This window comes from Propithecus coquereli, unplaced genomic scaffold, assembly GCF_000956105.1.
Source record: "Propithecus coquereli isolate 6110/MARCELLA unplaced genomic scaffold, Pcoq_1.0 Scaffold299, whole genome shotgun sequence".
Lineage (NCBI taxonomy): Eukaryota > Metazoa > Chordata > Mammalia > Primates > Indriidae > Propithecus > Propithecus coquereli.
The window spans coordinates 3,529,698-3,665,890 of record NW_012148607.1 but is presented as its reverse complement, the minus strand read 5'-3'; the positions used below and the strand labels follow the sequence as shown (position 1 = coordinate 3,665,890).

Sequence of the window (136,193 nt, the reverse complement as noted above, 5' to 3'; positions counted from 1 at the left end):
ATCACTAACCCATAGCAACATGAGCATCCCTAGCCACCCAGATGGTGGTCTCTGAATACCATTTCCAGTTAAAAGGAAGAAGGGCACCTTGGGGAAATGACCAGGTGGGACCAAGAAATGTACAAGATAGAGCCAAGTTCGTTGGCTCACACCCGTAGTCCCAGCTACTTGGGAGGCTGAGGCAGGAGAATCACTTGAGCCCAGGAATTCCAGGCTACAGTGAACTATGATTGCACCACCTCCACTCCATCCTAGGAGACAGAGTAAGACCTCGTCTCTTAAAAAAAAAAAAATGAAAGAAATGTGCAAGATAAGCCTGGAACATCTTTTCATATAAGAAAACCAAGACATTATCAAAGACTACTAGGGTATGTCCAAAGGATTCAGGAGCCAGGTTGAAAGGGCTCCACTGGCCAAAGATGGGATAATCTGTGCATCAGAAAGAACAATGATTACAATAGAGTAACATGTATCAAATATGTTAAAATGTATGAATTCCTAATGATTAAAAGGGAAGAAAAGCTTCATTAATCACCTTTGGAGGATGCTAAGGAATCAGCTCATTATTCTGAAAATTGGTAAATATAGGGAGAAAATCAACCATTTATCTCATTTTTTCTGTATGACCAGTGCCTGGGGATAATCAAAGAGTTGATGACAGAAAGTTTATAGAAGTATTCTAGCATCTCCTAAAGAAAGAATGGATCTAGGCAGTGATCCTTAATGTCTGCTGCAAGCATTCTGTGCAGAGCTGCTGGGAACTTTGTAAGTTCCAGCCCAGAGTGCTTGAACCCAGTGTTCAATCTTAACATCACAGGGAACTGCCCATGCATATGTACTTCCGAGGGCACCCGGGAAGACTGTTATTAAGTCTTCTTGCCCAAAGAGTAAACCAGATCTGACCACCAGTTTACAGAGTGCAGGAGACAGAGGAACATACTGAACAATATCTGAGTGTAATCAGGAAAAATGGAATGTGGGGCACTCTACAGGACAAATAGCCCATTTTCTTTAGCAACAAATTATAAGGGAAAAAAAGAGGAAATCTATAGATTTAAAAGAAACATAGCAGTCAGCCAAATACAATGTGTGGACCATCCTTCCATTCTTACCTAAACAAACCAACTATTAGAATAAATAACAATAAGAATAACAAACATTAATAAGACAGTAGGAGAGATCTGAAAACTGATCAGATGTTTGTTGCTATTAAGAAATTATGGGCCGGGCGCGGTGGCTCACGCCTGTAATCCTAGCTCTCTGGGAGGCTGAGGCGGGTGGAGTGTTTGAGCTCAGGAGTTAGAGACCAGCCTGAGTAAGAGTGAGACCCCGTCTCTACTAAAAATAGAAAGAAATTAATCGGACAACTAAAAAAAATATATAGAAAAAATTAGCCGGGCATGGTGGCGCATGCCTGTAGTCCCAGCGACTCGGGAGGCTGAGGCGGAAGGATCGCTTGAGCCCAGGAATTTGAGGTTGCTGTGAGCTAGGCTGACGCCACAGCACTCACTCTAGCCCAGGCAACAAAGTGAGGCTGTCTCAAAAAAAAAAAAAAAAAAAAAAGAAATTATGGTTAATTTTTTAGGCATGATAATGTTTTTAAGAGGACTCATTTGGGTGTGGTTATGTTTTTAAGGTGTCCTTATCTTTTAAAAATTAAGGCTGAAATATGGATGAAATGGCATAATTTCTGAGATTTTTTAAAATATTAAATACAGAAAGTGGATGGGGTATAAAGGAAGCAAAATTAACCATAATTGAAAATTGTTGAATCTTGGGTCATGATCTTTGAGGAGAGGGGTTCACTGTACTGTTTTCTCTACTTTTGTATAGGTGAAATTTCCTATAATAAAAAGTTTAAATATATATATACTTTATATATATATATAGAGAAAGGGCTCTTTGCAAAGAGGTACACTCAACTAGCAGAAAGAAATGTTAGAGAAAAGCTGGCTCGATCTTTCAGGGAATAGAAAGAGAAGCTACAGAAAGAGCATCCAAAACATGAAGGCCCCATAAAATAAGAAGACGAAATGGGAAGTGTTTGAAAACAGATCATAAAAGCAAGAAATGAATAGGTTACACACTAGAGGCAAAGATTTTTAAGAAACTCTTATCAGGCCCATTTAATACTTTTTGCCATGATCTGTCCCAAGAACTTTTTTTGGCCATTAATAATATGGCAACTCCTGCTTTTTTGGTCATATTTTCATTTGTCCATCTTTTTACATTTCACTTTTTTGGCCAATTCATGTTGCATTATCAGCAGTTTACGGGTTTTGTTGTTTGACCCAGTCTCTGTATATTAGGAGAAAGGGAGTCTACACACAGCAGTCTACAAAATAATATGGGAAAAGGAAAATCAGTTGGATATATACCATAAGGTTGTTTCCGTACTGTTGCATTATGGATTTTTTTTTTTTTTTTTTTTTTGAGACATGGTCACACTCTACTACCTTGGCTGGAGTACAGTGGTGCCAACCTGGCTCACTGTAACCTCGAACTCCTGGGCTCAAGCATGATTATGGATATTTTTACTTTGTGTGTGTTTATCTGTATCTTTTCTAAAATCAACACATATTACAGGCTACACAAAAAAACAAGGTGTTTTTAAAAGTAAAAATTAGTATAATGAACTGCTAACCATCTGAAAAAAAGGGGGGAGGGAGAGAAAAAGGAAAAAATATGTTGAGATTATTTGGCTAGATCTTAGGAGATTTTATTAGCATATGACATCCAGTACATATTGGGAACCAGATAAAATCCTGTCCCAGCTTGACTCTGAGAAACTTCACAAAAATTTTATAAGCTCAGTCTGACAGAGAAGGAGAGGTTCTTGATGCAGGTTTAGCCAGGGACCTTGTTTCCTTCGATATAACACATAGACCATGGCCAGGATCCTCAGTGCCTCTAATAAAACATCAAATATATTAATTTACTTAGATTTTATATACTAGGCACACAAAATATGCATTACTTTTTTTTGTAGAGAGTAAGTGTGCTGCCTCAGTTGCTGGGACCCAGAAGTCCAAAGGGAGGCCGTTAGGCAGGAATGGCCTTTCAATGCTCCCAAGTGTTGACATCTTCCTAGCAAGAATGATGGGGGAGGGAGCAGGATTGAAGGTTTTCTGCTTCTTTCAAGTTCACGTCAAAATCTCTAATAATGTTAGGCCTCCGAGTGATTACTGATATTATTCCTCCTGGGAATGGTGGTAATGATGGTGTTGGTGGTGATGGGAATGAGAAATGGATGCAGTTCCAGCTTCTGGGCTTGGAGGGCCTCTCCTGCCACCTCCAGTTGTTCAGAGGGCTGATGGGGGTTGAGTTGGAAGTACAGAGACAGAGTCACTGAGGCCTAGGCCTCCACACACTCATTCTTGGCCAGAGAGGTCCTAAGCAGGCGCCTGCAGAACTCTGAGCACACAGAAGTACTGGCCATCTTTTGAGGTGCCAAGTGCCCTGAAAAGGGTCCCCAAGCCAGGGTGCCAGGTTCCATGTGAAGTTGTGTTCTTTGAGCATCTCTGAAGAGCTTAAATCCTCCTGTAGCTTTCCCTCTGTGCCTCACTTCCCTTTGCATCCCTTCCTCCCCAAGTGTGCCCCCTGCCCTGCCCAGAAAGACTGAAACTCGCCTTTTTCCTTCTCCCCAACTCAGCATCACTTCACCCTCCTTCTCTCCCCTTTTCCCTCCCATCTCTCCTCCAGGCCAAAATTAAACCTTCCCCTTCAACGTTCAATCCCTCTCCCACCCCCACAGGAACTTAGCTTTCCCTCTCTTCTTCCCTCCTCCAACAAAGGCACTCACATCTCACTGCTCTGAAACCTCCCTTCTCAGCCCTGCCTCTTAGCACTCTGCTTTTTCTATCTCTTCCCTACCAAATTTCTGTCTCCTGTAGCTTGTAACCTGCCTTGCCCTCTCACCATGAACTCTCCTTCCTCACCCTGGGTGGTCCACTTCCCAGCATTCTCTCCAAAATTATCTCCCTGCACTGGCTGTATTTTTGGATATTTTTCTGCTCAACTGGACAGTGTCTCATCTCCGTGTTCCCAAATTGCAGGAACAGTGTGGGCAGCAGTAACTATTTGATGGATGCCTGGATAAACTTGCAGAGAGCTTCCAGCTCTGAGCGTTGATCCTTGCTGAGCAAATCTCTCTCCATTCCTACAGCTGGCCACATAAAGACTGACCAGGCCTGCTCCCTCAGTCTCAGGCTCCACTGAACAAGATCTGTGAAACTCCTCAGCCAGCCACCCAGTGAACAGGCTGGGTGGGGTAGGGAGGGTATGCTGGAATGTCAGAGGTTCCAGGAGGTCCATAGCCAGGACCGACGCACAGAAGAGCCAACCAGGACTCCAGCCTGTTGCGTTCCGTGATCCTCAACAGCCTTTGTATTCCAGGTTCTCCAAGCCAGCACCCATGTTCCTGGATGACTCCTTTCGCAAGTGGGCTAGGATCCGGGAGTTTGTGCCGCCGTTTGGGATCAAAGGTCAAGGTATGTTGGGAACCCTGACCTACATTAACATCACATCCCCCAGACTGTGTCCCTATCCTTCAGGACAGGGCTATATGCTTAGAAGTCCCCGTGCTGGGGATCTACCCATCCTCCACTCTCAACAATTCCTTCTCTCCCTCTTTCCCTTTTTTCCTTTTTTCTTACTTCTTTAGTAGAATATTTACTCAGAGCCCGCCACTTGGCCAGGGGTAGGTATACAACAGTGAAGTAGACAGATTTGACTCCAGTCTAGTGGAGATACAGATACTCAGGGTGCAGGACAGTAGGACTCTGGTGAGGGTGGTACAAGAGCTGTGAGATCACAGATGGGCTGCCAAAGACACTAACACCAGAGCACTAGGTAGGATGAGGCCATCCCCCAGGAATACCCCCAGGCTCCTCCGACAGCACCTCCCGATGTTTCTCACCTCAACTTGGTCTCCCCCCAATCCTCCCCAATCCTTTCTTATCTTGGTCAAGGCTAACCTTTCTCTCTCTGAAACTCTCCCGTTCCAATGCCTTAGGGATCCACCCACACAGCTCCCTTCTCACTGAAGACTTTGCCATCTCTAATAGTTTAACAGTTCTGCCTCATTGTCAAGTTCCTGCACTATTTTATGGCAATGCCATACCCCTAGGAGTAGGCTCTTAGTGTGTGCATATCTGCATTATTATTTGATATTATTAAGATGTTCTCCATTGTGGTGGTACCAATTTACTTTATCATTAGGTATTTATGTTCATTATCTTTTATCTTCCTAACAATTCTGCAAAGTAGGAATTACTGTCTTTGTTTTAGAGATGAGAAAAGAATTTGGGCTTTAGAGTCAGACATAGAGGGATCAGATTCCCATACTGCCTCTTTACTAGCTGTGACCTTATTTCACTTACCTGTGGTTTAGTTTCTTCATCAGTTAAATGGAGAGAGGCCAGGCGCCATGGGTCACACCTGTAATCCTAGCACTCTGGGAGGCCAAGGTGGGAGGATCGCTTGAGGTCAGGATTTGAGACCAGCCTGAGCAAGAGCAAGACCCTATCTCTACTAAAAATAGAAAAAAATAGCCGGCGTGGTAGTGCACACCTATAGTGCCAGCTACTTGGGAGGCTGAGGCAGGAGGATCACTTGAGCCCAGGAGTTAAAGATTGTAGTGAGCTATGATGATGCCACTGCACTCCAGCCCAGGCAACAGAGTAAGACTCTGTCTCAAAAAAAAAAAAAAAAGATGAGAATAATACTATTGTGTAAGGTTGTAGTCAGAATTAAATAAAATAACTGTTAAAGGGGTGATGTTATTTGGCCAGGAGACTCAAGAATACCTGACTCCTCTGCTCAGCCTGCCCACCCCTCCCTGTAAAGAAGGTTGTGGCCAGCAAAACACTGTGAAACGGAGCTTTGACCTCAAACTTCCAAGGACAAATCTAATGGGTTGGATTGAACCACGTGAAGAACTCCTTTTCCCTGGGCGCAGGTAGCCAAGCAGCCCACTCTTTTCTCTGATCCCCTCTGGAGACTCTGATCATTCAGCTACCAGGGCCAGGAAAGTCCAATGTGGAGCCCATCAACCAGCAGGAGGAGAGCACCTAGTAGCATGTGCCCTTTCTGCTGAGGTTCTCCTCCTGGAAAACAAAGCCCAATTCATGTCCTTGACCTTGGTCAATTAGTAGCAATATGCTTTTCCTTAGAGGTGAAATTGGAGGTGGGAAAAGGAGGGAATCTGTAGCCATCCCTGAAGCCCACCATAAGGTGTATCTGAAGGCACTTAAAGGTTTGTTTCCTTCCCCATTGTCAGCCAGCTTCTGGAAAGGTTAGCTGTGCCTACTGCCTCATCCTTCTCACCATTTACCCCTATAGAACATCTCAACTCCCCAGCCCCGATCCAGTGACACTGTCAGTGACCCCATGAAGTCCAAAGGATACTTCTCAGTCCCTAACTTGACCTCTCAGCCGCATTGGACAGTGTCTCTGCCCCTCCTTTTAAAAATTGTGTTTGTTTTTAATTTTGAAGGCATCCTTTCTTTACATGAAATATTTCAGGCATACAAAAAAGTATAAAGAATAATATAATTAGCACTCATGTACCTTCCACTCAGCTTAAGAAATAAAACAGGAGATACGATTAAAGCCTATGTGTAGCCCTTCCCACTCCATCCTCCTTCCCCAGGAGGCCCTTATCCTGGTTTTGCTGTTAGCACTCCTCTGCCTTGTTTATATGTTTTTACTACATATTTATATATCCCTTAAAAATATGGTGTTGCTTTTTCATGTTCTTAAATTTTATAAATATTGTCATTGTATGTACATATGTGTGTGTGTAGCTGATTTTTTTTTTTTTTTGCTTATGATTTTGAGATTTATCTGTATTGGTACATATAGCTCTGTCTAGGTCACTGACTTTTTTTTAACTGCTGTATAGTATTCTGTGAACCACATTTTATCTGTTTTCCTTTGGTAGACATTTAGGTTGCCTCCAACGTTTTGCCATTACAAACAATTCTGCAGTGAACATTCTTGTACAAGTCTGCTTGAACAACTGTGTGAGTTTTTCAATGCCATACCCCTAAGAGTATAGTTGTAGGCTCTTAGTGTATGCACATCTACATTATTATTTGATATTATTAAGATGTTCTCCATTGTGGTGGTACCAATTTACTTTATCATTAGGTATTTATGTTCATTATCTTTTATCTTCCTAACAATTCTACAAAGTAGGAATTACCATCTTTGTTTTAGAGATGAGGAAACTAAAGCTCAAAGAAAGTGATTTATATAAGGTCACAGGATTTGACTCCAAAGCCAATTCCCCTATTAAACATTATATAGTATAATATAATGCTCTCATTATGCCAGAGTTTGAAAGGAGAACAGTCATTATTGCCAAAGCAGAGAGAGGCCAAGAAGATGAGATCTGAATAGGGCACAAGATCTGAGAGCACAGAGGTCACGGGCGTCCTTGCTGAGAGCAGCCTGAGTGCAGTGCAGGTGGGCAGATGCTGGCAAGAGCAGCATTAGAAATTAGCGATGTAAAAGGGGGAAGTGAGGGGAAGGCAGTATCAGAAAATGAGACAGGTGGTCTGCCAGGGTGAGCTGTTCAGGCATTGGTTGTCTCCTCATTTGTTTCCTGGTGTCTGCTTGGTGAGGACACAGGTAAGCACAAGGCCTCTAGCTCTGATCAGGTACTCCTGTTTCGGGGAAGACATACGCTTCAGCTTCCAGCCAAGGCTGTGGCCTGGGGGTGCATGTCCTGGGGCCTGACTACAGAGCCTCAGAAAACCAGATGGGTCTCCCAGGGAAGGTGAAGCAGCCCTGGGAAAGAACGTGCATCCCAGCATGAGGGCCTGGCTCCCGGCAGAGATATGCCTGCCTGTTTTCCTGCCTTCATCTCCTTTTTTAGGGAGAAAATTAGGGCAGTGGCCCAGCCTGACCTTGTGTCCAGAGCTCCCTCTCCCCACTTCCACCTTCACTCTAGCCCCAAGAACTTGTGCCTTCAAGTAGGATTATCAGCAAACATTTTTATGGAAACTTAAGTGACCCTCTAACAGGAACTCCCTCCTCTGTCCACAGACAATCTGATCAAAGCCATCTTGTCAGTCACCAAAGAGTACCACCTGACCCCTGCCTTGGACAGGTGAGCCACTCACTGCCTAGCCTCCTGCCCCTGGTTGCCTGACATATGCAGAAGTTCAAGGCCACCTGGCCATTCCCTGATACGGGCAGGTTTTCCAATATGTCCACACAGGCACATACAGTGCACATCTGGGGTGGGCGGAGCAGATAAGTGGGACCACCCCACTGGACTTGCATCCCTGTGGGCTGTCAGCATTTGGCAGGACATCCCAGTGCTCAGACATCAGAGCTTTGAGGGAAGACACTGGGCCTGAGATCAGCCCAGCAATGGGACTTAGGTCTGGGTGGTGGGGGCAGGTGATGGGGGCAGGGCTATATCCAGGAGGTTGGGCCAGGAAAAGCAAAGTGCGTAGGCTCCCTGGTGGCTGCTGAGAGCCTGGGGCTTCTGAGTTGAGAATAAGCCAAGCTTTGAGTCCTGGAGCCTCCATTCCTGTTCCCTTGTTCTTGCTTTCCTGGCTTAGCCTCAAGCTCAGACCACTGCCTAAACCCCACTGACCCTTGGGGAACCTTCACCCTAGAAATGCTGCCTTACCAGAGCCCCCTCCTCACCACTCAGGGCTGGGACCCAAGCCTTCCCACACCCCTGTTTTCCTGGGGAAATATCAGGGACTAGGGATGCCAGAGAGTCCCAGGGCCCAGCTACCCACAGTGTGGCTCTGGCTTCCTCTCAGAAATGCTACCAGAAGCCCATGGGTCTTCTTCCTGTCTCCCAGCCTGGTCCTGGCCAAGGGCATGGCGTCAGGGGCCAAAGGGGCAGGGGAGGAGACCGGCAGGCAGCCCCCAACAGAGTCTCCGTCTCTCTCCCTTCAGCCTCCGCTGCCGCCGCTGCATCATCGTGGGCAATGGAGGTGTCCTCGCCAACAAGTCTCTGGGGTCACGGATTGATGACTATGACATTGTGGTCAGGTGAGCTCCCCAAAACAGAACCTTGGGCACCAGAGTGTCCTGGCCCAAACCCTGATCCTGAGCCCGTTGAGGACTGTCTGTCCATCTGGCCAGCTGGGCTGGAGGTAAACAGAAGCCTCAAGAACCCTGGGTTGGAGGGCTTTGGGACAACTAGGTGGCACCAGGTGACCTAGGCTCCCCATTCTCTACACCTGGGGTATTCTGGGGTCTTGGTGCCTCCCAAAACCCCGGCCCCAGGCAGGCTCTGACGGGGCATGCTCTCTGCAGACTGAACTCAGCACCAGTGAAAGGCTTTGAGAAAGACGTGGGCAGCAAAACAACACTGCGCATCACCTACCCCGAGGGCGCCATGCAGCGGCCTGAGCAATACGAGCGAGACTCTCTCTTTGTCCTCGCTGGCTTCAAGTGGCAGGACTTCAAGTGGTTGAAGTACATCGTCTACAAGGAGAGAGTGGTGAGCTCCCCGGCACCAACTCCTTCCCTTCCTGCTCTGGCCTTCTCCAACTCCCAGCCAGTCTCTCCCCCTTAAACCAGCAAAGAAGAAGTAGGAACCTTCAAAAGAAGCATTAATGACCCAAAGCTGAAAGATACCAAACAAAGCAAGGGGCAGAGAGGCCAGGAGATGCCAGGGTCACTGGCCAGTCTCCTGGAGCTAATATGCCTGATGTCTTCCACCTGCCTCCGGGTACCCAGGTGCAGGTCCTTTCTCAGCCTTCTTACCAGACCCAACAACCCTTCCCTGGGCCAGGGGCCCTTCACTGTCCTTAGATCCCCAGGGAAGGGAAGCTGTCTGTAAGGCCAGGCTCAGTGTCACTCCTGATCTTCAAACTCTCCAGCCCTGACCTTGTAGCTGCCTCTCTGACCCCCTCTTATCCCCTGTGAGGTCTCTCTGACTCTGGTCTTATGGGTCCTGGCCTCTTTCTCAGCTGGGGTAGGAAGGCCTTACTGGGGCCCTGGAACCCACCATTCTGCAGGAGCAGCAAATTGCTCAACTTGAGCATGCCAGCTCCCAAATTCATAAGTCCTGGCCTCTCGCCACTTTGTATTTTTACCACTGACCTGTAGCTGGGTCCCCAACCTGCCATTGAGTCTGGTTCTTCTACCCTTTAGGAATGATCAGATTCTCTACTTACTGTTCTAGGCAGTCAAGGGTCTGGGTCCATCTCTTTAGGGAGCTTACGTGGCAGAGTGGAGTGAGACTGCTTTTTAGTAGACCACCCACTGAATCCCCTCCTGAGACCTATTTCCAGTTCTGGGCCTACAGGGACACCCGCCAACTTATCCAGGTCCATCCCCACCCCTCTCCTCAACCAGCTGTCACGAGCAACCCCAGGGGAAGGGTACTGCCGAGCTCAGGCCATTCATCTTCCCATACCCAAGCCTCTTACCAGAGGAGGAGGATGACAGACGGCCCTCTGCCTACAGTAAGGAGCTGGTTCTTTCTGGAGATTGAGGGAGGAGTTGGGGGCTGGAACAGGTTACTGTGGGGGTCTCAGTGCAATTTGGTTTAACTCCACAGCTCTTTACCAAGCAAGGCCAAGTGCAGGCAGTGTCAAGTAGGTAGCAAGCAAGAGAGAAGACAGAAGTCAGGTCCATAAATTCAGGTAGGTGGGACAGTGGGGAAGGGGAGCCCGTCTCAGAACCAGGTGAATGAGGCAGCTGGGCTCCACTGGGTCCAGTCCTGCTCCCGAAAGAGAAGGAAAAGGCCAGGCAACAAAGTGAGCGTTTGGCTCCAGCCAGCCCCAGCTTCAAGCAGGCCCACTGCCCATGCAAACTAGGCAGCGAATGGGGCTGGGGGAACACCCTGCTGTTTTCAGAACCCTGGGGTCTGAGACACTAGCGTCCTCAGATCCCTTCTCTTTGCCTTGAGGGCAATAGAATTAGGGTCACAGATAGGCACTCTTAAGGGAGAAATGGGAGGAAATTGGGTCTGCCTTGGTGAACCCCAGCAAGCTTGGGGGCTGCTTGCTGACTATGGCCTTCTGCCCATCTGCCCACCTCCTCCTGACACATCCTTCGCTCTGCCCATGGACACCTGTCAAAGCCTCCCTCAGAGCAGGAGCTCCCAGCGGCAGGGCCTGATCCCATTGGTTTTTACTCTTCAGCGCCCAGTCCCCATAAATGATCTGGAACTGGCCCAAACACCAGCTCTTGCTTCCCACTGGGCACACTGGGAAAAGCCAGGCAGTCCAAATAAGGCCAGGCCAGGGGGGTGGGTCAGAGCCAGCCAGGTGGGTGTTATCCCATGTTCTTTCGAAGAACACCACGGTCAGTTAATTTAAGGCTCTTACTATTTATCCAAGGGAGTAAGGAAAGAAAGAAGAAAAGGAAAGAAGCCAACTAGAGTCAGAGGACTCACTATACTCAGGCCACTCAGGAAGCAGACAGCAGGGCCTCACTTTTCCCAGGACAACTGAAGAGTCTCTGCCTGGCCTGGCCTTGGCAGCAGGCAGATCTGAGGTACCAGAGAGTGGGATGAGGAAGTGTGGGGTGTGCACAGGCACACACTCACCTTGCTGATGTTTGTGTGCATCCTGGCCCTGTACGGGGATCCAGGGCCAGCCTTGTGTTGGTGAGGACTCCTTCCCAGCGTGGGTGGGGGCAAGGGGAGAGAGGAGTCCTTTGAAGTGCTGTAGGCCTTCCCTGGCTCCAAAGTCAAAGTCAAAAGCCTGTAGAGTGAGCTGCCAGAGGGATGCCAGTGATGCCCTTGGCCTCACCTCCCCCAGAGGGGACCGGCCCAGGCCCTGTGGCTGTCTCAGGGCCTCTTCTCTAGTGCCCAAGGCTAATGCACTCGCAGCACCTCTCCCATGCTCTCTTTCCCTCCTCTGGCGTCTGAGACCCAGGTAAGTGAGAGAGGCTGCTTCTCCAGGTCCTGCCACAGGCTTGTCCTGCTCCTGCCATGGTGTTTCTAACCGTGCAGCCTCGGGGCTGCTGGAGAGCTACCTACACCTGTCTGGAGCCTCACCTGCAGAATTCTGGCAGGAGGCAACTCTGTGTTCTGGAGCCAAGCCCTGGCTGGGCAGGGCTGGTATTAGGCCGAAGTCACGGCTGCTGCCTGCCGCTTGCTGTGTGAGCAGTCACAGCGTGTAACTTTCTAGTAGCCAAGAGTCCTGATGGGACATGGGAAGGTGGGATATGTAGGAAAGGAAAACCAAACAACCTGTGCCAGGGCTGGCCATACTTTCTTCCTCCACCTGAGACCTCTCCTCTTCACCGTTTGTGGCCATTTGGTTCCAATTCACTGGACAGTAGCACCGATAACTCCAAACAAGTTACAAAAACGCCCTTTATCTCCCAGATCCCAAGAGCCTTAACCAAGCCAGCAAGTAGAGGTAGGAGCACCCAGCAGGCTGCGCTCAGGGCAGCTCAGAAGAGCACCAGTGGATGGGCGGGAGGAACACTGAGGTTGGGAGGGAGAGTGGAGCCAGGGCCGTGGGGTCCAGCTGTATGTAAGACCTTGGTAGGAGGAGGCAGCAGCCTCCAGCTTACATGCGAGTCCTCTGAGAGGGGCCTCTGCAGCAGTGCCCTGCACTTGCTCGTGTACCAGGCGTTAGTGAGATTCCTCTGTGCAGGCGCTGTGCTGGCCCCTGGGAATACAAAGAGGCGTGAAGCGCTGCTCCTGACCTGAAGTAGCTCACAGTCTAGCAGGAGAGACGGTTCCAAAACTTGAGTGCAGCGTGGTAGGTGCTACGGTGGGGAGAGGCCTAAAGCAGCCCTGGGGACAAGAGAAGGCCTCCTGGAGGAATCATTCCTGAGCTGGAGTGAGTCAGGGGGACAGTGTTACAAGCATGTGCAGAGGCCGAGAGACCACGCTGCCTTCTGTGTGGACAGAGCATGGCACATGAAGGTGATGTGTCAGGGTGTGCTGCCTAATGTCTCAGACGCTGCGGCCTGTGCATTCTCCTCTTGGTGCTGGATGAAGGATGGAGACATCTCATCCTCTTGCCGCCTCCTCCTCACTTCCGAACCTGGAAGGCTGGCCTCATTGCTGAGCAGCCTCGGACAGGACACAGATTCAGCAAGCAGGCCAAGGCTGGCTGGGTTGGTTGGGTGTGGCTCCCGCCCAGCAGGGAAAGGGGAGAACAGAAGGGTCAGCGAGGGAGCCGTTGGCCTTTGGGCAATCTTGACCTTCTAGCTACAGTTTAGTAAGTCCCTGGGGAGGGAGGGAGGAAGGGCGGAATCTAAGAGGCCAGCCAGGGCCCCACATTCATGCACAAGGGGACCGGGTCCCTGAATTGGGGAGTGACAACACAGTTTAAGAGGGGAAAATGGCCTAGGCCTTGGAGTTACACAGACTTGAGTTTAAATTCAGACTCTATCATTATTGGCGGGGTTATCTCATGCAAATTACCTCGCCCCCTTAGCATGAGTCTCATCTGTACAGTAGATGAGTAGTACTATGCATTTTTCAGCATCATTCTAACAAGTTAGAAGAAATGGAGAAGCACCTAGCACAAAGAACTTAAGTTCTCAGTCTATGGCAATTATTAATGTTATTTGTTATTTTTTTATTGGTGGTGGTGCTGATTTTAGAAAAGCCCACTTGCACTGGGGAGTGAACCATTTTTCTGTCTAGGCTGTAGGACTTGGCCTAGGAGGTGACCCAGAAGCAGGTGTCAGAGGCCAGGCCTAGAGGAGGGAGAGACAAGGAGGCTCCCAGTGAAAAGCAGCAGGTGGGCTAATAGCTGGGAAGTCCCCAGGGAAAACAGGGCCACAGGGTCCCCAAATATGAGGCCTTATTGGACCAGGCCCGAGATGGGAATTGAATGTCCATCTGCACCTAAACCTATACTCTGTTCAGGCCTGAGAGGGATGCAGAGCCTTTGGATGGACTCTGCCCAGAAGGAGCCCGGCAGCTCACCTCTGGGGAGACTCAGTGCAGGCCTCCTGCCTCTGAGCCAGCCGTCGTGGTCCCCACTGCGCAGTCTCCTCGCCATGCCCAAGACCAGCTCTCCTAGGATCCCGTTTCCTTTGCAGCCGTCGACAGCAGACGTAGTTCCTTCTCCCTGTGAGCACCAGGAAGACCTCATGCTCACCCCACGTTACTGCATCCTAACCTAACCTCCATCACTGTCATTTGTGACCTCTTGGTTGCTGTGTCTCATAATTACCATCACTGTCATTCTCCTCTTCCTGTTCCTGTTCCTGCCTCTCTTCCTCCTCTTCCTGTTCCTCTTCTTGCTTTTCATTCTCTTCTTCCTTTGCCTTCCATTGTCATCGTCAACATCATCATCATCACAGCTGCCACTTATTAAGCTCTTCAGTTTACCAGCTTTCCTGGAAGTCCTTCATTCAGTTGTCATAATGACCCTGCTAGATGGGTACTATTGTTGTTCCCATTTTAGGGGTTAAGAAACCGTGGCACAGAGAGGATGAGTTACTTGCTTAAGGTCACACAACTAGTTAAGTGGTAGAGCTGAATTCACACCCAGATCTGACTGCCCCAGGGATCTTCCTAAGAAATGACTCTGACCACATACCTTCCTGCTTAGAATCCTCCACTGACCAGCTCCTGCCTGCCGTGGCCTATGGAATGAGAAGAGCTGCTGTTTACTGAGCTCCTCTCCATGCCAGGCCCTGAGCTCCATGATTTACTTGCATTATCTCCATCTACCATCCCAGCAGCAGTAGTAAGTGGTAGAGCCACATTTTGGACCAAAGGTGTCTCACTTGAACCATCACACTATGACACCTCTCAGTCATTCATTCAGCAAATCCAAATCAATCACCAAAATCACATGGAGTCCTGTGCCTCAAACACTGTCCAACTCCCTTAACAACTCCCTCTCCCAGTGCTTTTCTCCCTTTCTCTGCATCCAGCCAGTCCAGTACCAAGGGTTGCATGTTACCCACGGCGAGAGAAATTACAGCTGAAGCCGTAACACCTGGTGGTGGTACCTTACTAACATGTTGGTGCTGCTTCCAGTTCCCCTGTCTTGTCCCTGGTCATTGATCTCAGAACTCTACCCTCACCATCCTCAGTTCTGCTGTACCTCCATCCCTGTTCCAAGCAGAAATCTCATGTCCAGCTACACAGGGAGGATAAAGGTCATCATCACCGAAGAGCTCAGCTTCCCAGCCACCAGTCACAAAGTAGCTGCATCCGCACCTGTCCCTACTCCCCTGCTCCACCGTCCCTCCTGTGTCTCTCCTCTTGTGGGTCACTTCTCTCCTGTGCTCTGGATGCTGTCTCCTCTCACCTTCTCAGGAGCCGCCTTTGTTTGTTTGTCTCCCTTCTCACCTCTTCACTGGATCCTTCTCTCACATCTATACATTTGTTTGGGTTTCTCTCACCTTAAAAATAAAAGCCCTTGGCTGGGTACAGCGGTTCACACCTGTAATCCCAACACTCTGGGAGGCTGAGGCAGGAGAATTGTTTGAGCTCAGGAGTTCCAAACCAGGCTGAGCAAGAGCAAGACCTCGTCTCTACCAAAAATAGAAAAAATTAGCCAGGTGTGGTGCACATCTGTAGTCCTGGCTACTCGGGAGGCTGAGGCAGGAGGATCGCTTGAGCCCAGGAGTCTGAGGTTGCAGTGAGCTGTAATGATGCCACTGCACTCTAGCCTGGGTGACAGAGACTTTGTCTTAAAAATAAATAAAAGGTCTCTCTTTAGCTCATGTTCACTCACTCCTTCCCTTCTCTTTCAAGTTTTTGGGAAGAGTCATCACCTGTCCTAGCATCTCCGTGTTTCCTCTTCTGTTTCTCAGCTTTTCCAGCCTGGCTTCCAAACCCATCCCTCTACTGGTAGTCACCCTCTATTTCTAAATTCAATGGACTCAACCTCTGCCCTTCTTTTAAAGGAATAACTTCTCAGCAAATATCCAGTGAAATTTACTGTGTACCAGACCATGCTGTTCTAGGGATAGTCCCTGATTCTTACAAGTTCATAGCTAAAAGCCTAGGAAGCATCCTTGATTCCACCATCTCCCTTGCATTTCCTATTCAACCATTCAGTCTCCAACTCCTTGAGGATCCCTTCTAAAAATGTCTGTCTGGGCATTGTGGTGTGTCCCTGTAGTCCCAGCTACTCAGGAGGCTGAGGCAGGAGAATTGCTTAAGCCCAGGAGTTCAAGGCTGCAGATTGCCTATGAATAGCCACTGCACTCCAGCTTGGACAACTCTAAAAAAAAAATGTCTGGCATGGGTCATTTCAACAGCTTCCTTCCTCCCTGCCTCCAGTCAGTTCTCCCTCCACCCATTCCCACATCTGTATTCCAAGGAACCCTCCTAAAGTGTCTCCTGGTAGCTTCATTGTCCTGCTTCATGGTTCCTCCTTGCTTAGATCCAGTAGTCGTCAAAATTCCTTCTCATACCAGCAGCATCAATATCACCTGGCAGCTTGTCCAAAATGCGTTTGGTAGGGGAGGGGGCCTTAGATGTTATGAATGAGAGACTGAGGGGGTGGTCCCAGCAGTCTGTTTTAATAAGCCCCCCCGGGTGATTCAGACACAGGCTCAAGTGTGAGAACCACTGGCCTATAGGATAAAATTCAAACTCTGTAGCACAGCACTCCACAGTCTGGCCCCTTCCATGCCCTCCCTTGTCCTTGCCACTCTTTCTTGCACCCAACATGTGCTCTCCACTCTGGATGTACCAAAATATGCATCCTGTTTCACACCTCGGTGTTCTGCCTACTCCCCTCCCCAAGGCCGTGGGAGATGCTCCTCTTCCTATAAGCCTCAGAGGGCAGGACCTGCCTTGTTTCTGTCTGTGAAATCCACCACCTCCTGCAGCATATGAAGCATAGTTGGCGTATATAAACGAATAAATAAATGTGGAAACTGAGGCCCAGAGTAGGGCAGTAACTTCTGGGAGAGTCCGGATGCCAGCCCCAAGCTTCTGACTCACAGTCAGGGCTCTTTCTTCCCAACTAGGCCGCCTCTTTCTTTCATGGCCCTGGGAGGTCATCCTGTTAGATTCAGACCCTTGCATCCTTTTGCTCTCTTCCTGCCTCTCGGGAGCATGTCTTTCCTCATAGTCATGTTTGATCTTCTTTCTGCGGTGCCAAGATCATTTTCCTTGATAAAGAAACGAGAACTAAACAGTCCCTGTGCTCTGCCTCTCAGCTGTCTGTCGGCATCACACGGTCCGCCCCAGGCTGGCTCCTCTTCTGTTCATTGCTTTTTTCCAAATATAGCTTTCAGAAAGGTTTTTGACCCTCTCCTCATAGCATACATCAAAATAAATTCCAAATGGACTAAAAAGTAAAATATAAAAATACAACCAAAGGGAATTTTGAAGAAAGAATAAAAATCAAATCCCTGGAGGGAAAGAACTTTCAAGGCACAGAAGTGCTAGAAGAAATCAAATTTGACAACATATGAGAATTTAAACTAAGTTAAACAAACAAAAATACTGTACCACAAAACTTTGAAACATATATTTAGAAAACATGACAAGGTGTTATTATTATGAAAGTTAACAAGAAAACCCTTAGGATCCCAGCTGATAATGGGCAGGCACCTGAACAGGTCACACAGAAAGAAATACGACTAGTGAACAACACAAATATATTTACCCTTCCTAGCAGTCGGAGAAACCCATGCAAAGGCAACAGGATGCCATTTATCACCTATCACATTTTTAAAGAATGTGTTTAAGTGATAATATATGATGCTGGCAGGAGTGCAGTGATAGGTGCTCTCAGAGGCTACTGGTCGGAGTGTAAATGGGGGACAAACTTTGGAAAGGAAATGACACTTGGTACTAAGAGCCATCCCCCAAAGGAGGGAAAAATCTGCACACAAAGATTTTTAATACAGCGTTACTTATAATAGCCAAACCCAAATAGGACCTAAGGGGTTTAGTATGTAAATTATGGTTCCATACTTGATGGAGTGCAAAGCAGCAGTGCAGATCTCCGAGGGTGCCACACCTGGGCCAGCCAGAACAGCCACTGTCCCCCCATTACACAGCATGGGCCTCAGTGTTAGGAACTCAAACCAGTCTCTTCCTCTGCCACAGCTGATGTCTTTGAGTTTCATTTTCTTCTGTAAAATGGGGATCATAAAAGCTTTCCCTCATGGCTACCCGTTATACCGCGGTAAGAATTGAATGGGACAGCGTGCATGGCAACACTGGACACTGCTCATCTGCAGAGACAGTCAGTCTCACGGAAGTGAGATTGAGAACAATAAGTATCGCCTGCCTGCTGGGCAGACGCCCAGCCACAGGACCAAGGAGAGCAACAGGGCCTGGGCACAAGGGTACAGATGCCACCTGGTCAGGAGGGTCAGCCACCCTGTCTCTTGGCCTTCAGGATACTTACATAAGCCCTGGGGCCAAGGGCTTGTTCCAGCCTCTCCCTGTAGAAGCTGACCAGATGAACATGAGTGTTTCAGACACAGAGAAAGAGTGGCAGAGTGTGGTATATTCAATGAGTTAAAAATAATTCGGTATAACTGGGGTATGGCATAGGTGTGGTACTGTCCTTTGACCCAGGAAGAAGGAGTATCTGCCCTGGACCCCACTCTGGCCCTCCTCTGGCCACACCCCTTGCCGTGGAGTGAAGAGGAATGTGCCCACCCCAGATCCATCCTCCTCATGAGGCCATTACCAGGTACTGGAGACCTCAGAATTTCTCGCCGTCATGGCGCCACATCCACTTCCATCTTCCTGAGGGCAGAGTACAACTCTGCATGTACCCTAAGCCCAAGGAGGACTATTTGCAGAGGCCGTGAGCAGAGCTTAGATGTGTGGGGTGAGGAGTCTACACACGTGCGCAAGACTTCCTGTGGAGTGGGACTGGGGTGGGCAGTGGGGCTAGTTCTCCCTGCACCGTCACGGTCCAGCAGAGATCTCCAGGGTCAGAATTCCAGATTCACACCTGGTCTTCCAGGTCATTGTTCATGGAAGAATAGAATATATTTTATTTAACAGCTTGATAACTTGATTTATAACTTTAATTATTTAGAGTCTGAATTTTAGGCATGCGGCATGTGGACATCCATTTGTAATTTTGTGCCTGGCCCCACAGGTATTAGAGATGGGCCTGCATGGATTGGGGGCAGTGGCTGGGTGAGCAGGGGGCAGATGGTGAAGGTCTTGTAAGCCAAAGTCACATCAAGGAGCTTGAACTTTATCCTGAGGACTAATAAGAGCAGAAACTACCATGACTTTATGCCAAACATATTATATGCATGACTTTTAATTGTCACAACACAAAAACACTATAAAGTGGGAACTAGTGTTTTTGCCCTAATTTTATAGATAAGGATAATGAAACTTTGAAAGAGTAAAGGACTCACCCAGGGGCACGGAGTTATAGTAGTTGGGGTGTCAGTGTTCAAAATCAGACCTATACTCCTAACAGTCTCGTGGGCAGTGGAGAGCCACTGGCGGTTTTAAGCCTGAGCATGTCACGACCATATTTGTGCAGGGAAGTGAGTGAACTGGAGGAAGGAAAGATGAGGGCGGAGACACGTGGTGGCTGTTAGAGTGACCCCATGAGAATCGGTGGCCTGTCCTAAGGCAGTGGCAGTGGGAGCACAGGAGTGCACACGTCTGCCCTACTCCTGCTGCAGAAAGCCAGCCACAGTTAATCTCTCTACTCCCAGACCGCCAAGCATCAGAATCCCACAAAGGTGCCAGGAAACATTATCGCAGGAGCCTGGCGGGGAAGGTGATTTCTTTCCAGATGTTTTCCCCATTGCTCCTGGCTGTTCTGACAAGAGCAGAACAGGTTGCATCAGCAGGAGACTGGCAGCTCCACACAGAAGAGCTGGGTCCAGACTTGACTGAGGCGGGGACATTCCCGGAGGAGGAGGGATTTGACAAGGAATGTAGCCCACAGCTGGCCCTAAGGGGAGGTTTGACCGTGCTGGGCCAGCAGCATTGGCTGGCTTTATAAGCCTCTTGTGTTGTGTCCTGTGGGTCGGGGAAATGAGATATGAGAGGCCTTGGGCCAGATTTGGCCACACGCAGGCACAGGCCTGTGGGACAGGACTGTTGTGCTGGTGGCAGGCCTGGCAGTGTCACCCAGCAGCAGGGAGGTCTGCAGGGAACTGGAGGGAACAGCTCGCTCCCCACTGGAGCCTGTGGCTGTGTGCAGGGGTGGCTGTGCACCCACCTCTCCCAGGCTGCCCTTGCTGACCACACCCTCTGCCCCATGCCCTGGCTCCTGCCGCAAAGATTCATGGAGTTCTCGCTGTATGCCAGGCACCGTGCGTGGCATCCTATTTAACCCTTACAGCTATCTGGGAAGCAGGTCTTGTCATCCCTGTTTTATGCATGAGGAACTTGGAGCTTAAAGAGAGGACGTGATGTGCCTTGGGTCACAGATGTGGAATCGGTTTTCTACACTCCAAAGCCTCTGCAATGGTATGCAAAACATTATGTGTTTGTGCCTGTGTACGTTTTTATGAGAAGAGGAGCCATAGCTTTTTTTTTTTTTTTTTTTTAGGAGATAGGCTGAGGTTTTGTTGGTACTTGATATTTTTATGGCTGGGAAAACAGAAATGCCCAAATCATATTTTCATCTTATTGTTTCTCCTTTCCCTGAAATTTCTGAGGAAACTCTACACCAGGACAATGACAGATGGGAAAGAATCAGAGCAGCACTGAATTGATGTGCCAGGCTCCCAGTTCCCTGACTCGGGGCTCCCTGGGATGTGAGGCCTAAGCATAGGACTCCCTTCCCCAGGGTCCAGCATCACTCTCGGCCATGGCTGGCTGAGAGACTACCTAAGGCAGTAAAAATTTCGGCGCACTAAGCACGCAGGGCAGAGGCAGGGAGATGGCCTGCTCCCTCAGCCTCCCCCTGCTGCATAGATGCCAAGAAGAGCTTCCTGCGTGTGAAAGAGACTTCTCACCTCCCACCAGTAAATGTGATACCCTCAGTATCCTCAAATCTAAGTAATCAAATTGGTCATTTCTCCTCCCAAGAAAAAATAAAGATAAGAAGAGAGGAGTAGCTTTCCCCACTGCACTGGGGCTTTCATCAGAGTCTCAAAAGGGTTTGAAGTTAATAAGCCAGTTTCCTACAGTTTCACATAGTGATTAAATATGGGGCTTTTAGCACATGGGACAGGCCAAGAAAGATTGTTTCAGAGAGGCCACCCCATGTCATAGAACTGGGTTCTACAGTCAAATTTAGCTCAGGCTCTCCCCAGCTGTGTGTGCAGCCTGGCAAGTCCCCTCGCCTCTTCGGGCATCAATCCCCTCTATAAAATGGGATGTGGGGCACCAGAGTGGCCCCTAACTCTCCTTAGAGCTCGCAGAGGGTGGAGGGCAGAGGGGAGGTCTCATTCAGTTCTGGCCCCAAGCCCCAGACTTCCCAAGGCTGCAATGGTGATGTAAATGATGTGGCAGAAAGAACACGGTCTTGGAGACGGGACACTCAGATTTCAGTCTCGGCACAGCCACTTACAGACTGCGTGACCTTGCACATGTTGCCTCATCTTGGGATCCGTACCTATGAAGTGGGTGAAAGTTGAAAAGATGTAAATAATGTCTGTGAAAGCCAGCCTGGAGCCTCGCACACAGCCCCCGCTGTGCCCAGTCCTGGCTCTCCCTGCCCCTCCTGCTCAGCCCCGCGCTTCTCCCTCCTGTAGGTGTGGATGGGGCAGGCACGGGCAGGAACCCTGGGTGGGAAACTGTTGGCGCCTACCAGGCCCTGGAGAAGGGACAGGGGCTCTGCTATGCTCGGCATAGGCTGGCACCTGCCATTCCTATCAGTCCACATCTGGCCCACCCAGGGGAGGCTTCTCCCCAGTTCTGCCCGAGGTCTTGGCCATTTGTCTGCCCTTCCCTTTCCTACTGTGTCCCACTGTCCGTACCTTTACCTCCCTATCCATGCACAGCTCTCCTGGAGGCAGAGGAGCAAGAGTAACTGGGGTCTGCCCGCTCAGGCCAACGGGGGCCAAGGCTGAGAAGTTTACCCCAAGACCTGTGTTTTGGGCTGACCCTTGGAGGACAGGCAGAATTTGCCAGAGGAAGAGATGTTGCCACAGAGGTGGGAGACACGAGGAGGGCGTGGCTGGAGCAGAGACAGTCCACTGAAGGGGCAGCTGAAGAGGCTGAAGAGCTACTGACCAGTGGGGAGCCTGGGGTGGGTGTCACGTCTCCTTCAGTAGCCACTCTGCTGCCCGCTTGCTGCCTGCAGGGCTGGGCCCTGGGCCACAGAAGTGAATCAAATGTGAGCCCCTGCCCTGTGGGCCCAACCTGAACTATCTCATTTAGTTCTCACAGCAGCCAGTAAGATAAATACTAATAGTCTCCCTGGTTTATCCATAAGGAAACAGTACGTTCCTTGCCCAGGGTCTGCACACAGTGAGTGACCACAGCTGAAGTTGAATTCCAGGACCAAGGATCTTAACTGCGTATTTTACCACCTCTCAAAGGTTAGAGGTCATTCTGCCGTGGGATGGAGGGGGTCGGGATAGATGAGAGAGGCAGGGGCTGAGTCTTAGAAAATAAGCCGGGCAGATCGTGTGGATGGAGGTGGGCAGGATGTTAGAGACAGAGAGCAGCACCAGCAAATGCGTGGAGGCCTGAATTAGCGAGGGGGAGCCTCAGGTGAGCTGAGATTGAAACTGGCTAAGAAGCTCGGATCTTCTGTGGGCAGTGGTGATGTAATCCGATTTGTATATGGAAAGAGCATTCTAGCAGAGTGAAAAGTGGTCTGGGAGGTGGAGGCGGCCCATTCTAGACACTCATCACTTGCTTGTTGAATAAATGAATGGAATTCAGCAGTTATTTATTGTGTGCCGTTTATGTTCCAGTCACTCGACTGGGCTGCAGGTGCTCAGCAGGCAAGACAGACGCTGTCAATGGCAGTCATTGGGAAGGTCCAGACGAGAGATGATGAGACCTGGACTTGAGGGGTGGCACTGGGTTTGGGAGCAAGGGATGGACCTATGGGATTCCAGGAAGACAAACTCAAAAGAACTGGATAACGGGTAAGACAGGATGGGTTGGAAAGTTGGAGGAAAATCCAAAATCGATGCCCAGGTTTCTGGTTCGGAAGACTGAATGGTCAGCAGTGGACAGGGAGCACAGGAGGAAGAACAGATCTGAGGAAACTAGAAACAATTCAGACATCCAATAACAGAGGATTGGTTACAGAAATCATGGTGCATCATGAGACAAAATTCTTAGAAAACATAATTTTGATGGCTATGACGTTCTGTTACATAGATGTATCATGTATCATTTAACCAAACCTCTGTTGCAAACTTCTAGATTTGTTTTTCTGGTTTTTCACTTTTATCAATAACACTGTAGTAAACAGATTTTTACAAAGGTCCTCACCATTCTGATTACTTTTAGAAGGGAAATTTGGGGGTCATAAGATATAAACAGCTTTGAAGCCTTTGCTCCATATTGTCAGATTGCTTTTTAGAAAGGCTGTACTGAATTTCACTCCTATAGCAGTGCAGGAGACTTCAACCTCAGCATATTCCCACAAGCACTAAAATATATATCCACATACCACATATAGACATATTTCAGTGGGTAAAAAAAAATATCATGCTATTTTAATGTGCATTTCTTTTTCACTAGTGAATTGAATTTTTTTTACTCTTAACCTTTTTTTTAAATGTCCTTTACCCATTTTTATGGGGTCTCATTGATTTTTCATGAGTTTTAAAATATGCATTTCTTATTATTTGTGATAAAATTTTCCCCACTCTTTTGTTTCCCTCCTAATTTTGTTTATTATGTTTTTGATGTCCCAAAGCACTTTACAATGTTTACAAAGTCAAAATCTGTTTATCTTTTAACTTCTTCCATTGTATTAATGTTTAGAAAGTTCAGTGATAACATATACATCTAAATTTTCTTTCACTTTTACTTTTTTGCCTTTACTTATTTTGTGTATGGTGTGAGGAGAGAAAGTAAATGGATCTTTTTCCCAAATGGCAAATTTTCAAATATCACTTGTTCCTATTGATGGTGAAGTTTCCTGTATCGTAATCTATACTTGTGTTGATCTACTTCTGGGCTATCCTGTTTCACTGCTCTTTGTGTTGATTCTTATATGTGAATCACTATTGTAACAGGTGCAAACCCATAATATACTCTAATACTTAATTTTTAATTTGGAGGTGTTGTTTTTACCTCTTAAATCTTTTGAATGGATATTTAGAATCCTTTTGAAAAAATCCTACTGGATTTTTTCTTAGAATTATATTAAGCCTGTACATTAATCTGGGAGGAGTCATTGTATCTGATAGGTAAGTTTTTATCTCTCATCCTCCTCCCACCCTCCCCGATCTTGGTTTCCAATGTTCTTTACATCTCTGTGCCTGTGTGCGCCCATCATTTAGCTCCCACTTATTAGTGAGGACATGTGTTTGTTTTTCCATTCCTGAGATACTTCACTTAGGATAATGGTCTCCACTTCCATCCAGATGGCTGCAAAAGGTATTATTTCATTCCTGTTTATGGCTGAGTAGTACTCCATGGTGTGAATTGATGGGCACTTAGGTTGATTCCATATCTTTGCAATTGTGAATTGTGCTGCAATAAACATTTAAGTACAGTTGTCTTTTTTATAAAATGACTTCTTTTCCTTTGGGTAGATACTCAGTAGTGGGGTTACTGGATCGAATAGTAGGTCTACTTTTATTAATATTTCTTTGAGGAATTTCCATACTGGTTTCCATAGAGGTTGTACTGACTTGCAGTCCCACCAACATTGTATAAGCATTCCTTTTTCTGTGTATCCACACCAACATCTATTGTTTTTTGACTTTTTAATAGTGGCTGATTCTTTTAGGTTATCTAAAATAAAATAGCAAACTCACTGAAAATACCAGGTTGGAGTCCATGGTTAGGTAACGCCTCCAGTCTACGGGGTTGGTTTGTAACTTCCTCCAGCAGTGTTCAGGAGCCCACTTGTAAGGGTAGAGAAGGGGGTGAATGGATCGACCTTCAGCGTGGGGTTTCCCTAGGCTGGGGTAATAGAAGGACAAGGGCAGAGTATTGGGGCAGCTCACAAGAGTGTAGTTGACATGATATGCTTCCGGGTCTAGATGAGGAAGGGCTCATGTGCTGAACAGAAAGTCAGGGCTGAGGGCTGGAGGCCTCCATGTGGTTGGGCAGGGGGAAGGGGGAGAGTTGGAAGGAGAGGAAGTTGTGGCCCAGGAATGGACACCAGGATGTCAAGTTTCAGAGGTGATACCTTTCCAGTACAGCCCCGAGATCTCTGAGAAAAGAATGATCCTGTTTTACAGTTAAAGAAACAGGCCTGGAGAGCTTGTTACCCAAAGTTACACAAATCTAGTCAGTGGCAGAGCCAGGATTTGAGTGTTGCTGTGCTGTGCTATGCCGGCTCACATCCTGTCTCCATTCTCCAGGTCTATTTACAACAGCTGACTGAGAGCCAGGAGAGACAGCAGCGGGGAGGGGAGCACAGCAGAGCAGGCAGGAGAGAGGGCAGGCTCGCCCAGGCCCCTCATTGCTGTGACAGGGAGGTGGGCCAGCAGACCCTTGGGTCTTCCCATTGGCCCAAGAGCCCCCTCAGGCACACCCTGTGCCCTGCCCCACCACATCCTCACTCTTCTCCATCAGTTGCCCTTGTCCCTGTCACACACCCATGTCCCCCCACGCAAAAGGGCTTCCTACACCACAGGCCCCAGGTTCCCCACGACACACCTCATGCCCCCCCACCTCACTTCTCATTTACCTGTCCACATTTGGGGTCCCTGCCACTCCCGCTGTCCCATCCTAGCTGTACCCAGCTCATGCTGTCTTTCGCTGTGTCCACAGAGCGCATCAGATGGCTTCTGGAAATCTGTGGCCACTCGAGTGCCCAAGGAGCCCCCTGAGATTCGCATCCTCAACCCGTATTTCATCCAGGAGGCTGCCTTCACCCTCATCGGCCTGCCCTTCAACAACGGCCTCATGGGCCGGGGGGTGAGATACCCGGGCCCATGGGAGAGGGAGGAGACCTGGGTCAGAGGTGCCTTGGCATGGAAAGAGCAGGTGGTAGGGTGGTGGCAGTGCTCTTGCAAGACAGTTTTCTGGGAAAGAGGGCTCAGACCCTGGGATTGGTGGTTAGCTCTGGGAAGCTTGGCCGAGGTCTTAGCCGACTCAACCCTCCAGCTAAACCCTACATGCCTCCTCTCCTCCCCTCTTCCAGAACATCCCAACCCTTGGCAGCGTTGCAGTGACCATGGCACTACACGGCTGTGATGAGGTGGCAGTTGCGGGCTTTGGCTACGACATGAGCACACCCAATGCACCCCTGCACTACTATGAGACTGTGCGCATGGCAGCCATCAAAGAGGTTCGGGGCTGGACGTGGCGTGAGGGCCGAGGGAGGAGGTGCTTCTAGCACAAAGGACAGGCTCTGACCGCATATGCTCAAATGAATGGTAAAGGGGTGAGCCAGCAGCTGGTCTGGCCACTCTGAGCTCCCTAGCAGGTCCTGCCCCACCCTCAGCTAAGTGGAGTCACTGAAGGTCCATCCTTGCATGCTGGTCTCTGACCACGGAGTATCCTATGTGCCCCTCTCCCTAGCGCCTTCTCCCTCAGTCTTCTCCCTGAGGAATGTTCCCCCAGGGACCCTCCCTGCCCTTGCCCTGCACCTCCCTTCTTGCTGAGTTCTCCAGCCATCAGACACCAGTCTTGGCACCAGCTCAGAGACATCCTCTTTGCTGAACTCCTGCCTTCCCCTAGAGGACCTCCTTGCCCCCCAGACAACCCACAAATAAACATTGCTGCTGTCTCAGGACACCCCGTCCCCCTACCCTTCCCCATGACCACACACTGAAGCTTTTTATCACCCAGAACTGCTTCCCAGGTGCCCTATGTGTACAGGTGTGTTAAAGTTCCCCTGCCCTGTCCGTTAGCCTCCCCTGGCATCTCTCCTTCACAGCCCTGATCCCGTGTGGAAAATCTGAACCCCTCTTCCCACACGTCAGCTCCAACCACTAGCCTTCCACTGATCCCATCCTGAAACCTGGAAATCTCAGGCCAGTGCTTGGAACAGCTTCTCTGCTGCTGCATCTGAGTGACTGGGGGTTGTTGGAGGGAATCTCCCATCCACAAAGATTCATATTTCTGTAAATCCAGGGACTCTGGTCCCAGCTAGCCCTTATTCCTGCTCATCAATCTCTTCACCTGTCCTTCTCCACTGTTTCAATCTCCACAGCTGCCCACGCTCCCTCCCCTCCCCCAGTGAGAAAATGGAAGCGCACCTGTCTGCTCAGCTCTGCTGGACTGCCCCCGTGCACTCCTCACTCCCACTGGGCCCTTCACCCCTCACAGCTGGCTCTCCCCGACCTGACCCAACTCTCACTAAGGTCACCAGTGACCTACCTCAAGGCTGCCAAATCCAGTGGACACATATCATCTTTCCTGATCTCTCAGAAACACTTTGTGTTGACCACTCCTTCCTCTTTGAAACTCTGTTCTACTTAAACTTCTGAGCCAATAATTTCTAGTGTTGCTCTTATTTCACTTGCCATTGTCTCTCAGTCTCTTTCTCAGTGTCATCGATTCTGACCTACCCCTTAAGAACAACCAGCAAGGCTCCACCCCAGATAGTCTTCTCCTCTCACTCTACATGTTTCTCTGGAGATACATCTCCCTCCAGGGCATCAGCTACCACCTATATATTGTATTGGCTTTTTTGGTTGTGTCTTCATCCATTCGGGCTGCTATAACAGGACACCATAGACTGAGTGGCTTTTAAACAGTAGGAATTTATTTCTCACAGTCCTAGAGGCTGGGAAGTCCAAGATCAAGGCATAAGAAGGTTCAGTTTCTGGTGAGGACCACTTCCTGGGTCCTAGATGGCCGCCTTCTCCTTACATCATGGAAGGGGTGAGGGAGTGGCCCTGAGTCTCTTTTATATGGGCACTAATCCCATTCATGAGAGCCGTGTCCCCATGACCTCATCACCTCCCGAAGGCCCCACCTCCAAATACCATCACATTGAGGATTAGATCTCAGTATGTGAATTTGGGGGGATGGAAGCATTCAGCCTATAGCAGGTTCATTCAGGCTACCTCAAGTAGTTGAAAGTTATTTCGTGGGTATATAAAGGACTTGGGGGGTCTCACAGAAAACTAGGAACAGCCTTCCAGCTGGGCCCCCTGTCACCTGGAAGGGGTTCAGGATTGAGAAGCTCATTCTGGGTCCAACACGGTTCTGGGACTGTCCTGTCCCCCTCAGCAGTGGCGCCAGCCCTACCTCATCATTACCATGGCCCTGTCCATCTTCCATCGCTGCCTCTCCTTACACATCTCCTTGCTGCTTTGTCCCTGGCTGGCACCCACTCCAGACTGCTCACACAGCTTTTATCTGCCTCCTGGCTTCTGTTTACTTGTATCTTTGGTCTCTCACATATTCCTTTTACATAAACTTTATGTAAAAGTTTAAGCAGAGGGTGAGAGCCTTAGACACAGGCAGTAGCCAGATCATAATGAGCTTTCTATGCCATGGGAAAGAGTTTGGACTTTATTTTGAAGGCAGTGGGGAGCCACAGGAGAGTTCTAGGCTATAGATTAGCAAGCAGTCGGGTCACTGTGGCTGCAGTATGAAGTAGAGGGGGCAAGGCAGGAACACAAGCTATTTGGGAGGCGTTGCCACAGTCTGGGGAAGAGATGATGACTCCTAAACCAGATCTTTGGCCGTGGCGATGAGGAGAAGACAGGCAAGAGACACGATTTTAAATCAGTAGGGCCCAGGGATTGCCTCAGTGCAGCAGTGAGGTAGAAGGACCCACCTTCCCTGACACCCTCTCTGGCGGAAGCTGTTGGTTTTCTTCCACCTGCCATGTGTCTGTTTTCAGGCCATTGCCCCTCCTCCCTCACCGTGTAAAATCTCTCTGGCTCTGAGGCTCATGGCATCTGCTGTACCACCATCCATGCAGAGCACTTAAGAGTGTTCTCCAATGAAAGGAGCTGTTTTCAGGACCTAGATTCAGAGCCTGCTCTAGAACTAGTTTCCTTATCTGTAGAAGGGATCATAATAGCACCTACCTCCTAGGACTTTCAAGAGATCAGATGCGGTGATGTGTAAAAAAGGCCTGCCACGTAGGAAGCACTCATCCATGCTAGCCACTGTTATTAATAGTTTACCCCTACTTATCACTGTTACTTACCAACTCCCTGGATGGGGATTCACTGAAAATGCTGGTGCCTGGGGTTAGGACCCCTCTGTCACCTGGAGTGTCTTCAGTAGCCACATGGACCATTCAGTGCCCTGGTTACATCTGCACTCGATCAGCTCATTCACGAGGCCCAGGGGGAGTGTGTGGGATGTGAAGACACGTGGAGCAAGGATTGAATGCTGGGGATGTGTGACGATGCCAAAGGAATTTGTAAAGGAGACAGAGTAGAGAAGAATCAGGAAGGCGCAGCATCATGGAGACCAAAGGAACAGCGTTTCCAGAAGAGAGTGTCTCCAGGGTCAGGTGCTGCAGAGAAGCCCAGTAAGACAAGTACTGAGAAATGGCCATTGGGTGTGCCAGTTGGGAGGCCACTGCTGCCTGTGCTGAGAACAGTTTCTAGAGTAGTGGAGTAGGAGCTAGATTGCAGTAGTGAACAGTGAGTAGGGAGGGCAACAGGGACCACAGTTGTTGCTCGTGGTAAGGGCCCTCTCAGGACACTTGGGTGGCAGGAAAGGAGAGAGACTGAGCAGTAGCTACGGATGAAGTGGGGTGGTACAGGAGTCTGCCACACAGCAGAGAAATCAGGCCAGAAATGGAGACCTGTGAGTGGTGAACACACCTGCTTGTCCAGATATAAGGAGGGCATGATGAGATTTCCCAGGGAGAGGACAAAGAGTAAGAAGTGCAGACTGTCAGGACAGACCCCTAGGAACACCAGTATTTAATGGTTGGGTGAGGGAAGAAGAACCAAAGATAAAGACTGAAAAACAGCTGTCACAGGGAGATCCTTCTGAGAGCGTGGGCTGGGGTGCGTGGGCGTCCACATCCAGAATCAAGGGTCCTCACAAGGCTGGGGGCCCATGACAACCAGAATCCCACGCCAGCCATAGCCAGTGCAGAGCTCCAGAAAATGCACACGTTTCTGCATGGAAGGAGGAATTAGGAAAAGAGCACCAGAGGGGTGGCATCACCTATCCAAGAGAGCTATACCCCAGGGCAGACTTGTTTGTTTACTTTTTTGTGATGGAAATTGTCCAACATATTCATACATGTAGAGGATGATATAATGAACTCCCACATACCTGTCCCCACCTTCCCCAGTTATCAACACATGGCCAATGTTGTTTCATCTGTTCTTCCTCTCATGCTCCCACTCCACTGACGATTTGGAAACAGGTTTTAGATACATCATTTCTGTCATAAATACTTCATTACATTTCTCTAAAAGATAAGACTATTTTTTATCGCACCTCAATAAGTTAACAATAATTTCTTAATATCAAATATCCAGTCCCTTGCTGACCTTTAACCCTCAGTGGCTCCTGCGGGGTGCTCTTGACCCTGACCTATCAGACTGGTTACTTCTTCTGCCCCAGGGAGTGGTGAGGGTGCAGGATATGGAATGAGGCTTTGAGTGTCTACACTGGCTTGACTCCTGGCCCTGCGTTCCTCCAAGCCTCTGTTTTTTTATCTATAAAATCTAATTTCATTGAACAAATATTTATTGAGCACCTACTCTGTGCCTAACAGTCCCTGCCCTCAAAGAGAGCCCGTGAGCCAGATGCATGAATCTTCAAAGAATGGGGGTGAGTCACCCAGGGGTCTGAAAGAAGGAGGGCAATTTGCAGATGGCAGAGCATAATGACAGGAGCCTAGGGGGTGGGGGTTTCTAGGGAGTCTGGAGGGACAGCTGGGTGTAAGGAAGACCCTGCCCACCTTCAGGTGCTATGGAGTGTGGGGGAAGAAACAGCCACCACTAGAGAGGGCTTTGGGGGTGCTGTCCTTAGGGCATCTGGGTTTGTGGTTAGCACAAGAAGTTGAAGGCAGTGTTCAGAGAAGAGGAGTATAGGGAATTCTGCTGACGCCTGAGTTTCAAGTGGAAAAGGTGTGGAAGTTGGAAAGGGTTGACTGGATCAGAATAAGGGCTGGACAGAGCCCCAAGTCCCTAGCCCCAGTGAGTAGTAGCTGTTAATGTAGTTACGGTGAGGTCCAGTGCTGACAAATGCAGCAGAGGCCAGTCGGGTACAAATTATTACTATGATGGGGATATTGGCATTCATTCCTTCATTTATTCAATCAAGCCTTTTCCATCAAAGCTTCCTGGTAAGAGTACTGGGGCTAGGAAAGAACCTATTCTGAGTGCAGTCTTCCCCCAGGAAAGCCCTAGAAAGCAGCATCTTCCTTGTAATTTCCACATTAACAATAAGATTATCCTCTTCTAGCAATTTTGAAATATATAAGACATTATTTTTAATGATAGATGTTCATACCACAAAAAATTGAGATGTGAGGTAGTTGATACGTTAGCTTGATTTAGTTATTCTATAATGTGTACATATGTCAAAACATCCCATTGTACCCCATAAATTAAATAATTATTATTTGTCAATTAAAAATTTTAAAAAATTTGTTTTAAAAAGATTAGCCTCTTCTCCTCAGGTCGCCTGGCTCCTCTGGGAGGCAGGATTTCATCAGCTGCCCCCGGGGCCTGAGTGGATTGCGTCAGGCCAGAGAATGACTCAGCCACCCCTGCTGTGGGACTTAGGTGACTCACACTGCCTGCCCTCAGGGTGTCCAGAACCTAGCGGCTGCCTGACAAGAAGCGGGCTGAAGTCTGTGGGAACAAGGTCCTTCCACCAGCACTAAGGAGGGTGGCTGGGAAGATTATACCTCCCAGGACTGGGAAGAAGGCAAGAGGCGCAGTTCCTCTGGGGCACAGAAAGGGGCACAAAGGCTGTTTTTTCCAAGCCCTGGGACGGGGGAAGGATGAGTGTTGCGCGCCTAGAGCAGAGTCATCATTATCTTGTAGGCACAACCGGTTATAAGTATCTGCCCTCGGATTTGCACAGTCACAGAGCATCGGAGGGTGGTGACTGGAAGAGTGCTTCGGGCCTGGGAAGGGGCATTAAAGGCAGGGCTGTGTCCCAGCAGCCATCTGGGCTGCCCACCCGATACTTCTCCATCTCTTTCCTTCCAGTCCTGGACACACAATATCCAGCGAGAGAAAGAGTTTCTGCGGAAGCTGGTGAAAGCACGTGTCATCACTGACCTAAGCAGTGGCATCTGAGTGGGCCCAGCACATGGCCATAGCGGCCCAGGCGCCACCAGGAGCAAGCAACAACCACCACCACCTATGCAGGAGTCTTCAGACCCAGAGAAGGACAGTGCCAAGGGGCCCCAGGGGCAGCAAGGCCTTGCGGAGCAGCCAGAGCTGTGCCTGCCCAGAGGCCAGCCTCAGAGACCAGCGGTCAGCCTCACTCGGCCTGGGTCCGCCAAGCCAGAGGGCCAGCAGGCCAAGGCTGTGCCCAGCAGGCCAAGGCTGTGCCCAACAGGCCCAGCATGCAGGAGGTGGGACATTAGGCAGCAAGGCTGCTGCCGGAATCATTTCTCCAATCAGTGTTTGGTGTATTATCATTTTGTGAATTTGGGTAGGGGGGAGGGTAGGGATAATTTATTTTTACATAAGGTTGGAGATGTCAAATTTGGTCCACTTGCTGTGCAGAAAGGGGCCCACTAGAGGGCCCATCAGGCAGTGGTACCAGTAAGCTCCCTGCAGGGCGAGAGGGCCATGACCTGCCTGTACCCTGCTCCAGGGCTACAGTGGGGTGGGCAGGATCTCATGCCAGCACCCCCAGCTCATGACACTGTTTGGCCTTTCTTGGGGAGAAGATGGGGTTTTCCCACTCACTAGTCCCTAGCTGTCCCACAGGGAAACTCTGGAGCCATCCCTTCCCAGCCAAGAAGACAGCCCCCAGGCCAGAGCAGAGAGAACTTTAAGGCTCAAGAGGTGTGGCCCGGCTCAGCCTGATGGGAATGGCCCCCCTTCCCCCCCAGCTGCAACTGATCCATACACTAGTGCCCAGGCGTGGACTGACCAACTTGCTGGATGTTCTGGGTTTCAGCAATGAGACTGCCAGGTCTTTGGGTTCTGCCTTTAGCCTGGACCAGAGGGAAGTGAGGCCCGAGGACCTTGCCCAGGCTGTGGCCGCCATCCCAGGCAGCCCTCATGGAAGCAATAAAGCTCTTCCCTGAGTCCGGCTTCCTTTTGCTTTCTGTGACTTTCCTGGAAGAAACAGCAACCTGGGCCTCAGCAACTGTGCGAAACCCAAGGGCCTTCTCCCCAGCCCACAGATTCCTAAGTCCCTTTCACGTCTCCTGTCAACTGTGGGCCCTGGGTGGCCACCTAAGGCTCTGGAGCGTCTCTTGTCCACATGGTCCTGTATCCTCTTTGCCTTGAGGAGACAGATCAGTGGTTTCAGGGCCTGCCCCAGAGTCAGTTCTTGTGTCTCCTAGAGGAGCCAGGAGGCAGGGGATTGGAGCCCACAGCCCCAAGACAGTGTCTCTGGGTCGCCACAGCTCTAGCTCTGCAGTGACAGAGATTCCTGCGAGCACAGCAAAGATATTCCGCGGAACCCCTGGCATGCAGAGGCCCACAGACCTTCCCTACTCCTGACACCCCGGTTATGCTCTGGGAAGGACGCAGCCCACCCGCACCCTTAGCACACAGGCACACCCTCTCCCCTCAGCCTGCCTCTTCCCACACAGACAGGGAGGCACACAGCCCAGTTCTAGGCATCCTCTGTCGCACTTTAGAAGGGACGTCCCCCCACCAACTCACCCCCTTAGAGCTCTAGAATGTGATCCCTCCCTTCCCCAGCATTTCCAGGCAGGCCTGAGAGTGGACAAACTGACACCTCCACTTGAGGCCTTGGAGTGTGCCTCCTGCCACACATTGCCACTGTGGCAATACATGGGGCTTCTGGCCCTGCACCTCTTTCCTGCCCAGCCCAGTCCAAGAGTCCAGGCAGCCCTAGGCCCTCTCACTGGTGAGCCCTAAGGACAGAGAATCCTGGCCATCCCAAGGACCACCAATGTCCCACATCCCCCCCACCCTCTGCTTCCTGCAGTCTGTCCTCAGGCAGAAGCCTCCTTGGCTGAGAAAGCAAGGCCCTGGCTGAGAGATTGGCAAACCCAGAAATGCCTTCTCTACTCTGCTGGAAGCAGGGCCTCTATGATGCACAACTCCAATGTACGTATGTACTCCTGCCTGCAGAGCACCCCTGGAGTTGTACAGGCATAGGCCGCATGCCTGTAAGTGGTGGCCCTGGCTAAAAAAGCCCCAGGGAAGGTACCCCTATTGAGCAGCCAGTTGTGAGAGGCGACAGAGCAAGCTGCTCACCGCTTGGCCTCCTGTCCCACAGGGGCCCTGTGGAGCCTGCAGACAGCCCCTTATCAGCAGCAGGTGTCTGCAGCCTGACTTCTAGTCCCAGCTCTGTAGGAAACTACTCCTGCAGAAGCTGTGGTTCTGAGCCCTGGCTGTACACCACCTGTGCAAATTTGACAACTGCACATGCCTACCCCGAAATTCTGATTCAGGTCTGGGGTGGAGGCCTGGATGTGGGTAGTTTTTAAAGGTCCCCAGTGGTTCTGATGCATAGCCAGGGTACAGCCAGGGACCACACACATTCCCCGAGTACTCTCCTCCCCACCTGCAGCTTCCAGTTGTCATCTGGTCCACAGTCCCTAACTGCCAGCCCTGCTCTCTCCACCCGGCTCCGGGCTACAGATCCAGCTGCTTCAGAACATTTCCACCAGGAACCTTTCCGCCGCAGGCCCTTCCAACTCAAAATGTCCAACACTGATCTCAGGAGCCCCTGTGCCTCCTCTGGGGAGCCCCAGGTCCCAGAAGGTACTCCCTCCACCTAGGCACCTAAGCCAAAGGCACACCTTTGCCAGGCCTACCTCCTCACCCTGTCCAATCAGGCACCAACTGAATTTCAAAAGGGTGTGTTCCAGATTGGGCCAGCGACTTCACTGCTCCCCACAAACCCCGCATCAGACCTCACCCTCTCCCCAGCAGCTTCCTGACTGTACCTCCCCCTCTCATCTTGCCTGTCTCCAGCCAGTCATCCACTATCGACACATCTGGTCACACCTTTCTGCTCAAAACCCTTCAGGTGTCCCCAGTGTCATAGGGATAAGGGCCAGACCCCTTAGAAGGACCTTTCCATCCATATTACTCACCAAACTCCCACCTCACCTGCCAAATTGCCATAGTTAGGCGTCTGAAATGCTACCCTGCAGCTCCTACTTGAAGCCTCGGCTCAAATGTTCCTCCTCTGTGACCTTCCCCTTCTTCAGCCCTCGCACCCCCTTCTACCAACACTGCCCTCACCGCGCCACAGTGACAGCCGTGTTTGCAATTGTGTCCCCACTCCAAGCCCCAGGAGTGGCGACTAAAGCAGAATCAGAGCTTGAACGCTCGCCCCGGGGGTGGGGTTGCCTGCTGACCCACCGAGTTAGACGAACCTAGACGAACTCTCCTCGGTGGAGAGAATAAACTAGCGGCGGAGCAGAGACCAGTCACTGCAGGGCAGCCAGCCGGGCACCCCGCCCCCCGCCGGGTCTGCACGCACCAGTGGGCGGCGGCCCAAGGCAGGGACTAGCCTGTCCCCCCACGCTCCCCGCCCTCGTTCTCGCTCTCCCGCCCTCGCCGGGTCTCCCCGCTCCCTACTTCGCATGTCTACAAACTCCGAACTAGTTTCCGTGCCTCTCCGCGGCCCGAATTCTCCACTCTCTGCATCCAGGGGTCCCCTCCCAGCGTCTACCCCGGCCTCAGGGGTACCTAGCCGAGCCAGGGGGCAGCGGATCCCGCGAGTGGAGCGGCCAGGTGAGCCCTGAAAGGTGGGGCGGGGCAGGGGCGCTCCAGGCCCCACCCCAGGATCCGGTGACGCCGGGGCTGGAATTTGACACCGGACGGTGGCGGGCAGGAGGCTGCTGAGGGATGGAGTTGGGCCCGGCCCCCAGACACGGCCCACGGGCTCCGCCAGCAGCAGGTCCCTCGGGCCCCAGCCCTCGCTGTGACCCGAACCGGAGCCCCACACCCGAGGTAAACCAGCCCGCCTGCCCATCCCTGGTCCCAGCCCTGGATGGACGCTCCTGGGGCTAGAGGGAGCGGGCAGGACCATCCCCCTCCACTCCTTTCTCGCATCCTCCCTCTCCTGGCCCGCAGCGCAGCTCTCTGCCCCTCCCAGCCCCTTCAGTCCCTCTTGTCGCTTGTTGGACTGTGCTGGCCCAGCCCGCCTGCTGTAATGTGAGGCTCCCGCTGCCACTACAGGGCGCTGACTGGCTGCCAAGGCCACATTTTTGGCTACAAGAGGTGCTGCCAGGTGCACAGCCCTGGGCATGGGCCATTTGAGCTGCAGGGGAAAGCCCACCACTGGTCCCAGCAAAGGTGCCTAGAAGAATACGGTGCAGGACCCCCGTGGTGAGTAGCGGGCTGGTGGATGGGGAGAGGAGGGCTGGAGGACCAAGTGGCACCAGACTGCAGGGAGGGAGAGTTAGGGCCTGAGCTGCCATCAAGGGACCTGCTCCTGGGCTCCCCCTAGTGCAGAGGGCGCTTAAGGTTGCCTTGCCTGGCTTTGCCTCCATCAGTGAGAATAGTCACTGGCCTGGCCTGAAGGGCCCTGAATCCACTCAGCCGACAGGTGCACACCTGGCCTTGAAGGACCACCCCAGGTAGGTCTGGGGAGGTCTGTCCCACGGGTGTGCAGGCATTCTGTGTGCTAGGGGATGGGGGTGAGGGTGACAGCTAGGACCCAAGGGAAGGACAGATGACGAGGGTTCCTGAAGGCTCTGGGGCCCAAAAGGAGTGTTTGGGTGTGCCAGCCCATGGGAGCTCAGGAAGGCTGGCTGGGATCAGGAAGGATGGCTCACAGGACAAACTTCTAGGAACAAAGCTAGGCTACTAGATCCGCAGAAGCCTGGTAGCGGGGCAGACCTAGACAAGCTCCCAAGGTAGCTCAGCTCTCAGAGATCAGGCAGGTGTGGAAGGCTGGCTGGCCCTCCGGGGAGTGCCTCAGGGGGACTCCCGCTGAGAGTATGGAAAAGCCCACTCGTCCTTTGAGTCTGCAGGCTTGGCAGAGTCTGCCCTCTGGTGGCCATAGCAAGCCATGGCCAGTCCCCATGTTTTCAGAGGGCCCAACAGCCCTCACCCTCTGCTGGCTCTGGAGGGACGTCTGTGGTGCTAAGAGAGAACTCAGGCAGCTCTGAGTCCAGAACTGAGATCACACAGGAACAAGGTACAGCGGCTCTGGGTGGGCAGCAGAGGCTGAAGCCTGGGCCTCACTGTCATTAAATAACTCAGAGTGACCATCAAGGCTCCTAATTCTTCTCCAGGCCTCAGCTTCCTCCCCCACAGCATGGGGTGAAGGCTCTCTGTAGGGCCAAGTGTGTCCAGTTCCTACCTTCTCCAGCCAATCCTGGCAGCTCCAGCCCTACAGCACAGACAGGAAGGTTCTGGGAAAAGAGGACCTTCCCTCCCCTCTGGCTATGTGCACCCAGCCTTATGACCTTAGACAATCTCTGAGCTTCTCTGAGCTTTGTTCATCTGGAAAAGGGAGATCAAGCCATTTGCCTCATGGAGTTTTGAAAGAGGGAATAGCTGCAAAGCACCTACTACACAGTAAGGTTCTCAACGCAGCTACTTCTCCTGGGTTGAGTCCAGCTGTTCAAGCCCCTGTTCCTTACCTGGAGAAACCGAGGTGGAAGGATGACCCCTCAAAAGATAATTCATCTCTCAATTTACAAGGTGTCTCAAGAGGAGGGTGGGGGAACAGGTCAACAAAGGCTGATGGGAGCTCCTGGTGTCAGCAGAGATGGAACTTGGACTTGGAGGCCTTTCTGTGCCGTCCCACTGTCCCTGGCCTAGGCGGCAGGTAAGTGGCTCTCCCAGTGACTCCCACCTGGTGTTAAGGAAAGATGGCTTGTTTGGGGAGGTGGCGCAGGAGGTGGCTTGGGCAGGGGTCAGATGTGGGAGGGGAAGTAAGAGGCGTCAGGCATATGGGAGAAGGAGCAGGACTTCTTTGGATGGTCAGTGCCCTCAGGTGATTCCTTCCCTGGGCTCCTAGAGGCAGCAAACTCATTATGCTTGAACCTAAGCCCTCCCTGAGCTCCCCTCCATCCAGCTAGAGCCGGTACCCTCTTTGATCTCAGCCTGAAGACAGCCCTTCCCTGAGTTCCTCCTCCCCAACCCACCAGGGTGTCCTCTTTCTCCCTGAGGTTCCACTTTGTGTCTCCGCGCAGCCTGCCCTGTGGCCGACCCTGGCTGCTCTGGCTCTGCTGAGCAGCGTCGCAGAGGCCTCCCTGGGCCCTGCGCCCCGCAGCCCCGCCACCCGCGAAGGCCCAGCGCCAGTCCTGGCGCCCCTCGCCGGCCACCTGCTGGGTAGGTGAGCGGGCGAAGGGGCGGGACGCGGGTGGGGCTGGCCTGGGACACCACGCTTGACTCGGTCTCCTTCCAGGGGGACGCACGGCCAGTTTGTGCGGTGGAAGAGCCCGGCGGCCGCCGCCTCCGCAGCACCCCGGGCCAGCACCCGCGCCGCCCGCGCCCCCGTCTGCTCCGCCCCGCGGGGGCCGCGCGGCGCGTGCCGGGGGTCGGGACAGCAGCGCACGGGCCGCGGGGGCGCGAGGCTGCCGCCTGCGCTCGCAGCTGGTGCCGGTGCGCGCGCTCGGCCTGGGCCACAGCTCTGATGAGCTGGTGCGTTTCCGCTTCTGCAGCGGCTCCTGCCGCCGTGCGCGTTCCCCGCACGACCTCAGCCTGGCCAGCCTGCTGGGCGCCGGGGCCCTGCGGCCGCCCCCGGGCTCCCGGCCCGTCAGCCAGCCCTGCTGCCGACCCACACGCTATGAGGCAGTCTCCTTCATGGACGTCAACAGCACCTGGAGGACCGTGGACCGCCTCTCAGCCACCGCCTGCGGCTGCCTGGGCTGAGGGCTCTCTCCAGGGGTGTGCATATGGGACCCTTACCCGTGAATCTTCCTGCCTGGGACCCTCCCGCAGGGCCACACTAGCCAGGGGCCTCAGTCCTCAGCAGCGTGAGTGAGGGACATCAGCCCTGGAGAGATGGAGGGTGACCGACCAGCAGCCTCAGCACCCTCACCCTGCAGATCCCAGCCCTGCAGACACCAGAGACCTCAGCTGTGGAGACCCTAGAACCCACTTCTCACAGACTCTGGCACTCGCCAGGCCTCGGACCAAGGACCCCTCTGGGGAACCCAGCAGTGACTGAGGCCTCAGCCCAGCCCAGGCCCCAGCCCCTGCCCAGGCCCTGGGGGGTGGAGGGGCAGAATTTGGAGGAGACACATTGCAGTTCCATGGCTGAAAGCGCCTGTGCTGGAGCTGGCCTTGTACTCACTCGTGAGAGCTGGACCCTTATTTATTATTTCTAAGTTATTTATTTATTTCTGTGCTTTGTCAGATCTTTTCCTGGGCAGTGGGGGGATGGGTAGAAGAGGCTGGATGGAGATCATGCCCTGATCATCCCGCTCACACACTTGACGCTGCCTCAGCAATCACCCACCTGGCCTGGATCTCTCGCCCTGCCCAGCAGCTCTGGGATGGGTGGCATGGAACACAGGCAGGTGGGTGGCAAAGGTGCATTCACTAGTCCCAGCAAGCCTGCTCACGACCCCCTGCACAGTCCCAGCACTTGGGGCCTGAGATTACCTATGGGTCCATGAAGCAACCCAGGGCATGGGAGCATCCAAAGAAAGACTGAGGGTGGGAAGAGGGTGTGGTGGGATGCTGGTTCAGGGGAATGAAGCACAGAGCTCCACTAGGATAAGAAGGCAGGAAAGGACTGAGGGCCCCAGAGGGACCTGCATCTTGGGTGATGAACAAGGATATTCATTTATTCATTCAACAAATATTTTATTAAGCTCCTATTTTATGTCAGGTATTGGGCAGACACCAAAGATACAGAAGTGAAAGGGACACGATCCCTGCCCTTGAGAAGCTTAAACCAGGAGAGACAGGCAATAAATAAGCAATTACATTAATAATTATTTAAATTCAATTTGGCAAATGGTATGAAAAAGGACAGGAAGCTAAGAGGTACACACCTTCATCTGGAAGGAAGGAGAGGTTGATGCTGAACCTGGACTCCCACACTGTCCCCAAGTCATCTCTAGAAGGTCAATGCAATCCCCTGAGCTTTTCTGCATGTCCTTTAAAACCTTATTTCCTAGGTCTCTGCATTTGTATTGGGGCGAACAGTATGATTTTCCTTCTTTGGAAATAAGATAAGGACATATATTTGGAAAGGATGCCAAGTCTGTGGAACTGTGGGACACCCTAAGGGGTTGTCAGGGTGCTGTGGGATGTGCTGATGTTGGGCTGCGGAGGGAGGTCGGGGCTGGGTGGACTTGAGAGCCACCAGCGCGGAAGCTGTAGCTGCAGCCAGCGGTGGGTGAGAGCACTGTGAGTGTGAGACCGGGTTGAGGGTGGGACCCCTCAGGCATTTCACGCTGTTGACAGAAATGCCTTCCAATCTGCTCATGTGCCTGCCTGCTTCGGCACGGGTGCCCCCTTCAGCCAGGCTGGAGTGCGGAGCTGGCAAGAGCTGAGGGCTGTGCCCATTCTTGGTCAAGGAAGAGAAACACGTCTATGCTCCTCTCTTCTGTGTGCACTGCCCCAGTTCTAGGTGCTCTTAAAACTGTGGTGCTTTTGCTGCCTTCAAACACTCCTCAGCCCCTCTCTCTGCCTCCAAGCTGCTTCAGGATCCTCAGTTTCCACCCTCCTTCCCCCAAAGTAAATAGTGCCAGTCATACAGTTTACAGAGGGCTGGTTGCAGGTGGAGAGGGATATTTTATCAATTCTGAGGTCATTGGGGCCAGGCAGCCCCTTGCTGGTTAGACTTCGAAGCCTAGCCTGGTCCCCAAACCCTCTAGGCTCTGCCACTTAATAGACATCACTGCTCTCAGAGTTACTTAAAGGATCCCAACTGAAGCCACTCGGACACTGCTCACAGTGAGAGGGCCTAAGCCAAAGGTGCTGGCTCTAGACACTCCCTGAATTGCCGGTTCTTGGGGGAGTAGGGTCCACCCCCAACTGGAGGCTGCATTCTGTGTCCTGAAGAGTTTGTGCCCAGCATCTCACAAAGTCCCAGATGAAACAGCAACTGCTCCAACTAGAACACATTCCCACAAGAACTGGTCTCAGTTTGCAACTCAGAACAATCCAAATCTCTCTTTGGAAAAATAAATAATAAATAAAGCTGTTTTCCCCAAAGGAAATAGGCTGCAGAGCTGCACCTCTTTACCAGATAGAACCTGTAACCTGTCATGAAGCCACACTAGGCAGCACACTGTCACTCCTGGAGCCTTGAGTGGCTCTGGTATCTCCATTTCTGACTCTGGTCTTTGCTTCATTTTGCAAAACTACATTTCCCATTGAGCAGTCTTCCCAGAACTAAGGCGTGGTCTCCTCCAAAGGGGTGTCAAGTCACAACCTCTTGCAAGACAGCTTTGAAATAACAGTTTTTCCAGCTCCAGGAAGCACCTGAAATTTCCCCTAGTTTCATTTCGGCCAGGAATCATGGTACCAGGTTCCACGTACTTCTCCTGCCCACAGCCTCCTGGTCCAGCAGATGCACTTGCCAATAACTTTTCTCCTTTTTTGTCCAGGGATTGTCACCGTTTCCCTGACTAGAGATCCCTGTGTCCCTGTGTGTGGACTGGCTGAGGTCTCACCTTGAAAAGGAAGGGCTGAGCAGAAAGCCAAGAGATCAGAGAAAAGACTCAGGAGAGCCTGTGCCATGTGATCGTGCCTTTCTTGTTCACAGGTGTGCTTCTCGACCCATTTTGGAGTCGTGGAGTCCTTCGAGAATCTGATGAAAGCCATGAATCCTCTCCCCACAAAAAGTGCTTAAAAAGCCACTGATATGCAAATCTGGTAAACAATTTTAGGAGGGCCCACAGACTTTCTGAAGCTTATTATTAATATCCTCTTGTAGCTAGATTAATTCCTCCGTCTACACTCAGGATCCCATCTCAGGGCTCTCTGTCTCAATTATTTATAACCCTTCCTACCTTGCCATTATTCAACCTTTTTCTACCCAATATCTTTTTTCCCCTCTATATTTATACTTGCTCAAATATATACCATCATAAAAAAATTAATACTGTGATTAGTGTGTGTGTGTATATATATTAATTTATATACATTTATATGTGTATCTGCTACCAACTCTCCTTTGCCAAAAGAGCTCTTGCTGAGGTCACCAGTGGCCTTACCATTACTAAATCCAAAGGCCATTTCTCTCCCTTTAGTCCTTTGAACTCTCATAAACATTCAATTTCATCAATCCTCCTTAAAAACCAGTTGTGATACTGTGAAATATATATTTGGGCTTCATCCCCATTACCTATAGTATACAACTCCTAAAATCCTTGGGATCTCCAAAGTGATGTCTTTTTGCATGCTAAGAATTGACTGTTAGCTTCAGAATAGGGGCTAGTCACCAGAAAGATGAAGGCAGGATTAGTGGGGCTGGGACTTTCTGGGGCTGAAGGTTAAGTTGATCATCAATGGCCAATGGTTTAATCAATAATGCCTACGTAATGAAGTCTCCATAAAAGGCCCAAAAGGACAGGATTAGGAGAGCTTCTTGACAGCTGAACACACAGAAGTTACTAGAGGGTGGTGCACCCAGGGAGGGCATGGAAGCTCCACGCCCCCTTCCCCAGACTTCGCCCCACACACCTCTTCATCTGTATCCTTTGTAATCCTTTCTAATAAACTGGTAAACGTGTTTCCCTGAGTTCTGTGAGCTGCTGCAGCAAATTAATCGAACCCAAAGTGGGGGTTGTGGGAACCCCAACTTGAAGCCGGTTGCTCAGAAGTTCTAGAGGCCCGGGCTTGCAACTGGTATCTGAAAAGAGGGACAGTTTTGGGGACTGAGCCCTTACCCTGTGAGATCTGACGCTATCTACCTGGAGATAGCATCAGAATTGAATTGAATTAGAGGACACCCAGCTGATGTTTGCTGCTTGATGTTTGGGGAAACTCCTCCGTTCTGTGACATTTGGTCACAGAAGTCTTTTGTGCTGATTGTTGTATCGGTGTGAGAGCAGAGGAAAAACAGTTTGTGTTTTTCCTGAACATCTGTCTTCCCTTGACTCTCTTGATCCCACACTCCGCTGGTTTCCCTCCTACTCCTCCAGCTGCTGTTCTCAGACTACTTTTGGATTCCTCTTCCTCTTGCTGCCTCTCACCTGTTCCTCAGGGCTCCAGTATTGGCTCTCTCCTCTTCTCATTCTACTCTCTCCCTGAGCAACATTATATACTCCCATGGTTCTAGTGACCACATCCACACTGAGTATGCTCATATTTTATCTCCTGAGCCCAAGTCTGTAATTCTAATACTTCTACCTACATATCCGTGCAGACGTCCAGCTTAACATACCTGTCCTGGTATCTTCAGTTCCCTCCTTCAGATCAGTTGTCCACTCTTCTCCACCCTGCCCTGCACCTTACATCAACAAGCTTCCCTGCTCTCCAGCTTCCAAACCGCCTCAAGTGTTCCCTCCTCAGTGAATGCACCAGTCTCCACCCAGTGACACAAGCCAGAAACTTGGGTGACATCCTAGACTCTGTGGGCTCTGGCATGGCCCTTACTGGTCACCAAATCCTCAGATCTTACAGATCCATCCTCTTTTCTCTCTCCCCAATGCCATTCCGTTGAAGCCTTCATAATTTTTTGGATGGTTTAGTGCTCATCTTCTTAACTGGTCTCTTTGTCTTCAGTCTAGTCTCCCTCCAGTCACTTTCAACCTGCAGCCAGAGAAGGCACCATTCTCTTAACATTACGTGAGCACCGGCTGTCATGCACTGGGCCAGCTGCAGAGATTCTGGAGATCCGTGAGAGACACGTTTTGCCATCAAGAAAACTATAGGTGGGCAGGGTGCGGTGGCTCATGCCTGTAATCCTAGCACTCTGGGAGGCCGAGGCGGGCAGATGGTTTGAGCTCAGGAGTTCAAGACCAGCCTGAGCAAGAGCAAGACCCCATCTCTACTAAAAAAATAGAAAGAAATTAGCTGGACAACTAAAAACAAATATATATCTATATATATATAAAAATTAGCCGGGCATGGTGGCGCATGCCTGTAGTCCCCGCTACTTGGGAGGCTGAGGCAGTAGGATTGCTTGAGCCCAGGAGTTTGAGGTTGCTGTGAGCTAGGCTGACGCCACAGCACTCACTCTAGCCTGGGCAACAAAGTGAGACTCTGTCTCAAAAAAAAAAAGAAAACTATAGGTGGAGGTGGAAGTAGGGGGAGGGTTGCCAGATTTAGCAAATAAAAATACAGGACATTCAGTTAAATGTGAATTTCACATAAACAAAAATTACTTCTTTTTAAAGTATGTCACATACAATAATCGGAACACACTTATACAAAAAACAGCATTGTTGTTTATCTGATATTTAAATTTAACTGGCTGTCCTAAATTTTTCTGATAACCCTAGGTAGAGGTAAACAAGTAAACAAAAATGCAACCAACCACTGCAAGTCCCCCAGAAGTATGCCTGGCTATAGGTATGTGTGTCAAGGAGGGGGAGGACTGTACAATCACAAAGGAAGAGGAATGAGTTCTACCTGGACAGATGGGGAAGAGGGGCCAGGAAAGTCTTTGTGGAGAAACAAATATGTTTCAGCTATGTAAATACTTGTTAAAGGGGGAAAAAAGAAAAATGAATATGTTTGCACAAAGTGAATGAAAGGCCTTGGACCTGTACTGGTTGTTGTTTATTGCCTCTTAGTTCTAAATTCACCCTTTTCACTGTGGCCACGTCCTCTCCAGCATGGTGTGGATCTCAGCCCTGCATGGGGCAGAGAGGTGAGAGCCTCTTCCTTGGGCTCTAGATAGATCTCAGCCCTAAAGACTGTGCTCCCCTTATATTCTTTATAGTTCTCTTTACTTCTTACTAGCCAGTCCCTCATTGCTTCAGTCCCCTGTTACAGTTCAAAATTCTTATATTAAATTTTCTCTGTGTGTTTACTGTGTGGTCTCTCCCTCCTGATTGGACCCAGACTGAGACAGAGCCTCCTTGACAGAGGCAGTAGCATAAATGAAGTCACAGAAGTGTGAAACAGCCAGGTGTGTTCCCAGGATTGCCAGCAATTTCGTGTAGAGTTGGGGGAGAGTCCTCATCAAGACATAAGGCTGGAGAGATCACAAAGGGCCTCAATGTTATGCCGAGGAGCTTGACCTTTGCTCTGCAGGGAGCCACTGAAGGGTTCTAAGAGGGATTGGTTACAGATGCGTTTCAGATGGATCACTGGCCACTGTGTCCACTATAGATGGAAGGGGTAAGGCAGGAGCCAGCTAGAGCTGCAGCAGTTAGTGCTATTCAGGCAATAAGCACAGGCACCTTGATTTAGGTCAGAAGCAGTGTGCAAGAGCAGAAGAGATGTGAGGCACAATAAACAGGATTTGGTGACAAACTGGTTGTGAGGGCTTGATGAAAGAGATGGTTTACAGGTCTCTGTCTTGGGTGACTGGTAAGGAACACAGGGGATGCAGTAATTTTAGCCTGTGATAGGGGTAACATGTAGGGGAAATCATGGGTTCAGTTCAACTTAAAGTGACTATGACATCTTCAGAAGGCCAGGAGGCTGGAAGCAGCTGAATATGTGGGTCTGGAAGTCAGGAGAGTCTGGGCCAGAGAGATTGGGAGTCCCAGCTTGAAGCCAAGGGAGTGGTGAGCCAAAGAGGAATAAGAGGAGAAGCAGAGGCTAAGGAGAACCAACATTTAAGGAATGGGTTGAGGAAGAGGTAAGGGACAAGACAGTGAAGGAAACCAAAAGGGAGTGGTCAGAGTGGCAGGAAACAAAACAAAACAAAACTAAGAGGGGGAGAGAGTGGTCAACAGGACCAACTGCAGCAGAAAAATCAAGTCACATAAGGACTGAAAATTGCCCATTGGGTTTTCTTGCAACATGGTGGCCTAGGGACTTGGACTAAACTTCCTACTGAAAACAATTTAAAATACTAGCCCAAAAAATATATTTAAAAAAATTAAATGCATCCATAAGCTGGCAAAAACATAAGAAACATTGAGGCCAAAAAAAAAAAAAAAAAAAGAAAGGATGCTATAAAAGTAAGCGAAGCCCTATAGTTGGCCTTTACCCTGAGAGAGTTGCCGTACCCAATGACCTGAGCATTGGTTCGTGAAGGGTCCCTGAACATATGAGAAAAAAGACAAAGCCCAGGGCCCACTCACCATGGGGAGTCTATTTAGAAATTTCTCCATAAAGCCAGGACTATGGAGAAAGGGCTATGCCTACACTATGAGGGTGAATTAGAAATAGACATGCCCCTCTCCTACCTAACCTCTCTCCCTCACACCAGAGGACTATAAAGAAAATTGCCTGCATCCAACCTAGGTGCTAAGTGGAAGGGGGAAAAATCTCCCCTGAGAATTCATAACTACAAACAGGCCCTTGTCTGCTTCTGCAGACCAAATTCATACAATTTTGGTAGACTGAAAAACTTCAAACTGATCATTTATTTGACATGGACGTGGATTGGTAGTGGTTCCAGGTGACCAAAAAAAGCTCTTCCCTCTCCTGAGCTTTGGGATGTTTTCTCCTAAATCTGCAGACCCCTCCAGGGTCGTCACAGGTTCTGGCCCCTATATGTCCTACTCTTATCCCTTATAAAAGAACCCTTCTGTAACTGGCTCCCAAAGATTCATCCCCTACTTAGCTCCAAGCTATCCTGGACTGCCATCCACATCTCCTGGACATCCCCTTTGATCTGGCCTCTAGAAATGCCCCCAACTTTCCCCAGAGCCTACTTGAGTCCATCTGTCCTAAGTAGCATGTTCAGGAGCCATTGCTGATGAGACTTGGCTTCTTTCTGCCAGTGGAACCCCTAGGAGTGAGGAGAAGAAGCCCTGGATTAGAAGTAGGAAGAAAACTCATACTGACCAAGTTGTGGCCTCTGGGCGGAGCCCTATTCATGTATCATCTCAATTTGTCTTTCACTGGAGGAATTACTGTTCTCTCTCTCTCTAAAATGAGTTTCAGAAGCAGCGAAGGCATCATGGCTAGAAAGAAGCATAAACAGGTTTTAAACCCAAGCCTAAGTCTAGAATGTGCGCTCTTAACATACCCTTCCCAAAGTTTCCACCAGTGAAACCTCCAATCAACACTAGGCCCAGGGTACTTCACACCCTAAGCACAGGTCTGAAAGCAGTTACTTTATTTTGGCTTCCTGTTTCCTCCTTCCAAATGTCTCCTGCCTCTACTCTTTCCTCCAACCTGTCCTCCACATCACAGACAGATTTTTCTAAAATGTAAATGTAATCATCATTGCCCACCTGAAACCCCATCATGGTTTCATATTGCACTTAGGATAATGTCCAAACTTCTAAAAACTCCCCATTTGTTTTCTCCAACCTCATCTCTGTTACTCATACCCTCCCCCTTCCTCACCCCACATATACCCCTTAAACTGAACACAAATTACTAGCTGTTCTCAAACACTTTCTTTTTTTTTTTTTTTTTGAGACAGAGTCTCACTGTGTTGCCTGGGCTAGAGTGCCGTGGCGTCATCCTAGCTCGCAGAAACCTCAAACTCCTGGGCTCAAGCGATCCTTCTGCCTCAGCCTCCCGAGTAGCTGGGACTACAGGCATGCGCCACCATGCCCGGCTAATTTTTTCTATATATTTTTAGTTGTCTGATTAATTTCTTTCTAGTTTTAGTAGAGACGGGGTCTCACTCTTGCTCAGGCTGGTTTCGAACTCCTGAGCTCAAACAATCCGCCCACTTCGGCCTCCCAGAGAGCTAGGATTACAGGTGTGAGCCACCGAGCCCGGCCTAAACACTTTCTTGATAAAGATTTATTGAATGACTAGAGTCCCACTGGACTTTGCTTACCAGCTAAGTAAGCCCCTCTCCTCCCAGGGCTCTCTCCATTCTTCAAGCTCAGATCAAGTTTCCCCTCCTCAGGGAAGCCTTCATCAACCTTCTCAGGCCTCAGCAGCTACTGCCAGTGCCAGCTTCCTCCATTTGAACACAACTACAGAGCTCTTTGCACTTTCAATTTTGTTTTCTTCCCTGCTAGGGTAGCTTGCAGGAGTTAATAAAAAGACAACTGGAGGGGCAGGGACTACCGGGACATGTGGCAGACTAGATCTATGCCTAGGCTCTGCCACCCCAGCTGCGTATCCGGGGGCAAGATAAGCTTAACTTTCCCCAACTTCTGTTTCCTCTCTCATGTGAAAATGCTGAATAAAAATACCCACCTCAGAGTCGTTGAGAGAATTGAACCTAAGGTATGCAAAGTACTGTTCCTAGCACTTAAATGTGAGCTACTCTTATTCTAATTACACATAAAGAGAAGTTGTTTCCAAAACCTTATGAAATTCCCCGAGCACTGTCCATGGTATGCGGTTTCCTGGTTGCTTATTGGGTGGTCCTGAGAGCCTTCCTGTTTTTATTCCTGAGGCGTGCCAAGCCCCCTCTCCTCTTCCCTGGGTGGTGCTGACGCCTTCTTTCCATACTGCCCCTTGGACCGAGGATGCCCCCGCAGCGGAGCACCAGAGTGACCTGGACTCCCCACGTCCCCTACCCTCTAGCCCGGGCTCCCTCCTCCATCCACAGGCCCCTTGAGTCACATCCTCTTAGGGAGTTGCGCCGCAGCGCCCCCCACCGGTCTGATCCAGAGCGCCTGTTGGCCACTGTAGGCCTAGGACAGGCAGGGCACCGCTGTCCCCAACCCACGTGCTCCCGGCCTCCTCCGCAAGGCGCCACCTTCCGACCTGGCGCAATGCGGACTGCATTTCCCAGGGTGCACAGCGGCGGGGCCTAGCCTCGGCGGGGGCTTGGGGCGGTGCACTATTCCGTCGCCTGCTCGGGGGCGCGCGGGCTGGCGTAAGGACAGGGCCAAGGACCCGGAATAAGTTTCTGCGCAGTTCCGCTGGGCCGTGCCGAGCCGTGCCGGGCCAGGACGGGCGGGCGTGGGGTCCTGAGTTGACAGTGCCGGGGACAGGCGCTCGGGGCAGCCCGCGCCTTGCTAAGGTCCCCGCCCCGTCCCGGCTGGGCTGGCTTGTCTGTCAGTCACTGGGGCGGAGGCAGCGGCGGTAGCCGGGCAGGAGCCGGGCGGAGAGCACAGCGCGGGCCGGGCCGAGCGGAGGAGACCTGCCACAGCCCCTCAACTCCACGGACTCTTCGCCCCTGACTCGCGAAGCTGCACCTCTGCGCTTCATTAGACGCCTCCATAACCTGCGAAGGGCTCTCTCTACCGTGACCCCCCAGCCCCTTGACCTCCTCATAGCACCAGAGAGCTCCCCGAGACGGTGTTGTGGGTACAGGCCATCGACCCTGTGACCCCTCACGGGCCAGGGGCTCGGTTTACCCCACAGGCCTCCCTCTCCTATGACTCCCTCCTCACAGATTCTGGGGACAGAGCCGTGACCTACCACTAGGACCTCCGCCTGCGAGCTCCTCACTGACGGCTCCCTCCTTGGAGTCCCCCTCAGTGGCTCTCCTAAGAGCACCCCTTTTGGTCTCTGGCAAGCCCCCCACCCCCAAACGAGGTGGGGAGGCCTCGGCAGCCATGCCCGCCCTGGGCCCCCCCTTACCCCACCACTCCCTGGGCACCCAAGCCAGGGTCTAGCAGGGGGCCAGCAGCCAAGGGGCTGGGGCAGGATATAGATCAGGGTCCACCTCCCTGCTAGGGAGGGAGCAAAGATGGAGCGGCGGGAGGAGCAGCCGGGGGCTGCAGGGGCTGGAGCAGCACCAGCCTTGGACTTCACTGTGGAGAACGTGGAGAAGGTATGATGGCTCTGGGGTGGGCACTCCAGTGACAGAGCAGAAGTTCTAGGGACTGTCACTAATGCCAGAGCTCAGGCCTGGGCTGGATGCCTGCTGGGATGGTGCCCCCAGAGCACCTGGCATTTGCTGTCTCTCTGGGCAGTCAGGACAGCAGTGTTGCAGTGCCCTAATGGGCTATTTTTGGCTTTCCTTAGAGATGGGTCGCTACGGACAGTCCTCTAGGTTCTTGGGATGGTCCCTTCAGGGTGCTGATGGCTTAGACTTCCAGCCAGACTGGCTGTTCTCCAGCTTCATGGGAACTGCATGAGCAGTGCGGTAGGAAACCGGGAACCCAGGAGACCTGCAGCTCCGTCCCCGGGAACCATACTGATGCTGAACAATCCTGGACCTGACTCTGTTGAGCCAAGGGCTCAGAAAATAGTCTGGAACCAAAACAATCTGGGTTATGTTTTCACTCTGCTTTGGAGAAGGGTCCTTCTGTTATTGGATGAAAGCCAGACCAGTCTTGGGCAGGCAGGACTGGGACTGGCTCCCTTTGTTTTGTGCTGTGTCCAGGGGTCCTGGCCCTGCTGGCAACCTTACAGGGCTCTTTCCGACTCATCTGCCCACATAGCTCCCTGCCATGACCCTCCCAGGCATCCCCACTGCCCAGTCCATCTTCTCTGAACTGCTTCTCTGGTTCTTTTCTGCATCTGCTCCCTGCAGCCTGGAATGCAGGAATGTATGCACCCTGGGATGAATGGGGAGATGGGACTACCTTGCTGGAAAGCAAGGGATGGTTGCAGATGTGCACTTGTTATTCTTGACCCCTGTTTGCCTTAACAAATGGTGAGGATGCATCCCTTCTGCCTCAGTTTTCTGCCTGCTTTGGCATCCCTGAGGGGCCAACAAGGGACAATGGTCATCACTGGCTTTCAGGGGTACAAATAGAGCTAAGCCTACTTGGATGGAGCCTGCTTAAGAGTCAGGGTCCTGGCTTCACTCTCCCACCCCTTGGGGATGGGCAGTGTTGGCATGGTGGCGTACTGTTCCATGTGCTACCAGGGAGATAAATCACTGTTTTCTTACTTTATGAAGTCCCATTGGAATTGGGACCCTGGGGGGATTCTGCTAGTTGAGAGCTCCTGGCTAGGCACTTGCCAGGGCTGCAGCTATGGCCAAGGCTTCTCTGGATCAGCTTGTTGGACCTTCACATATGCTCTCTGAGGGATGTTCTCCCTCTCCCCCTCCAGTATGTCTCTGCCCCAGGGCTGCCTGGCGAAAGTATTAGTCCTGCTCAAATTTCACGCTGGCTTTGGTGCCAGCATCTGAAGTGACCTAGGGGTGATCCTGGGGGAGCCAAAAGGAGCTGTTGGAGTTGATGGGAGCAGCTGTGCCTGGGAGGGTCAAGGCCCCTCAGGCTTTTACATGCTCTTCTCAGGCTTAGCTTCATCCCTGTGGAGCCATTCCTTTCACCTGGGCCTTGCCCTCAAGTGCCTCCCCTTTGGGGAGCTCAGCCTCCTCTTTTTCTGCTTTCCTGTGGAGATTCCCTGTCTGAACCTATAACGTTTTGCTATAAGAAGAAGAGGATATGGTAGGGCATGGGCAAGGTTCAGGCTCTCAAGATAGCAGCAGGACCCCAGGCTCAGGAAACATTGCAGAGCCCTGGGCTCTCCCTGCTCAGCCCCCCAGTCAGGGAGAGAGAGCAGTCTTGCAGGACCAAGTCACGCCTCTGTTCTGGGCTCTGGCAGGATCCAGAGTGGCCAGCACCTGTTCAGTCCTGTGCTGTCCTGCAGGCGCTGCACCAGCTCTACTACGACCCTAACATTGAGAACAAGAACCTGGCTCAGAAGTGGCTGATGCAGGCCCAGGTCTCCCCACAGGCCTGGCACTTCAGCTGGCAGCTACTGCAGCCTGACAAGGTGCCTGAGATCCAGTACTTTGGGGCCAGTGCTCTGCATATCAAGATCTCTCGCTACTGGAGTGACATTCCCACTGACCAGTATGAAAGCCTAAAGGCACAGCTCTTCACTCAGATCACCCGTTTTGCCAGTGGCTCCAAGATTGTGCTGACTCGGCTGTGCGTGGCACTGGCCTCACTGGCTCTCAGCATGATGCCTGATGCTTGGCCATGTGCTGTGGCAGATATGGTACGACTCTTCCAGGCTGAGGACTCACCAGTGGATGGCCAGGGCCGCTGCCTGGCCCTGCTAGAACTGTTGACAGTGCTGCCTGAGGAGTTCCAGACCAGCCGCCTTCCCCAATACCGCAAAGGCCTGGTACGGGCCAGCCTGGCAGTGGAGTGTGGGGCTGTCTTCCCATTGCTGGAGCAGCTGCTACAGCAACCCAGCTCACCCAGCTGTGTGCGTCAGAAGGTGCTCAAATGTTTCTCCAGCTGGGTGCAGCTGGAGGTGCCACTGCAGGACTGTGAGGCACTCATTCAGGCTGCCTTCGCTGCCCTGCAGGACTCAGAGCTCTTCGACAGCAGTGTGGAGGCCATTGTCAACGCCATCTCACAGCCTGATTCCCAGAGGTGAGCTGGTCCCCACCTGCCCAGAGAGGGAGAGCCTCTTGGTCAGCTACACATCCATCCATCTGTTCAGTAAACATTAATTGAGTTCCTACTGCATGCCTGGTCCTATGCTAGAGATATAGGAAGGAACCAAACAAGACATGGTCCCTATCCTCATGGTTCATAGAGGAAGGCAGATGTTAAACAACTTATCATCCAGTGAATTATTCCATTAAAATATTTGGCTCTTTTCTTTCGCTCAACCAGTCACCAAGTCCTAGCTGTTCTCTCCTGACCATATTGCAAATCTATTTTTTTCCATTTCCATTACTACCACCCTAGTCCAAGCTGTCATCATCTCTCTCCCCAGATTACTGCAGTGCTTTCTCACCAGTCCCTTGGTTTTTACTCTTGTACCCTTCATTGTCCCAGCAGCCAGAGTGATCTTTTGAAAATGAGGATCTGATCTTTCCTTTCTAATCAGAACCCTTCGGTGGCTTCTCATTGCTCTTAGGATAAAGTTCAGAATCTCTAATGTCACTCGTAAAGGTGCTGCCCCATATGGCGTCATCATCCTCATCTCATGCTACTCTCCTTGCTTTCTACACTCTCACATGGTCTTTTCAGTTCCTTGAGTGTCCCATGCTCCTTCTAGCCTCCAAACCACCATATGTACTTGACACATTACTTCTGCCTCATCTTAAACTTCACTTCCATAAGGAAGTCCTCAATGACTTTTAAAACTAAGTTTGGTATTCTCTGTTATCTCCAAGCTTCCAGTATTTTTCCTTCTTAGCCTACAACATGATTTCATTATAAATTAATGTATGTCTCCCCATTAGTCTGTGAGGATGGGGACTTTGTCATTTTCCTTTGTCACATTGTGCCTATGATAGCATTCAATATTTTTTGAATGATGAAGGTAGGAGTTGCCTGAGTGGGGAGGGGTGGGGGTAGAGGAGACTGGGGGAGAAGTGGGGTGTGTTCAGGCTTCAGGAACCACAGCAAGTACAAAGACCTGTGGTAGGCAGCATCATGGTACATTCAAGGGCCCAAAAGAAACTGTAGTGCAGTGGTGAAAGTTCTTTGAGCACCTGCTGTGTCAGGCCTGTGCTGAGCACTGAAAGCACATAGATGTATGCTTTAACTTCTATGTGTCAGGAGCTTACAGTCTAGGGGACACACTAATGGGCAAAGTACAGTCAACATGACGAATGCTGTTCTGGAGAAAGCAGGGGTTCTAAGAGCCCAGAGGAGGCTTTAACCCAGTCTAAGGCTTGTGAAAGGCTTCCTGGAGGAAGTCACAACTCATCTGTGCTTGGAAGGCTGCATAAGAGTTAGCCAGATGGAGGTGATGGACAAGGAGGACATTGCAGACAGATGAAAGAGCTTGAGCAAGGGAAGGGTGTGAAAGAGTCTGGGGAGTCTGGTGATTTGTAAATTGTTGGGTGTGATTAGACAGCAGGGTTTAAGGGCCAGAGTTGTAAGAGATCTGGGCCTAGATCATGCAGGACCTTGTCGGCCAAGCTGAAGATTTTGGTCATCATCCTGAAGATGATGTAAAGATATTAAAGGATTTTAAGCAGAGAAAATGGCCTGCTGAGATGTTTGGTATAAGTTGGATTGGAAAGGGCAAGACTGGAGGCCTGACACTGACATTTCAGAGTTAGGACTTTGGGAACACTTGGCAGAGTTGGAGGGGAAAACCGCTGAAAGAGACCGCGTGGAGGAGTGGTTAATGGCTCTAGCCTTGGCGTTAGTCACGTCTCAGTTTGAATCCCAGATAGTTCACTTACTAGATCTGAAACCTTGGGTGAGCCACTTCTAAGCCTCAGTTTCCTCATCAGTAAAATGGGGTGATCTTATCAACCTGACAGAGTTGTTGTAATGGTTCAAATAGGATAATATGCACAGGGTCTGCCCTTGGTATCAGTAAAGAATATTTTGACTCCCTGAGTAATGGGAGTTTTTCTGTGGCCACTGGTGGGGTGGGGGAGTCAGCAGCACCCATTTGTACATGTAGGTCACTCTTACATCACGTTTTAAATTGGGGACTGTGTGTGATTGTGTGTTCTACCTTTCTCACATATAAAGAAGTAGAAAGTGAATCATGTAACAGACAGTGGGCCTAGTTGATTAGTGGCTAAAATTGGAAAAGGGTTGGTACCTTTTATATATGTATATGTATGCATATGCATACATACAAACACATGCATATGCATTATCATAGATAATGTGCTTCACCATTGCCTTTTAAAACTTTAAATTAAAACATTGGGGTTGATTAAAAAAATAAAAGAACATTTTGGTATGAGGATTAAATAAGAGAATGTCTGGAAAAGGGTTTAGCATGGTTCCTGTGTACTCCATAAATGGCATTTGCTAGTATTTGGTATCATTATTGTATTGGCAGTTATTATGATACCTGTGCCTTAGTTTCCCAGGTTTTCCAGCTTAAGGTGAATACCAAGTCCCAGGACAAGGCCTATCTTGGCAGCCTGAAGCTCAAGTGCTGGATGGGCTCAGACAGTTGGTGACTAAGGGAACTGATCAGGGGAAGTATGTGGGTGATGTGGGATGTCCTTGGATACACCCGAGTTTACCCGCCCAGCCAGTCTCAAGGGCTTTGACAGGTAATTGATGCCCCTTCTCCTCTGAACGAATGAGAAAGCAAGGAGCCAGTGAGGTAACCCACAGCCTCCTGGGCGCCCATTGGCTGCAGCCCCTTGGTTGCTTAGCAACTCTCCCCATTTTCTCAGCTCTGCTCCTGGAGCTCTAATTGCAGGTCTGGGCTGAGCTCAGTGTGAGCAACAGCCGAGGAGTCCCAGCAGCCCTGCCCAGCTGCTCATGTTGACCAACTGGAGCCAGGCATCTTGAACCCAGCCTCAGCTATGATCCTAAAGACATCCTCCCTGTCTCCCTCATCCAAACCTAGAAACCTCTGGGGCCTCAGACTTGTTCTTCTGTACACTCACAGGTCTCAGACACAGGTGCTCAGGTGGTAGGAAATCTATCTCCATGGGTGAGCTACACCCAGCCCACAGTCAGATCTTGGACCTTGCTCTATCCAGACTAGTTTCCTAGCTTGGGCTTGGGAAAGTCACCTTCAGTGGCTTTGATTCCTGGGTCATCCAGGCACTTCCTTCCCCAGGCGTCCTGACATTTGCCCTCCCCTGGCTGAGCTTGCACTCAAGGCACCCATTTTCTGCTCCTCCACAGCTGCTACTGCTTCCTGGCTCTCTCCTTTGAAATATACTTTTTTTTTTCCCCTGAAATATGTTTTTAATCCTAGAAAAGCTTTGCACTGGGGGTTAGGGGAGGAAAGAAAGTGAATTAGGCTGTTGGGGGTTCCCATCGGTTATATGGACTGAGATCTACATAGATCCTTTGGGGGAATTCTGGTTGGGCCCTAAAAGAAAGCGGACCTCTAGCAGTTTAAAGGGCTGTTTCAACCAGGAATCCGCCTCTAAGTTGCTGTATGACCTTGAGTAATACTCAGCCCTTCTAGGCTACATTGTCCTTGATTTGTCCTATTATGAGGCTTAGATAAGACAAATGAAGAACCTTCACTGAGTACCTGCTATCTGTGTGAACTTTTGCAGCCTTGGAATACCGTGGGGATGCTATGGGGGTAGGGCACTACCTCCTGCCCTCATCTCAGCTGCTGGGGAGCTTGTGTGCCATAGACTTGGCCCTGCCCCTGCTTTTTGTGCCAGAGTCTGGCCTGAAAATGTCCATTGTCTGGTGGTGCAGCCCGTGTCAGGGTCATGAGACCGAAGCTATCCCAGCTGTCTCCAGGCGGCACCCTCTGGGGCTATCTCTGGGCTGGGAGTATGCTGGTATGGATGAGTTTTCCTACAAGAATGTGGAAATGGGAATGTGGAGAAGGAGGCCAGTGTTCCTGGGCTGGTTGCCTCTTTTTGTCCTCCTCGTCCTCTCACTAAGGTTATAAGGCTACTGCCTAGGAACCTGCTTAGGGCAAGTCCAGATAGAACTCCTTCTAGACTCTCAGTCCCCTCTCCCTACATAGATTGTTGTGGTAATAGTATGAGTGACAGCAGAGGGGCCCAAGCATCTGATCCCCCCTGAGAGTATGGCTTCTTCTGCTTAGTCTGATCTCCACAGAGCAGGCTGCTAGGGAGGAGTCCAGTGGGATGGAGCTAGCCATCTCTTTGTCTCCTTTGTATACTGGGCTTCCTCTGCTCCTCCTTTAGGGATCATTGTGCTTTAGGGCTCTGACCTAGAACTTTTCTCTCATTCAACATTTTCTCCCTGGGCAAATCTCATCTATTCCCATAGTTTCAATTACCAGCTGTTAGCTGATGACTCTCAAATCTATGTCTTTTGCTCTAACCTCTCTGCTGGGCTTCAGCATTTTATATCTAGCTCTTTCTGGATCCTTCTACCTGCATATCCTATCAGGTGCCTCTGAGTCAACATGCCTAATATGGAACCTATCACCTTCCCACCTCCCATCAAAGGTGTTACAGTTTCCCTCTACTCACCCCTCCAGGTCTCAGTAAATAGCTTTACCATCTAGTTAGTTGTTTATCCAGTAACCTGAGAATTGTCTTTGACTCTTTCCCATCCTTATATCCAGTCAATCATCAAGTCTTGTCCATTTTGCCTCTTAGCTCTCTCTGAGTTCATCATCTACTTCTCTCCTTTCCTACTGCCACCAGATGACACAGCAGTTGGGATTTGGTGGTAGAGAGTGGAGTGGCTGGTGGGGATTGATACTCTCATGAGCTGTTGCTGCTTTCTCAAGTCTTCTTTAACAGAGCTCCTGAGTCTGTGTTAACTCTTCTGTCTCCCACTCTTATTCATCCTTATTCATTTTCCCCTAACACTGTATTAGTTTCCTAGGGCTGCTGTGACAAAATGCCACAAACTGGGTGGCTTTAAACAACAGAAATTTATTGTCTCACAATTGTGGAGGTTAGAAGTCTGAAACCAAGGTATTGACAGGGCCATGTTCCCTCTGAGACCTGTAAGAGAATCTTTCCTTGCTTCCTCCTAGCTTCTGGTTTCTTTAGCTGGCAATCTTTAGCATTCCTTGGCTTCCAGCTGCATTACTGCAGTCTGTACCTTCGTCCTCACGTCGCTTTCTCCCTATGTTTCTGTTTTCACATGGATGTCTTCTTTAGGGACACCAGTCATTGGATTAGGGGCCCACCCTACTTCAGTATGACCTCATCTGCAATGACTCTGTTTCCAAATAAGGTCACATTTTGAGGTACTGGGGGTTAGACTTATCAAAAAATGTATCTTTGGTGGGGGAACAATTCAACCCATAACAATCTGCCCTCTGGACCCTCAAACTTCATGTCATTAACACATGCAAACTACATTCACTGCATCCCAACCTCCCTAAAAGTCTTAACTTATTGTAGCATCAACTCTCAGTCCAATTAGGGGACACAATTCAACCCATAACACTGACCTTCTCCTATTTCCTTTCCAGGGTTCTCCTGGAGGTCCCTGACCTAAGGTTCTTCCCAAAATGGGCAGCATCAAAGCTGCCATGTAGGCTCTGACCTTTTTTTGCTTAGGATTTGATATGGGGAGGAGGGCTTTGATAGAAGACAGGGAGATTGTACCTTTCTCTCAAAACTGCTGGAGGGGTGGGCAGACAGTTCTGATGGATTTTCTCACTTCATGCCTCCAGGTATGTGAACACACTCCTGAAACTCATCCCACTGGTGCTGGGACTGCAGGAACAATTGCGACAGGCAGTGCAGAATGGGGACATGGAGACCTCCCATGGCATCTGTCGCATTGCTGTTGCTCTGGGCGAGAACCACTCCCGGTGAGGAGTGGGTTAGCTGGGGGTGGGATAGCAGGGCCCTCTAAGAATGGGGTTATGGAACCCCTTTGAGAGTGATAGAATGACCTTACTATGTCTCTTCATCCCCAGGGCCTTGCTGGACCAAGTAGAGCACTGGCAGAGCTTTCTGGCACTTGTCAACATGATTATGTTCTGCACGGGCATCCCTGGCCACTATCCTGTCAATGAGACTACCAGTTCCCTAACCCTCACCTTCTGGTACACACTGCAGGTGTGTCTTTGTGACCTCCAGTAGGACTGGGCAGTGATGGAAGAAGGTGGATTATGGGGGCTTCTATGGCTGCTGGTGAGGTGGCTAATTCTCTTCCCTGTTCTCTCAGGATGACATTCTGTCCTTTGAGGCAGAGAAGCAGGCTGTGTACCAGCAAGTGTACCGGCCAGTCTACTTCCAGCTGGTGGATGTGCTTCTGCACAAGGCCCAGTTCCCTTCTGATGAGGAATATGGATTCTGGTCCTCAGATGAGAAGGAGCAGTTCCGAATTTACAGGTGATGGTAGCCGACCAACCCTAGCCCTAAATGGAGTCCTTGAAATAATGAAGGCAGGGCCGGGCGTGGTGGTTCACGCCTGTAATCCTAGCACTCTGGAAGGCCAAGGCGGTCGGATTGTTTGAGCTCAGGAGTTCGAAACCAGCCTGAGCAAGAACGAGACCCCATCTCTACTAAAAATAGAAAGAAATTAATCAGACAACTAAAAATATATAGAAAAAATTAGCTAGGCATGGTGGCTCATGCCTGTAGTCCCAGCTACTCGGGAGGCTGAGGCAGTAGGATTGCTTGAGCCCAGGAGTTTGAGGTTGCTGTGAGCTAGGATGATGCCACGGCACTCTAGCCCGGGCAACACAGTGAGACTCTGTCTCAAAAAAAAAAAAAAAGAAATAATGAAGGCAACGAGGGAAGGAGCCCAAGGCCAGGCTTCCTGAGCCTCCTTTCTCTATTTTCTAGGCATTTTTGCAGGGTTGTGAGGGTACTGGGGTAGGCTCCAGGGCTTGTGGTCAGGATCCAGGCAGTATAAAAGGCCTTCATCTGCTTCTCAGGGTGGACATCTCAGACACGCTCATGTATGTCTACGAGATGCTGGGGGCCGAGCTGCTCAGCAACCTCTATGACAAACTGGGCCGTTTGCTCACCAGCTCAGAGGAGCCCTACTCCTGGCAGGTACCTCCCAAGCCTGATTCCCTCAGCCCTCCCAGACCTGTCACACCCTCCTCTTCAGCCAAGCCAGTGGCACCCTCTTTTCCCAGCATACAGAGGCCCTGCTCTACGGCTTCCAATCCATCGCAGAGACCATTGACGTCAACTATTCTGATGTGGTACCTGGGCTCATTGGACTCATCCCACGAATCAGCATCAGCAACGTGCAACTGGCAGATACTGTCATGTTCACCATTGGTGAGACCCGGCACATGCCTGTGACCACATTCCCAGAGCCACAGCACCCATCCCCAGTCACAGCCAGCATGCTGGGTCCTATCCAAAATGGGAGGGACACATGCCCACATGTGCAATCGTTGTTGCAGCCAACTGGCTGTCCTGGCAGGTCTAGGCATCCTCCTACAGTGTTACAGAGCTGCAGTTCAGTGAGGCTAGTTCATTGTCAATGGAACAGCAGTGCTGGGCCTCTGTTGAGTAACCCTTTCCTGCTTCTCAGCTGTAAGGCTTATGTTTGAGCATGCACATGCATATTTGTCCATTCGGTTATCTTAATGAGCAATGATCTGTGCTGGACTGCAACTTGATCCTGCCAGGAGCTCTGTCTACCTTGGGGACATGGTACAAAGCCAGCCCAGCCTGCCTCAGAGATCCTCCTTTCTTCCTTCTTCCTCCAGGAGCTCTGTCTGAATGGCTAGCTGACCACCCTGTTATGATCAACAGCGTTCTGCCCCTTGTACTGCATGCCCTAGGCAATCCTGAGCTCTCTGTCTCTTCTGTTTCCACCCTCAAGAAGATCTGCCGTGAGTGCAAGTATGACCTGCCGCCCTATGCTGCCAATATTGTGGCTGTCTCCCAGGTACGCAGAGGCCCTGGGTGGTGCTGGGCCTCAGGGCACATTCTACACTGTGCTGATATTACCTTCCTTCTTTTTATCCCCAGGATGTGCTGATGAAACAAATCCACAAGGTGTGGCTCAAGAGTTTCTAGTTCCTTATGGGTCTTATGGGACTCTCTTATCCCAGAAATCCTATCTTTTGCCTTCCCCTACCCCTTGTCCCTGATTCTTTGTTTTTGGAACCTTCTCCAAGAGGCTCATTCTCCTTCACACCTACAACCAGATGTGGCCAGGACTGACCATCCATGTTCTGCCCCACAGACGAGCCAGTGCATGTGGTTGATGCAGGCACTGGGCTTCCTGCTGTCAGCTCTGCAGGTGGAGGAGATCCTTAAGAACCTGCACTCACTCATCTCGCCCTATATCCAACAGCTGGAGAAGCTGGCAGAAGAGATAGTGAGTGAGCTCTGGGGGCCAGGGAGCAGCACTGGGACTCTGGGGCTTTCCCTTGTGTGGGCTGTGGCTGATAAGGGGTGGGGCTGGAAGAGGCATTCAGAGCTGGAGCTGAGTGATCTGGGGACCAAGCTGGGGCTGGGAAATCTGGAGCTTGGTTTGCTTCTCTCCATAGCCCAATCCCTCCAACAAGCTGGCCATTGTGCACATCTTGGGGCTTCTCTCCAACCTCTTCACCACACTGGATGTCAGTCATCATGAGGATGATCATGAAGGCCCTGAGCTTCGGAAGCTGCCAGTGCCACAGGGACCCAACCCCGTGGGTGACATTGTCTTTGCCATCCCCCCCTCCCAAACCGTGGGAATGTCATGGCCACTCGTCAACTCTGTGGATAATGTCATTACCCCTGGCCCCAATAGGGGTGATGTATTTGGTCCTGTGGCCCTGTGAATGACCTTATCATTCGCCCCACTCTGTAGCTAGTGATGGCATTGTCTCATTCAGTCCTGTGGGTGATATTGCCCTTGTACCCGGCCCAATTCCTGGGTTCCATGAGGGACCCTGACATTATATCCTTCAACCCTCAAGTAATGTTGTTATGGACTGCTGTTCAACCCCCTACTCTGTGGAGCCTTCTACTTCAGCATTTAGTGTCCCATGTGGGCACTGAGGATGCTTATTACATCCTCTGCATGTAATAGTTCTTGCCTTCAAGTTGCATCCAATCTGGAGGACGTGCATGTAAACAGATTGTCACAAAGCAGTGTGATAGGTACTGTGATAAGCTTAGGCACAGGGGACTTGGGGCCTCCAGGCTGTTTGATCTGGGGCAAGCCTCAGCTTCCCATTCAAAACTATAAACATGGGAATGTCTGGTTTGCTCATCTTATAGAACTGTGATGGATAGCAGATATGGTCTTGAGTAAAAGTAGTTTGCATATTGTAAAGTTCTTTACAAATACGAAGGACTGCTGTGGTCATTGTTCCAAGAATACCCTCCAGGGTTTCTCATGAAGAAAAGGAAGCGATAGGTATCCTAGTTTCTCTGCTCAACTCCGCACCCCAGTTTCAGTTACCCTTTTAGCTCCAGACCACATCTGGGCCACCATGGTCCCATAGAGCCCCTTCTCCTTTGTGGTAGTCATCATCCTGCCTTCCCTCACCTACTAGGACCTCAGTCTGCTCCCTCCTCCTCCATAAGCTACCCACATCAACACATCCCTTGGGGCTCCCTACACCAAGCCTTTGGATGAAACAGCATCTCCACTTCTTCAAGGGCAAGCCCGTTGCTTTGGTTTTACTGAGTAGAGATGGATAGGGAGTGGTGTTTTTTGTTTGTTTTTAGAGACAGGGTCTGTCTCTGTCACTCAGTCTGGAGTGCAGTGGCATCTTCATAGCTCACTGCAGCCTCAAATTCTTGAGCTCAAGCAATCCTTCTGCCTCAGCCTCCTAAGTAGCTGGGACTACAGGCATATGTCACCATGCCCAGCCAGTTAAAAACATTTTTTTGGTAGAGGCAGGATCTCGATACGTTGCCCAGGCTGGTCTCAAACTCCTGGCTTCAAGCAGTCCTCCCACCTTGGGCTCCTGAAGTGCTGAGATCACAGGCATGAGCCACCATGTCTGGTTGATCTTTTTTTTTAAGTTTACAAAGTTTTCATAATCTCATGAAGCACTTGTGATATATTTGCTTTGCAGTTTGAGGCTTCCTTTGAGATGATTCCTAGAATTCAGGATATCCTCCTCTTTCATTCACAGGGGAGTTCAGCAAACCACTTCTTTTCCCAGGGGTCCCATGCATTGAGTCCTCAATATGTAGTCTGGGATAATAGTTTTAAACCCCTTCCCTACTCACTTCTACCAAGTCCTTCTCAGGTGGGTCACAAGTGATGGCAGGGGCACCTCACTTCTCCCTGTGTCTTCAGGTGGTGGTGGTACTGCAGCAGGTCTTCCAGCTTATCCAGAAGGTGCTGAGCAAATGGTTGAATGATGCCCAGGTGGTAGAGGTGAGCCCTGACCCTTGTCCTCTGCTCCCATGGTGAGTTTGCTCAGAGATGGAGCAGGAGTAAGGTGTTGCTGCCCCCACTCAGCTTGTGATGGTATGGAGAAAATAGGAGAGGCAAATCCTGCCTCACAGACACAGGGAATCTTTTGGGAAGACATTTAGAACTCCCCAGTATCACAAGAAGTGCTTGACAAGAGGAGTATGATGTTAGGGTTGAGTGACAGTCAAGCATCTGCTTTAGCATCAGAGACCTGCCTTTGGTCCCTTTTCAATTCAGGTTTTTGTTGCTGTTGCTGTTGCTGTTCCCTGAGAGGAAATGGTGGAGATATAAGTAGCAAGAGTTAAGTTATGAAGTTATATCCTGTGCCCCTCTGTGAAGGGCCTTTTTGTCCTCTGCCTTTCAGGGTGAGGGTCAGACCTGCTTACCTTCCTTGGTTTGCAGGGCCAGGCAAGGCTTATAGGTAAGGGTCCTTTCTTAGGCGTTCTGTGCAGGGCTTCAGTTCTGTTCCAGCCAATTGTGATCTGCTGAATGGGGCCCCTTTGCTTTCTTCCCAAGGCGGTATGCGCTATCTTTGAGAAGTCTGTTAAGACGCTGCTGGATGACTTTGCCCCCATGGTGCCACAGCTGTGTGAGATGCTGGGTCGGATGTACAGCACTATCCCCCAGGCCTCTGCTCTTGACCTCACGCGGCAGGTGGGCCTTCTGGTTGGGGCAGCCAGTGTTCTGGAATTTCATCCTAGTCAAAGATCCTGATCCTGGGTGGGGGTGGGTCAGATGTCTGTCATGGCTGGGTCCCCACCTACATTCCAGGGGTGTTGACTTGTCCTCGTGAGACTGGGCCTCAACTGACTAGAATTCCCTGCTTTGTTGTAGCTGGTTCACATCTTTGCTCACGAGCCTGCCCACTTTCCTCCAATTGAGGCCCTCTTCCTGCTCGTCACCTCCGTCACACTCACTCTCTTCCAGCAAGGTAGGTCCTGACTGGGGTCTCTGCTGCTGCCGCCACTGCCACTGCCTCTGCTTCCCCAACTGGGGAGCCAAAGCTGCCCACTCTGTTCTCCTCTGTCCCCTGAGTTGCACATGGGACTTGATGGGAAACTTGTGGGATCAAGCACAGCACAATTTCACCTTACAAATAGTTGAAACCTTAGGTTGAAGTGGATAAGAGGGCGAATGGTGTCTTCTACTGGCCTGATGTCTTCTACTGGGCCGAGGGCCTGTCTGGATATGGAGAAAGGTGGGCAGAGGCTCTGAGGGACTTGGGGCACTAGGCTGGCTCCTTTCCTTTGGGACATAATGAAAAGTGGAAAGAGCGTGGGCTTTGAAGTCAGACCTAGATTCTAAGCTCATCACCACCAACTAGTTGTGTGTCCTTGGGCAAGTCACTTACCTTTGCTGAGCCTTCATTTCCGTATCTGTGAAATGGAGATACCGTATACCTGATGATTGTTTTAGGTATTAAAGTTGTACCTTCTGGGCCCCTGGCTTGGGGTTTTTGCACATGAAGTATTCAGAAAGTGTGATTACTTTTCCTACATCAAGGCTTAGTCCTTTCTAGGCCAGAAGTCAAGTACCTTTGGCTATGGTACCAGCCCCCAATTCACTGTGGCCCTTTGCCCAAGAGTGTTGGGAGCAGGAGCTCCAGGCTTCCTGTGCTGTCTAACCCATGCTTCCAGCTTGGAAAAGGAACAGTGCTGCTCTGGCGGCCTTGTGAGTCTTGCCTAGCTTCATGGTCCCAGGTTTGAGGCTCACCAGGGGTCACAGCTGGAGCCCAGAATGCTCTCTGCTCATATCTTCAGTGTCTGGGCCCATGATCCTGGCCTCTGTTTCTGTGGGCCATGGGCTAGCTCCAAACTGGGGAGAAACCTGAGCCAGAAACCCAGGTGTGGTTGTCCTCTCACTATCCCACTCCTCGTACCTTATCTGGGACAAGTGCTGGCAATGCTGGCTCCTGATTATCCCTCAGCCAGCCCCCTTGGACCCACCATCCATGGTTACTGCCTCAGTTTAGGATCTCCCTGGGATTACCTCACCAACCTGCTACCTGGTTTCCTTGACATCTACCCTTCTTTCCAGTCTATTCTGCAACTTACAGATATAATGTTCTTTATAAAAACACCAATCTGAGCATTTTTCCTCCCTGGCTTAAAACCCTTGCATTGCTTCCATTGCCCTGAGATTATTATCCCCTCCCCACCCACATGACAAAGCTCTGGCACACCTCTAATGTCCTCTCCTGCCAATGTCCTCACGACTCCAACATTCCAGCCACACTGACTTTTTCCTTACCATGTCCCATTGGATCCTGTGCTTGCTTCTCTGTCTGGAATGCCCTATGCCCTTTGCTGGATGAACTCTCACTCCTTCGTGCCTTGGAAAGGAGGAAGACCATATCAGTCCTCAGAGAAACTTCTCTGAGGCAGAATCGGGTGCTTTTAACTCTGCTGAAATGGCATCATGTACACGCTGCTGATACAGCACCAATCACACACAATAATCAGCCTTCATGTCTGTCCCTCTTCCTAGACTAAGCTCCTCAAGGGCAAGGTTGAGTCTCTTCTCTCCACATTCCTAGTGCCCAGAATGAGGCCAGAATAGAGCAGGTCTCAGACACTGTTAAATAAAGGAGAGTGAGGGATCCTTGCCCTTGGAACCTTTCTTCCTCACTGCCTGGCCCACCTCCAGCAAGGTGGCTGCTGAACATCGAACCTGCTGTTCTGTAGTGGGACCAGGCGTGGGGCACATTGGGCTTTACTTGCCAGGATTTAAGTACCTCAGGGTTCAGATATGAAAGGGAAAGGTTTTATTTATTAGTGGCTCCTAGCCCAGAGAAGAAAGCAGGGCAGAGATGATTTACTTTACAGATGGGAAAACTGAGCATTTGTGGCTTGCACAAGATCACACAGCTACTTAGTGGTGTCTTAGGCAGATGGTTTTGCACCATATCCTCCTGAGAGTGGAGTAGCCTGGGTAGGAGCTCCAGTTGCATGCTTTATTCTTGCCTGAGGAATCATCAGAACTGGAGGCAGAAGTGTCCAACATCATATTTGTTGGGCTTGTTGGTTGTCTTGCTATAGAGGATGGCCCCCATACCTGTTAGGCTGTCCCAGTCTTAGCCATTCCTTCCTCAGACTCTGCCTTCCCAGTGGACCATGGGATGACACGGTGACTGGTTTCCCTCTTTCTTGGCCTGTCCAGATGGTGGGAGCTGGTCCTCAACCCTGAGCTTGGCTCTCTGCTGAGTCTATGACCATGTGGAGGAGCTTTGCTGGGGTGGGGCTATTGTTTTGACCTTATGATGCTGTTTCCTCCCCTGGGCCCTACCAGTGCCTTGCCCAGCCATCCCCATGGCATACCACTGTCCTACCCAGGATGGGAGTCCTCTGGTTTAAGTGGACCCAATAGATTCCTTTCCTTAGCCAGACCAAGAGCCCTAAGGCCATCGTAATGAGGGGGCAGTTGCTCAGATCCTGATGCCCTGGCCTTTCCAGGGCCTGCAGCCAAGCCTCAAAGGAGATACCAAGGACTGACCCACCACCAGCCCTGCTCTCCTCTTCGATGGCTGGTGATGGGGAGGTATGTGCTAGGAAGCAGTGTAGGGCTACCCCAGCCTTCCAGAGGCTACAGCAAGAGTATGGGGGCCGTTTCTTCAGCTCCATAGAGTCCAGAATTGCTTGAGCACCAAGGGATCACTGGGGGACTGACCTGAGGAGGAGTGGCGAGTAGGCAGAAGGCCCCCTGGGGGGAGCTGGGGCAGGCCCGTCTTTCACTTTGCCGTCTCTTTCTGTTGGGCTTCTCCCAGTTCATGGTTTTTGTATGTTTTGTTTCTTTATCTTGCTTCCTGCTGCTCATGTGCCCCCACGCTGTCTCCCTGCAGGCTCTCAGTCCCACATAACTATATGAGGTTGAGTTGCTGTTTGTATAATTTTTTCTTAAGTTCCATCTTTATTATATTTTAGGGCCCAGGGATCATCCTGATATTGTTGATTCATTTATGCAACTCCTGGCACAGGTGTGTTTTAGTTTTATTCATTCACGTTCTGTTCTCTCTCTTTCTCTTTCTCTTATGTTGAAATTCAATTTAAGCCTAATTTTAGCTTTCTGTTGACAAATTTTTTTTCTGTTCAGTTGAATAGAGTTTCTTCATCTGTTTCCGTGGAAGTTGACAACCCAACATCCTCCTTTAGTGCCCCTTTGCCTCAACTAGCTCAGTCTTCAACAAAGACCAGGGAGAGGCTGATCCCGAACGGAGGGAACTGGGCTGGCCCGGGGTGGGGAAGTGGGGTGAGGAGGAAGTGGTGACTGTGCCCAGCAGCTCCTGCGTGGCTGGTTTGCCCAGGAAGTTCAGGGGCAGGGCTGGAGTCGAAGGGCCTGGGGTTCACTGTCCCCGTGCTCCTGCCAGGAACTGCCTGCCTCAGTGCCCCCAGCCTGCTCCTGAGAGGTAGGCTGGGAGCAGCTCCCAAGGGAGGGACTGAAGACGAATGTGCCCGGTGGAGCCTAGAGTCGGGCTGTTGGAGAGGTTGTGCTGCTGCTGGGAGGTGGGGTGCAGGCTCCATTGTGAGAATGCATTAGGATGTGTTTGCGTTTCGTATGTGTTTAAGTGTGTTGGACCTTACTTTGTATGTTTTGAGTTTGGTTTGGGAAGGGAACAGAAATCGCCTGCTGCTGTAAGTAGTATGTGTATTGTGTTGGGTGCTGGGATAAGTGTGTAGTTGAAGCACAAGCACATGCACTGATGCGGGTTGTACATGGATGTTTTGAGTTGTTTGTTGGTATGCTAGGTGTTGATGGGTTTTGAGTGTGGATATGTGTTGGAGGTGTGTGTGTGTTGGGTTGTGGGAATGTGTATTATGGAGGACAGGACTGTGTGTTGTGGTGTTGATGTGTCTGTGTTAGAGTATGGTTTGGAAGATATACATGTTGGGCTGTGGGAGTGTGGAGTTAGTGTGATGGGGGTTCTGTGTGTTAGGGGGTTGGGGTAAATGAAGTGTTTCTTTGCTCAATCATTCCACAGATATTTAGTACTTTGCTAGGTGCTGAGGATGTAATGGTGGGCAAAAGCAGGCACAGTTCTTTTTTTTTTTTTGAGACAGAGTCTCACTGTGTTGCCCGGGCTAGAGTGCCGTGGCATCAGCCTAGCTCACAGCAACCTCAGACTCCTGGGCTCAAGCGATCCTTCTGCCTCAGCCTCCCAAGTAGCTGGGACTACAGGCATGCGCCACCATGCCCAGCTAATTTTTTCTATATATTTTTAGTCATCCAATTAATTTCTTTCTATTTTTAGTAGAGACAGGATCTCGCTCTTGCTCAGGCTGGTCTCGAACTCCTGAGCTCAAACAATCCGCCCGCCTCGGCCTCCCAGAGTGCTGGGATTACAGGCGTGAGCCACCGCGCCCGGCCAAAAGCAGGCACTTTAGTGGAACTTTAAAAGCGGGAACTTTAGTCCAGTTGATGGGGTAGGAGGGAGTGAGGAATGAGGGGGAGTGTTCTGGGCCCGGATGGATATGTGTGTGAGTGCCTGTGAGGGCATATCTGTGATGGCAAGGGCGTTTGGGTATGTATTTGTGGATGGGTGTGTTGGGAGAGTGTACAGGAAGACTGTGGGTAGGTTGGTGGTGTAGGTGTGTGGACATGGCTCAGGGATGTGGGGGTGTTTGGGTGTGTTGCAGGTGTGGGAGAGTGTGTGTGTGTAAAGATGTGATAGAGGTGTATAAGCAGGGCTTTTTAAGTAAGGGTGCATGTGGGGGTGTTTGCACATGAGTAAACATGGGTAGAGGGTATGTGAGGGCTTGGAGGGTAGGGATCTATGTGGTACATGCTGGGGGCATTCATTGCTGGGGACCAGCAGTGTTTGAGGATGGCTGGAGCTGTGCAGAGTGTCTCCTGTGACCTGAGGATATGCCAGTCATGTCCTGGTACCACTTGGGTTGGGCCGTGTTCTCCCGTCACTCCATCTGTTCCCCCACTATGGCAGCACTGGCTCCTGGGGGGGTATGGCTGAGAAGGGCCTGGACACAGGGTATCCTGAGTGAAACGTGGCGCCGAGGCTCCAAGGCTCCTGCCCTACTTTTCCTCTCCTGGAGCAGGAGCTGGAGGGTGCCTGAGGAATGCAGGTGGGACATGGGAGGCGGCTGTTGGGCTGAGGGCTCCATATGTCTGGCTGCCGTCTCTTCTTCCTGGTGCCCTGTTCACAAACCCAGGGGCCTCCACTCCCTCTGTGAATCAGAGTGAAGTCACTGCTGGCTGCCTGGAGCCTGCAGGATATCTGGCCCTGATGGAGGAGGGAGGAAATGTGTTTGGAACCCAAACTTTCTACATCATGGTCCCCACCCTCAACCTTTCTCACATAATCCTGTGCGTTCATGCACATATACATGTACACAGCATCCCTTGGGCTATCCTCGCCTGACCTATTGAACTCCGGGGTGTTGTGGGTCCCCCAGAGATGGCTGGGTGGCTGGTTTTGTCAGCCTCTACCTGTGATGTGTGAAGTTGGGGGCTAGGGTGGCAGGTGAGTGGGGGGATGGTCCTTGGAGCTGGCTGGGGCTGGGCTTACCAGCTCCACCTCCTGCAGGCTCTGAAGCGGAAGCCAGATTTGTTCCTGTGTGAACGGTTGGATGTCAAAGCTGTATTCCAGTGCGGTAAGTGGCGCCAAGTGGACAGGTGGGTCTGGGGCTCCCAGCAATATCCTTAGGCCCCATCTAATCTGCCTCTGCCTCTCCCACAGCTGTGCTGGCCCTCAAGTTCCCCGAGGCACCTACTGTCAAGGCCTCCTGTGGCTTCTTTGTGAGTCCCACACTGACCTCTGACCCCTGCCATCCCAATGTCCTGCCCTGCCCGGCACTCCAGAGGGTAGGGGTATGGTGTCCAGGTCTTGTCCTCAGGGAAGTGGGGGAAGGAGCCTGGGGCTGATGGGCCTCTCCATCCTCTGCAGACAGAGCTGCTGCCTCGGTGTGGGGAAGTAGAATCTGTAGGAAAGGTGGTCCAGGAGGATGGTCGTATGCTGCTCATAGCAGTGCTGGAGGTGAGGTGGAGCAAGTAGGGGTTTGATGGGGGTGGGGGAGCCTCACTGCTGAGGCAGTTGGTTTGCTGGGAGGCTTGAGCCTGTGGTTCCCTAAGCTCTCAGATTCTATGTCTCCCTCAATTATATGGCTACTGGATGTGGCAGCATGTGCCTGTAGTCCCAGCTACTCGAGAGGCTAAGGCAGGAGGATCACTTGAGCCTATGAGTTTGAGGCTCCGGTGAGCTATGATCACATCTCTGCAATCTAGCCTGGGTAACAGAGCAAGAACTCCATCCCTAAAAAAAATAAAATTTTTGGCCGGGCGCGGTGGCTCACGCCTGTAATCCTAGCTCTCTGGGAGGCCGAAGCGGGTGGATCGCTCAAGGTCAGGAGTTCGAGACCAGCCTGAGCAAGAGCAAGACCCCGTCTCTACTAAAAAATAGAAAAAAATGATCTGGACAACTAAAAATATATAGATAGAAAAAATTAGTCGGGCATGGTGGCACATGCCTATAGTCCCAGCTACTCGGGAGGCTGAGGCAGGAGGATCGCTTGAGCCCAGGAGTGTGAGGTTGCTGTGAGCTAGGATGACGCCACGACACTGTAGCCCGGGCAACACAGTGAGACTCTGTCTCAAAAAAAAAATAAAAATAAAAAATAAAATAAAATTTTTCTTAAATGGCTGAAAGTTGTTAGGATTGCTGTGAGGATCAGCTGGCTCTCAAAAAGTATCACTCACTGTGATGTGCAGTTTGGCTTAGGAAGTGTCCCAGAGGGCCTGGGGCATGGTCAGGTATTCTTGCTGCAGAAGGGGCAAGACCCTGATGTGCTGAGAACTCCTCTCCCTCAGGCCATCGGGGGCCAGGCCTCCCGCAGCCTCATGGACTGCTTTGCTGACATCCTGTTCGCACTGAACAAACACTGCTTCAGTCTCCTGAGCATGTGGATCAAGGAGGCACTGCAGCCACCTGGTTTTCCCTCTGCCCGCCTCAGCCCTGAACAGAAGGACACCTTCAGCCAACAGATCCTTCGGTGAGCAGAGCTGGGGTTGGCCTGTTGGGCAGGGAGGAGGAGTTGCTGGTAGTGGATGGTGCTAACCTGCTCTCCTGTTTCTCCTTCAGTGAGCGAGTGAACAAAAGGCGGGTGAAGGAGATGGTGAAGGAGTTCACACTGCTGTGCCGGGGGCTACATGGCACAGATTACACAGCCGACTACTGAGGGGCGCCCCCGTCCCACCTACCCCTTCTCATCCCTCCCTGTCCCCAAAGAGTAAACCTGGACCCTCATTGCTGCCTCTGCTTCCCTTCTGTTGCCACCACCGCCTAACTGAAAGCCTGGGTCCAGAGGCCTGGGGGAAAGATGGGAGGATGCTTGGGCCCAGGCCTTGGGAGAGAATGGTGGGAACACCCTCTAGCTCCTAGGGTAGAAGAGGTACTGCTGTAGCCAAGCCACCTAGGCTGGAGCCATTCAGAATACTACCATTTACTTTGTGGTGGGGTGGGGCCTGCATTAGTGTCATCAACCCTCCATCCCCATTAAATTAGTCCCAACATGCATGCATGCATACATTTATGTTATCAACAGTTCTGAGTACTAGGCCCCTAGCTCTGCCCTGCCTTGTTCTGCGCTGAACAAAGGTTGATCTAGTCATAGCTACCATAAGCTGGGAGAATGGTAAGGGTAGGCTGCCTGGAGGAAGTTTCTGATGGGAATAGGAGGCTTCCTGGGTACAGGACTTGGGGCCTTGGGCTGCAAGTGGGGCAGGGCTGTGTCTAGTTGGGAGAGAAGTGGAGTGGGGCTTTGAGCTTCAGGATGGGTTTCTGGTGTGGGGTTATAGAGCCGCAAACTTGCACATGGTTGAGGAGAGCTATAGAAAGAGGCCGAGGGATGGGGGTGGGGGAGAGAAGGTATCACAGCCCCTAGAGGAGGAGCACGGCGGGACCTAGTGTTGTCTGTGTACCCATAGCTCCCCGCTTTTATGGGACCTCCAGCACAGGATGGTCAGGACCAGGGACAGTTCCTGGCCTGCTCTTGCTTTCTTTCCTGAGCAGGTTGCCTTCCTTTCTGTCTCCTCAGCCATAGTTTCACCTGGGCTGCCTCTCAGGTATCCCAGCCTTCTCCTCAATAAGATCTGAAGAGCAGGACTGACTTCCCCCACTCTCATCCATGAGCTTTGAGTCTCCTCGGAGGTGATGGAGGAATTACTCCCACATTCATCCCACTCTCCCCGTTCTTTCCCTAACCTTTGCACAAGTTCTGTGTCCTCCATTCTTCCTCAATATCTTCCCACACCAGGCAGCATCAGCACCCCCTCTGCCATCTGCTGTCCCCTGAAACCACTCTGTTCTTTCCTCCCCCTCCCCAGTCCCATTCTCACCTCACTCTTGAGTTCTTACTTCTGAGGTATGTTTCATATGCCTTTAGTCCTGTTTCCTACTACATGGTATCCAGGTGTCTTCTTCCACCTTCCCCCATCCCACCCCCTGAGCAAATGTAGCATATATAAGGTAGGAGAATGAGTGGTCTAAGGCCCAACTGCAAAAATCAATAGACCTGGACTTGATGCTGGTTGTGCCACTGACTTGCTGCATCTTACTACACAAGTAGTTAGTCTCTCCAAATCTCAGTTTCCTCATCTGTAAAATGGGATAATTCTTACTCCAAAGACTGTAAACTCTAAGAATGTGGTGCCCAATGAACAGTAAGTGCTCAATATTTGTCTGGTTGACAGACTATGTGAGGATAATAAGTAGCAAATGCTTTCACTGCATGTGATATGCCAAGGATTACTATGTTAAGTTTTGTATATAAACTAATCTGACCCTCACAACAATCTTATTAAGAGGTATTCTGCAGATAAGGAATCAGGCATAGAGACATTCCTGAGATACTTAGCAGCAAGTAGCCAAGCGCAATGTTTAAACCCAGGCAGTTTGACAGTTAAAAATTATGCGATGCTACCTCCCAAAGGATAAATTGCACATGAAATGCTTAACAGTGACCGGCGGATAGGAGCTACTCAAGTTGGGGTAGTCATTTTTAGGGAGTCGGTGTTCCCGAGCGCGGACGGCGGGCGGACCGCAAGACTCCCCGCGCCCGAAGAGGAGCGCAGCGGAACCACAACACCCGGGAGGCTCCTCGCCGCTCTCTGAGGCACTTCCGGCAGGACTCGGACTCGGACGGGTCGCTGGTTCTCTGCGGCTGGAGCTGGCTTAGGATTGGTAAGATTGCTGTAGGTCACGCCTCTGAAACCCGGAAGTAATCTCCCGGCAGGCCCATGTGTGGTGCAGACATGGGAGTTTGGATGGCTGGAGGGGTTATCCACCGGCTGTAGCCAAACCGTGATTTTTCTCTCCATTCACAGAGCGACCCTGATCCTTTGAGGGCTGTTCTTGAGGACGCGGGCCCCGAAGCTGACCCAGGGAGGTCCCTGCTGCATCCCGCCACCCAAGCGGTGTCTCATGGAGTCTACGTTCAGCAGCCCCGCGGAGGCGGCGCTGCAGCGGGAGGTGGGGGTCCCGGCACTGCCCACTCCTCTCGCGGACCTCGACCGAGTGTACGAGCTGGAGCGAATCGTTGGATTTGTCCGTGACCTGGGGTGTCAACGGGTGAGGGCAGGTTTAGGGAGGGGTGGCTCGCCTCTATGGGGATGGGTCTCCCAGAGGATGGGGATCTTGGGGGATTTCATGAGGATAAGGGAAGGAGGGAATCGGGGTCTATCCGCAGCGCGTTGACCATACCTCCACTTACTCCGTGGGACGGAGTGCCCCTTTGGGACCAAGGACTTTGAAGGTTGAGCGGGTTTCACAGAAGGTTTCCTCTGAAGAGGCCCTCAGTGGGGGAGATGCTGTCCCTGACTCCATAGTTTCTGCTTAAAGGTGGCCTTGCAGTTCCCTGACCAGCTACTGGGAGATGCTGGGGCCGTGGCTGCACGACTGGAGGAGACCACGGGGTCGAAGATGTTCATTCTGGGGGACACAGCCTATGGCAGGTGTGAACTTGCCCTTAAGTGGGCTGGGCCTGGGGACCCAGGGCTCATGGAGTCCCATGTCTATGATGGTGTCTGCCTTCAATGGCTGTGTTTTTTCTTGATGATGATGGTGATGGCTCCCCTCCTGGTGTTCCCTTTGATGACAGAGTCTTCCTTTCATGAAATCATTTTCTTCACTGACTGCATTTCCGTGGTGACTGAGAACCCCTCTCACTGATGGTATCTTCCCTGCAGCTGCTGTGTGGATGTGCTGGGTGCTGAGCAAGCTGGAGCTCAGGCTCTTGTACATTTTGGCCCTGCCTGCTTAAGTCCCCCAGCCCGCCCGTTGCCAGTCGTCTTTGTCCTTGGTGAACGTCCTGTGTCCTTGGAGCTCTGTGCTAAGGCCTTTGAGGCCCAGAACCCCGACCCCAAAGCACCTGTGGTTTTGCTGAGTGAGCCGGCCTGTGCCCACGCCTTGGGTGAGAGGTTATGCCTGTACATGTAGGAAGGGTGGGCCGACTGCTTTCTGCCTTAATTTCCCCACTTCAGTATACTCCCATGGAGCCCCTGATGTGGTTTTGGCCTCAGCCTTTTGGGTCACATTTAGTCTCTTGGAGATGGGGGAGCTCTTGCTTTGCCAGGCTCCAACCCTGACACCACCTCCTTCTCTTCCAGAGGCCTTGGCCACTCTCTTGCGCCCACGGTACCTGGACCTGCTAGTCTCCAGCCCAGCTTTTCCTCTGCCAGTGGGGTCCCTCAGTCCAGAGCCTAAGCCCCTGGAGCGTTTTGGGCGCCGCTTCCCCCTGGCCCCAGGGAGGCGTCTAGAAGAGTATGGTGCCTTCTATGTGGGGGGCTCTGAAGCCAGCCCTGACCCTGACCTTGACCCAGACCTGAGCCGGCTGCTCTTGGGGTGGGCTCCAGGGCAGCCTTTCTCCTCCTGTTGCCCAGATACGGGGCATACTCAGGATGAGGGTGTCCGGGCTGAGAAGCTGAGGGCACGAAGACGATATCTGGTAGAGAGGGCCAGAGACGCCCGAGTGGTGGGGCTGCTGGCGGGCACATTGGGTGTGGCCCAACACCGTGAGGCACTGGCACATTTGCGGAATCTGACTGATTCTGCTGGCAAGCGTAGCTATGTGTTGGCCCTAGGGCGGCCCACCCCTGCCAAGCTTGCCAACTTTCCTGAGGTGGATGTTTTTGTGCTGTTAGCCTGTCCTCTGGGCACCCTAGCCCCCCACCCTTCTGGTAGCTTCTTCCGGCCTGTATTGGCACCCTGTGAGCTGGAGGCTGCCTGCAACCCTGCCTGGCCACCTCCAGGCCTGGCTCCCCACCTCACGCATTATGCGGACTTGTTGCCTGGTGAGTGGTGGGGTACTGCCTGAGCTGGAAACTTGGGTATGGTGTTGGGGGCCAGTATGGATTTTCTTTCTCCCTCCTTTCCAGGTTCTCCCTTCCATGTGCCCCTCCCACCGCCTGAGTCAGAGCTGTGGGACACCCCAGATGTGTCGCTCATTACTGGGGATCTCCGACCACCACCTGCCTGGAAGTCATCAGGTGATCCTGGGTGCCCAGCCCTGACCCCACGGCCCCAGCTGGAGCTGGTTGAGAGCAGTCCTGCAGGTAAGTGGGCACATCTCCACCCTCAGCTGAACTCTTTCTCCAGATTCAGCGCACTCAGCCTGAGCCCCCTCCCTTTACAGCCTTATTCCTTAGTTCCCGGAGTTGGCAGGGGCTGGAGCCCCGCCTGGGTCAGACACCAGTGACAGAAGCTGTGAGTGGAAGACGAGGGATTGCCATCGCCTACGAAGATGAGGGAAGCAGCTGATACCATGTGGGGTCAGAGACACTGATGGCCCTATGAATCACTGCTAGGACCTTTAGTGCTACCTATACCAACCTCCCATCCCCCGGCAGGATCCTTGAAGGAGCCTGGATGAAGGGAGGGCAGGCAGCCCCTCAATGGGCATAGGATCCATCTCTGGCACAAGGCTCGGCACATATTGGCTCAATTAATGCCTGTTGTTTGGCTGATGGGGGAAGGGGCTGGGGCTTCCCTGAGGCCTTCTAGACCCATCTGTCCTCCTGGGAGCAGCCCAGGACCTTTGGACAATCCCAGTTCATGGTCTGCAGTTGAGGGTCTGTCCTTGTCAAAGGGCTGGTGCTAGATGCTTTACACCAGGGTTTCTCAGCTGTGGCACTATTGATGTTTGGGGCCAGATAATTGTTGTGAGGGCTGTCCTGTGTTTGGTAGGGTGCTTAGCATCCCCAGCCTGTGCCCGTTAGACATCAGAAGCACCTCACCCCCACAACTGTGACAATCAAAAATGACTCCAGACATTGGCATATGTCCCCTGTGGGGGCAAAATTGCCCCCTCTTGAGAACTACTGGTATAGACCTGCACTGTCCAGTATAGGACCTGCACTGTCCAGTACAGTAGCCACTAGATATATGTGACTAAACTTAAGATTAAAAGCTGTTTCTCAGTCACACAAATCATATGAGGGGACAGTGCAACTATAGGATATTTCCATAATTGCAAAAAGTTCTGTTTGTTGGACAGTGCTAATGTATACTGACTCAGATTTGTTTCTCAGGAAGATCACAGAAACCTAAATAAACTAGATACTGTTTCTTTCTGTTTCTTTTTATTCATTAAACACTGCAGGTCCTGCACAGGTCCTATGGATGGAGATATGAATTATATTTAACCAGATTTCTGTTTCCACAGTGCACTGTAGTTGGGAAGAAAGACAGTTAAATATGTAGTCACCATACAGCGAAACAGTACTGTCTGTGAGGAGGGAAGCCCCAGGGACAGCTGGATCCCCTGGGAGGTACCTGACAAGGACTCAGAGGAGGCTTCGCAGAGCGGGTGATAACCTAAGCTGGATCTTGTGGAGGAAAAAATAATTGTCATGGCTGGGTGCAATGGCTCACACCTATAATCCCAGCATTTTGGGAGGCCAAGGTGGGAAGATCAGGCCAGGAGTTTGTGACTAGCCTGGCCAACATAGCGAGACCCTATCTCTACAAAAAAATAAAATGAAAAAAAAAAAATAGCCAGGCATGGTGGGCATGTCTGTAGTCCTAGCTACTGGGGAGGCTGAGGTGGGAGGACCATTTGAGCCTAGGAGTTCGAGGTCACAGTGAGCTATGATTGCACCACTGCACTCCAGCCTGGGTGGCAGAGTGAGACCCTGTCTCTTTAAAAAAAATTTTCAGGAGAAAAGAAGTGAAAAAGGAGGACATTTGGGCTTAAACACAGGCATGAACCAACATGGTAAGTGCTTTAAGCAAAGTAAAGCTGCTGGACCCTACAGGTTGAGAGGCATGAAGTGAAAAGACTAACCTCTTCATTCCTAACATTTGCTGAGAATTTTGTCATAGTGGCATTGTCCAAAGTGTTGAAGATAGAGTGGAACAAAGGAGATGTGGTCCCTGCCCCCAGGGAATGCCCAGACTAGTGGTAAAGGCAGACTGTCAACTGACTATGCTAACCCGGACAAAGGCACCAATCATGTATTCCACAAATAGGTACTGAGGACCCATTCTGTGGACCCCGGCACTGGAAATACAGCAGTGAGCGTAACAAAAATCATGGTGCTTACACTCTTCCGGGGGGAGATGGACAAACAAAATAAAATAGTATGCCAAATGGTGATAAGTATGTACTGTAGAGAAATATTAATATAAAGCCAGGAAGGAGATAAGGAGTTTTGGGGGTAGGAGGTTGCAATATTAAACAGAATGGTCAGGGAAGGCCTTTTGAAGAAGGGCAGCGAAGACTGAAAGGAAGTTACAGAATGAGCCACATGCATAATTAGGAGAACCAGAGGGAACAAGTGCAAGGGCAGTGAGGCGGGGTATGGCTGGCACCTTCAAGGAATAGCAAGGAGGGCAGTGCAGCCAGAGGAGAGAATTAGTGGGGGAGTTAAAAAGATGAAGTCAGGTAAGGGGCATGGGGAGCTGCATCGGTTGAGGCCTAGTAGGCCATTGTAAAGACTTTGGCTTTTATTCTCAATGAAATGGGAGCCAGTGGGACATTCAAACGGGAGTGTCAAGATCTTACTGAAGTTTTATAAGGATCACCAGGGCATCGTGAGAACCCAGAGCAGGCCCTGCCACTGGGTTAGGGAAGGCTTCCTGGAAGAATGACTTCTGAAGATCAGTAGATGTTAGCCAGGCAACGGATCAATCGAACTTGGGCTTCAGGCAAAGGAAACAGTTAGAGCAGGGTAAGAAAGAGAGCACGCACGGCACCCGCCCAGAACTGGGTAGGACACGAGGAGGCCGGAGGCAGTAGCAGTGATTGGAGGATAAAGCAGGGAGGCCCGCGAGCAGGCTCGGGAATAAAGCTGGGCTGGCGGAGCGAGGTGGAGAGACTCGAGAAGGACTGGCCAGAAGTCGAGGTACTTAAGAGGGAGCCGTAGCCTCCGCCGAGACGCGCAACTACAACTACCGCAATCCTCAGCGCCTGGAGTTCCGGCGTCGCCATGTTTAATCTACACGGACGGCGACGCTGCGCAGGGCCCGGCGTGGGTCACACGCTGCCGGCGCATCACGTGGGCGAGTCAGGTGACACTGCGGGGCGGGCCGACAGATTGCGGGGCGGAGGGTGGACGCACGGACGCGGTTTTAGCTTTGGCCCCACCGCTCCGACCCCCGCCGTTTTTGCCGCCATGACGGGGCTAGCGCTGCTTTACTCCGGGGTCTTCGTGGCCTTCTGGGCTTGCATGGTCGTCGTGGGTGAGGCAGGGCCCTGGCGGGCGGGGGACAGCATGGGGCCGACCTGGCCCGGCTGGAGCCCAGCGGGGCAAGTGGGTTACCGGGAATTCTGAGCCCCAGCACGGGCTCTGTACTGCGGGCTTTGAGACTTGCCTCACGCCTGCTGGGGCCTCTGACTCCGACAGACGAGACCCAGGCCCCCAGCTATTTGAGGAGGGGCGCGGGCGGCGGTGGCCAGGGGCCATGGGAGCAGCACCAGCCCCTTTCTGTCACTGCCGCCATCTCCTTTCCTCGCTGCTGTTGATCCGTTTTTGCTGCTGACTGGCCTGCTTGGGTCACAAGCCGGCTGGTCCAGTTCCTCTTTTCCCGGTGGTTTTGCCCTCCCCCACCCACTGCATGTTGGGTAAACAGCGGCCCGAGCTGGGCCGGCGGGATCTGGTGGGGCCAGGCTAGAGCGTTTGCCCCTTCCTTTCCTCCACGGTGTCGAGGTCTGCCGGTGGCGTGCCTGTGGAGGATCTTGGTCTGGGAGGTGGTGTCGTTGAGGGAGATACGTTACTGAGGGAGTGGCCGAAAATGGAGACCTGAGCAAAGGAATCTGTATGGACAGCTGTACTTTCACCTGGGGTCTAGCTACCCCCTTGCCTCGGATGTACACAGACCTTTAGGGAGGTGGCCCTTCACCTGGGCAGCTACTTCTTCTCTAGGTTAGGGAGCTTCTCTCTAGAGAGCAGCACCTAACCCCTTTTTTTCTCACTGCTGCAGGAATCTGCTACACGATTTTTGACTTGGGCTTCCGCTTTGATGTGGCATGGTAAGGGAGGGCAGGGAAAATTCCCCTAGGAGCTGCTTCTCTGCAGCCTTTCTCTTCTCGGATCTGAGCCCCTCCCCTACACCACTCCCAGCTACCTAGGACATGGACCTTTGGGAGATACGAAGTTTATTGTTGCAGCACCCAGGACTGGTGGGGTTAGAGGCTAGTTGGGAGGCCAAAAATTTTGTGCCCCTTTTCCCTGCCTGGGCTGAGTTGCTTTCTTTCCTGTCTGCACGTTAGGTTCCTGACTGAGACTTCACCCTTCATGTGGTCGAACCTGGGCATTGGCCTAGCTATCTCTCTGTCTGTGGTTGGGGCAGCCTGGTGAGTGTTGGGGTGGTGGGACTTGGGGGAAGGGCTGAGTCATGGCAGGTGGTATCACTGGGTTCTTAGTCACCATGACGACAGTGACAGCTTGGGCTCTGCTCATCATCAGTTTCTTACCCTTCCACCAGGGGCATCTACATTACTGGATCCTCCATCATTGGGGGAGGGGTGAAGGCCCCCAGGATCAAGACCAAGAACCTGGTCAGGTAGGCATAAGGGTCCTTGGAAAGTTGTCAGAACCAGCTGTGTTGGGAGCTGCTTGTGTGTTTGACATGACATACTGCTTCTGCCAAGCCTCGTGGTGGGGTGGGATGTTAGTGGGGGGAAGGTTGGTTTCTCTCTCATCTCTTTCTCCTCTCCACCCTCTACTCCCACCTCTACTTCTACCAGCATCATCTTCTGTGAGGCAGTGGCCATCTACGGCATCATCATGGCAATTGTCATTAGCAACATGGCTGAGGTATGGAAGACCAGGGTGGGGGAGGTCATTCTAGTGTGTTCTACACATTGCTTTAGAGGTGCATAATTGGTCATTTCTGATTACTTTTCTGCCTCTCTCAGCCTTTCAGTGCCACTGACCCCCAGGCCATTGGCCATCGGAATTACCATGCAGGTAGGTGGGTGAGTATGAGTGGAGGTGAAAAGCCCTCCTACCTCCCAGCTTGGATTCCATGTTTTGATGTGCTTTCACATACTTTGGCCTGCTTTGCAGAGTTGGGGTGGACGTTGGCCCCATTAGCCCACATTGGGCCTTGTCTTCATCTCCCCCTATGCCTAGGTGGGCCTCAGGGCACCCCCTCTCTGTCCTCCCAGGCTACTCCATGTTTGGAGCTGGCCTCACAGTGGGCCTGTCCAACCTCTTCTGTGGAGTCTGCGTGGGCATCGTGGGCAGCGGGGCCGCCCTGGCTGATGCTCAGAACCCCAGCCTCTTTGTAAAGATTCTCATCGTGGAGATCTTTGGCAGCGCCATCGGCCTCTTTGGGGTCATCGTCGCAATCCTTCAGGTGCCAAATCCCCCTTTGGGGCCTCTGTATCCTTGTGCCCAACCGAGCCTTACCCTCCTTCTGGAGAAGCTGAAGTGTTCCTTGTCTCTACCTATAACTGTAGAACCCCTCAAACAGCTTCCACCTCCTCATTCCCATCTTCTCATTTTCTCCTTTTGAGGCTTTCAATTTGTTTTTGTCTCTGAGGTGGTGTCACTGACAACAGTCCTGTTCTTTTCTCTAATGCCTTGTATCTGTATAGTTCTCATTTAGTCTCTTCTGGCATTTTGTTTGTCCTCCTCTTCTCATCTCCTGTCTGTGTATTTGTTTGTGGTCTAGACTGAGTTGCAATTTTGTCTGTGTCTGTCTCGGTATGTCTAACTGTGTCTGTCAGAGCCTGTGTGTATCTCTATCTGTGATAGTCCTGCCGGTAGGAAAGCATATCTGAAGTGTATATTTCATGTCTAATAGTATGTGGGTTTGTGACTAAGGATCAGCCTGAGGCCTGAGCATGAGTCTTGGTGAGTAGCTCTGTCCAGATGCCACTTCTCTCCATTTGTCCCACAGCCTAACTGTGGTTGTCTGACTGTCCCTGTTCATCTGTGTATCCACACGGTGTGTCCATCCTAGTGAGTCATCCGTCTGTTGTGGTCTGTCCATCCACCTATGGGTTTGCTAGGTCTGAGCTCTGTCATTTGTCACTGTCTTATCCATTTCTCTGTCCCTGCCTGATTTCTCCTGTTCTTTTTTTTGCAGACCTCCAGAGTGAAGATGGGTGACTAGATGGTCTGTGTGGGTGAGGCCGTGCCTCACTCTTATTTATTGCTGGTTTTCCTGGGACAGCTGGAGCTGTGCCCCTTAGCCTTTCAGGGGCTTGGTGTTCAGGGCCCTTCCTGCACTCACCACTTACTGCCTGCCGACTTGGAGGCACTGCAGTCCAGGCTGAATCCTCAGTGTGGGGAGAGGGCCGCTGATGGCGACTATGTGTGCAACTGTGCACGTGTGTCCCCCACCTCCACCCCCAACCCATCTTCCCAGTGTTTGTGAAATAAACGTGGTATTTGTCCGGGTCAGTGCATCTTGTTGCCTGCTTGCGCCACCTTTCACAGAGGAAGGGTAATTGAGCCTGTGCTCCTCAACTTCATGCTAATCTCTTGCCAATTTTCTGACTCTCTACATACCTTCTCTGCTCTGGACAGAGCTGGCTCTTGGGTGGGGAGGGCTCTGTAGCCCCTAAACCTCTTCGTTGAAGAGGGGACAAGGCAGTCCGGGGATATCAGCCCCTGGGTATGTTTGTGCCTGGGGTCCTCCTAGCCCCCTGTCTTCAGCACTCTGCCCACTAGGCCCGAATTGTCAGACCACATCTACTTACCTGGCTCTACCCTCAGGTGTCATCGCCCCCTATCCCTGTGAGGCTCAGCAGCCTATCCTCAGCCTCTGTCTCTCTACTGATAATACTATCCCAGCACCCGTCCCTTCCCAGCAACCTCTACTCTGATCCTTGTTCCCAGGGCCCTATCCAGCTCCTCCTACTCTTGCCCAATCTCTAATTTTTTCCTCTTACCCAACTTGTCGTTACCCTAGAAACCCTGGCCACCTCCGGTCCACATATTTAAAGGTCCTGTCCAACCGGCAGCCCCCTCTCTGCTGGCCAGCCTTAATCACGCCCCCGTTAGAGAGCTGACAAATTGCTAGACCCCTGCAATTTGGGGCCCAACCTCCAGGTCCCCTTCCTAGGCCCCTTCCTAGAATGAGTTCGCGCTCCAATCCAGTCCCCTCCCCACTCAGGGGCTTGACCAACCCATACCCTCTCTCCGGCTCGACCTCTATGCCAACCCATTGGATGGGCCTAGCCAATCTACGCCCCTGCCGGGTTCGGAGCCTCCTCTGTCCCCTGGCTCGGCCGCCGGCCAGGGCAGACGTCGGAGCGGCGCGCGGCGGGTGCGGGCGCGCTGGAGGCGGGGGCCGCGGGGGCGCGCGCACGGGCGCGCCGGCCGGGCCTGCCCCTCCGAGGCGCCGTAGCGCGGGAGGGAGGCGGCGGCGCTGTGGTCCGTCGGTCCGCCGGTCCGTGGGTCTGCCCGGCCGCCCGGCCCCGCCCTGCCCCCCGGGGCGGCTCGGCTCCATGGCCCGCGGCGGCGGTGGCGGGAGGCGGCCCGGGGGCCGCGGGGGCCGCTGACCGGGCGGCGGGAGGCGGCGGGGCCGGGCCATGGGGGACGGAGCCGTCCGCAGCCGCCGGAGCCGGGAGCCCTGCCCGAGCTGGAGCGGCGTCCCCTGCTGAGCCCGAGCGCCGGGTGAGAAGAGGGCGCGCGCGGCCCCCCACCCAGGGCCCCGAGATTCCAGACCCGGCCCCGCGAGGGGCACCCCGAGCGCGGCCCCGAGACCCCCACCCAGGACCCGGTGAGAAAGACACTGGCGGCCAGACCCCGGCCTGGCTTTCCCCACCCACCCCCATCCCCATCCCCGGCTCCCCTCCTGGGCTCCTCCGCCGCCCCCAGCTGGCCTCCCTCATTGTCCTCGCTCGCCCCGGCCTCGTGGTGCGAGAGGCGCTCCATTCGCGGTTCCCCTTCGCCTCGGCCCCCGCTCTACATCCACTCCCCGCAATCCACACCCCTCACCCCCAACCCCCAGGCTCCACACCCACCGGTTTCTGCTGCCTCCCCCGTCCCAGGGTGCCACGTGTTCAGCCTCCCAGCCCCGCCCAAACGCACCCCTCAGCCTGGCCGCAAGCCTGACCCAGAACCCCTGCCCCGGCGGGAGGGGTGGGAATGTTTGCACGTGGGTCTGGGTGTGAGCTGCCTGGGAGTCTGGATGGATGGCTGCATACGTCCAGGAGCAGCGGCTTTGTTTGTGAGTGTGTGACTGCTTGTGTTACTGTCACCCGGCTGTGTCTGTGACTCTCTATGTAGTTGTCTGTGTGTCTGGGTGTGGGTGACTATAGCTGGGACCAGGATGTCCATGTGGTTGTGTGTGTCTGTGAGTGAGACTCACCCTGCTCCCTGAAGCACTGCCAGAAGTGGTTGCTGCTCTGTTGGAGCCATGGCCCAGGCAAGACCCCTTCCTGCCATGCCCTGTGCTGTGCCTCTGTCTCCAGGGCCCAAGCGTCCCTGTTCTGGGAATCAGACCAGCTGTGCTAGGCAGGCCCTAGAGTCTTTGTCCCAGCCTCAAGGGGGCTGGCCTTGAAATCTTAGATAAGGGATGTCCTCTGCCCCACCCTGTATTTTGGCCTTGTGCTCCAGAGGAAAGGGATACATATTTGGGTCCTCTGGATGCTGAGGGCCCCTTCCCAGCCTGGTCCCAGCTGGCCCAGCCTGCTTGCTGCTGGGACCTGAATGACCAATTCACTTCCCACCATGGCTCCTGGAAGGACTAAACAAAGTCATGAGTATAAAGTACTCCTGCATGATAGGTACTCAGTACTCATAAGTGGTCTCCCTTCCGCCTTCCCCAAGCTATGAGTCTGGTTAGGGATGCTGCCCTGTGGGATGTCTGTTTTCTGGTGCGCAGGTACGCATGTGGGTCTATAGATAAACATGTTTCCATGCTTAGGTATGAACCAGCATGATAAGAGTTCACATGTCTGTGTTCTTGGGAATATATAGGTATGTGCGTAGAGTTGAGCAATAGAGTTTGTACCTGAGTGTGTGTGTCGGTGAAGTCAAGGAAGGTAAGTGTGTGTGGCTTAGTGGGGTGTACCTGAGGATGTGCGAGTACTGAGTTGCCAGGGACTGTGTCTGGGTGTCTGTTTCCAGGTAGGATGTGAGTCCGTGAGTGTCAAAGGGTGGGAGCAAGTAGGTGTGATGTGTGCGTCTGTGACTGCGAGCAGCTGGGCAGGTGGAGGGTGGGCAGCCTTGCTGGCCCTGCCCTGACTTGCTGGGTCTGTTTCCCTCACACCCTGCTCAGGCCGGCAGCCGGATGCCCGGGCCCACTGGACGGGCCGGTGGCCACCTGCGGGATGAGCAGACTGCTGGGGGGGACGCTGGAGCGCGTGTGCAAGGCTGTGCTCCTTCTCTGCCTGCTGCACTTTCTCGTGGCCGTCATCCTCTACTTTGACGTCTATGCCCAGCACCTGGCCTTCTTCACCCGCTTCAGTGCCCGTGGCCCTGCCCGTGCCCTCCACCCGGCTGCCAGCAGCAACAGCAACTGCTCCCGGCCCAACACCACTGCCCCCAGCTCCGGGCTCCCTGAGGTCCCCAGTGCCCGGCCTGGCCCCACAGCTCCTGTGCTGCCGCCCTGTCCTGACTCACCGCCTGGTCTGGGTAAGCCTGGAGGGTAGGGTCTGCCTGGAGGTGGGGAAGAGGGTCTTACAGTTTGATTGGGGAAATGGAGTCTGGACTCATAGGGGTGCCAAGGGTCCAGATCTGCTGTAAGAGGGCTATTCTTGGGGTTCCCTTGCCCACGCCCAGGCTGGAGGGGTAAGGGGGTTGATGTCCCTGGATTCTGGCCAAGGCCCTGATTCCTGACACTGTCCTGCCTACAGTGGGCCGACTGCTGATCGAGTTCACCTCCCCCATGCCACTGGAGCGGGTGCAGAGGGAGAACCCAGGCGTGCTTCTGGGTGGCCGCTATACACCGCCTGACTGCACCCCAGCCCAGACAGTGGCGGTCATCATCCCCTTTAGACACCGAGAGCACCACCTACGCTACTGGCTCCACTATCTACACCCCATTTTGAGGCGGCAGCGGCTGCGCTATGGCGTCTATGTCATCAACCAGGTGTGCTATCTGTGGTCCCTGGCTGGACACTAGCTACGAAGGAGCCTACGTGCACCTGTAGGTGTGCCTGCCCATAGGGGCATGCAGGTTATGTGCATGTTGGTGCGTATGTGGGTTGGGGGCATTTGTGGTCCTTGTCTGCCCACGGTAGTGTGGATATTTGAACGTACATGGGCATGGATGCGTCCATGTTTGTCAGCGTACACAGGAAGATTTGGGTGTGTGAAGGAGTCTACGTGCATGCGAATGTTGGTATGCACGCTGGTGGGAGTGTGCATAGCCTCAGAAGGGGGAGAGCCCTGCCCCGTGGTGGTGGAGGCCTAGGGCGTGCTGATGAGGAGGAGCTGTCACGGGCCTCAAAGAAAGGGAAAGTTAGACCCAGGGGACTCAGCTCAGTGCCTGAGCCCTTTGGTGGGCCTGGTAGGGCTGGCCACTTGGTCCCAGAGAGGATCTGACACAGGCCCACAGAGGCCTCCCAGACATGGGTTCCCGCAGACTCCGGTGGATAGTGTGTGAGTGGAGTTGGAGCAGGGGCTGTGGGAGGACAGAGGGGCCTGGTCCAGCCCGGGGTTGGGAAGCAGTTGTTGAGACAGGTGCTGAGGGATGAACAGGTGTCAGGGACTGGAGGAGGCCAGCATCCTAGGCGGAGGGACCTGGAGGACACAAGGCCCAGCCAGAGAGCTGGTCTCATGTGTTTGGGAACTATGGGCTGAAGTGTGGGGTTGAACATGCAGGCCGAGTGGCAAAGATGAGGCTGGAGGGGTTAATGGAGACCAAACCAAAAAGGGTCTTGGGAGGGACGTTAAGCAGTTGGATTTTAGCCTAAAGGTGGTGGGGCACCATTATGTGGTTGTAAGGGGGGGGAGTGACACATATGTTTGCTTTTTAAAAAGATTGTTCTAGTTGCATGTGGCAAGTGGGTGGAAGGGGGAGACCAGAGGCAGGGTGACCACTTAGGAAGAGAGAACAGTGCCTGTGAGGAGGGCAGCAGTCATGGGGATGAAAGGGGAGATGTTACGGAGAGTGAGAAGAGAGTGATGTTAAGATAGTGCGAAGGTTTCTGTCTTGGCTGTTTGCTGTGGGGGTGGCCATGCCTGTGAGTGAGACGGGGACACAGGAGCTGGGCCAGGTCTGGGGAAGTGTGACTCTGAATTCTTCTTGCATGTCATGAGTTTGAGTGCCTGTGGGAAGTACAGGAGGAATGTGTAGCAGGCAGGTAGACAAATGAGTCTGGACCAAGGAAGGAGGTTTGCGATGGGGAGAGGGATCTGGGAGCACTAGTGCATGGATGGTCCCTAAACCAACAATGTCTGACCTGCTCAGGGAGCAAGGGACATGCGAGGAGAAAGCCAGCACTTAAGGGATGGGTGGAGAAAGAGAGGCTGCTCCAGAGGCTGAGAGGATTGGCCAGACAGGCGGGCAGAGCCAAGGAGAGTGTGGCGTCCCGGAAGCCCGGCAGTCAGTGTCAGGAAGGAAGCGTGGCAGCTGCGTGAGCGCTGTGGGGGAGTGAGGAGGGACGTGGACAAGAAGCGTCCAGTGGATTTAGCAACAAGGTGGGCCCAGCGAGAGCCATTTCAGGGGCATGGTGGGGGCGGAAGCAGATTGCAGTGGGTTGAAGAAGGAATTGGATTTGACGAAATGGAGATAACCAATTGGAGACAACTCTTTCTAAAAAATCTCTGCTGAGAAGGGAAGGCAAAAGGTAGGGTGGTGGCTGGAGAGAGGTTCGTGTTTTTCTAGATGGGAGAGTATTGAGCACGTTTATGAGCCATGTGGGGGAAACCTAGGGCTCCTGGCTGGTGAGACAGGTCAGAGGGAGTGCTGATGGGCCAAGAGGGCGCGGACAGTCCCTCCCGGGGCAGGCGGAAGAGAAGGTGCAGGAGAGGGAAGGCAGGGAGCGGGGGGCTGAGCAGTCCAGGGGAGCAGCTCCCACCCACCAGGCCCAGGCCAGACCTCCTCTCCAGGAGCCTTTCTGGCTGTAGCCTGGAAGTCGTGGGTTCGGGCGGGGGCTCAGGGATCAGTCCCTCCTGTTGAATGCTCCCTCCTCTGCTCAGAATTTGGTGCTTAAGCCTCCATGGCCTGGATCCGGGTAGCCCCGTTCTCAGTGGACCCCAGGCTCACTGGGCTGTGACTGCCTGTAGGCCCTCTCCTTGCCATTTCGTTGCGGGGACAAGTGCATCTAGTTCAGTCCTATCCTGGTCTCAGAGGCTGCCCAGGGAGTTGGATGCAGATCCAAACGAGCCAGTGGGGGCAAGTGCCTGAGGCTCTATGGCTCAGTCCCGGTGGACTGACACTGGGCGTCTGGGCATTCATTGTTCATCTCACTTCATGACTGTATGCTCAACAGGGATAGGGACCAGGGCTGCTCGTCTGCAGAATCTCCCCTGGCACCAAGGCCACAGGGTGTCTTCGAGTGAGTGAATGGGATGAGAGCTCTGCACAACATAACCGGTTAGCGGACGTTGGTATAAACGAAGCGCAGAGGAGGGAAGGAGGAAGCATACTGGGGCAGGAGGTTCGATCAGGGGAGCCTTTCTAGACGTGAGTTTGAAAGCGAAGGAGAGCATTCCAGGTGGGGCACTGCCAACCCCAAGGCCTGGAGGCAGGCAAGGCCGGGAGTTCTGGGGCTGGTGAGGAGTGTGGTGTGGCTGGGCCTTAGGATCTGAGGGCAGTGGCCAGGGAATAGACTGGAGCCAGATCTGGAATAGAAGCTAGACTTCATCCTGAGAATCTGGAGGAGCCATGGGCGGGGAGTAGGCCCCCAGGGACTGCTCTGGAGAGTGGTAAAGTGGCAGGTGCTGCTGGTCACAGGCTCAGAGCTGACCTGCCTTCCCCCCGCCCCAGCATGGTGAGGACACCTTCAACCGGGCCAAGCTGCTCAACGTGGGCTTCCTGGAAGCATTGAAGGAGGACGCCACCTATGACTGCTTCATCTTCAGCGACGTGGACCTGGTCCCCATGGATGACCGCAACCTGTACCGCTGCGGCGACCAGCCCCGCCACTTTGCCATTGCCATGGACAAGTTTGGCTTCCGGTGAGGGCTGTCTTCTCAGCTAGACCCAGACCACCCTGCTGCCGCACTCCCAGGCCCAGTGCCCTGTTTGCTCCTGGCCCTGGCCCTGGCCCCGGCCCAGACCCCTCTGGCTGGGCTGAATCCTCCCTGGCCCCAGCTGCACATTCCTGCCACTCCCTCCCTGTCCTTCATCTTGAATCCCCTTGGGACCCTTACTGACACCTGCCATCCCGTGCTATAGGCTGCCCTATGCTGGCTACTTCGGAGGTGTGTCAGGCCTGAGTAAGGCCCAGTTTCTGAGAATCAATGGCTTCCCCAACGAGTACTGGGGCTGGGGCGGTGAGGATGACGACATCTTCAACCGGTGAGTAGGGATGGGATGGGGAGTAGACTGGCTGGGTGAGGGTGTGAGCTGGGTGGGGCTCCTTGCCCTTCCCAGTGCCTGCTCCAGTCAGTCTGTCCCCATCCTCAGGATCTCCCTGACTGGGATGAAGATCTCACGCCCAGACATCCGGATAGGCCGTTACCGCATGATCAAGCATGACCGGGACAAGCATAACGAGCCCAACCCTCAAAGGTGACCCCCTCCAGCACCCCTGACCCCAAGTGCCCCCAATCCCTGACACCCTCGAGGTGGCCTCCAAGTATCCTTGACCTCTGAGAGGTGACTCCCAGCGCCACTGATCCTCAGAGGTGATCGCAAGGCCCTAGACTCCTAGAGGTGACAGCTGGCACCCCGATCCTTGTCCCCCACCCCCTGCTCAGCTTCAGCCCCAGATATTGCCTGTCCCTGGCCTGATGCCTAGAGGTGACTAGAAATGAAAGTCAGGGCTCATTGAGTAGATTGCATTCCTATTGGTGCCCTCGTGGTCCTCACTGGTGTACCTGACATGACCTCTGTTTATACTGGCCCTGCCAAAGCAGATAGAATGAAAGAGAGCAGGCACTGGGCACGGCTCCTGGGCACCTGACAAAGGTGGCCCAAGCAGTGTCGGACAGGGCATGGAAAGATAGTGCCAACACCCCTGAGGTTGGAGGAGGAAGCTCCATTTCTTAGGAGGTGGCCACATTTGGTGCCTAGGGCTGGCAGGGAGAAGGGCCTGAAGGGTGTGTGAACATAGACAAGAGCTTCCTGGGCTTCATCATACTGCTCTGTGACTGGTACCAAACCTTATGGGGACAGGGGACCCAGAGCAGTCAACCCCAATCCCGGCTCTCCCTCATGAAGTTCATGCTAGGCAGGAAGACAGACAGTTACAGTACAAGGAGATTAGGGAAAAGTGCTATCCTGGCCGAAGGGGGAGTGATGTGAGACTTCCTGGAGGAGGTGATGGCAAACTGGAATTTGAAAAGAGATGTTCATTCAGCAGATGTTTGTCTCGTGCCTACCTTGGACACAGTGCTATATTCATCAGGCTGATGGAGGAGCCCCATGTGGATAAAGGGAATCATGTTCGCAAGAGTCTGGAATGTGAACATGCATGAGACTGTTTGGCTGAAAGATCTCTGAAGGCTGGTAGTGACAGGAGGGGGCTCAGTGCTGGGTATTAGGGGTCTTGAATACCAACAGGTTGGGAGTTTAACTTTTGTCCCAGAGAGATTGGGGAGTCATGGAAGGGAACAGGGAGAGGCAGGATCAGATCTGTGTTTGGGTGGCATACTCTTGGAGTTTGAGGAAGGTGAAGGGCTGGCCTGGCTGCTGGGTACAGCAGGAGAGGAAGTGGACCGGGCCTGAAGGAATCGCTGGGGCCTGAGGGGGCATGCTGGGGTAAGGACTGGGGGCGGGGCTGTACTGTGCCCCCAGCATGGACAGTGGAGTTTTCTGCTCTGAACCCAGGGTGTAGGAATGGGGGAGGTGGTTGTAGCACTGATGCAGGGTTGGTGTTTGGCAGAAGACGGAGGCACTGGGGGGGTCGGGGAGCTGATGAAAAAGTGATTCAGATAAAAACCATGGGCCGCAGGGAAGGGAAGACAGCCTGGGAGAAGAGGGCCTTCAGGGCAGCTGAGGGAGCATGCTCAATACTGGGTGGCTCGGGAGAGGGATCCTAACTGAGCTCAGGACCGGGAGGATCAAAACACGTGAGATATGGAGTGGAGCTCTGCAAGTACATGCGAGGAGCCTTGGTCCTGTTTTGGGAATAGCTTGTCTGGGTGCCATCATCAATTAGTGATGTCTGCCTTGGGTGTGGAAATGGAAAGATAGCAAGAAACTACTGGCTTAAGGAACTCTGTAGATGATGGTTCTGTCTACCTAGTTGCCTTTGCCTCAAATCCAGGAGTTCTGGATTCTTCTTTTTGTCAATCTACGTATTCAAACCATCAGCAAGTCCTAACACGAGTGAGCCCACCCACCTTCCCACTTTACTACTTCTTTCTTTTTTCTTTCTTTCTTTCCTTCCTTTTTTTTCCCCCAGGGTCTTGCTCTATCGCCCAGCCTGAAGTGCAGTGGAGTCATCACAGCTCACTGCAACCTCCAACTCCTGGACTCAAGCGATCCTCCTGCCTCAGCCTCCCTAGTAGCTGGGACTACAGGCTCACACCACCACACCCGGCTAGTTTTTAAATTTTTCTTATAGAGACAGGGTGTCGCCATTGCTCAGGCTGGTCTCAAACTCCTGGCCTCAAGCAATCCTCCCACCTTGGCCTCCCAAAGTGTTAGGATGACGGGCATGAGCCATGTCGCCTGGTCCCATGTTACTACCTTAACCCTAGTCCACTTGGGCCACCACGATAGCCTCTAACTGGTTTCCCTGCTTCCCCCTTGTCCTTTGTAGTTCATGGCCTGCCCCACAAACTGGGTTAAAACCCCTCAGTACTTTCTCACTCACAGAATAAAATATGAACTTGCTACTCTGACTTACAGAGCCCTGCCCATGTGCAGTATACTCCAATCCAAGCTGGTATTATTCTGTGTTTCCACTTGGCCCATTAAGATTTAGCCACTCAGCTGTGCAAAATCTTACTCCCAGTTTAGGGTCAGCATGTGCTCTGACCTCTGCCTGGGGCATTCTTCCCCCACCCTCAGCTTGATGTCACACACCCACCCCTTCCAAGGCAGCCCTCTTATCTCCCTTGGCACTCTGACCTCTTCATTGCCTGTTATCTGACTACCCTAGAGAAGCAGACATGCCTGAGGAAGGACCCGTCTGTCCTGGCCTTGACTGTAGCCCTGGTGCTAGAGCGCAGCCTGGCACATGGGGCTGCTCAATAAGTAGCTGGTGAAGGGGTGGCTGAAGGGTGAGGAACAGAAGATGGCACAGGCTTGGGAGTAAAAATGACACATCTGATGTAGAACACATTGCATTTGAGGTACCTGTGGGATGCCTCATGTCTGGGTCTCAACCTCCTCTTAGAACGAAGGTCTGAGCTGAGAAGTTTGACAGTGTCACAATTCTGTTTATGACCTAAGGGGGTGAGATCTGTTTTGAGGGCAGATGCAAGAGCAGAAGGGTTCCTGACCAGTCAGCGCTGGAAGGAGCCAAGATGTCGTAAGCCTTTGCCCCAGAGATCCCATATTGGGTTTGGTGTTTAGTCCTGATCCAAACCATTTCATCCTGTTTAGGTTTACCAAGATTCAGAACACGAAGCTGACCATGAAGCGAGATGGCATCGGGTCAGTGCGGTACCAGGTCTTGGAGGTGTCTCGGCAACCGCTCTTCACCAACATCACAGTGGACATTGGGCGGCCCCCATCATGGCCCCCTCGGGGCTGATGCTAACGGACACAGGCTCTCAGTGCCTGCCAGAGGACTGACCTACAGCCTGGCTGGTGGCTGCTCTGGGGGGAACCCCCAGGACTAAGACTGGGCTCTGTTTTCTGAGGGTCTTCATTAGGCCTCCCCCCTCAGCTGCACCTGGAAGTTTCAGAACCCACTTTGGGGGGCTTCCTGCCTGGGCAGGCCCCTCAATTGTGGCCCTCTCCAGGGTCAACCCTCCTTCCTGCCCTACTCCCCCCAGCCCAGCCCAGGTCACTGTCAGGGTCGGGCCAGCCCCTGCACTGCCTCGCGGAGTGGCCTGGGCTAGGTCACTCCACCTCTCTGTGCCTCAGTTTCCCCCCCTTGAGTCCCCTAGGGCCTGGAAGGGTGGGAGTTGTGACTAGAGGGCAGTGTCTCTTCCAGGGGGAATTCTCAAATCTGAGGAACCCCTTACTCCAGGGGAGGGGAAACCTTTTTCATTCAACTGATAGGGGCAAGCTTTGGTGTGCCCCCTGCTGAGGAGCAGCCCCAGGAGGGGACCAGAGAGGGTGCTGTGTCGCTGCCTGGGGTCTTGGGGTTGGTTGGCCTTTGCATGGGGGGCGGGTGGGGCTTGGATCAATCAGTCTAGTTCCCGCCTCCCTGTCTCAAGAAAGGAGGCAGTAGCCCCAGGGCCGGCTCGTGTTTGTACATTGCACAGAAACTTGTGTGGGTGCTTTAGTAAAAAACGTGAATGGAGCAGTCCCCTTGTCTGTTTGGGGATGGGGATCCGGGTCCCTGGACCTAGTTACCCCGAATGTGTTGCGGTGGAAGGACACCTGGTCCGGGGCTGCCCTGATTCTCCGCCGGCCCTAGGGGGAAAACTTCACGCTGCCGCTGCCTCCGGGCCAGTCGAGACAACGAAGCAATAAACCGAGTGGGCTCAGGTTTCTCAGTTCTTACACCTTCCCCGAGGCCGGAGGTGCTTGCTGTCTGGGCTCCGGGTGGTTCCCACGCCCGAGCACCGCTCCCGCGGACTCCGCATTCGCAGCCGGCTCGCCGCGCGCCCTGTGTGGCAGGGGCGGGGCCGGCGCCTCTGAGGGGCGGGGCCTGGGGTCGCGGCGAGGTTTCCCGGGTGACGGCCGCGCGGAAGAGGCGGGATAGGACACGGGTTTCCACTTCCCTGCTCCGGGGCGCCGTGGCCTGGAACCGCGGCCTCTGAGAGTCTGCCAGAGAGGGGCAGAAAAGACAGCGCCAGGAACTGGCGGCTCTGGACGCGGTAATTCCGGCCGGGGGACTTGGGTGGGGCTTGGGGGCGGGGCCTGAGTGGGCGGGGCCCGGGCGACCGGCGGGCTCGCAGTAAGTGCCCTGCTTGCTCTGAACTGCTGCCGCGTAGGTACGAGCGGGGCACTGTGGCGCTGGCGGACCATGCCCCGGGACTCCCCGTCGCTGTGGGAGCTGGTGGAGGAGCACGTTCCGCTCCCGGAGCGGCCCGAAGTGAAGAGGATTCTGGGGGAGGCGGCGGTGGACCTGAGCCTGGAGCTGTGGGCGGAGGTGGGGAGTGAGAAGGTGGGCCACGCCCCAGGCCTGCCCCACCGCTCGTCTGATTTCCCTCCTCCGGTCCCTGACCTTGCCCGGTAACTCCCGAGGTCTTGTCAGACCTTACTGTCTGCTCTACCCTTCACTCGCCCAGGTCCCCACCCCACTCCTGTCACCTCCCTCCCCAGTTGCAAGACGTTCCAGCTCTCCTTGCAGGTGGCGATGTTACGGGCACTGCTCCAAGAGTCTCGATCCTCCCAAGCCCTCAGTTCACACCCCATCTCTGACCCCTCCTCTCTTCTGGCACCGTCGCCCCCCCTAAGGGACCTCGTGCGCCAGGAACTCCGGCAGCTGCTCCAGGGTCTCCGCCACAAGGCCATCTGTGAGGGCAGGTGGGAGCCTCAGGCCTGGGCCCCATCCCCAGACATCAGGTGGGCTGGCCCTGCTCCTGACAAGGAGTGACGGTCGCCTTTCCTGTGGTTTCCTGAAAGGAGCCCCTCAGCTTCCTTCATACGCACCTTCTGCAGGGACCAGGCCCAGGCTTGGGTCCAGTATAGCCCCAGGGTCCTGCGCTTTGCCTTGGAGGAGCCCAGGTGTGATTTGCCAGAACGAGAGATAGTCCAGATGAGAGCTGGTGAACCCAGGTAAAGTGCTGGTAGGAGAGGAGGGATCTGTCCCCTCTTGGCAGTGGGTCCCAGCCAGCTGGTGGGTTCCCCCCAGCTCCATGGAGGAGCTGGACCCTTTTACAGCCACTTGTGATAGAGATCAGCACATGACGGCTATGGAAACCCAGAGGTTTCCTAACCTAACACCCAACCAGCCTGGGCACAGGCAAGGCTTCCTGGAGAAAGTGACTGGTTTGACCTGGGTGTTGTAGTGTGAAAAGCAGCTTTCTAGCAGATGAAAGAGAGAAGAGCTTTGCAGGAAGAGGGAGGAAAGGAGGCCATGTCCAGTGGGCAGTTGTTCCTCAGGCCTAGAGAACAGCAGCGAGGGCGAGGCTACAGCAGTAGGGACAGCTGAAGGGGAGGGCAGCAAGTGGTATTTACAGCTGGGACTGAATGAGATACATGTTCATAAGAAGTGGATGGTAACAGTTTCTTATTCTAATCCTCACACAGCCCTGGGAGGTGGGCAACATCCCCACTTTACACAAGAGAAAACTAACGTTCAGAAAGAATAAGTGATTTGCCTGAGGTCACACACAGTGAAGGTTGGCATTTGCAAACCCAGGCTCCCAAACTCTTACTCATTGCACTATACTATGTTGCCTTTGTGAGGAAACACACAGACTTGTCCAGGAGAAGTGGTATTTGTGTTCTGAAGTCCTGGGGTGGGCAATATGGGGAGAGTGATGTTGATTTCATCTGCCAGCAGCAGTCACAGGGACCTCAGCGCTTTCAAGGACCAACTGAACGTGTCCAACATTGATCAGGTTGCCAGACACCTGAGGTGAGGCCCAGGGGCACCTGAGTGTGTGTAGGTGGAGGTGGAGACAGGACAGGAGACAGGGATGGGTCCTGAGGTGCTGGGGTGTCGTACCTGGTGTCAGTCTGAGTAGTAGGACAGAGCCAGTTGCTACAGAGCTAATGAGGTTGCTACCAGGAGGTAGCCAAGGACAGATGTCAGAGAGGCTAGAGCCCTAGGAATTTTATCCTGACACGGGGTAGGGGTGGAGGGTAGCCATGTAAGGCGAAAGGGTTTTAAGCAGGGGAAGAGCTGTGATGGAGGCAAGAAGAGTCACAGGCCAGGGTAACAGTGCAGAAGAGAGAGGATGGTGGCTACCAGGGTGGGAGCTGTGAGGTGAGCAAGGAGGAGACACATCCTCTCCAGAAAGAGACTGATGGGGGCCGGAAGTTTATGCTGGGGCAGCCGTCGGGCAGCAGAGAGCAACGTGGGCTGAGAAAGTAAGGGCTGGAGGGGCTCTCGGTGAGGCTGGAGGCTGGGACCATGTGGCAGGCTTGGCTGAGACTTAGTTCTGCGACATTGGATCTGGCTGCCATGCTCCTCGTGTCCCAGGGGCCTCCTGGAAGAGGAGTGTCGCACCTTGGAGAGGGAGATCCCCATCCTGCAGGTGAGCCGCAGCCCTGGGCCTTCCCCCAGAGCCTCACTGCTGAGTGTAAATACATGCTTCTTGCCTGGGTGTATGCGTGTGTCTTCGTACATATGTGCACATAAAGGTGTGTGACTCCTGCATCCATTTCTCGCGTGTGCACATTGTGTGTTTGTGTGAAATCCTAGAAGCCCAGGATTCTGGTTGAGTGCTGAAGTCCAGCAGATTCAGACTAACCTGCTGCATTTGCCTCAGGTCTTCCGCCTCCTTTCTTCACCTAAGTCTGGGTACAGGCCCCGCCACCATCTCACTAAACTCGGCTTTCCAGCAGGGCTGGAATTCCCTCGGGGGCTGCCCTCATGGCTGTTGGGCTGAGGGGGCTGCACGGGCTCATTCCTGGGCCCTGCCCTAGGGATGTTGGCCTCTGTATCCTCCCTTGTCCCACCCCTCCTTGAGGCTGGGCACTGACCCAACTCTCCCTGCAGCGCTGCCTGGAAGAGGAGTCCTTGCGGGCTTGCCACCCCTCTGAGGCAACCCTGGAGCCCACCCTGGCAGGTGAGGACCCTGGGCAGACCCAGAGCACCCAGCCTCTTACTCTCTGCCCTGCACTTGCACACACCCTGGAAGAGCTGGGCACCGTGACTCAGCTGTATCTGTCCCCCAGAGCTAAAGGAGCAGAGGAGTGCCATGGAACAGGAGCTGCAGGCATCTCTGGGGCCTTCTTGTTTCTCTTCCGACCACAGGTAAACCAACGCAGGTAGATGGCCAGGCAGGGTGGGCTGAAGGGTCAGGCCACCACTTCCTTATAGTTCCTCTTTCCTGTCCAGGCAGTGGCCCTTGGGGTCCTCCACTCAGGGCCTCAGACCCCTTCCTTGCCTCCGTGGGGCTGCTGGAGTTTGGGCTGCACCTCTCCAATGCCACCTGCCTGCACCTCCTTTGGAGCGCTGTCCCCGACCTGGAGGCCAGGCCGCCAGCTGCCGCTGGGGACGGCAGCTTCAGTGCAGACCCAGGGAAGGGCCAAGTTCCACCCCAGTGTCCAGTGTGGTGCCCCAGGCGCCAACCTGAAGGGCAGGTCACAAAGTAGGCTTCTGTTCCTGCTGGAATGCACCCTATCTGCTGCTGCCTCTCGGCTGCCATGGCCCAGCCAGCTTCAGCTGGAGTCTTGGATGAGCTCTTGCCAGGACCCCAAGGCTGTCCGTCTGTCTGGCCTTTGCCCCACTCCCTTGCCAGATCCCTGTATCTGGGGCTGTGCGGCTGGGCATCTGTCCCAATGCTCAAAGCCTTTGGCCTTTCTCCTGCAGACAGAGGTCCCATCCCAGCCCTGACTCTCATTCCCTGGGGGACCCAGACAAAGCACAGCAGCAGCTCAGAGACAGGAATAGAAATTTCATTAAAATCTATGGACTTTAAAATCCTAGTGGTGCACGATGGGTGGGGCTGGGCGGCGCACCGTTATTGCTACAGAGGATTAGAGGTGGCTTGGCGGGGGCTGTCACTGCACAGAGGGCACAGAAGACGGACAAACAGACACTGCAGTGTTGGGAGGAGGAGCTCTGGCTCCAGAGAGGGGATGGGGGCACATGGGCTGGGGCCATTTGGCACGTGAACAAGGGCAGCATATTTGGGAAGACGGGGCCTTTAGCCTGGTCGGGGAGAAGAGGGTGTCGTGCAGGGTCCCCTTCCCCAGGGTGCTGGTCTTCAGCCTCCTGTTGAGCAGCCCCCACCCCTGTCCCCCAGAAACAAGTGCTTTGGGCAGGCTGCTGGGTCATGGCCTCTGCTGGCTGGGCCTGACAGCCAGGGCTGGGACGAGGGACAGAGACCCCAGAGCAGCCGAGTGAGGTGCAAGCAGGCCTGGAAGACGGATTGGACCCGAGGCTGGGGGTGAGGGGTGGCAACCACAGATAATACAATTTTTACAAAAATAATTACACAGATAAACAGGGCTGGGCAGTACAGCCTGACAAGTAACACTGCGCAGCCCCCAGCCCCTCCCCCTCCCCCCAGGTAGGAAGATCCACATTTGCCTGGGCAGAGGTTGGAGTCTGCTCAGAGGGCAGGAACACTGGTCATGGGGCTGGAGGCCCAAGGAGAGGACAGGTGGGGACCTACCCAGAGCCTCAGCTCAGGGCAGAGTGCGAGGGCATCAGAGGCCATGTAAAGCCAGGCAGGCCACGGAGGACCTGGCCCGAGACCTCTCCAAAGTGCTTTGGGCTCCCCAGCAACCCTCCCCTCGTGACCCCCACCCCCAGCTGCCATCTTGGCATCCAAAGGACGTGTAAACACTGGGGACACGAGCACAAATGACCACACTAGAAGTGGTGGCCAAGGTGACAGCAGCCCTCCTGGCCAGGGTGTGGCAGGGGGCAGGCAGTGACACCTGTCCACTGCCTCCCCAGTCTCTGTGGTGGGAGCACAGGGTGGTGGTGGGGGCCACTCCCCTGCCAGCTGTGCTCATATCCGGGAGTCCTGGAGACGGCCGGAGCCATTACTGCCCACCATGGGGATCTGGGCCTTGTCCGGGTGCAGCGGCTGGACCTCGAACCCATCTTCAGGAGAGGGGGCTATGGTGGGGGCATAGCGCCCAGTCCGGTGCTCCAGGAGGGCAGGGCCCCAGTCTCTGCTTGGCTTTGTGGCATTTTTCAAACGCTGCATGAGAGGTAGGCATGGGATGCAGGGGTGGGGGCGAGTCAGAGGGAGCCTTTAAGCCCCATCCATCCCCCCCTCGCCTCGCTGCCCAGCCCTCACCTGGAGGAGGGTGTCCCCATCTGTGCGGCAAAGCTGGAACAGGGCGTAGAGTGGGATGCACAGGACGGAGGACAGAGCCATGAGGAAGCCGATGGCCACGGCCCAGCCCGGGTACTGGTAGTGGTTGTAGGTGATGGGCCGGTACTGGATCACCGTGAAGACGAGAATGAACTGCAAGGGGCGAGTGGGAGTGGGCGTGAGGCCCGTCCAGAGCCCCACTCAGACCCAGGCATCCCTCCTATCAGCACCCTTTCCTCTCCGGCTCCCCAAGCTCGAGAGGCATTTCAGGCAGGGCAGGGGTGACTCTCAACATCCGGCCAGTGGAAGAAGCAGGTGGAGCCGGGATCTGGGTTACGGTGGGCAGGAAGGCACTGTGGGAGGGGAGAGGTCTTTTCTCACCATAGTCCTCAACTGGCCAGACAATAGTCAAGCTGCTGCTGCCTCTGGGAGCCAGTCAGTTCTGCTCAAAGACTTGCGGTGGCTCCCTATTGCCTAGCAAGGTAAGGAGGCCAAATCCCCGGCTTTAGGCTTTCACCTTGTAAAGTGCTTGGGCTTGTCTTGCTGCGACATCGTTTCAGCGTTTCTCTTACACCCAGCACTTCCCACCCTCTCTTCATTTACTGGGGAATCACCCTCTGCACCTGCCTCCGTCAAACCCTAAGCCAGTGCCACCTCCTCCTTCAAGAAGCGCCCCAGGTTCCCCTGTCTCCTTCTTCTGAAGGGCCTCTCGGTGGCATTTGCCATCTGCATCCCTTAGAGTTACTTTGTTTAATGTTTCCCGCAGACCTGGGAGTTCCTGGGATTGCATCAGCTCAGGGTCTCCAGTGCCCAGTACGGTGCCTGGCACAGTCTCATTTGTCGATGTGAACGGATTTGTGCAGAAGGCAGAGGGGGATGGGGAAGAGGGCAGGGTGAAGCTCTGCCTATCTGTGGCTGTGGAGACTGACATTCAGCCCGGGGAGGCTCCGAAGGCTAGAAGTGGTGAGTGTTATGCTATGGATGCTCCGAGAGATGGGAAATAAAGCCGTGGCCGCAGCAACAAAAAAAGTGAAAGGAGGCAGAGGGACTGTGGCTCACCGGCCACCCAGAGGGACTCGGGGGTGCCTTGGTGTGCCAGGAGGGCTCAGTGTCCTCCTCCTGGGCCTTCAGCCACGTCCTGGAGCTTGGGCTCCTCTGGCCTTCCTTATGACCAAATTCTAGAGTGCAAGACCCACATCCAAACGGGGGGACCCCCTCCTGGGACACTGCACTGCACACAAGTTTCCCGAATGGAACTAGATTCCTATCTACATCTGGACAAACCCATTATTTGAGTTGACAGAAAGATGGAGTTTGTCAGAAAGAACTTTTCAGAAATATAAAGAAGCAAAGCCCGGAAAGGAACCACAACAGCACAAAAACAGATGTGCCCACGGAGCCCAGAGCCCACCCCTCGTAAAGGTAACTCCAGCCTGGCTTCCTGGGCAGAGAGGGCACTGCCTGCTTTGCTGCAACCTCAGGGAGACACCAGACCCAGGCGGAGGCCGCTCCTGCAGAGCCTTCTTGTGTCTGCCTCCTTGCTGCCTCCTGCCCTGGCAGGTGCCCCAGGGGTGTCCCCAGGACGGCATTGTGTTCTGACTGTGGGGAGCACCCTCCCCTGCCGAGCTGCCCTCAGGCCACAGCCTGCAGGGCTCGGTGCTGCTCAGTGGTGCCTGCCCTCCCCAGACTCCCCACTGACAGAAGACTTCCGCTCCTCCTGTTTCAAGGCTGGGCCACTGGCCAGAGCCGGTGCCTGTGCCAGGCTTGGGAACATCCCACACTCCTCAGCCCTCCACGGACCTTTCATTCAGAAACATAAGCCACAGTGGAAGTGCAGTGCCGAGCCCCCAGTGGCACTGAGAAACATGACAAGAGCGTGACACCGGACACTGCTCTTGCTGCTGGGCCAACCCTCTGACTGTCACTCAGAGGTAGCCCTGCCTCTTCTCTGTGGAGCAACCATCACCCCTTCTCTCCTGCTTCCCACCCAGACAGAAAGGAGTTGAATCACATGGATTTAGCCCTGGGCCACCCTCCCTCCGGTAGAGCTGCCTGTAGCACAGCGCTGGCCCAGCCCACAGCCTTGAGTTGGACGACCTGATCTGAGTCATGGCTCTGCCTCTTATTAGCTATGGAACCATGGGCCAATTACTAACATCCCTGTGCCTCAGGTTCCTCATCTGTAAAATGGGGTTAACAATTATACCTTGGAGAGTGGTGTTAGGACTTAGCATATGAACAGTGTGCAGAAAGTGCCTGGTTCCTTGCCATGGTGGGTTCCTCCCACCAATTCAGCTCCCCTATGGGAGTTTCCCAGCTGTTGGATGTTCATGGCAGCAGGAACTCCCCCTCCCGAACTAGCCCCCTTCACTGCTGGGAGGCTTACGTAGTTGTCCCTGATGCAGAGCCAACATCAGCCTCCTACAACCTGCCTCTACAGGTCCTGGGCCTGCTTCTGGGACACACGCATTCACCCACACAGCCACGCTCCCCGAGCATCTCCTCTGTGAGGGATGGGAGGTGAGATCAGCGAGGCAGAGGCTGCACCGATATTAATAATGACTGCTGAGGCCCCTCTAGGGACTCCAGGCAGGAACGCCAGGGAGGGAGAGCTGACTCATTCCACTTGCTGCCAGCCGATTTCTCCCTCTAAGCCTGGGCAGTGTCCTTAGTCACACACAGGGCTCAGCATTCCCTTCCTAACCCGGCCAGGCCTGGGTGGCTCTGAGTCTCACACACCCATCCAACCGCCCTCAGCCTCCCAGTGGCCACAGTTGTGGGTGTGGAGCTCCTGCTCTCCCTTTGCTGGTTCCCAAGAGAAGGACACTTGGCCAGGGGGCAGCAGGGGAAGGGAGGGCCGGCTAAAGAACTCACAAAGATGATAGCGGGGGAGACGAAGCGCCAGCAGATCTGAAAGAAGAGGGGTGGTGGGAATCCCAGCATCATCTGGATGTCCTGGAAGTAGCTCCGGTGCCCTGGAGAGACCAGGAGTCAGCAGGCCAACAAGATGGTGGGTGGGCCAGGGGCTGGGGCACGGGAGGCCCCGAGAGCTTGGCACTTACCGTAAATGTACATGATGGACACGCACATGATGCAGGAGATGATCACCAAGGAGAAGCTGGCCGCATAGTTGTCCATCAGCAACAGCCAGTAGATGCCTGCCTGTGGGCCGGGCGGCAGCTGAGCTGGGTGCCCGTGGCCTAGGTGCCCCTACCCTTCCCCATATACCCTGGCAACTGGGGCCCAGCCTTCCTGTCACTGGGTTCTTACCTGGCTGGTGAGGGGGATGCCCAGCAGGAAGCCAGCCACAGCCACGCCCAAGGTCACATAGGTCTTTTTCTGCAGGATCCACTCATTCCCTACCTCGTCCACGATGGCCGTGACCAGTGTCTCCAGGAGGCAGAACTGCAGGATGCCACCATCAGAGCAGGGGCCTGCCCCACCCCCACCCTCCCCCAAGCTACCAGCCCTGAGCCCTGAGCTCATACCTGAGTGCCTAGCCCCAGCAGGATGAGCATGAAGAAGAAGAGCAGGGACCACAGCGGGGAGATGGGCAGCAGCGTGAGGGCCTCGGGGTAAGCCACGAAGGCCAGGCCCGGGCCGTGGTCTGCCACACGGGACACGTCCACGCCCAGGTGATTGGCCATGAAGCCGAGGATGGAGAAGATGACAAAGCCAGCATAGACACTGGTGGCACAGTTGGTGATGCTGATGATAACACTGTCCCTGATGGAGGAAATCAGAGGCAGAGTTCAGCAGATCCGTTGGCTTTTCTCTCCCTGATGGGGGCCAAGAGGAGACATGGAAACAGGGCAAGCTCCAGGAGCAAAGGTGCCCCAGCTCCTTTTCTGGTCTTCTCTGGGCCTTTTTTTGAGACAGGGTCTCACTCTGTCACCTGAGCTAGAGCGCAGTAGCATCATCATAGCTCACAGCAACCTCGAACTCCAGGGCTCAAGCGATCCTCCTGCCTCAGCCTCCGGAGTAGCTGGGACTACAGGCATATACCACCACACCCAGCTAATTTTTCTATTTTTTGTAGAGATGGGGTCTCTCTATTGCCAAGGCTGGTCTTGAACTCCTGGCCTCAAGCGATCCTCCTGCCTTGGCTTCCCAAAGTATGCTCTGGGCGTTTTTAAGTGGGCCTGAGGCTCTCGAGTGCTCACAGGCCCCTGGGACATCATTGTCCCCATCCCTCTTCTCTCTCCAGCCAAAGTTTCTCTCCCCATTCTCCAGTGACTCAGTCCAGACCCAGTGTTCCCAGGACACCAAGGCCATGAGTGGAAGGGGGTCTGGGTGGGCCAGGGGGCTGCACTGGAACGGGCGTCAGGCTGCAGAGAATGGCAGGGAATGAGCAGCCTCCAGGCGGCAGGGGTAGCTCACCGGTAACAGTTGTTGTGGAACTTGTTGTAGGAAGCCATGGTGATGAGCCCGCCCCATGCACAGCCCAGCGAGTAGAAGATCTGGGAGGCGGCGTCCCCCCACACCTGCAGGGTGCCATGGCAGGTGAGGAGCTGTGGGCAGAGGCAGGCCCCTCCCTGTCACCTTTCGGGCCCCCCTCCACAACCCACCTTGGCCTCCAGGATCTTGTCCCACTGTGGGGTTAGGTAGTACATGATGCCCGTGAAGGCTCCTTCCAGGGTCACTCCACGGACAAACAGGATGGTCAGCACCACGTAGGGGAACGTGGCCGTGAAGTACACCACCTGGGTACAAGACGGGCTCCGTGGGCTCCTCTGGGCTTTCCCCACCCTGAGCACCACGCCCCTGGCCCCCGACCACCACCGGCCCTCTGGTCCCTCTCCCCATCCCGTGTCCCTTCACTCCCTTCCCAGCCTCCCCCAATACACGCGCAACCCAGGTAGGGGAGGCAGGGTCTTCTGAGTGGGCACAGATCCTGCTGCGGAAGGATACTTGCTTTCCCCGAAGACTTGACCCCCCGGATGAGGCAGAGGAAGACGACCACCCAGGAGACACCGAGGCAGCCGAGTAGAGGCAGCCGCACCTCCCCAAAGTTCCCGATGTCGTCTGACAGCTTTAGCACGTAGAGCCTGGGGAGAGGAGACTGTCGCTAAGGGCCAGCCCCCACTGCCCAGCAACAAACTCCCAAGGCCCAGGGTCCGGCCTGACGGCTCCCTCCCTTGTCATGAGGTCCCAGTGGCCAGCTTGTGTGAGGTGGGGGCCCCCGTGGGCCCAGCACCCCCCGCCTGCTGCAGCCCCTGGGGAGCAGGACACAAGTCCGAGTTCTGCAGCCTCCCCCAGGACCCTCAAGGGCTCTTGGAGGCCACACCCTGGGCCTGGGTGGTCTCCTTGTGCCTGGTCGGGCCACCCCAGGCCCTTGCTCGGGCATTTTTCCCTTCAGGAATGCCCTTTCCTCATCCTATTAGGTGTCAGCTCAGGAAGCCTTCGGTGAGCATGTCACCTGCACTACTCTGCCCCCTCTCCAGTGAACTGAGGGAGGCAGTGGAGTGCCGAGCAAGGACTGGACCCAATTCCTCCCCTCTGGGTGGCTCCATCCGGCGCCCTATGCCACACCAACCATGCTCTCCCAATCAGCCAGGCCCTGTGCTGGGTGCTGGGCATGCAGACCTTCAGGGCATCGTCCAGGCCCTCAAGGAAGAGGGTGCAAGAGACAAGCAGGACTGCTCTGGGTGGGAAGGTCTAGGGCAGAGATAAGTACAGGGTGCTGCAGGCATGCCAAGGGGGCGTCTCAGTCCCCTGGGGAGAGGCATGGGTGGGAGGCGTCCCAGAAGAGGTGAGCCTGGAGCTGCGGTTTGAGGAAAGGGAGGAGATGGGTGAAGAGGGGTGGAAGAGTGTGCCAGGCTCAGGGAGCAGCAGCAGCAGGGCAGGGGGTCAGGAAATGGCAGGGCCCAGCCTGGGCACGTGGGTGACTCAGTTAGGCTGGAACAGCGGGGACGGGCAGAGAGAAGGTGAGGGGTAGGAAGGGACCTGAGTGTAAGAAGCCATGAAGGCGATGGGAAGCCTCTGAGGGTTTTGTAGGGGCACTCTGATAGTCCCTCCTCAGTGCCAAACCTTGCAGTGGCTCCTGTCTCTCACTGTGGAAAAGCGACAGCCCCTTACTGTGGCAACAAGGCCCTACTCGACCCATTGTCCCCTGCCTTGCCATCCCTTTCATTGCCTCTCCTCCTCCTCTTACTCACCTCTCCAGCAGCACTGGCCTCCTTGTCCCTTAAACATGCCAGGCATGCCCCCCCAGGACCTTTGCACATGCTGTCCCCTTGGTCTGGGGTGCTCTCTCCCCAAATATTCACATGTACACACTGGTGCATGACCCACGCAGTCACACAGAGTCTGTGCTTGGGGTAATGCCCTGCCATCACCATCTCCAAATTCTTAACACATGTGAACAAGGGGCCTCGTATTTTCACTTTGTACTGGACCCCACATGCTGTATAGCTGGGCTGTCTGAACAGCTCCCTCCCTCCTCAACTCCTTCGAGTCTTTCCTCAGGTGTCTTCTTCTCCAGGGGGCCTTCTGTGGCTACACTGCTGAAAATTGCAGCCCACGTCGCAGCCTGGCACCCCTCCCCTCCTCTGCTGTATTTCCCTCTACAGCACTTGGAGCCTCTGTCAAGCTATTTGGCCTAGTTATTTTGTCACCTGTCCTCTATGAGAGCAGGAGTTTTTGTCTGTTCTCGAACTCCTGGGCTCAAGTGATCCTTCTGCCTCAGCTTTTCAAGTAGCTGGGACTACAGGTGCTCACCACCTTGCCCAGGGGGGTCTTGCTGTGTTTCCCAGGCTGGTCTCGAACTCCTGGCCTCAAGCAAGCCTCCTGCCTCAGCCTCCTGAAGTGCTAGGATTACAGGCGTGAGCCACCACACCTGGCTTATATTATTTTTTTTTATTACAAGAGTACAGCATTACAATACTAGGGATTAAAGCATTTAGAAGGCTAGCCTGGAAACCAAATAATGAATTCTAGCTTTATTTTTATGGTGCCCTATTTAGTTTTTCTGTTTTGCTTTGGTTTGGGACCATGTGCTTTTGAGATCCAACAACCTAAGAACTTTTGGAACCTAACATATTTACAAGTCTCTTCATACGGAACATCTCTGGGATCATGCCGTGTTATTTTTTGTATTTCTCCAGACACACATACGCATCTTATCTCCCCACGCAGACAGTAAATGCCTTGAGAACAGGACCCCCTAAGCTCTGTCTTGCCACTTGCCAGCAGTGGCAGTGACGGTGAGCGCCTGTCACCGTTCTTAGTGAATCATGCAGCACTGTGTCACTTCATCTTTATGACCGGGTTGGTACTGTAACAACCCCGATTTAACAGATGAAAAACTGAGATTTGGACAGGTTTGGTGACCTCCCAAGGCCACACAGCGAGGAAGTGGCAGAGCCAGGATTTGAGCGAGGGCCGTGTGACTCCAGAGCTGCCATGAAGACGCTGGGGGAGGGGAGCTGGGTGCCAGGAGCAGGGCAGCACAGGGCTGTGGAGGTGAGAAAGCCTGGTGACGAGTGTAGGGCCTCGTCGCAGGACCCGGACCAGCGCAGAGGACTGTAAGACAAGATTGTGACACGGGTGGCGAGGGAGGGGAGGACGGTGAGCGAGAAGGGTGAGTGAGCAAGAGGCAGACATGGGCTAGGAAATCTGCTTTTTGTGCTTCTCCCACTTTAGAGGAGTCTCTTAATCTTTCTTTTGACTTGCTTCCCTCATTTGTAAAATGGTGATTTTAAAATAATGCCACTACCTAACAGAGTTTTGAGGCTCCAACAGGATTGTTGTGGGGCTCCCCCACAGCTTTTCAAGGGGACATTAGAGAGTGCGGATGGAGGACACCTGCACAGACCACCCCACAGACAGCCCCATCGGCCTAATTCAGACCAGACACACCAAGCCACAGCAGAGCCAGGGCGGCTGGAGCACACAGATCCTGCCGCAGCGAATGCTGCCTAGCTCCTTAACCTCCAAACAGCAGCCTCTGGATCTGAAAACAGGGATAATAATATCTACTGAGATAATATGCCTGGCGCATAGTAGGTGCCCAGGAAACGGGGGTGTTTGTTTCCCTCCCTTGAAGCCTGCCTGGGAAGCTGTCTTAACGGGCATTTCCCAGGCTCCCCAGGAGGGGGCAGCAGGGAGCCACTCTGCCGGGAAGGAGTCCTGCCTGGGACAGCAGCCAGTTAGGCAGGCCCGGCTCCAGCCCCCGCTGTGGAGTGGAGTTCAGCTAGCCCCCCAGCCAGACTTCCGACTTTACTGGATCAAATTTCCAGAGTGTTGCCCTGGGTGGCTCCAGGGCTGGGAATCTCTGGCAGACAGGCCCCGGGACCACTGGGGCATCTGGGAGGGGAGAGCGGGCTGAGGAGTGGGTGGGGTTTTGTGTTTCTGGAAGCTTCCAGGAAGTGTCACCATCCCCAGTCTAGATCAAGTTGCCCGGTCCACACCATGCCTCAAATGTAGTACAACACCTGCTTGGGTGTGAGCTCCTTGGGGGCAGTGTCCGTGTGTGTCTTATTCCTGGCTCCGTCCACCCTCTGAGAGCAGTGCCTGGAATCTAGGAGGTTCTCAAGAAATGATCTGTCCAGTGCCTGAGTGGCAGTCTGCCGGTCCCTCACTGGGGCAGCAGCTCTGTTCTCCACACTGAGTCCCGAGGGCAGTGGCCACGGCTTACCTGTCTTTGAGAGTCTATAGCCCAGCACAGAGGCTGGCACAGGGAAGCTGGGTTCTTTGGGGTTTGAGCACTCAGGACTGGGCCTAGAGGACCTGCTGTGACTTTAAGTATCCCCAGGGACTCATCCATTTCCCCGGTGGGTCTCTGTCACATGGCAGAGAAATCCCCAACCCTTAGGATGGCACAGGAAGCCCATGCTGTACGGTGCCTGCTGGCCTCTTCTGTCTTATTGCTGTGTCCCACCTGCCCCCAGCTCCAGTTTGCGGCCTCCTGGCCTCTGCTCACGGCACTCCGAATCCCCAGCCTCCTGCTCTCCCTTTCCTGGGACGCCCTGACCACTTCTGCTTGCCCTGTCCCCTTAGCACTACGCACTACTCCCTTGGCCCAGCCCACACCATTCGCCGAGGCTCCTGCCCCTAAAATGACCAGCTATCTGTCTCCCCACTGGCTTGTGAGCTCCTCAGGGTTCCTTGTGAGGGCTCTGGGCCACTCACACCCACCATGGGCACACAGGGCCTGGTAGCGCAGGCACCATGAATGTTTGTGGAATGAATGAACAAGGCCTCGCTACCCCTAAAGCCCTCTGCCCATGGGTTCCCCAACAGGACATGGAAAATTTCCTCCAGGATATCCTGCTGTCCCCTCACCCACCGGTAGGGACAAGGGGTTCCAGGACACCTCTAGCAGCATCTTCCCTTCCACTGCCCTGGGAGTCTGGTCTCTTTGTCACCTCTGAACAAAGTGCACCAGGATGTCTTGATCATGGCATCCCTGGCTCAGGCAACTTGCGTGGCTCCTTGTGTTCTACAGCGTGACATGTAAGCCTAATTCTTGTGGCTCTCGGTGAAGGTGGTGCCGCCTCCTAGAACACTCCTTGGCCCATGAATTCCCCCACCTGTCACTCTTCAGAGCAGGCTCGCCTCAGCCTTAGGACCAGCCTCTGCTCATCCAGGACCTGGGGCCCTTGCTCACGCTCTTCTCACCAGGACACCATCCCTTCCCCCGAGCCCGTGTTCTCTGAAGACTTGCCAGGTTTCTGGAGGCCCCTCACTGCTGCCCTGTAAGGACTCCCCAGTTCTACATCCCAGCTCCCGTTGCTCTCTGTAAGTCAGTCTCTTCTCCTAACCCTCTTCAGCCACCTCAATCCCTCCTAGCCCCGCAGAAGGCTGAGCAGGCACCCCGCCTGGTCTGGGACGGCTGCATCATGGGGAGAGGGAGGGCTGAGGGGGCCTCACCTCCAGTACTCCTCGCTGGGGCTGGTCCTCTGCAGGGTGTGGTTGAGCAGGTGGGAGAGGTTGCTGGGCCGGGCGGCGGGCCGGGAGCCATTGGTGAGGTTGGCGGCGTCCAGCACGCTGGCGCAGTCGGGCGTGTTCCAGGGGTTATTGCAGTAGGCCCAGGGCAGCACGTGCGTCATGGACGAGAAGAAGTAGTAGAAGGCGATGCAGATGACCACGTTGTAGTAGATGCCGATGTACGTGGACACCACCATCATGCCATAGCCCACGCCTGGGGGAGGGGAGGGGAGGGTCACGGTCAGCGCTGCTGGGGGTGGGAGCGGGCCGTGAGGAGCCTTGCTCATCTAGGGGAATGAGGCGAGGTTGACAGTTTCTACGGGCCCAAGGGGCAGGCTTTGATGGAGGCCGCAGGAGGGACAGGTCAAGGCCTTGGTAGGGCAAGTGGGGGGCCGAAGGAGTTCTGTGTATCCACGTGGTAGGAGGGGAGGGTGGAGGCCGAGTAAACACGGACCCCAGCGTGCACCCGTGGCTCTGGCCACTGATGTGGCCCCATGGGGGTCGGCGGTGTTTGTACAGGTGGGCGAGTCGGCACAGCCCCCGGGGCCTGTATGTGTGAGCGAGGGCCCTGCCCCGGCCTCACCTTTGAATAGGGGGCAGACTCTCCAGACCCCCAGGCAGCCCTGGCTTGCAAACTGGCCGAAGGAGAGCTCCATGAAGAAGAGTGGGATCCCGCAGAATATCAGCATGATGAAGTAGGGGAACATGAAGGCACCTGGCAGCGGGGAGAGGTCTGGCTCAGGGCGGGCTTGGGGGATCCCACCCTGGGCTTCCTGCTCAGAACTCAACAGCAAAAGCTTCGCCATCGGGCAGGACCTGAGGAGGAGCGTGCCAGGCACTGAGCAGGAGCCTGTGTCTGAGGCACACTCCCCACATCCTGTCTTTGAACTTGACAGAGGCTCCCAGGAAGTCTGCTCTGGGCAGAATCCAGGCCCCAGAGCCACCGTGTTTGGGTGGGATCTGATGGTTTAACCAAGCGATTTCACAAACATAAGTTGCTGGGATCCTTAAATATCCCCAAACCATTGTGGGGGTGTTGAAACCCAGGAAATAGAACAGGAAGCTCAGGAGGTTGGGGTGCTTTTCTCACCTCTCCTCACCTCAAGGGAGCAGGCTGGCAGGGCCAGGCCTGAACAACAGCCTGCCAGGGTTTGGGGTGATCTGCCTTGGGCAAAGGGTGCCTACGCCAGGGGTGGGGTGAAGGAGACCAGGGCGGGAGGCCAGGCTTTATCTGCAGTGGGTCTGCGCCAGGGAGAGGGTGGCCCAGGCCCTGACGGGTGGGCTCTCCCCACGTGGGTGGTCCCTGCCCTGTGCCCCTGGGTACCTCCCCCGTTGCGGTAGCAGAGGTATGGGAAGCGCCAGACATTGCCCAGGCCCACGGCATAGCCCACGCTCGTCAGTACAAACTCGATCTGGTTGCCCCAGTTGCCCCGTTTGAGGTTCTGGTCCCTCTTGGTGGCCTCGCTGGGCACAGCACCATTCTGTGGGGACAGGAGAGAAGCCACCATCAGCAAGGCATTTGTGCTCTGTGCCTGACCCTCTGGGCCTCCCCCAGCAGGGACACCATGGACTCCCTAAGCCCCTCCCCACCTGGGCTTCCCCTCTGCTGGCAGGAGCTGTAGGCAGGCCTGGCGGACGAGGGGAGAAGGGGGGAGCGGCTGCCAGAGGGCATCGAGCAGAGCTTCCCTCACCAGCCCCCCAGCGCCCCGTGCCAGGTGCACCAGCCCACCTGAGGAGCTGCCGCCAACATCTGAGCGGTGGGACACTGAGGAGGGAGCTAGGGCCTAGAGCCCCTGGCCCCTCCACAACCTCCCCCGCCCTCTGGGTAAGGATCTGGGAGCAGCTGAGCCTCACACCAAGCAGCCAAGTCAGGCTGGGCACAAAGGGGCCTGTGTCCAGACAGCCCCCCCAGCCGTCGCCTACCACATCGCCAGGCTGAGCACGCTGCCCACGGGCAGGCGACTGCGGGGGCGGGGATGCTAGACCCCCTCCCCCACTGGAGGCTTCTTTCTGGGGGCACAAGGTGGGCAGGGCTCGGGGGGACGTTGGGGAGCAGCTGAGCTGGGCCAGACCTGGGGAAGGCGTTGTGGGACTCAGGGTGGGGGGGCCCAGGGGAGCCGTCTATATCGCCCACGGCTGGGGAGGGGCCCTGGGGAAGCTGACCTGGGCCATGGCTGGGGAGTGCTGGGCCGTGAGTTGGGGGAGGAGACCAGAGTTGTAGGCATCATGCCAGACTTTGAGGACAGACTCTGCTAGGGAAACAGAGGGAGCGGTTCCAGAAAAGGGAGGCAGGGAGAAGGGTCTTTCTGAAACAAGAGAGGGTCGCCTGCAGGGGAGGGGGCGAAGTCAGGAGGGGCTGAGGAGGGCATTTGCCCCAGGGAGGAAGGCAGGCCCGCCAGGGGGAGCTTCAGGGGCCCCACTGAGGACAGCCCCTAGTAAGCACACTGCGCCCCTTCCACCCTCACCACGCAGAGCAGGAAATCAAGCCGCCCTGAACCAGAGCCTGAGGGGCCTGGGGGTGTCACTAAGGAGACACAGGGACCCTGACAGTCACCAAGAGAGAAACACGGAGAGTCTGAGTGCCAGAGACAGCCTCCCAGAGAGGAGCTATTGCCCTGAAAGAAACGGACGGGAGTCTCAGGACACCCAGGATCAGAGACGGAGCAGCATGGCCTCGGAGAGACCATGGTGACGTGGCACTGACCCTCAGCTTGAAAGAGACATGTTCAAGGACAACAGTCGCTCTGGCCAACAAGCGAGGCAGCCTGGTGTGTGGAAATGCTGACGCAAACACGGAGGGGACGAGTGGCTTCACTGGGCCCCAGGCACCCTCACGCCGGCCGGCTGGGAACTCGGGCACGGCAGGCACCGAGGCCCGGTGGACCCTGCAATCCCCCATCAACCCCACAGGGTGCCGACCCTCACACCCTCTGCAGAGGTTGGGGACACGGCGCCAGGGACCATGGGAGCACTCAGAGTAAATCGGCGGCTGAACAAGCCTGCGTGCACTCATTCATTCATTCATTCATTCATTCTTGCCCTGACAGATTTATTGACACCTGCTGTGTGCCAGGCCCTGTGCCAGGCAGTGGGGCTTCAGCAGTGCACACAGCAGAGCTCCCACCCACTCAGAGCTGGAGTTTAGCAGGGGAGTGGGCCGTGGACAAATTCAACACCCATCATCTTTGGATGCGACTTCGACGTGATCATAGAGGGGAATTTCTCAAAGCCACGAGAGCATGGAAAGAGGACATGGAGGGGCGGTGAGGCCAAGACAGGCCTCCCTGATGAAAGGGCACACTGGGCCCCGGGAGGGGGTGACCCCCAGACTGAGTGCACCCTCTGTGATATGCCCCTGCAGAATCCTGCCTGAGCATGTCACCTCATCCTAGGGCCTTCTTTGGGGCAGGTGTAGCAATTCCACAGGGTCGGGGGGCCATTTTTTGGAGGGTGTGAGGCCTGCTTGGGAAGGTTTATTGGTTCCCAAACAGACACCAGCCAGATAGGGCTCCTATATATTGACCCTACAATAATGGTTTTATTCTGTCCCAGGCTTGTTTACTTAGGGGCACAATGCCGGATTGTGGCAGCTACGGAGTACGTGGGTGGGGTCATAGAGCAGCAGTTACAGCTGTAAGAGGGACAACTGAGGGTCCAGGATGGCCAGTGAGCAGGGCAAAGGCAAGGCCCCTTGCAGAGACCCAGGTCCCCAAGGCTGGAAGTTTGAGGCCTCCCTCCTGGCCCCAGCAGCATGAGGGACAGACACCCCATCCTCCCAACCAAATGCAGCGGGACCACACTTGGATCTCAGAGGTCTGCTCCTTCCCTGGCATATGGGTGGGGCAGGGAGAGTGCCCCCAGCCACGTGCCACAGCAGCTGCCTGCCTGAGCCGCAAGAGCCAGGTGCTGCTCTGTTAATGAGCCATGCAAGATCCAGTCCAGCCGCGCAGGGTGCAGCCCAGGGAGGCCGGAGTCCCCAGGACAGGACTGGGGCTTGGGGTTGGCAATCGGGCTCTGGCAGGAAGTCCCTGACAACACTAGAGGTCTGCCATTGGCAGAGGCCCCCCACAGAAGCAGCGCCCGTCTCCTCTGGCCCAGGCCTAGGGCTCAGCATCGTGGTGCCCTGACCGCAGGAACCTCACCCAGGGCCGGGCCTCTGACTTCCATTCCAGGGCGATCTGCACTCAGGTGGCTGGGCAGGGCCAAGCTCTCAGTGGAGGACAGAGCAAGCCTACCTTTCTCCAAGCGAGTGGAGGAGAGGCTCTCCAACATGCTCCCTTTCTGCAGGCGCTTCCTGGGTGCTCTAGTCGCCTTCCTTGCCTAGCTCTTGTCTGGGGAGCCCCACCCCCATCCCCCGGCCAACTTTCTTCCTGAGCAGCTAAGCTTTTTTCAATGCCGCATAACTTTTTTTCCTCCTTGCATAATCTTGCCTGTTCTAAGCCTCTTGTTTTTCTTGATCTGCCGGGTGGATGGCTGTGTCACTGATATTAACTGTCCCTGCAGTGGTCATTGGCTCTGAGGTGCCCACGAGAAAACCCCTTTGTGCTCATGGTTTGACCCAGACTGGCTGCCCGTCTGCCTCAGCCAGCTCAGCTCCGCTAATGGGCTGTGCTCCAGCCCTCTCCTACCCGCCCTGTCACCCACCTCTGTCCCTCTGCTCTCCCTCACTCACTTCTCACATCTCAGCAGGGAATTAAACCATAGTGCATGATTTCCTCTGGGCTGGCCCCCTCCTCCAAAGGCTGCCTGGACAGCCCCTACCCTCACCGCTGAGTCCCCTGTCTGTGCCCTGCCACCCCTCCCAGCAGCTCTGAAAGGCCACTGCCATAGGCCTGGTGGGTGGCTTCCAGGACAGGCCTGCCCTGCTCTGTCCCATGCTCTCCCAGGTTGGGCAGAATGGAGGCTTTGGAGCTTTCTTTCCACAGCTGGGTGGGGTGAGCTGGCCAATGCGCTCACACACACACACACACACACACACACACACGCCCCTCAGATGTTCCCTTACCCTTAGAACCAGTCATTGCAGCCCCAGTGTCCCCCCACTGCACAAGGATCTGTGATCTTTCTTGGGTTAGCAACCCCTCACCCCGTCCCTGACTAGCCAAGTGAACCCAGTGAGCAAATTCTCTTACGTAAGTGCTTTACATAGCCCTCCGCCTGGCTTATTTACTGCCCTGGATGAGCTCCTAGCATTAAGGCTGTTCAGCTCTGAGGACAGAACCTGGATCTCCCTCTCTGCCCTGGGCTTGGCAGAGGCAGGACACCACGTGGGGGTGAGAACTCTGGTGTTCCAGAGCCTGCTCCTCCAGTAACCCTGGGCAGGTCACTTCCACTCCTGGCATCTCGGCATCCCTACCTGTGAAACCGGGAGATGCACCAGACAACCTCCGCAGGTTTACTAGAGTCGCAGACTGGACATCCTCAGTAGGGCTGCTAGTATTCTGTAGCTCTGCCTCGCCGGGCAGAGGTATTTTGCTATTTCTGACTTTCTCCAGTATTTTCCATTAGTTCCCACTAGCTTTCTAGATTACTTTCAAAAAACGTTTTGTGCTGCTTTTCTGATTATAGAAGTATAGTAAGCTTATTGCAAAAAGAATTTTTTTTTTGAAAAATACAGAAAAGCCCAAAGATGAAACAAAGCTGTGAAGCCCACTCCCAGAGTAAGCACGACCAGCGCGAGGAGGTACTCCCTCCTTTCTTCTGCGCAGACTCCGAGAGCCCTGATTTCTGCCCTGGACTGCGACTCTACTCTGGCTGTGACTCCCGCCCTCTCAGACCGGTGTCCAGTGGATGTTTTTGTGAATTGCAGCTCCCACCCACTGCTCTGGTGGACACTGAGGAACCCCAGAGCTGCCCCGGCTGGACGTGCCCCGCTGGGACCCAGCAGGCTTCTCATTTAGGACTCTCCGGCCCCAGTTGTTTGCTCGTGGGATGAAGTCCCATCCAAGACAAACTGTGTGGAGGAGAACAGGCAAGACCTCACATCCCAGACTGACCTGGAGCCAAATCAGATCACTGGCAGCTTTCTCTGAGCCCCTGTGGGGAATTCGGGCGGAACAGCCATTATAGTAAATATGGCTGCTGCAGAAGACCCATGACCACCCCTTGGTCCCCCTGTTCTTGTTCCCCAAGTTCTCTCCCCTCAGTCAGGGGCTGGGCAGGCTGGTAGCCAGTGTCTGCTCTGCAATGACAGAATCTTCTCTCCTTCATCTGCCTGGGCACTGAGTGGACCCAGCCCATGGCTCCGACCTCTGGCCTCAGCTACCTGGACATGGGAAAGAGGCTGGGGCTGGGGGTGGAGGAACAGAACCATGGGAAATCTGCCCCAAGCCCGAGCAGTCCCCAGGGGCTATTAGTGCCTCCTGCCTCAAGGAAAACCTCAGAGGGGCTCTGGACACCTCTCAGGACTCCAGGTACCCTCAGAGTCCAGGCCTTCATAGAGCAGGTGAGAGAGGCAAGGCTGCTGTTTCGTCACGGAGCCCTGATTGGCAGAAAGGGACCTGCCAATATTGCGGGCAGCAAACAGAGGACTGGCACCCCCAGGCATGCCGGGCTCCACTCCAGGTCCTGGAGAGAGTGGTGGAGGACATTGGTGGGCCCTGCCCATCCCTTCGCCTCCCACCCCAGAGAAGCCCAGCAGCCCAAGAGTTCGGAGGCAGTAGTCTGCCCTGTGCTGTAGCAGCTGTGGGCAGCCTCTGCCCTCGAGGTTGGCAGCAGGCTGGCACGCTGGGAAGTGGCTTTGGTTCTTGACCCCAGCAGACCTGAGGTTTGAGGGCAGCTCTGAGTAATGCTTCTCCCAAACCCACCCATGGCCTCGGAGGACACTTCCTCTCTTGCTTTCTGAAGGTCAAGTCAAGATGTCCTACAGGAGAGAAGGTAGCTTTCCCAGTCTCCTCGCCCTCGCTGCCATCAGCCGCATGTGCCTGATACCCCTGCCCATCCCCAGCTTCCAGGGATGAGGACACCCTGGCTCCCACCCCACACGGGCACTTGCCCTAGACACTGGGGAACATTCCGTGGGGTCTCTCTCCTCCCAGCTGAGACTCTTGCCCCGTCTTCTTCCCCCAACCCCCACTACTGAGCCCATGTACCACGTTCCCCTGCCCCCTCACTCACTCTCCCCATAGGAGTAACTGCCGTGGCACAGACAATGAGGCTGTATTGATTAGTACAATTCCTGGGCACCTCCGGCCCGTCTCCCCGGGAGCGAGGACAATGCAGCTTTGAGACACAGAGCAGATTCTCAGCAGGTCCTTGGGCTGGGGGAGCCCTCACACCCCCACTCTCCTCCCCCTCGCCCCCCCCAACAGCTAGCTCTTCCTGCACTCCTTTGCACAGTTGCAACTTTCTGGGTCACTTTTGCTGGTGTCTGTCTCGCTCGCTGACTGTGCCTGCCCCTCCCTGGCACAGACCACTCAGCCCCTCTCCCCACCCCTAGCCCAGTCTCCAAGCCTGCCTGGCACCAGGGAGGGGGCTCGACCTTCTGGAAGGTGACTGACCTGTTCTGGGGAAGAGGGGGCCACAGGTCCATGAGCCGCGGCCATCCCGGGGCGAGCACTCAGAGCCCGCGTGTTGGCCGCTCATTCACACCTCTGCCAGCTCCAGTGCGACACTGACGCATCCCCTGCCTCTCCCACTGCCGGGCTGGGCAGCGTCAATTACTTTCACCTCATCTCCTCCCGAAGCTCTGCCTCTCCTCCCTGCCCTCCCCCTCCGGCCAGTCCCCATGCAGCCCAGCGCGGGTGATCCAGAGCTGGGAGTGAGTCGTGGGGTTTATTGTGTTTTTCCCTTGTTCCCAGCAAGTTACTAGAACAAAACACACACACACTTGCAACCACAGAGTGGGGCAGAGCAAGCGCGGGAGAGAGTGAGAGGATGGCTCACTCCCCTCCCAGAGCTGGCCTCGGGCCCCAGATGCCGTCTGAGCCCACAGGCCTGGCTCTGGGTGGGCTCCTGGTAGGCCAGGAGTGATGGGCTCTGCCCCATTGGGCATCAGATGGGGACAGGCAGGAAGATGGAAGTTGTGTCCACGGGGCCCAACCAGAGCACCTCAGACTTAGAGGGGCACAGGCTGGGAGCACCCGCCCTGTGGAGTCGGGGACCCCCAGCCAGCCAAGATGATGATGGGTGTCCTCATAGGAGAATGTGACTGACTGTGCAAGAAAGCTCTGGCCTAGCGAACTGCACCATCACCTGTCCAAAGAAAGATGGCGTCAGCCAACAGGGTGGTCACCACAGAGTCCGACAAAGTGGGGGTCGCAGAATAAGAACCGGTGAGGGGTTTGTACTGCGTTTCCCAGAACCCGAGGTGTATTCTCGGAGTGTGTGCTGCATGGGCTGCGTAAGTCCAGTGCTGCCACCACGACTGTGGTGGGATGTCACTCACACCTATCCAATCCCTCTTCTCTGAGGCCACACTCACCAGCCAGACTCCAGCTAACACCAAGATACTATAAACCAGTGGCTAGGACGGTGGCTGTAAGTGTTCCTGTGCTGGGAAGGTGAAAGTCCCTCTAGAAATTCCTATGGTGGCAGAAGGCCTGACAGACAGTAGACCAAGAGAGGCACGCATGAGTTCTGGCATAAGAACTGCTTTCCTGTGAGTTTGCTAAGTGTCGTGACCCCAAAGGGAATACAGGGAATACTGTCTAGGGCAGGATGACATTAAAAAAAGAAAGGCACAGGCTTTAGAGTCATACAGAGCTGGCTCAAACCCCAGCTCTGTCAGTTTTTCATCGCATATAACCTTAGACAAGTGACTTAGCGTATCTGATCTCAGTTTCTTTATCTGTAAAATGGGGATAACATCCACCAATCATTGAACCTAGTGAGCGTTAGTAATAGTAGTAATAGATCAGACATATTAAGTGCTTGCTATGAGCCAGGCACTGTCCTAAACACTTTGCGTATGTTATCTCCTTTAGTCCTCCCAACCATCTCATCAGGGAGCTACATTATTATCTCCATTTTTGGGGGGAAGACGGGGATGGGCCTTGGCTCCAGCAAGTCTCCTAAGGATGGCCTCAGACCCCACTGACTCAGCTGCTTGCTGAGCCAGCCTCATGCAGCCGGGTCCCCAGACACACTCCCCTGACTCCCTGCAGGCACAGACTGAGGGCCAAGGCGCTGGCGGGGCCATTGGCTCCAGGAAGGCCCAGTCACCCATGATGCCCAAATGCTCACTTCCACCCAGGGTGGGCTCTGGGCTCTGGCTGCCCTGGCCTGGGCCGGGTGCCCGGAACAGGCAGCCCTGACTGGATGGCTTTCCCTGGCTCTGGCCATGGGGACAGGAGGCGGCGGCAGCCCCGCTGGGCCCTGGCCGTAATGAGGCCTCATTAGCGGGATCCAGCTGCTCCAGCCCCACTTAGGGAGGCTGACTCCCTGGCCCCCGCCTCTGACTTTTCTTAATAAGAGTGGGCACGCCTCCAGAGGGGCAAGGCGTCTAGGGGCTTTGCTGCCCCCTGTGACTCTGGAGGGACAGTCCTGCTGAGCTAGGACTGAGACGTTCCGGGAGGGGAGGGCTGTAGAGAAGCTGCGTGTGGGGCCAGGCCAGGCTGAGGAGGTGGGCTAGAGGGAAGGTGGGGAGGGGGCAGGGCCCTGGGACCAGAGAGGAAGCCTAAGGAAGGCTGGGCCTTTGCTTCTGGATCTAGATACCGTCCATTTCACTGGGGAGGGGGTAGTTGCACATCCAGGACCAGTGCTAGGTCATTGCTCAGGCTGTCCTGGCTAGGAGAGCACCTCTGCTGTGCTGGGCCTTATATAAGGAGGTGCCCACTGTGTGCCAGCCCCTGAGCTGGGAGAGCACCTACTGTGTATCAAACCTTATGCTAGGAAAGTAGCTACTGTGTGCCAGGATCTGCATCAGCAGAGTGTCCACTGCGTGCCAAGTCTAATGCTGGAAGAACACACATGTGTGCCCAGTCCAATGCTGAGGGAGCACTCATCGTCCCTGTGATGTGCTGGGTCTTGCACTAGATGAGGACCCTGGGTTTGCCAAATTCTGTGCCAGGCGAGGACCCACTGTGTATCTGGCACCGCACCAGACGAGTGCCCATGGGTGGCAGGCTCTCTATTAAGGGAGTGTCCGATGTGTGCGAAGTCTGTACTAGTTGAGCATTTGGCACATGCCGAGACTTAGGCGAGGTGAGTGCCCCAGGGAGTGACAGGCCCTCTACGAAGGGAGTGCCCAACGTGTGCCAAGCCCTGTGCTTGGTGACTTCCCAGTATGTGCCAAGCCTGTACTAGTTGAGCACTTGCTACATGTCAAGACTCGGGCTGGATAAGCACCCACTGTGTGCCAGGCCCTGTGATGGATGCTGTAGACAAGAGGTGTCCAAACCCTCACGTCAAAGCATAAGAGAACAGGTCAGGGCGGGGCAGCCCCAGGCAGCCAGTGGTGCTTGCAAAGCCTTCTGGGATGTGGATACTCTGGCACCCAGAGCCCTAGTCTGAGTGACTCTGCTCTTATTCATCACCAGGCTTCCCGGCGGCAGAAGCAAGCAGTATCCTCAAAGACATGGGAAGAGGTCAACAAGGTTCACCAAGGCCTCAACTGCCCAAGACTCTGCAGGAGTGGGGAGCAGCACAGGGGAGGGGACAGAGGTGGCCAGCCCGGGAACTGGTGTTAAAGCTGAGCCAGTGGGGGCTCTCCTGCCTCTTGTCCTGGGCTCCTCTCCTCCAGCCCCTTGTCCTCTGAGACCCAGGCAGCCCTGCCCTGCACGTGTAGAGGCCCTAGGTCTCCATGGAAAGACCACCCCACTCACCCCCCAGTGCCCCCAAGCATCCCAGCTGCTCCCAGGCTCGGAGGCACCCTGGCCAGCTGGGTTCTTGCACGACCCTGTCCTAGGAGCTGCTGAGGCGTGAGGGAGGCAGCTGAGCTGGCCTGGCAGAGACCATCTGGGCTGGGAGTGGGGGGAGGGACATGTGCAGCAGGCATGTGGGCCTGGGCACGTGCCGGGAAGTAGCTTGCTCCTCCATGGGGCACCTGCTCCAAGTCCTGCACAGACTCCAAGGATGACACAGGGCGTCTGTGGACCCTGGAGAGGGCTGGAGGGCCAATGTCCTCATACCAAACCTGGGTAAAAAGGGATGGAAGTGAGGACCCCATGGCAGGGGCCAGCTGCCCACCCCCTACATGCTAGGGCACAAACAGGACAACTTGGGAAGGTCCAAGTGCCACTGGCTTACACGTACACCCCTCAACATCCTCTCTTCTGACCTACCACGGCATCCAAAGAAGCGGCATTGGTAAGGAACCTCCTTAGCCACTTGCCCTTAGGAAGACACAACACCTCGCAAGTGCTGACTTAGCTGCCTGTGCTAGGAGAGACAGGGCTCACAGGGGCCCCCTGCCAGGGCACCTCTGAGGCTGTGTCTTAGAGACAAGCACCGAACGGAGGCAGTTCCAAACTGGGACCCAAGAATAGAGTAGCCCAAGGTCATCGGCAGAACTGAAAGAGGCAGGAATAGAATCTCTGAGCAACCACTGGGGGTGCCCATGGGACAGACGCTGTGAGCCTCAAACGCAGCAACAGCAGGCAGAAGCCAAAGGGCAGAGAGCAGGGAGGGAAGCGAGCCCCGGCTATCTTTAGGCACATCCTGGTGCTGGGAACGGGAGTCCCAAGGCAGCATTCCCGTCCACAGACAGGCTGGCCGGGCTGGCCGGCCGAGCACAGAGTCTGGGAAGCCCAGCTCAGGCAGGGACTCTGGGGCAGTGGGACTCACATAGCTCCTGCCTGCCTGCCCCAGTCCTTCCAGGTCACTCCAGAGAAAGAAGAGCAGCCAGGGAGGACTCAGAGGGTTTCTTAGGTTTCCCGAGACTCAGATTCTCCACAGTAGGAAGGGACAGAGCCACATCCCCACTTTCTAACAAGGGACTCATGGAAATTCCAAGACTTCTCTGGGAAAGGTGGGGCCATGTTTGGGTTCTAACCCAGGATCCACCCCTACCAAGTGTTCAGGTCCTAAGACCTCCATCTGTGCCCATTTCTGAGCACCCATGGTGCGTTCAGACTTGTTCCCACTGGGAGGGGCCAGACCAGAGCAGGCCTGAGGGACTGCGGGAGGGGAGGGGTGCTGAGGTTCAGAACAGTGTGAGCTGGAATATCCTGAACTCCAAGCAGAACCACCTGCTTCCTCCCCAAACCACTCCTTTGGGCCAGGTGCTTTGAGTCTAGAAATCTTTGGTGAGACATAGGGTTCTCTGGGGGAGGGCTCAGCAGGACCCCAGGCCAATCTTTCACTGAATGAGAAAAGCAATGGAAGGAAATGATGGGGAGGGAGCTGCTGAAGGAGGGGCCATGCTCAGTCACTGGCTTCTTGGCCTGACAGCCAACCAGTCTAGCCTGTCCCTAAAACAAGATCCCGAGAGAAGTACAACCACTGCCCTCAGGACAGGATCTGGCATCTTTTTCCCAGTTCCTGCCTCAGGTGCCGACCCACTCTGTCCACCAACCAGTCTTGCTCCTTTAGGGACCTGCCCCAGGCCCTGGTTTTCCTCAGGGGCTCCCCACCACCTCCGCTGTGCTCTAAGGCCAAGGGCAGAGGGAGGGCCATGACTTGGGGAAGGGGAAGGGGGAAATTTTCTGAGAGCCCTTGGGAGAGGATTCAAAATGAAATGTTACTTTTCAGAGTGAGAAGAACCAAAGAAGAAGAGAAAACCCAGGCAGGGCCTGAGGACCCCTTGGTCAGCACAGACTGAACATGCTCCGGGTGTCCTACTGTCCTCTCAGCAGACGAACTGTGTCCTTTCCTCCCGAGCACTTCTTGTGACAAGGATGGGGAGAGCGCCTCCTGCCTGCTGGCGGGCCTTCATGGGGGTCTGTGGCAGAATCTGCCCAGCTGTGACCTCGGAGCCTGGCTCTATCTAACCTGCTGGGTGAGGGGCTGCCTGCCCGGGCCTGCGACAGCTTGGCACTCAGGAGCCCCGGCAATGCCAAACCCGGGCCTGTGCTCAGAGCCCCCTAAGCCCTCCCGTCATGGCAAGCTATTGGAGGGAGGTCCCAGGGGGGCAGTGTTGTGATTCCCCTCCTCCCTGTAGTCTGGTCCCTGTACTCACCAGCATCCCTTTGGCACCTTTTCCTACCATGGTGGCCATGGGTGGGGGTGGGGGGCTCTGCAGACCCAGACCACACCAATAGGCTCTGCTTCCAGCACCTTTCAGGACACGGACCTCAAGAGCTGTGGAGAGAGCACAGGGGAAGGTGAGGACCTGGCCCGGGAAGGCAGGACAGGCCAGACAGGTGGCGCAGAGCCGTGCACCACCGCCAGCTCGCAGTCCTCACTGGCCCCCCACCCGGCCCAGCCCCTCTGGTAGTTCTCTTCCACATCCTGCTCCTTTCTGGACGGCTCTCGGATCCACCTTCTACCCAGTTCTCCCAACCTTTCCCCTGGATCTCTCGATCTCCGGGCTTCCTGTCCCCATGGACAAAGGCCTATTTCTGACTTTCCAGATGCCCAGTCCTATAAAAGATGAAAAATGAACACAGAGCTTGGATGGAGTCCCATCCCCTCATCGTCTGTGTGAATGGCTTCAGCTTGTCCCCAGGAGGAGAGTCAGCTTGGATGAGCACACGCTCCCCTCCCCAACCTCACCCCGGCCAGGCGGCCAGGACGGTCCTGCCCCATTCTGGTGCCACTCAGCGTGGGCTCTAAGGCAGCTGGGCTTGTTGTTATGTCACTCATTTGGACTGTAAGCTCTGGGCAGGCCAAATGCCCCTGCGTAGTCAGTCACACCGCCTTGCCTGTGCACAGGCTGTCACCTCTCCTACAACCCTTCCCTCCGGCTCACCAGGTGAAATTCTACAAATCCTTTAGGACCAGGCTTCAATGTCACCTCTTCTCTGTAGCCTTTCCTGACACTGTCACCCACTAGAATCAACAAATTGCTTCCTCCTTTCTGTTTTGTGCAGACTTCTAGCATCCTTATCTCATGTTACCCTTATTTGCTTATAAGTTTGTCAACTGTGAGTCAGTGAGTTCCCGGAGGGCTTGGGACTGTGTTTCCTTTACCCTCTGTGCCCAGTACCTAACCCTGCACTCGGCTGGCAAGAGCATTGACTAAATTGAACTGAAGGGGCATGGGCGAGGCAGAGGCATGGACCATGGGCTCGTGGTCAGCTGGGACCCAGCAGGCAGCACCTGAGAGGCAAGGTGGGGCTGGTGCCCGGAGGGAGCGCCAGACAATGGAAGGTGTAGACCGGTTTAATGCAGACAGGATGGAAGAGGGGGTAACTTCTGACAAGCCTCAAGAGAGGAATCAATCTTCAGAGAGCCTTAAAGAACTCTCTTGAAGGGAAATGGGAGGAAACTCCGTGTCAGATGGACAAGAGCATTCAACCTCCATAGGGCCTGGGCCCAGGAAGGATTTGGCTTTGCCTCTGGAACCTTCCTTACCTTCCCAGGAAAGAAGCTCTACTCCAAAGGTTGTTCTGGGCCACGGTGCCCCACCCACAGCCACCTGTCAAGGGCCACCTCTCACCCACAAGCCCAGGAAGTCAGGAAGGCTGCAGGAGAGGAGGAAGCTCTTTGCCTATGCAAATGGGCCCTTGGCTTCTTTAGGCCCTTTGCCTGGGGCTTGGGCTCCTGCACAGCCTTCTCCTCAGGGCAGGGGCAGGGAGGGAGGTAAGTATACCCCTGTAACCCAGGCCTGCCTGCCTCTCAACATGTCCTTCTAAAGAGGTCCTGACTCATGGCTTTGCTCTTCTGGGGGCAAGTAGGGGAAGAAGGGGGTGTTCCCTCGGAAGGGGGTCACGCCCTGTCCTCCTTGCTCACCGTGCGCCCCCCTCAATAAACTCTAGATTTGACTTCCTTAAAGCTGTCTCTCTTCAGCCAGGGAATCATAGTGACCGTGGTCACAGTAATAACAGCAGATGGCATTACTGAGAGCCACCTCACGGGCTGGACATTATTTATCGAATTACCTGGTCCGGTGAGTGAACTCAGGACACTGTCCTGGAACTTAGGCTGCAGAATGTTCTCCCCCAGGTTATCCCAGGGTTGCTCTCACGGTGTGCAGTGGAGAGGTGGACTCGGAGAGGCCAGATGCCTTGTGTAAGTGCCTGAGTGTGGACTTGAACCCAGCTTCTCGGACTTGCCATCTGTGGCTCTGAGGGAACCCATCCACACCCAGGCGGTCACTAAAGCCTGTTCCGGGCCAGGTCCTGAGCACCCTCATGTAGTGAACAGCTCAGCGGGGAAAGACTGCTTAATGGCTGCTTCCGGGAGAATGGGGTGGGCATAAACCTTTGCTACTTCTCCTGCCTCTGCCATTTCTGTCAAATGGCCCCATCCATCCACTCAGAAAATCCCAATTTCGCACGGTGCAGCACCCCTCTCCTCGGTGCTGGAGATCGACAACGCCCAGGCCCCAGACTTGCGCTTAACCCATTCTATGGGCCTCCACTGTCATGCGGCAGTGGGTCACAGTCAGTTTAGCGTGTGGTGGACAGCTCAGGTCTGGTAGGCCTGGGCAGGATTTCTGGCTCTGCCATTCACTAGGAATGTAACTTCAAGCGAGTCACTTAACCTCTCTGAGCCTCAGTTTTCTCAATCTGGAGGATGGGGCTAATAATAATTCCCTTGTAAATTCTAAAGTTTCTGCCTGATTTTTGTCTCGACCTCAAGTCCTCCACATTTTCCTTGCCTCCAATCCGTTAATCTTCCAAAAGCCCTAAAGCCTTGATTCCCGCCAATCGTTCCCCACAGCCAACAGGGCACGGCCTAAATTGCTCAGCAGGCACTTAAGTAAGGCCCGCCACAATTAGACCCATTTATTCCATGAACGTTGACGGCAGGTCTGCTCTGGGCCAGACCTGTGCTAGGCACCAAGAACTCAAAGGCATTTGCCCTCCTGCATCTTAGGGGTTAGTGGGCAAGAGTCAAACTGATGACTCAAATTTAAATAATTACAGACTGAGATAAAGGATATGAAAGAGAAAGATCCTGTTATGAGACTCTATGGCAGGGAGGCCTGGCCGAGTCTGAGTCAGAGAGGGTGTCCCTGAGGAAGTGATGTTTAAGGGTTTAAAGGGATTAATTAGGCAAAGTGGCAATCATGAGGAAAAAGGAAGAGAGAGTCTGACAAATGAAACAACATGTGGAAAAGCTCTGAGGCTAGAGCTCAGCCAGCCAGGGAGAGAGTGGCCGGAGATGAAGAAGGACAGAGAAGCCTTTGGGTCTGGGCTTCGGTCTTCTCCTGAGGGCATTGGTGGCTGCTAATAGCTTTTAAGCAGAAGATCAACTTGGAGGAGCAGCTAGTGGAATGTGCATTTTGAAAATATCATCGTAGATGTAGTGTGGAGAAAGGACAGGAGGCAGGTGAGAGTGGAATAGAGGAAATCTACTAGGGATGGGCTGGGCAGAAATGAGGAGGGGGCTTGGATCAAGCAGGGGATGAGGGAATGAAAAGTGCACAGATTTGAGAGAAATACAGAAGGTAGCACGGTGGGACTCAGTGATGAATTGGACTGGGGGGGCTACTGAGGGATAAGGAGAGGTCTCTGGTTTCTGCGGGTGCCAGTCCCAGAGACAAGAATGCTGGTGATGCTGCAGCTTTGCAGGGGGAGTTGATGAGTGAGGTTGGACAAGCCAGTCTGAGCTGCTTGTGAGCTGAGACCAAGGGCAGATGCTGAGGGGGCAGTCACAGGACTTGGTGTCTTTCCTCTCCCTTAAACAGGATTGTCAGGTCAATAGATGTCAAGGGCCAACCCCTGGAGTCCTCACTAGGGATGGAAAGGTGACAGGCTCTTTCCCTTAGTAGGAAGATAGAGGAGGAAGCACAATCTCCACTAGCTGTGATGGAGGGAGTGAAGGAGCTGTGGGAGAAGGGAAAGGTCCTTAGGTTTACCTGGGAGCCCAGGTCAGCAACCTGTGGCCATCTGCCCCCATGGAGACTACCCAGCATTCCCAGAGAGCTCCTGCCTCCATGCCTTTGCTCAGGCAGGGGCTCCCTCTTCTTCGAGCACCGTTGTCCCCATTTCCACCTGTATATATCCTATCCATCCTCAAAACCTATCCCAGTGCCCTTATCTTCACGGAGCCTTCCCGGGTCCTCCGGGTTGCCATCAACATTCCTACTGTACCTCTAAAGCACGCTGTGTGCGTCTGATTAGCACGCTTGTCACACGGAGCATTGCGGCATGCTCGCTTGTGTCCAAGTCTGTCTCCCCCACTAGCTGGAGAGCTCTTCCAGGGCAGAGGGGCGTTTCTTTCATGCCCCCAAAGCCAGTAACTGAGCGGGCACCGCCGCAGTCGCCGCATAGGCCGAGTAAGGGGGCGTTTTCTCTACGGTCCTTGGAAACACATGGGCATGTTCAATGTCGCCCATTAGTCCCTAGAACCAGTCCCCTCATTCACTACTCTCCAACCTCCTGAAGCCCCCTCACTTTGGGATCTTTAATCTCTGAGGTTCTTCTCTCCTCCTCTATTCCTTGTCCCCCAGCCTTTATCTCCCAGGGGCGGCAGCCTCACGCTGGTTTCAGCAAAGAAATAGACCCCGCTTTGTGCGGGAGCTGTCAGCGAGCCGGGGACGCGGCTCCTTTAAGAGCGATCAGCGAGGGGCGTGGCCTGCGGCGAGCAGGCCCCAAAGGGGGTGCGGCTCCTTTAAGTAGCGGCCGGCCCCCGGCGAGGAGGCCCCGGGCCGGCGGGCAGGGGCGCGGTCGCTCTCGGAGCTGCGGCAGCGCCCCGGTTCTTCGAAGCGGGGCGTGTCCGCTTTAATCGGGGTGCTAGGGTGGGGGGTGGGCGTTACATCAGCCACCACGTGTGGGCCGCTCAGCTGGCGTGGAGGCGGCGGCCCCGCCCCCGGCCCTGCCGTGGAAAAGTACCGGGGCGCCGAGGGCCCCGCCCCCGGGCCGCCGAGGGCCCCGCCCCCGGGCCGCTCGGCCCCTCCCGGCCCTGCGGGCAAGCCCCTCCAGTCCCGCCCCGGCCGCCGCTGTCTCCCGCCGGGCGGTGGCTGCCCGGTGCGGGGCGCTGGCGGGAGGTGGGCGCCCTGGGGCTGCTAGGCCCCTGCCCTCACCTGCGGCTGCCTGGCCCGCCCTAGACGCTCCCGTCCTGCGGGGCGGGGATTCTTCCCGGGTGGCAGCCCCCAAAGAGCTCCCGGCTCTCAGTCCCTTCCCAAAGCCCCAGCCCCGGGAGCTGCGGACAAAGGGAGCCCGGGAGCGCCGAGTCTCCCGCGCGGCTTCCCGGGACACGCGGGCACCGGCGCCCGGCGGGCCGGTGGGCGGGCAGATAGGGAGGCAGGCCGGCTGGGGCGGCCAGATAGGCAGCGGGGCTGGCCAGCGGTGGGAGAAGATGGAGCGGGAGCCCGCACGCGGGCGCAGATGCCGCCGGCCGAGTCTTGGCTCCTGCAGGCCCCTGGCGCGCAGAACCACTGGCGCCCCAGACGGACCGTGACACGTTCTGGTTCCGCCGCTACCCGCACAGCCCGCGCCGCCGCCCCCGACCGAGCCGGCATCTGCACGCAGCGCTCCCTTCGGGGAGCGCCCCCCCCGTGCCCGCCCGCTTCAGCTCCTTGGTGACAGCGGTGACTCCAAGACGCGCGCACCTACCCCGACCTTTGCGGCGAGACAGACATCCCGGTGCGTGCACCCACACTCTTACCCACAGATGCCCGCATGCATGCGCGATCACTCTCTCTCTCTCTCACACACACACACACACACACACACACACACACTCTGGTCCTGGGGCTCAGCCCCGCCAAGCCGCCAAACAGACCGACGGCAGGACAGACGGGGCGCGGGCCGCAGCGTCCCCTTTCCCCAGCCCCCTTACCATGCTGCAGCCCCCGGCCCAGGCGTGCTGGGTCCGCCGCGGTGCGCCCAGGTGGCTTTCTTAAAGGGAAAGTTGCATCAGCCTCCCGAGGCACTGTGCCGCTGCGAGTCCGCCCGCCCCGCCGCGCGGCTCTCTGCTCTTCCAGAGCTTGTTGTGTTTTGGTTTCGGGGAGGCGGGGGCTAAGAGTTTGGTGAAAGTTTGAAGAGTGGAGAAGGCTTGGGAGACCTAGCCAAGTCCCTCCCCTCCCTGAGCAGCTCCCCTGGCCGCCCTCCCCCCCATTTCATCCCCTCCCTCCCAGTGTCGACTTCTCAGGCTCCTCCTCCCAGGGAATAAAATTACAAGTCGCTCCAGCTTTCAGATGATTGATCCCCAAGAACCCCTGGGAGTGGGCTCCACAAAGGAGCCCCCTTCTGCGCCCCTGCCTCGCTGCCCTCCAGCTGGGGCCCTTGGAGGAAGCAGATGTCGTCCCCTTCGGGCTAGGCTGGAATGAAGCCATAAGGCCTGGAGCACTTCGGGGGGCTGGGGCTGGAGTTAGCCCGCCAGGCCCCTGGCCTTCTGCGCCTGCGTTCCCCCTAGAGAGAAGTCAGAGCAAATTCCATTCCCTTTGGAGCTGAGCCGCTAGAGACTGTGGGCACAGCTGGGTAAGGCCTGGGTCCTGCTCCTTGGAACCGGCCGGCTGGGGGGAGCTCTTTCTCCACAAACCCTCCTTGGACCGCTGGCTTGGTCAGCCGTACCCTCGTGGTGGCATCACAGAGGCTGCAGATAGCAACCTGGGCTCCCTCTTCCCTCTGGGGAGACAGACCTGGGTTCAAATCCTAGCTAAAGGAATTTTTGCCAAAAGGAGCCTTGCTGAGCCTCAGTTTCCTCCCCTGTGAATTGGAGAGCGTGGGCTAAGGAAGTGCACATATGTGTATATAAAGCACATTGCTCCAGGCCGCCTCTGGCAGCAGTGCCTGGCATTTGGAATGGGGCTCCCACATTTGCTTACCTTGCGAGAGCAACCAGCTTCCAGGAAAAGGGGCCAATTAGTACTAACTGTCAGAGGAACCGTTTTTCCCTCCACCCTGAGTGGGGCATCTGCTTAGGGAAAGACAGAAGAGACAGTCTCCACTCTGCACCCCGACTCCTCACCATTTTCTGGCTGGGAAACCGGTTTTATTTTTTTCCTGGGGACAGTCAGCCTCCAAGAAGCTGATGCACACATGTCAAACTCGCACAAGACCAATTGATGAGTGAGACTCCACTTTATTATTTTGTAATCAGAGGCACTGAACAAGATAACAGGTACCAAGCAGACACTTCCTGCAATGTGAGCTCTCGCAGGCCAACACACACAGTCCATTCCACAAACCTTCCCCAGGGCCAAGTACAAATAAAAACAGCTCTCCACTGTCTCAGAACTTACAAATATTCACACTGGAGACTCAGTCAGATCCGGGAAGACGCCTTAGCAAGATTATTTACTTTGTCCCCAAACCTAGCAAATATAGCATATTTGGGATTTTCTCCTATGAACCAATCACAGGTGTTTTCTTGTGTGCATGTGTGTGTGCATGCACCGCTACCTGAGCAGCCTGTTGTGACTATGCCCGATGCTGTGTGTTTGTGCAGGTACATCTGTGAAAGAGATGTGTGCATTCTGTGCACTGCAGCAGGTCTGTGTGGTGTGTGTGCCCAGCTCCTGGGACTGGGCAGATTGGATTCATGCACTCCTTTTCTCTCCTGCCAGTACCCAATTCGCTTGTAAATTGTTTCTAGGATCCCCTTCCTTGCCTTCTCCCTGGGCCTTGTCAAAAGGGTTGCCACCCAGGAAAGGCTGAATGGAGGCTGTTGAAGAGGCCCCCAAGCAGTAGAGGGGAGACAGGAGGAGTGTGAAGAGGAAAAGGCCTGCCTCCTCCCTCCCCCTTGAAGCAGCAGGCCGGGGTGGGGTAGGCCTGGGAGAGGGCACTGAGAGCGTTCTGACAACATTCAACTAAGGTTCTGAGAGTTCCCATGGCCCCGGTCAGAGCTGGGATGGCCTTCATCCCTGGCTGTGAGCCCCTGACCCTGGGTGGCAGCTGGCCCACAGGGTGAGAAGGGCATGGCCAGCCTGGGCCACTGTGGGAGAGCAGAGGGATCAGGCCTGAGGACCGACAGGAGGACCGATGGGGTCAGACATCCTGACTGGTCTGCTTCTTCCTGGGGCAGGGCAGCAAGAGGCTGGCAGCGGCCAGGCCCCACCCACTAAGGCGTGTCTCAGGAGCCTCCAGTTACAGTGCTATTTCCTGGGAGAGCTGCGCCCAGCGTCAGATCCCCCCCCCTTCCTCATTTGGTGTCATCAACTAGCAGGATCAAGGACACTGTGTTGGGACGCAGTCAGCCTAGGTGTGTGTCTGGCTGGTGGAAGAAAGATAATGCCAGACTTGGGCCCCTCCTGGAGGTCGCTGTAGGAGCTGGCAGCACTGGCACCTTGATGGAGAAGTGCTCAGCGTCCTGCTGAGAAGGTGGGGCCAGTGGACATTGCTTGGCGGTGGAGCCTCGGCAGCCGGGAAGTGTTATTGGCAGGGGCCTGCCTGGGCTCTCCTCTCAAGATTCTTCCTCTCTTGAACTCGGGGCCCAGTGGTCAGTGCCTGGCACCTTCCCTGCCCTGTCCCAATGCAGGGGAGCAGGTTAGACAGGTCCAAAAGCTGTCTCTGGGGCTCCATGTGCCCCTCAGGCCATCCTGTTGTGCTTTCTCTGCCCACCCCACCCCCCAGGTGAGCATAAGCCAACCCTGGGTCTCAGTAAGGTGTCCTCCTGGACCTTAGGTGCCAGGTAAAATCAAGCATACCAACAGGAAGTGATGACTTTGGCCCTGCCCAAGGGGCAGCCCAGTATCCAGAGCATTCAATGCCCAGACTCCTAAATACCTTGGAATTCCCAAGGTCAAGAGTGCCAGAGTGCCCAACACTGCAGAGGACCCAAAACCCAGAGTTCGCAGTGCCCAACCTCCAGGGGGCCTAATGCCGGTGGTGCCCAACAACTAGAACACCCAATGTTCATAACATCCAGCCTTCAGAGTGCCAGTGTCCTATTCACTGGAAAAGAACCTGGAAGGAGGGAGCTGTGGCCCTATATGACTAAGGTCCCTCTCTTCTGCCTTCACTCGGGGAAGTGAATGTTATGAATTTGGGGCTAGGATGGTGCTGGCAGAAGTGGCAGTGCTTTCTTTCTTTCTTTTTTTTTTTTTGAGACAGAGTCTCGCTCTGTTGCCCATGCTCGAGTGCCGTGGCATCAGCCTAGCTCACAGCAACCTCAAACTCCTGGGCTCAAGTGATCCTCCTGCCTCAGCCTCCCGAGTAGCTGGGACTACAGGCATGCGCCACCATGCCTGGCTACTTTTTTCTATATATTTTTAGTTGTCCAGCTAATTTCTTTCTATTTTTAGTAGAGACGGGGTCTCGCTCTTGCTCAAGCTGGTCTCGAACTCCTGATCTCGAGTGATCCTCCCACCTCGGCCTCCCAGAGTGCTAGGACTACAGGCGTGAGCCACTGCGCCTGGCCTGGCAGTGCTTTCTTGATGCTACCACCCTGGGTCTGGAGTGGCCAAGAGGGGCTGCAGAGGGATGGTGTTTTTTCCCTCCCCAACCCGCCCTGGTCACAGGACCTGTGAAATTGAATGTCCATGTGCTCACTCAGCAGATATTAGTGCACATATGCTATGTGCTGGGAATTGAGCTACCCTCTAGGAGTACAGCCATGCGAGAGAAGGGGTTTCTGCTCTCCCAGAGGGGACAGGTGACAATGTGTCTGTCCTGGTGTGTTGGTGTGGTTCGGCCTATTGCCATCAGTGGCCCAGTTGAGACTGCAGCACGGCTGTGAGAACGGCTGTTGGTGTGATGGTGTTGGCTGAGGCTGTGAGCGCAGACTGTGTCAACAGGTGGATGTGTGTGACTATCAGAGCAGGTCTGACTGTGTCCGTCTCTCTGACCATCCTAATAATCCCTCCCTGCCTCACTGCTATTCCAAGGATGGGATGTAAAGCCCCCTTTTCCCTCAGATCCCCAGGTACTGAGGGTCAGTCCCCTGTGGGGAGGAGAGGGCTAACCCCAGAGCCACCCTGCAGTGGGGCCGGAGATTTGTCCCACTGCTCCTGCCCTGACTGGACCCAGAGCCTCTTTGGATTGGAAGGACAGGAAGAGGGGTAGCTATAAGTGAATCAGCTAACACCAAAAATAGTCATCTGCCCTGGGGAGGATCCTGTGATGCCACCCCCTCTTCCAGTCCAACCCAACCCGGCCCGTTGACCTGGAGCCTGGGTAGGGTTCCTGTGTGACTCTCCCCTCAGACTTGAAGGGGGAAGAGAGCGATGACATCACTGTAAATCATGACATCATAGGAAGCTACGACATCACAAGGAGTGACATCAGGCAGGGAGTGGGGGTGGGTGGCCTGCTGCGTGGGTGAGTGGGGCGGGCTCCATCTGCTGGCAGCTCCCCACAAATTCCAGCACCTGGAGATGGCGTGGCTGGATAAGCCCCGCTGGGGACCCTGCCTTATCTGCCCCCCAACACATGTCTGATAAGCCTCTTACCATGGGCTGGCCCAGGCGGCAGGTAGGAAGTAGCTGGAAGAGGGGAAGGACCAGCTGGGACTGGCTGAGCTCTAGAGAAGACAGCAGGGGTCGGGGAGTCCCAGCAGAAGCCCAGGAGGGCAAGGTGAGGGGTCACAGCGAGGGAAGTGTAGAGCAGTGGTTTGGGCCATGGATTCTGAAGCCAGGCTGCCTGCGTTCGTAAGCCCAGGTCTTCCACTTAATAGCTATGTAAACTTGGACCTCTGTCTCCTCAGTACTCCTTGGCAGGAATTCTATTAGTAGTGACTACAAATCACAGCATCGTCTTGAGGATTAAAGCATTTAATATGTGTGCAAGAGGCATGGAAGAGGGCTTGGTATACAGCAAGTACTTCCTTCCTAGACCAGGACCTTGCCCAGGAGGGGCCCACCACCTCCAGCAGTACACCTGGGGCCCTCCTCAGGCCCAGCCCCAACACCTGCTCAGCCTGTCCTCACTCGACACTCCTCAGGAATCCTGGCCTTCCTGGCAATGCCCCCAGACACCTTGTAGCCCTTGTGCCCTCTGGTGACAAAAGCCATATATGGCAGCTGAATCCCCAGGACATACTGGGCCAGAGAAGATGCTGTCCCTTGTTTGCTTATTTTATGTCATCCTCACGTCAAGTTGACAAGGTAGGAATTATCTCCATTTTCTAGAACTAGGGCTCAGGCAGATTAAATAATTTGCTGAAGGTTACAGAACTAATAAATGGTAGAACTTGACCTTGAATTCAGGTTGGCCTGTCTGCAAAACCTATGATCTGACCCCTGCACAGTATGCCCAGGCTCCTCAGGGGTGCGTGCACACAGGGCCACGAGATCCGGCCGATGTTTCAAACACGAGCCATACTGGTACTTTGTGTGCAACTAGGATTGGGCGGATGGTCATTGAGATTCTCTAGCTGTGACCACAAAATAGTGTCAATTGGTTTTGAGCACAATAAGGTTGGGTGTTGGCTGTTGGGACTTTTTGTGTGGCTTTGGTGTGGGTGTATGATTGTATTGTGTGAGTGTAACCATGGTTAGGCTTGTTACTTGTGTGCGATCAGCCATGGCCGTTTGCGGCTAGTCTGACTCTGTGTGTGTGTGTGTGTCACAGGGAGAGCCAGAGATGGTATGGCTATGTTGCAGAGGGGTGTGTAGCTAGTGGGATTATGTAGGGAAAGGTGACAGAGGGCCCTGAGTTCCCAGCGCCACTTGCCTTTTCGGTCCCAGGCCTGCGTCTCCTCACCATGACACACATGATGGATGACTTCGCAGGGCTGATCCACTCCCATGGGCTTGCCCGGGATTTCATTTCCCCCTTTTAGTTTTTGAGAAAGTAAAGCAAATAGTACCACAGATTAAAGCTGGTCTTCCTTTTTTCCATGGGATATTTCTGAAAGCATTTTACATGCCTTTGCTTGAAATCTAAAAAGAAGTGTCATTTTAAAAAGAAAAGTCGATGTGGCTATTCTAATTGTTTAAACGTTAGTTCTTAAGGTGTTGATTGCAGATCCCTGGGAATCTCTGAGATCCTTACAGGAGATCCACAAGGCAAAAACTGTTTTCCTAACAATAATAAGTTGTTATTCGCCATTTTCACCTCGTTGATATTTGCACACGATGCAAGAGCAACAGTGGGTAAAACTACTGGCACAAAGCAGCCATCCAGGTTTGGCACCCAGCTGTGCTAGCAGCATTTTTCTCTGCTGCGGTGCATGAACAGTAAAACAAGAGAAAAAAAGTCAGTTTCACTTAAAAAGTCCTTGATGAAGCAGTAAAATTATTTTTTTGTGGTCTTATGTATCAGTAGTTACCTTGTTTTCATTATGGAGTCATATTTCATTGTATAGATGTTATGCAATTTGTGTAAACATTTACATGTTGATGGACATTTGGGCTGTTTTCCACTTTCATTATTTTAAAGTTGCTATGCACGTTCACATACAGATCTTTGTGTATATTGTCATTTCTCTTGAGTAAATGCTTTGGAGTTGGATTGCTGGATCATATTGTAAATAACTGTTTCACTTTATAAGAGATTTTCAGTTTCCCAAAGTGACAATATTATTTGACATTCTTATCAGCAATTATGAGAGTTACAGGTGCTCTGAATCCTCACCAGCATTTGGCATTGTTTACCTTTTAAATTTTAGCCATTTTAGTAACAGACATGCAGTGGTATCTTACTGTGTTTTAATATGCAATTTCCTGATGATTAATAACATTGAGCATCTTTTCATGGGCTTTTTGCCATTCATGTATCTTCTCTAGTGAAGTGTTCATTCAAATCTTTTGATCATTTAAAAATAAGATTGTATTATTAGTACTGAGTTATAAGAGTACTTTATATATTCTGGATATAAGTCAAATTTTTCTGTAGTCTGTTTCTTGTCTTTCATTTTCTTCCTATTTTTTTTTTTGAGATGGGGTCTTGCTGCAACCCCAAACTCCTGGGCTCAAGTGATCTTCCTGCCTCCCGAGTAGCTGGGATTGTAGCTGTGAGCTACCACGCCTGGCCTTGTTTTTGTTTTGATTACAAATTTCCAATTGTTCCAGCATTATTTGTTGAAAATATAACTGTCCTTTCTCCATTGAATTACCTTGGGATCTTTGTCAAAAATCAATAGACCATATGTATACAGATCTATTTTGGACTTTCTACACTGTTCCATTCACTTTTATGTCTGTCTTTATGCCAATACCACACTGTAGTGATCACTATTCTTATCTTGTTTAGAAGAGGCAGTAAAATTATTAACTTTATTAATTGTTAACACTTAAGTACATGCCTTTTTTATATTTTGTGTGACAAAATGGGAAGTATGTTTCATCTCAAGGAAAAGCACTTATGCAATTGAATCATGAGCTGAATTCACCAAACACCAATTTTACTTAAAAGAATAAATGACAAACCATAGTTGTTCAGACTTGGGTATTTGGCATACATTTTCTCGAAAGTCAATCAAGTGAGCCTGTCAGTTCAAGGAAAAAAACTATTAGCATTTGTTGCCAAGAACAAAATTAGAGCTTTCAAGTGAAAATTCCAATTTGGAAAACTTACATCTACTCCTGTGGGTTTGAAAGCTTCCAATTGTGATGAGATTTGTGGTGACATTAATGAGAGTGTGTGTGTGGTGGCTTTTTGATACCATATAATGAAATGTGTCAACATTTGGAAGATCTGCATAACTCGGTGAATCAATATTTTCCAAATGACCAATACCCGATGTTGCAAAATCATACATGAATAAAAGATCTATTCAAGGCAGACCAATGGATTTTAATGTAACAGAGTATGAAAAGTCAACACTGTAACTAACCTTTAAGAAACTACCACCTTGAGTTTTGGCTTAGCGTAAAGAATAGCCACAATTAACTGAAAAGGTTATTAAACTACTTGTCCCTTTCCCAAGGCATACATTATGAAGCTGAGCTTCCATCACGTATTTTAACCAAAACAACATATTGCAGCAGATTGAATGCAGAAGCAGCTATGAGAATTCAGCTGTCTTCTATCAAGCCAGACATTAAAGAGATTTGCAAAGGTGCAAATAATGCCACCATTCTCATTAAAATTTTTGTTTTGGAAAATATATAGCTATTTTCATAGATAGATATATTTTTTGGTTAACATATAATGATATTATTATTGTTATTTTGAGTTAATACGTATTTTAACTTTCAGTTTTAATTTCGAATACATTGAATATCAAGAGAGAAAACTCACTTAAAACTCTTTGGGCCCTTAATTATTTTTAAAATTGTGAGGGAGCTCTGAGACCGACTAAATTAGAGTTTTTTTTTTTTTTGAGACAGAGTCTCACTCTGTTGCCCGGGCTAGAGTGCTGTGATGTCAGCCTAGCTCACAGCAACCTCCAACTCCTGGGCTCAAGCAATCCTACTGCCTCAGCCTCTCGAGTAGCTGGGACTACAGGCATGCGCCACCATGCCCGGCTAATTTATATATATATATATTTTTAGTTGTCCAGCTAATTTCTTTCTGTTTTTAGTATAGACGGGGTCTCGCTCTTTGCTCAGGCTGGTCTCGAACTCCTGAGCTCAAGCGATCCTCCTGCCTTGGCCTCCCAGAGTGCTAGGATTACAGGCGTGAGCCACTGCGCCCGGCCTAAATTAGAGTTTTACTTAAAAAAAAATCTTCATTTCTTTGGCCCTACACCTTTGTTAATGTTAATGTACTATTAAAGAATAAATTAATTTTATTGCTTACGTTACAGTGCACATGAGCTACAGACTTTTAGCATGTCCCCAGTGTGGTTGACAACATTCTCTCTCCTGCAGGGAAGGTGCATGTTTTCACTTTCTCCCTTAACGAGGAAGAAAAGTCGATCCCTCCAAAGCTACTGCCTCCAGAACAGATAACAGCAGCTGGCTGGCCATAGGCCCTGCTGGATTTCTGGTGATCTTGCTTAATTCCCTCTTTTCGGTTTCTAAGCACACTTTAAAAAAAGCTATTGAGCACTTTCTGTGTTAAGAACTTTATGTTCATTTTCTCACTTAATCCTCATAATAACTCTATGAGCTGGATATGGTTATTACTCCCATTTTATAGATAAGAAAACTCAACCTTAGAGAGATTAGGGGAAACTTGTAGGAATGTAACTAGGTTTAAATTCTAATTTATAAATAAATATTAAAGGTGACCTTAAATCCTGTTAAATCTATACATTAAAGAACCTGTTCATCTAAAGTTTAGTTCTTTAACAATTGCTCTTAGTAACAAGTTACCACTAAAGGGAGACACCAGTACAGACCCCAAATCCTTACCTAAGCCCCACCTGAGCCTTTATATCTGAGCCCTCACACTTGGGTCCTTACCCCTGAGTCCCCCTGAAGCCCCATGTCATGTTTAG

General features: G+C 53.5%; 8 protein-coding genes across 17 annotated transcripts in view; 7 read left to right on the top strand and 1 right to left on the bottom strand.

Annotated features, from left to right (window-relative positions):
• The window catches only part of ST3GAL3 (ST3 beta-galactoside alpha-2,3-sialyltransferase 3), a 181,960-nt gene extending 148,835 nt beyond the window's left edge, over positions 1–33,125 (top strand). The window contains exons 6-13 of one of the 3 annotated variants that reach the window (XM_012648980.1): positions 4,396–4,490; positions 8,053–8,116; positions 8,926–9,021; positions 9,289–9,475; positions 25,736–25,882; positions 26,109–26,255; positions 30,618–30,673; positions 32,065–32,123. In XM_012648980.1, coding sequence (XP_012504434.1) covers positions 4,396–4,490; positions 8,053–8,116; positions 8,926–9,021; positions 9,289–9,475; positions 25,736–25,882; positions 26,109–26,255; positions 30,618–30,656 — 775 coding nt within the window. In that variant the 3' untranslated portion in view covers positions 30,657–30,673; positions 32,065–32,123. Of the gene's footprint in view, positions 1–4,395; positions 4,491–8,052; positions 8,117–8,925; positions 9,022–9,288; positions 9,476–25,735; positions 25,883–26,108; positions 26,256–30,617; positions 30,674–32,064 lie in introns of all 3 variants that reach the window. The other 2 variants (XM_012648979.1, XM_012648981.1) reach the window with 2 other exon arrangements.
• Positions 33,126–35,937: 2,812 nt separating this feature from the next.
• On the top strand, positions 35,938–38,931 carry ARTN (artemin). 3 transcript variants are annotated; one of them, XM_012648940.1, is made up of 5 exons: positions 35,938–35,976; positions 36,205–36,354; positions 37,678–37,804; positions 38,148–38,310; positions 38,387–38,931. In XM_012648940.1, the coding sequence occupies exons 3-5, from the start codon at positions 37,745–37,747 to the stop codon at positions 38,851–38,853; spliced, it is 690 nt and encodes a 229-aa protein (XP_012504394.1). In that variant the 5' UTR covers positions 35,938–35,976; positions 36,205–36,354; positions 37,678–37,744; the 3' UTR covers positions 38,854–38,931. The 3 variants fall into 3 exon arrangements, with proteins under 3 accessions (XP_012504394.1, XP_012504396.1, XP_012504395.1); XM_012648942.1 differs by having other exon boundaries at positions 35,962–35,976; positions 38,172–38,310; XM_012648941.1 differs by lacking the exons at positions 35,938–35,976; positions 36,205–36,354 and adding an exon at positions 36,481–36,632.
• A 9,910-nt stretch (positions 38,932–48,841) lies between these two features.
• On the top strand, positions 48,842–71,052 carry IPO13 (importin 13). The gene is made up of 20 exons (XM_012649032.1): positions 48,842–49,705; positions 51,481–52,217; positions 57,865–58,005; positions 58,114–58,255; positions 58,365–58,531; positions 59,080–59,200; positions 59,287–59,434; positions 59,872–60,053; positions 60,137–60,163; positions 60,354–60,488; positions 60,661–60,804; positions 62,412–62,492; positions 63,048–63,185; positions 63,366–63,462; positions 66,452–66,504; positions 69,067–69,133; positions 69,220–69,278; positions 69,427–69,516; positions 70,347–70,528; positions 70,618–71,052. Exons 1-20 carry the CDS (start codon positions 49,622–49,624, stop codon positions 70,712–70,714), a joined length of 2,892 nt encoding a protein of 963 aa, XP_012504486.1. The 5' UTR covers positions 48,842–49,621; the 3' UTR covers positions 70,715–71,052.
• A 1,702-nt stretch (positions 71,053–72,754) lies between these two features.
• On the top strand, positions 72,755–75,519 carry DPH2 (DPH2 homolog (S. cerevisiae)). The gene is made up of 6 exons (XM_012648996.1): positions 72,755–73,104; positions 73,375–73,487; positions 73,722–73,945; positions 74,142–74,825; positions 74,910–75,086; positions 75,167–75,519. Exons 1-6 carry the CDS (start codon positions 72,958–72,960, stop codon positions 75,289–75,291), a joined length of 1,470 nt encoding a protein of 489 aa, XP_012504450.1. The 5' UTR covers positions 72,755–72,957; the 3' UTR covers positions 75,292–75,519.
• Positions 75,520–77,796: 2,277 nt separating this feature from the next.
• Positions 77,797–81,386, top strand: ATP6V0B (ATPase, H+ transporting, lysosomal 21kDa, V0 subunit b). The gene is made up of 8 exons (XM_012648995.1): positions 77,797–78,213; positions 78,955–79,003; positions 79,244–79,327; positions 79,459–79,536; positions 79,721–79,790; positions 79,892–79,943; positions 80,144–80,334; positions 81,070–81,386. The coding sequence occupies exons 1-8, from the start codon at positions 77,961–77,963 to the stop codon at positions 81,094–81,096; spliced, it is 804 nt and encodes a 267-aa protein (XP_012504449.1). The 5' UTR covers positions 77,797–77,960; the 3' UTR covers positions 81,097–81,386.
• A 921-nt stretch (positions 81,387–82,307) lies between these two features.
• On the top strand, positions 82,308–92,473 carry B4GALT2 (UDP-Gal:betaGlcNAc beta 1,4- galactosyltransferase, polypeptide 2). Of its 2 annotated transcripts, none has more exons than XM_012648993.1 (7): positions 82,308–82,604; positions 84,214–84,569; positions 84,791–85,026; positions 87,871–88,061; positions 88,282–88,404; positions 88,513–88,617; positions 91,603–92,473. In XM_012648993.1, the coding sequence occupies exons 2-7, from the start codon at positions 84,266–84,268 to the stop codon at positions 91,751–91,753; spliced, it is 1,110 nt and encodes a 369-aa protein (XP_012504447.1). In that variant the 5' UTR covers positions 82,308–82,604; positions 84,214–84,265; the 3' UTR covers positions 91,754–92,473. The 2 variants fall into 2 exon arrangements, with proteins under 2 accessions (XP_012504447.1, XP_012504448.1); XM_012648994.1 differs by having other exon boundaries at positions 82,349–82,710.
• A 623-nt stretch (positions 92,474–93,096) lies between these two features.
• CCDC24 (coiled-coil domain containing 24) lies at positions 93,097–96,712 on the top strand. Its single transcript, XM_012648992.1, has 8 exons — positions 93,097–93,265; positions 93,467–93,642; positions 93,778–93,894; positions 94,622–94,699; positions 95,267–95,321; positions 95,786–95,855; positions 95,965–96,043; positions 96,128–96,712. The coding sequence occupies exons 1-8, from the start codon at positions 93,140–93,142 to the stop codon at positions 96,363–96,365; spliced, it is 939 nt and encodes a 312-aa protein (XP_012504446.1). The 5' UTR covers positions 93,097–93,139; the 3' UTR covers positions 96,366–96,712.
• Positions 96,667–126,949, bottom strand: SLC6A9 (solute carrier family 6 (neurotransmitter transporter, glycine), member 9). 5 transcript variants are annotated; one of them, XM_012648988.1, is made up of 14 exons: positions 126,765–126,943; positions 121,051–121,172; positions 109,318–109,474; positions 108,577–108,708; positions 107,937–108,207; positions 102,979–103,111; positions 102,632–102,766; positions 102,444–102,547; positions 101,552–101,789; positions 101,334–101,468; positions 101,126–101,225; positions 100,938–101,038; positions 98,046–98,216; positions 96,667–97,946 (listed from the first exon to the last, which is right to left on the bottom strand). In XM_012648988.1, the coding sequence occupies exons 2-14, from the start codon at positions 121,087–121,089 to the stop codon at positions 97,752–97,754; spliced, it is 1,911 nt and encodes a 636-aa protein (XP_012504442.1). In that variant the 5' UTR covers positions 121,090–121,172; positions 126,765–126,943; the 3' UTR covers positions 96,667–97,751. The 5 variants fall into 5 exon arrangements, with proteins under 5 accessions (XP_012504442.1, XP_012504441.1, XP_012504443.1 ...); XM_012648986.1 differs by lacking the exons at positions 121,051–121,172; positions 126,765–126,943 and adding exons at positions 110,157–110,299; positions 115,474–115,537 and having other exon boundaries at positions 97,752–97,946; XM_012648987.1 differs by lacking the exons at positions 121,051–121,172; positions 126,765–126,943 and adding an exon at positions 115,493–115,779.
• Positions 126,950–136,193: the final 9,244 nt, after the last annotated feature.

What these genes read in the sequence shown, in the direction of transcription:
- ARTN (XM_012648940.1), top strand. Translation starts at nt 37,745, where the DNA reads ATGGAACTTGGACTTGGAGGCCTTTCTGTGCCGTCCCACTGTCCCTGG. An exon ending in GTCCCTGGCCTAGGCGGCAG is followed by an intron (nt 37,805 to 38,147) that starts GTAAGTGGCTCT and finishes TTTCTCCCTGAG; the next exon opens with GTTCCACTTTGTGTCTCCGC. An exon ending in CCTCGCCGGCCACCTGCTGG is followed by an intron (nt 38,311 to 38,386) that starts GTAGGTGAGCGG and finishes GTCTCCTTCCAG; the next exon opens with GGGGACGCACGGCCAGTTTG.
- IPO13 (XM_012649032.1), top strand. Translation starts at nt 49,622, where the DNA reads ATGGAGCGGCGGGAGGAGCAGCCGGGGGCTGCAGGGGCTGGAGCAGCA. An exon ending in CTGGGCGAGAACCACTCCCG is followed by an intron (nt 58,006 to 58,113) that starts GTGAGGAGTGGG and finishes CTTCATCCCCAG; the next exon opens with GGCCTTGCTGGACCAAGTAG. An exon ending in TGCCACAGGGACCCAACCCC is followed by an intron (nt 60,805 to 62,411) that starts GTGGGTGACATT and finishes CTGTGTCTTCAG; the next exon opens with GTGGTGGTGGTACTGCAGCA.
- DPH2 (XM_012648996.1), top strand. Translation starts at nt 72,958, where the DNA reads ATGGAGTCTACGTTCAGCAGCCCCGCGGAGGCGGCGCTGCAGCGGGAG. An exon ending in GGGGACACAGCCTATGGCAG is followed by an intron (nt 73,488 to 73,721) that starts GTGTGAACTTGC and finishes TCTTCCCTGCAG; the next exon opens with CTGCTGTGTGGATGTGCTGG. An exon ending in GGCCTGTGCCCACGCCTTGG is followed by an intron (nt 73,946 to 74,141) that starts GTGAGAGGTTAT and finishes CTTCTCTTCCAG; the next exon opens with AGGCCTTGGCCACTCTCTTG.
- ATP6V0B (XM_012648995.1), top strand. Translation starts at nt 77,961, where the DNA reads ATGTTTAATCTACACGGACGGCGACGCTGCGCAGGGCCCGGCGTGGGT. An exon ending in TTCCGCTTTGATGTGGCATG is followed by an intron (nt 79,004 to 79,243) that starts GTAAGGGAGGGC and finishes TCTGCACGTTAG; the next exon opens with GTTCCTGACTGAGACTTCAC. An exon ending in AAGACCAAGAACCTGGTCAG is followed by an intron (nt 79,537 to 79,720) that starts GTAGGCATAAGG and finishes TACTTCTACCAG; the next exon opens with CATCATCTTCTGTGAGGCAG.
- B4GALT2 (XM_012648993.1), top strand. Translation starts at nt 84,266, where the DNA reads ATGAGCAGACTGCTGGGGGGGACGCTGGAGCGCGTGTGCAAGGCTGTG. An exon ending in GCGTCTATGTCATCAACCAG is followed by an intron (nt 85,027 to 87,870) that starts GTGTGCTATCTG and finishes CCCCCGCCCCAG; the next exon opens with CATGGTGAGGACACCTTCAA. An exon ending in GATGACGACATCTTCAACCG is followed by an intron (nt 88,405 to 88,512) that starts GTGAGTAGGGAT and finishes CCCCATCCTCAG; the next exon opens with GATCTCCCTGACTGGGATGA.
- CCDC24 (XM_012648992.1), top strand. Translation starts at nt 93,140, where the DNA reads ATGCCCCGGGACTCCCCGTCGCTGTGGGAGCTGGTGGAGGAGCACGTT. An exon ending in GCCTGGAGCTGTGGGCGGAG is followed by an intron (nt 93,266 to 93,466) that starts GTGGGGAGTGAG and finishes CTCTCCTTGCAG; the next exon opens with GTGGCGATGTTACGGGCACT. An exon ending in GGGAGATCCCCATCCTGCAG is followed by an intron (nt 95,322 to 95,785) that starts GTGAGCCGCAGC and finishes CTCTCCCTGCAG; the next exon opens with CGCTGCCTGGAAGAGGAGTC.
- SLC6A9 (XM_012648986.1), bottom strand. Translation starts at nt 115,537, where the DNA reads ATGGCCGCGGCTCATGGACCTGTGGCCCCCTCTTCCCCAGAACAGGTC. An exon ending in ACTCCCCAGCCATGGCCCAG is followed by an intron (nt 109,475 to 110,156) that starts GTCAGCTTCCCC and finishes CTGTCCCCACAG; the next exon opens with AATGGTGCTGTGCCCAGCGA. An exon ending in CCCAGCGAGGAGTACTGGAG is followed by an intron (nt 103,112 to 107,936) that starts GTGAGGCCCCCT and finishes TCCTCTCCCCAG; the next exon opens with GCTCTACGTGCTAAAGCTGT.